The sequence below is a fragment of the Lagenorhynchus albirostris genome, chromosome 11 (genome assembly GCF_949774975.1).
Source record: "Lagenorhynchus albirostris chromosome 11, mLagAlb1.1, whole genome shotgun sequence".
In the NCBI taxonomy this organism is placed as follows: domain Eukaryota; kingdom Metazoa; phylum Chordata; class Mammalia; order Artiodactyla; family Delphinidae; genus Lagenorhynchus; species Lagenorhynchus albirostris.
Window position 1 is genome coordinate 73,656,474 of NC_083105.1, and position 142,923 is coordinate 73,799,396.

The 142,923-nt window shown below is 50.0% G+C and overlaps 1 long non-coding RNA gene and 4 pseudogenes across 1 annotated transcript; 4 read left to right on the forward strand and 1 right to left on the reverse strand.

Moving 5' to 3' along the window:
- Window positions 1–2,038: 2,038 nt before the first annotated feature.
- LOC132529698 (uncharacterized) lies at window positions 2,039–13,289 on the forward strand. Its single transcript, XR_009543544.1, has 5 exons — window positions 2,039–2,389; window positions 3,408–3,483; window positions 4,463–4,593; window positions 7,582–7,705; window positions 11,559–13,289. It is a non-coding gene; the product is annotated as an uncharacterized LOC132529698 (long non-coding RNA).
- Window positions 13,290–23,341: 10,052 nt separating this feature from the next.
- LOC132529993 (thimet oligopeptidase-like) lies at window positions 23,342–25,890 on the reverse strand (annotated as a pseudogene).
- Window positions 25,891–29,589: 3,699 nt separating this feature from the next.
- Window positions 29,590–30,418, forward strand: LOC132529994 (serine/arginine-rich splicing factor 3-like; annotated as a pseudogene).
- Window positions 30,419–52,660: 22,242 nt separating this feature from the next.
- LOC132529697 (centrosomal protein of 78 kDa-like) lies at window positions 52,661–86,151 on the forward strand (annotated as a pseudogene).
- Window positions 58,114–58,203, forward strand: LOC132530175 (U6 spliceosomal RNA; annotated as a pseudogene).
- Window positions 86,152–142,923: the final 56,772 nt, after the last annotated feature.

The following is a 142,923-nucleotide window of genomic DNA, read 5'->3' on the forward strand; positions in this document are numbered from 1 at the left end:
TATTAAACTTCAAAATTTTTGTCAAGAATACTGTGTAGGGCTTCCCTGGTGGTGCAGTGGTTGAGAATCTGCCTGCCAATGCAGGGGACACGGGTTCAAGCCCTGGTCTGGGAAGATCCCACATGCTGCGGAGCAACTAGGCCCGTGAGCCACAACTACTGAGCCTGCGTGTCTAGAGCCTGTGCTCCACAACAAGAGAGGCGGTGACAGTGAGAGGCGCACACACCGCGCTGAAGAGTGGCCCCTGCTTGCCGCAACTGGAGAAAGCCCTCGCACAGAAACGAAGACTCAACACAGCCAAAAATAAATAAATAAATAAATATTTTTTTTAAAAAAGAATACTGTGTACATAATTTTGGGTGATTCAATTGCATAACATGGAGAAGCATAGTATGTTTGTTTGTCTCAGGACTAGTTATTCTAATCAGGAATAAGTCTAGATTAGTTAAGGCCTGAAACTTTTACAATTTGAAGTCTCTTCTTTAACAAAAAGGCTACAGAATTACAAAAAAAGTGACAAATGTAAAAGTTTAGTTAGAATAGTAAAGAAATTACAGACACAAAAATTAAAATTCATAAAACCTAACTAATTTCTTCAAACATCATGCACTGTTCTGGCCCCTCCCAGAGCTTGGAAGTGACATATGCAAATAAGGGAACCTGAAGCTGAAGCTTAATTACCTTCATGGTAACCTGCTTCTGATACTAAGATTGATTACTGCATTCCAGTCATGACATAACTCCTTCTTTATAATTCTTCCCATTAGAATTCCACCTTAGTACAATGGTAACAGCCATCATGACTGTTGCCTAAATCCATTATTTCAATATAGATTGCAAAAAGTTATTTAAATTTGATCATTTCTTCTCCATTTTTGAGATAGAATTCATTTTTAAGAACAGTGACCCTCAGAGCTATTTGACTATCTAAAATACAGTTCCTACCATAAAGATAGTAAAATGTGTATTTCCTTACCATTATCTCTTTTGAGAGTAATGAGTTGATGTTTAAGCAAACTCTAATGATTTTATCATTTTGATATGTTACTTTTTTCTTCTTTTTATCACTATCTCTATGAAACAGCATGTTCACCTTTATAATATGTATACTGTATATATACACATACATACATGTATACAATATATACACACAAATATATAGGCTTGTATGTATACTGTATATAGTACTTACACATATACTACAAACGCATGCACATATAAACATATGTGTATACATATATATATAATATGTATACACACATATACAAATTAATAGGCTTGTATATATTCAATATTTTTACATATATAGTTTCGTTTTAAGGAGTTGACTCATGTGACCGTGAGGCAGGCAAGTCAGGGCAGGACTCTGGGCTGGAGACACAGGGAAGAGCTGATGTCCCAAGTCCATTGGAGGAACACTTCCCTCTTTCTAGGGAACCTCATTTTTCTCTCCAGTCCTTCAACTGATGGACGAGGCCCACCCACGCCGCGGCATTGACAATCTCCTTTACGCAAAGTGGACCCATTTCAGTGTTAATCTCTTCTGAAAAATACCTTCCTGGCCACATCTGGAATAATGTTTGTGGTTGCCGAGGCCCCACGCAGTGGGCACATGAGATTAACCATCCCCGTGGCGATGATGACACTTTATTTTCTCCCTTGACCATTGTCACTACTATTCCAATTAAAATGGCAGTGCTATGAGGGCAGGGCATTTCCTTTTTTGCCAGTACTGAGCGTCCGCAGTCCGGTGCCTAGCATAGGCTAAATACACGGCATTTTTGTGAACAGAAGCCGGGATTCCACCTGTTATATTAAATAGGAATTATAGTCTTATTATTGGGGGGGCGGGGGGGGGGGTGGTCAGGGTACGTCGAGGTCGGGAGTCGAACCCGCCACCGCTTGCCCTGAGAGGTTTTCCCGGGTCCCCACTTCGGGCCGGTGGGTGTGGCCAGGGGCAGCCGATGACGTCGTACGTGCGTGCGTACGTGCGTGCGTGGTAGCGTGCGTGCGTGAGACCGTGAAAGTCCCGGGGCGGGCCGCGCGCGCCAGGAGTGTATCAGCCCGGACCCCAGTTCATTGTGCTCGCCTCATGCCAGCCCGAGTTCGCAGCTAGCGCTGGAGGCCCCGGGCCGGTGACCACAAAGCGGGAGCCGGGGGCCAGACGGGAGCGCGGCGGCCCCTCCTCCGAGCGCCAGGCCCCTCCTCTCAGCCTCCCGCCTGCCCGTCTGCCCCGCCCCCGCCGGCGGCGCCGCGCCCCTCCCCCGAGCGCCAGAGTAGCGCGGTGCGGGGACCGCGCGCGAAGACAATGAGGGAGAAGCTGGAGCTGAGGCTGGAGTCGCTCTTGGGGACCGAGCCCGCCGTCTGCCCGTGGCCGCTGCCGGTCTACGTAAGTGCCACCCGTCCCCTCCTCCCGGACCCCCGCCCCTCTTCCCCCACGGCGCACGTTGAGCCCACCGACAGACGGAGCGACTCGAGTCGCCAGACCCTCTTTGGAGCCCCCCTTCCCGCCCCGCCGTGGTTCTCCGCGGCCGTTTCCAGCCCCCGCGCGCAGGGTGGGCAGAGGGGAGCCGGCGCCGGCCGGGGGGCACAGACGCGGCCGCGGGGACCCCGCACTTCCGAGGGGCGCCCGAGCTGGTCTGCGGTTGGCTCTGCAGGGCTGGGGACCCCGGTCCCCCCGGGCCTGGACTGCCGGCGGGCTTACCCTTCTGTACTTTAGAATCTGACATGTAGGGTTTCTTTTTCCTGGTGGTTTATTCTTAGCGCTGTCAACGTGCTTTTTTTTTTTTTTATTTTTCAGGGCACCCTTTCCTCCCTCTCTCCAGTTTTTTTGTGTTTCTGTTTTGTTTTGTTTTAGTTAGGCATTTTGTCCCTCTGATCTTGAGTGGGTGGGCTGGCAGGACACTTGGAGAGGAGGCGTTCTGTCCCCTGACCTTGAGTGGCCTTTGGAAAATGACAGGCCAGACGGAAATGTACACAGGCGTCCGGTGATTCCAGAAATGCAGGGTGTCCGGCTAGGTGGGCGCCCGGCCTCTCGTCCCCCGTGGCGGCGTGGTGCGCGTGTTCCTTGTCTCAGGGTTTACGCTTGGGCCCCGCAGCCCACCTTCCGGAGGGAAAGCGCAGCGGGCGCCTTGGGCCGGCGCCTTTGGGGCGCCCTTTCGTGCGCTCGGCTTGCGGGGGACCGGCCTCCAGGCGACCCGGCGGGGAAGCCCGCGCGACCCGGCCTTCGCGCGGGCTCCGTGTGTGTCAGTGTGTGGAAAGTGTGTCGCGGCCGGGGTCGGGGTCGGGACGCTGGGACCGCCTGGGAGCCGATGTACAGGGGTATGATTTCCATTTTCAAGGCGCATTCATTCCATGCAGGGAGACAGCCTAACATAAAATTTGCCTAACAAAAAATATATTAACAGGTGGAAAGACTATCTCCCAGTTGAACAGCGGATGCCTGGGACTCGTTTCATTGCTTTCAAAGTTCCTTTAAAAAAGGTGAGCAAAAGTTAATACCGTATTCTTCCAGAAATCTGAATTCACCATATAGAGCCCTGGCTCTCAACCCCGTCGTACTCCATTTTCCCTTTTTATAGCAAATACTTTTTAATACCTCTTTTACTATCCAGAAATGGGATTCATAGACAAATACAACCAACTTTTGTACTTAATTAAAAAAGAAAACAAACAATGCAATGCCCTAACTATAAATAAAGAATAAAGTAATTTATAAGAAAGTAATATGTATCTCAGTATGTAAATGTTTGGGGATGACTATACTAGAAATAAAGAAATAGTCAGTTACTTGTACCATGAATGCAATAAACTATGGACTTTGATAATGATGTGTCAGTGTTGGTTCATGGATTCTAACAAATGAAGCACACTGGTATGGCATGTTGATAATGGGGAAGGCTGTGTGGGATGAAGGAGAGAGGGTATAAGTGGGAACTGTGTACATTTTGCTCAGTTTTGCTGTGAATCTCAAACTGCTCTAAAACTAGTCTACTAATTTAATAAAAAGTGTGTGTTGCTGACACTTGAATAACCAAAGAGATCAATGGAACAGGGTACATGTATAAGCCAAATACATGAAAGAATATTTAGCAGTGAAAGCCATCCTCCTATATGTAGATATTCAAGAAGTATTTATTTCTGTGTCTATTTTCAGGCACTCTGCTTGGAGCTGGCAATACAGTGGTAGGCAAAATTGATGTGGTCCCTGCCTTCTGGGAGTTTAGAGTCAGGTTAGGAGACCAACATGAAATAAACAAACATAGAAATAACTATATAGAAGTGAGCTTATTTTCTTCCGTCTAATCTCTCTGGAAGAAAGGATTGTAATATCGCTTGTAAAGTCCAGAGGAGGAAACTTTACTTTGAATCTCATATGTTAGCATCACGGGGTTTGAATAAATGGATAATATAGTAAAGGATTTTAAACATATGTTCTTCCTTATTTTATTCTTTCTGACAGAGTTTTGAAAAGAATCTTGCTCCAGAAGAACGTTTCTCCCCTTTGGATCTCTTAACAAAATCCAAGAACAGAATGAAGAACTTGGGCTGATTATTGACTTAACAAATACTCGCCGCTATTACAAGCCAGAGGTAAATGGAAGCCGTAATTGAAAATGACCTTCTTTCTGATACTGTAATAATTCATAGTAGTTCAGTAGTTATCATCTTATGCTAAGGTGAATCCTGGCCTTCTCTCGTGGGTTCAAAAAGGAAAGCTAGTGGTTTCCTTAAATACACATTTGTAATTGCTGTTTCAAAATGAGATTAAAGATATGAATTGAACTATAGTATTTGGCAGTAGGCTCTAGATATGCTTAAGAAATTCTATAAGCTTCCGTGTTCTATATTTTGAAAATGAAGTAAACTTTTAGTAGTTACAGTAGTATCCTAAAAAGAAAGAAAGGTACGTCCATTATGTCTTTAGCACTTATTTTAAGCAGTTGCCTGAGCGTGTTTAAGCATCACTGTAAAAGACAATTGTTCTCTAAGTTTTATGCTTCCTTTTCCTAATGCCTTCTGATATAGTACAGAAACCCATATATTCTCTTGGCCCATGTAGGACATTCCAGTGCAAAAGAATTATCCTTCTTCTGACCTGTTCCATGGCCTTGGGAGACAGTAACACCTAATGTCTTTTAATATTTGTAAAGCAGTTTGCCATTTAGAAAGTTCTTTCATATCCATTGACTTAGTTAATCTTCACAGCAATCCTTTGCTCTTGAAGTGGAAGTAGTACTGATATCTCCTACTGAGTGCTTACCCTGCACTAAGCTCAGAGGATAGACAACTACAATTACTAATTTTACAGACGATGAAACTGACTCTCGGAAAAGGAGGAATTGAAATTTCAGCTCTGTTATTCCTTTTTTTTATTGTGGTAAAATATAGAGAAATCATATTTATTTTAACCATTTATAAATATGCAGTTCAGTGGCATTAAGTACAGTCACAGTGTTGTGTAACCATCACCGCTGTCTATAACCAAAACTTTTTCATCATCCTCAACAAAAACTCTGTAACCATCAAACAGTAACAACCCCATTTTCCCTCCCACCAGCCCTTGGTAACCTCTATTCTATTTTCTGTCTCTGTGAATTGGCCTATTCTAGGTACCTCGTGTAAGTGGAATCTGCAGTATTTGTCCTTCTGTGTCTGGTTTATTGCACTAAACATCGTGTTTTCAAGGTTCATCCATGTTATAGCACGTAACGAAATGCCATTTCTTTTTTGGCTTAGAAAATCCCATTGTGTGTATATACACCATAGTTTGTTATTCAACAGTTGATTGACACTTGGTTGTTTTCCACCTTGTAGGTATTGTGAATCATGCTGCTATGATCATTGGTGTACAGATATTTGTTCAAATCCCTGCTTTCAGTTCTGTTAGATGTGCAGCGTAGGTAGTAGCAGAGTTGTTGGATCATACGGTAGCTCTACGCTTAACCTTTGAGGAAGTGCCAAACTGTTTTCTACAGTGTCGTCTTGTTTTTAAACAATTATCACAAATTTTAAGCATATACAAAAGTATAAAAATACTGTGAGTGTTCCTTGTATACCCATGAACTCATCCAGCTTTCTTATTTACCAACTGATGGCTGTCATGTTTTATCTATACCCCCACCTGTTTCACCCCATTCCATATTATCTTGAAGCAGCTCCGAGACAGCATGTAATTACACCTGTACGTTTTTGGTACGTGCATTTAAAATATAGGACTTTTATTCCTTAATATCATTTTTTCATATTAAATACCCAGGGAGTGCTCAAATTTGCAGTTGTCTCCTAAACGTCATAAAAAATTGTTTATAAGAATTTTGAATTAGATCCAAATAAGGTCCACACTTTGCCGTGGATTGTTAGGTCTCTGAAGTCTTGTTTAATCTATAGGTTCTCCCTCCATGTCTCTCTCACTTTTTTTTTCCTCCTTGAATTTTGTTTTTAAAGAAACCAGGTAATTTTTCCCATCTAGATGTCGATGATTACATTCCATGTGTTGGTAACATATTCTTCAGTCCTTTTATTTCCTGTAAATTGGTAGTTGATCTGAATGAAGCTTGCATGTTTTGTTTTGGCAAGACAGTTTCATAGGTGATGATGTGTTCTTCCATGGAGACATATATAATTGTGTCTTTCTGTGGCATTAGCAGTCACTGATGATTCATACCTACATCCATTAATTCAGTTGAGGCTTCAAAGAATGGTGAATTCTGTTGTTCTTTTTTTCACTTATTAGCTGGGTATATTTGTACGAGGAGAAGATTCCCCTCATCAACTGTTTGGTTGCCCAGTTGTAGAGGCATGATTCTCTTCTTTTATTTAACAGTTTTCAAAATAATGAGTTGATTCACAAATATCCTCCAGTGGTGACCAGTTGTGTAAAATTTTATTTATTCCTATCACCATGGACTCCGTTACAGTTATTATTCTAACTGAGGCCTGTCTTTGGCCAGTTGGAGCTTCTCGGTGACTCCTGAGTCCTTTTGACATGACATCAGTTGTTTCTAGACTTTTTCAGTGGTCAGAGCTAGGAAATATGTATGCTTGTTTTTTATATTTTTAAAATATGTCATAGGTTCCTACTGCTACTTTCCATTTAAATTCAGAACTAGAGAATTTTCACTTATCCTTTTCTGTCTTCTATGGATAGTCTACTTTCTCCCACCTCAAGAATACCAGTTCTCAACAATGTCTGAAATTGCCTCTATTTCCTAATTCGAATCCAAGTTCTTCTGACTCTATTCTACTCCTCTCCTTAAATCACAGCCGCTTTATGGCCCTTGAAATGTAAGATAGAACATAAATGTAGGTAGAATTGTTTATATCATTTTGACTTACATGTGCATTCATTCACATAGATTTGCTTTTCCTTTTGCATGCCTGGTAACTGTCCGTTCTGCAGTTTTAATGAAAATCAAGTGATAATTACTGGTTAAAGCAGCTTTGGAAAAAATGGCTCTCATCAGAATGACTGACATACAAAGTTTAATGTACTCTCCTGGTTTATATTCTGCCTTCTCTAATTTTTTATTCTTTCCCTACAAAGGAAATAATACATATTTTCATGGTTTTGCCTTATAGGACTTACCAGAAACTATTCCTTATTTAAAAATTTGTACAATTGGGCATCAGGTATCAGATGACGACACTAGTTTTAAATTCCAGTGTGCTGTTAATGGGTTTCTGAAAGAACATAAAGATAACAGTGAATTTGTTTTTGTTTTTCCTTTACCTGAACTTTGGTATGCATTTTGAGTGGGGTTGGGGATTTTTAACATTTTTAATAGTTCTGACATTAGTGTCAAGTTGTGTTTGGTAACATTAAGGTGGAAATGTCAGATGGTGCTAATAGAGTATGGTGTTTTTCCTGTTTATGGTCACAAACAATTTAGTTTCGTTTGGAAAGTGATTTTTGTGAGAAATATGAACTGAGCTAGCTTACTTATCTCTTTTTTTTAAAATTTGAATGGAAAATACTTAAAAACATAAAAATGTTCTTTTGTCCTATTTATTGGTTGAGAGGTGGAAGAAAAGGTTAAGACTCTCGGGTTCTTAGCGTACATAAAAGAGAAAACAAAAAGCAAAGGTTCGGAGTGAGACATCCCTAGAAGCAAAACAACACAGAGTGGACCAGAAGAGCGGCTTCCTCATCATATATGTGTTTAAGATATTTTTGCCGCTTTTACACTTCGGGTGCAAGTGAGGAAGAACACTACCACCTCTTATTCTTATCTTCAGACAGGAAGAACTTAAAAGGCTGGTGTTTTCTTGTTTCCGCTTTAAGATCTACTCTGTTGATAGTAGGTCTTAATAGCGTGTGAATTTTAAGGATCCACTTGCCTTTTTCTAGCATCTAACTATCAGAAGGAACGTGGTGTTTGCCATGTTTTAAGACTGAGGAATCTTTTGTCTTTGGAACACCACTGACACCCATGTGAAAGTGTTCATTTTGTCCTCTTTCTAAATTTAGCACTTTATTAAATAAACGTAACAGACAGTAAATATTCCGTGTATATATAAAATGATGCACGTATATACATAAAACAGGGAGTAGGGGAGAAGGAATAGAGATGGAGGTGGGAAGATAGGGGATAGGAGGCGAGAGAGAGAGGGAGAGACGGGAATTTCAAGATAAATTTTCATTCTATAACCTGGTTGCTTAATGCAGGTACTAGCTCTTAAATATCTTAAGCCCTATTCACAGATCTTCCGTGTACTTTAGCTTTAAAACTTGAGAGGCTTGGCCTGTCCTGTCATAACCAGGGTGTCTAGAAAGGAGGCAAATTATCTCATTTGTTTAAACTGTAGTCACAGAAATGTTACCTCTTAAGATGTTAGGGCGCAGCTGCCGGCCTACTCACTTCCTCCAGGCTCCTTTGTGTGTGTTCTGTCTGTTCCGTGTGGGCTAGAAGATCCTTACAAGTGCATGAGAACACGTTTGTAAACCTTGATTGTTCACATGTTATACCAAGTGTAGTCCATTGCATATGCTGACTCCTCTGTGGGTCTTCTGCATGCAGTGGGCTAACTTCACCATGCTGTCTGCCATTGCAGTCTCAAGACCTTAGTTATGATCCATTGGTGACTTTCCTCTGCTGTAAGGCCCTCCCACAGGTGCCAGGCTCACTGATAATGAGGAGGAGACTGTACTATGCACTCCCTAGAATTGGTAGAGACTCAGAAAATAAATTGTTTCAGTAAACACTGAGAGCCTTATAGGTTTGTTGTTAGGGCACGGGGATACAGAGGTGAGTAGAAGTCTTTGTTCAGTAGCAACTTACAGTTATCTAGGAAGAGAAACATGTAGTGAGTATAAGTGGGTTAATTATGATAAAAGAATCAAGTGCAGCAGGAATATAGAGGAGAAACTGAGGAAGGCCTGACTGAGGAGACAGCGTTTGAGCTGGGCTTGGGGGAAGAGGATTTTGCCGGAATGAAGAAAGGACAGCCCAGGTATTGGGGACAGGTACAGAAGGCACAGGGCTTGAACTTGTGCTCTGGAGGTGCAGCCTTTGGTGTGACTAGAGGGTAGTGTGAAAGGGCAAAGAAGTCATACATTGATTTTCAGCAAATATTTGTATAACACCTTCTAAGTTGAAGGCACTGTTCTAGGAAGTAGGAAGAGAACAAAGTTCTTGCCCTTACGTACTTTCCATTCTAGTGGGGGAGAGAGACGAATAAATAAGTCAATATATGGAGTGTCAAGCAGTGGTAAGTGCTTTGGAGAATAACAAAAGAAGATGAAGAGGTGAGGGAATGTGGTAGGTGATCAGGGAAGTCCCCTCTATTAAGATGTGGATTGAGCAGAGCCTTGAAGTGAGAAACAAGCCATTGGCTATCTGGGAGAGTGGAGATGGGGTGGGAGGGTGTGTTCTGGGAGAGTGGAGATGGGGTGGGAGGGTGTGTTCTGGGAGAGTGGAGATGGGGTGGGAGGGTGTGTTCTGAAGCAGAAGGAATAGTAGGTGCAAAGTCCCTGAGGCACGACTGTGCTTGGCATGTTTGAGGACTAGTAAGGAAGCCAGTGTGGCTGGACAGGGGAAAGTGAGTGAGGGCAGGGCAGTAGAGAATGAGATCGGGGAGGCTGGCAGGGCAAAGGAGGGAGGTGGATGATGTAGGTCCTTGTAAGTCATAGTTTGAACTTATAATTCAGTTGGAGAGACAGACTGATACTTGTTTATAAAGAGTTCTTAATGCTATGCTAACAACCTGGGCTGTATTCTGTGCTAAGTGAAGATGTTCAAGCAACAGAGCAATCCAGCCAAGTTTATATTTTAGAAAGATAACAGCGTCACTATCCAAGACACGTTGTAGACTATGTATATAGCATGTGTATAGTGTGCTGCTCTTCTATAAACTACAGGATACCTGTTACGTACAAATACTTACATACAAGATACAAGTGTGAATGTAAGCACTTGGGAAATATCTGAAAGAACCACACAAGGAACTGGGAGAGTCGGACAACTTTCCATGTCCCGTATGATTGGAATTCTGCAGGGTACACACACGAACTAATGGACGTGTGCTACCAGCCTCCAGCTAAGGAGGGAAATTGCAGGCATCAGAATCCTCTTTACCAATCAAGCGCGTTAATCCGCCTGCGTGATGACAGTCATCTCGACACGCCACGCGGTGGCGCATGCGCGGTAGAAGGAGGTCCGCGAGCTGCGTGGGCTTGTGCCTAGGCGCCTGTGGTTCGTGGCCTTGTGCTGGCACCGGGGACGCCGGGTTGGCGACTTTGGCACTCCTGGCGTTGGGTGGGCGGTATCTTGGGGGTGACATGAGCCAGTTCCTCGGCCACGAGGACGGGCGGAAAGCACATCCCGGAAAGGTAATACGCCTTGGCCCCTGGGCGTTGCCGGTGGAGCTCAGAGCCCCTGGGCCTGGGCTTCGTCTCTTGTGCTGTCGCCTGTCACAGTGGCCCCCGCGCGCTGGCCCGTCCGCGCTGTGCTAGGGGGTACTGGTCGTCTCGCGGCTCGGTTCACAGTAGCTGAAAGGGACAGTGTGTGATGTTCTGATTTCTCCCCATCGTTTTAAAAGGGAGGCTCTGGCTATTGCTCCTCGGGTAAAATGCAGGGGCACTGCTTTTTAAGATGGGACTGTCAGTGTTGGGGACCCTCCTTAATTACCAGGATGGAATCCCCTTCAGTTCCTCAAGCTGTGTTGTTTAGGCACAGAAAATGTGAGTAATAGTCACTGGAACTAAGTTTGAGTGGAAAAACGCACCGGTACCGCCGAATTTTCCATCGAAACAGTTGATCTGTGTTGTCTCTTGGAATTATAAAGGGCGTACTGTTGCTTCCTAACCGGTGTCCTTTGAGAGCTCTACCTCTGTACGTTCAAAGGATTAATTTTGAGGCTTTGCTCATACGTGTAGTAAACCCTTTAATTCCCTAAGACCTTCCTTTCCTCCATCTCATACCCCATTAAGCCCGCTTCAGTTTATCTCCTGAATTTCTTCTGAATCTGTCAACTCTTCCTCAACATCCTAATACTGAACTTGCCTGTCTGTTGCAATGAGGTCCTAACTAGTGTCCATATATCTTGTTTCCTTCCAGTCCATTCTTCACACAAGAAACCTTAAAAGCAAGTTGGGACATTGCTCATAAACATGGCTCAAAAACATTGTTTTGAGAATAGAAAACAAACTGTTGGCCTTTAACACTCTGCGTGGTCTAGAATCCTGTCTGCTTCTCTGCTACGTGGACTCTAGCTTGGTGCCTCTCCAACTTTAATATGGGTATGCCTCTCTTATGGATCTTGTTAAATGCAGGCTGTAATTCAGTAGTTCTGGGTGGGGCCTGGATTCTGTGCTTCTAACGAGCTCCTAGGTGATGGTGACCCTGAGAGCAAGGGTCCAGCTCCTGCCTTTCTCCCTTCTTTTTGGAAGAGCAGGACGTCTGCCCCCCCAGGAGGAGAAAACATCCGCAATGTGACTACTAGTAACCAGCTTCCGTCACAGGCAAGGGACCTTTACCACTGCTCCCTACCATTTTGTCTGAGGCGCAGCAAGCCAAAACACTGACATGCTGAGGTTTGCAGCAAAGAGGAGGTTTATTCACAAGGCAGCCAAGCGAGGAAGTGACGTGACAATAGGTCTCAAATCCGCCTCCCCAAAGGCAAGGGGCTTGGGGTATCTAGGGGATAAAGAATAAAGAAGCAGGGCAGTATGAGGCATGGGGAGCATGAGGAAAGGTGATTGGAAAAAGGTGTGCTCATCATTGTTCTGAGCTGGCGTAACTAGGCTACGGGGCTCAGCACATTCTCAGGCTGTAGTTTTCGGCCCTCTGATGGCAGGAGGTCAAAAGGCACTGGCCCAGGTGGAAGATCGGTGGTCCTCTCCAGTCTTAACCAGCTCAGCCTAACTAGACACAGCTGATTCCAAGTTCCTGGACAATACCCGGGCCAAACATCTTATTGCTTATGCTACATGCTATTTGGAGGACGTGCAAGTGTTCAAGCTACCTTGAGGAGTGAAGACAGGATTTGACTAATCCTTACACATGGTTTCACCTCCAGATGAGCAGAAGAGGCCTGTAGGCTGAATCTGGCTCCTGGCACCTGGAATTGGAGGCAGATGGTTTAAAAACAGGCTCTCCCACCCTCTGTGTGATCTTAGGTAGATAGACTATTTAACCTTCCTGTGCCTGTTTCTCCACCAGCAGCATGGGGACACTCAGAGTCCCTCTCTTGGGGGCTGTTATGGGGGTTCAGTGAGATATAGATGCATGCACAGGCACACGGGAGACACCCAGTGTGTGTTAGCTTCATGCTTCCTTTTATTAGGAGACCAGTATTGTTAGAAGATTTCTGGTTTGGACCACAAATTAGATAGGTGGTCATTACTATAGTTTATGCAACAGCAATTCACATTACCATTTGCAAAAAAGCAGTTGGTTGTCCAGTGGGGATTATAAACATCCATTTACCATGAGCTACTGAACAGATACTTTACACAGTAACTACTTCAAGTACTATTTAAGATCAGTTCTCTATGTTGTCTTAAGCAGTTGTTAACCCCCAATTTCGTGAATAGTACCAAGTAAGTCACTTGAACATCAGCTAGAGCAATCTATTTCACTTAGCAAGCCTAAAGCTATAGTTCAAGAATTTTATTTACTGTTCTATGACAAAAATTACTCTCAACAGCTATGCCCTGGATAAGTAATCAGCTAAAGCTAGTTTGACTGACCAAATCTGATTTACTGAGTTAATAAGCCAGTTGATTTAGAAAGGTCTAATGTATATTTCTCATCCATTCAGCATTAAACTGTTTCCCATGCCTAAAATGTCTTTTTTCCCATTCGTACATATCCAGATTCCTACTTCTGTGCCGTAGGGCTTGGCTGAACTACAACTGCCTTTAGTGACACTTTTCTCACCTGCACAATTGGAGATAATTTTAGTCTCCTCAAGACTCCCACGGGGTTACCTCTGTTGTGACACTTGACGATTTGGTGGCATATTTTATTTTATTTTATTTTAAATAGCCTTCCATTACTCCATGCACATCAAACAGTAACTGCTTTCTCCTAGTAAAGGTGCATAACAATTTTCTGAACTCTTCTGCTCTGGGCAAGATTCGTAAATACACCAGGCAAACATAGTGAAAGAGGAGACAGTACTTGTGTTATATTCAGTTGGGTCTTGATACCTAAGTGTGACTCTTAACCAAGGATTATGCAGTAATTAAGGACACAGGTTAAAGTTGTTTAGAGTGTGTCCTAAAGTCTCACTGGCAGAATTTAAATCTCTACTCTGGAAATTGTAGACCTGAGACAAATTACTTCCCTAAACTTCATTTCCTACATCTGAGAAAGATAATAGTATCTACCTTGTAGTAGACTGAATAGTACCATTGCCCCCAAATGTCCACCTTCTAATCCCCAGAACCTGTGAATGTCACCTTAAATGGCAGAAGGGACTTTGCCAATGGGATGAAAGTAAGGGTTTTGAGATGGGGAGATTCTTCTGGACTACCTGGATGGACCCAGATGTAACCACTGGTGTTCTCGTAAGAGAGAGGCAGAGGGAGTTTTTACTCCAAAGAGAATGTGATGATGAAGTTGGGGTTGGATTGATGTGGCCAGAAGTCAAGGAATGCTGTCAAGGAAACAGATTCTCCCTTAGAGCCTCTAGAAGGTGGATGGACGGCCTTGTCAACTCCTGGTTCCAGCCCAGGGAAACTGGTTTTGGACCTCTGTCTTCCAGAACCATAAGAGAATGAGTGTGTTTTGTTTTACGCAAGCTCATTGGCAGTAATTTGTTACAGCAGCCATAGGGAACTAATGCGTACCTCATAGGAACTATTTCTCCAATTAAAATGTGTGACTGGAAACACACTTCGTGGCATGTCTGACACACGGTAGGTATGCTACTGTGGGTAGTTCTTGGAAACTAAAGCCTTGGTTTTTGAGGAATCATCAAAACCAGTACAATGGTTGCCATGTTTCTCCTTGTTCATCCTGGTGACAAACCTGTAGAGAGAGCTCCATCCTTTCCCACAGGACGCCCACCCCTAGTACTTACAGGGAAGAGGTTATGTCTCACTTCAGGCACCTTCCTCTTTTCCTTACTACTTTTTTTCCATTAATCTTCATCCAACTGGCCTTTCTAAGTTAAAAAAAAAAAAAGACAAAAGCATTTCTCAGTGGATTCAGATACTACCCCAAGTTAATATTCCAACCATGTTCTTGTTCTTCCAGGTCTCATCACCAGAAATTTCTGAGCTGAAATCCTCTCTAGTTTCTAGGATCAGTCACTTTCTAATTTCTCCCTTCTCAAGTTCAGAGTCTTGTCAGTTTAGTCCCTTCCCTAACCACAACATCTATTAAGGTGACACAGCAAAGTGATGAAAGTCTCGACGGTCTGGTTTTCATCCTGGGTTTCTGCCCGCTACTTACTGTGTGGCATTAGACAAGCTATTCAACCCCTCTGGGCCTCAGTTTCCCCCAAAAAAGGTGAATATTATGAACATTACCTACCTATAGGGTTGCCATTATGAGGATTAAGTGAGTTAATATTTGCTAAACACTTAGAATATTACTTGTTATAGTCTAAGCACTACAGTTGTGCTTGTTAATAATAATAAATGCAATTCCAAGTGTATAACTTACTCAACTTTCTGTCATAACTTTGAAGTGTTGGTCTGTCTGTTGGCCAGCGTTGCAGGTAAATGAGTCGAGACATGGGCTGAGGCATTGCTACCAGTGAGTGGTGTGTTCCCAGAACTAGGAACAGCCGTGTGAAATAGGTAGTGGTTCTACTTGGAGACGGGGCAGACTGGAAAATGACAGCCCTGGGAAGGAGGTGTGGTGTCCATAGGTTTGGTGTCAGAGCTGCTGCCTGCTGAAGCACCGATGCCGGCCTAAGCCGTAAATGGGGGGGGGGCTGGGGAAAACAGGGGCAGAATGGAAAGGGAAAACAGGGAAGAACGGAGAAAGATAGCCTAGGGAGGAGGTGTGGTGTCCATAGCTTCGGGGTCAGAGGTACTGCCTGGTGCAGCACCGATGACACCCAAAGCCGTAAATGGGGTGCTGGGGAAAAGGGGGGCAGAATGGAAAGGGAAAACAGGGACAGAATGGAAAACGATAGCCTGGGAAGGTGGTGTGGTGTCCATAGCTTCGGGGTCAGAGGTGCTGCCTGCTGCAGCACCGATGACACCCGAAGCCGTAAATGGAGTGCTGGGGAAAAGAGGGGCAGAATGGAAAGGGAAAACAGGGGCAGAACGGAAAACGAAAGCCTGGGAAGGTGGTGTGGTGTCCATAGCTTCGGGGTCAGAGGTGCTGCCTGCTGCAGCACCGATGACACCCAAAGCCGTAAATGGGGTGCTGGGGAAAAGAGGGGCAGAATGGAAAGGGAAAACAGGGGCGGAACGGAAAACGGTAGCCTGGGAAGGAGGTGTGGTGTCCATAGCTTTGGGGTGAGATGGGCTGCCTGCCTGATCTGAGAAAAGTGAGTGACAGTGGGAGAGCTTCTCCCTAGCTGCTAACTCTTCTCAAGGTCTAGCAGGCACTGAACACTAGCCGGCTCAGCCTGGGTGTTGACATTGCATTGTACATGTCACAGAGCAAGGGCGGGCGGGTCAGGGGGTGGGCTGGGGGCCCCACGCAAGCCCAGCCCCTGGAGAAACCCAGCCCGAGGGCAAAGAGCCCGACCCCTTCTGGACTTTCTAGCGGCTGGGACTTGTCGCTGTGGGTGGCAGGTGTTTGGCACCGGATGGGCCACCATACCCATGGGCCCTGGGTATGTATCGGCCAGCCCTTCCCCGCGACGGGGCCCAGAGGCCAGAGCCTGCCCAGAGCTGAGTGGAGGAGGCACCCAGAGCTTGCCAGGCTGTGGCCCGCCTCCTCCGTGGACCTCCCCAGCTTGTCCGTGAGCCCTGGAGACAGGAGCGCCTTCTCCAGGGCTGCTGAGCTGCCAGCATCACCATGAGCCAGGCGGTGAAGGTTTCTGAGCAGGGGATGCAGAGCCCTGACGCGACTGGATGCTGCACCCCACAATGTCCCTTCCTGGCAGGTAGGTTCTTTCTTCACTTGTTTTTCGAAATTTGGTAAAAGAACATTTAAACCTTCGACTGTTCTTCAGGGTATACAGATGGTAGTGGCTTAGCCGGGATTCGAAGCAAGGCTGTGTGATTCCAGAGCTCGTGCTCTGGACTCTGGTGCCTCCTTGTCATATATGCTTCATGTGTTACTTTTTCTTTTTTTTCTTGAAGTCCTTATGATACTTAGCCCTAAGTGCCATACCTGTAATGAACACATACACTGCCCTGTAGGAGGTGTTCTTTCGTTCAACGTGTGAATTGGTCATCCACCACACTGGGTTCTAATCTCAGAAGATAGGTCAGGGACCACCAGTTGTCAGCATAGCACCATCCCACATTTCTAATTGAGGCTTGCAGCCTAGATTTTTCCCTTTGGTCTAGTTTGAAGGATCCAGGTATGTAAAGCTTATATTCTAGATAAATCAGGGGCTGTCCTGAAAGGAATTCATCAGTGAATTATTCTGTATGGATTAGAAGCCAGTTTCTCTGGCCTTCCTGGAGTATATCCAGTAAGGCATCTCATTCATGTCTAGAAAGCAAATATATCATTTATTGCAACTTCAGCATGGAGCGATGTATTGGTTTAAAATAAAGTACGATCAACACAATTTGGTCATTGTGAGTATGCCGGCTGGGTCCACTCTTTACTACACATATGTAACTCTAGAGCTTCTTACGCCCCATAGAGGAGACATACTCTTGTGTGTCTAGGACAAGGGAAACGTGTTGTTATTCAGGAGCTGGAAGCTACAGCATGACAGGAAAGAATTGAAAAATCCTGGTCTTGGTCTACACATCACTTTACCTTGTTCGAATCTTGTTTCTTTGGCTTGCTTCATTGGAGTGTTTTCTCTCTCCTGGGACTGACATTGTGTGTTATATATCAGGCATGTAACATGTAGAAGTTTCAGAACCCAGAATCATATAGATCAGTAAAAATTGATATATTTTTGTTTAAAATCTATTTAAAATCACACTGGGCATAATTCATATATTCCAAAAGTAGTTTGACCCTCTGCTCATGAGATTCTTTTTATGGTATGTCAAAGCAAATTTGGACTTCCATCCCCAATAAACTTTGAGGTTGGAGGACACAAAAGCTTTTGCTCAGACCTAAATTCTGTCTGAAAAAAAAGGGTAACTATTATAAGCCCTTTCTAACCTCTCCAGGAGCAGAAATGATTTACAGCTATGGCATTGAACCCTAATTTCTTGATCTCATTTGAGAAGAGTTCAGTAAGAAACAGTGTCTTGATTTTTGTTTGTTGGTTCCCTGTTTTCTTGTCTTGCTTACCAACAATCCACTGTAATACATGAGTGAGTATGGCAGCAGGCTGAGTGTTCCCTGGAGCTCATTAAGTGAACGTTTTTTCCTAAAATGACTTTTGTCTCCTTGTTTTCAGCCCCTCTTCTTTCCTCTGTCCTTTACTATAACCAGGGCTCAGCAAAAGCTGACTGGCTTTGTGCAGACCCTACTTAGGGTAGTCTTTTCTTCATTATTTTATTCATGACCCCTCCATTTCATTGTTTGCCTTCTCGAAATGTGTTGAAATCTTTCTGTGGTTGATGACTTCCACAATGTCTTGGTTTTTATTGGTTGATTAATTTTGGTATTTCTACAGTTTTATTTAAACATGGTTTCAGGAGGACCAGAAAGTAAATATATTTCCTAGTCTGCCATCTTGAGCTGAAAATCCCTGTGGATTTTAGCATCCAATGTTCCCATGGGTAAAAAACCCAACCTTGGCATTAATAACCCTTGGCATTAATAGATGTACACTCAAGATTTCAGCTTTTCTTGAGCAATCACTAAGGATTTAATATGCGATCACTTCTAATGGGAAAATAATAACTATCTCATGGCGTTGATTTGAGGATTAACTTAGATAATGGACAAGAAAATGCTTTGTAAGGTTTTAAAATCTGTAAAAAACGTTTTTTGTTATTATTTGATTTGTTGCTATTTCAACTTCAGCTGACAGTTGTTTGTGACCTTGCTTATGTGAGAAAATGCCTTCTGGTTTATTGTTTTGAAAGCCAGATTATATTTTTCAATAGCTCAATGGAAATGGCATCATTTGTGAAGTTGAAGGGTGAAGGCATAAATGTTTCTTGACATTTGAATCAACTATTGGTCTTCTGGGGCTTGTCCTTATTCTCCTGCTGTCTCTAATCAACATGGCATCCAGAGAGATCCTGTTAAAACATAAGTCAGATCATGTCACTCAAGTCTCTTCAATGGCTTCTTCACAGGAAAAGCAAAGTCCTCAAAGTGCCTCTACAGCCCTAGAAATCTGGGCCTCTGTTTCCTCTCTGACTGTTTTCTTCTCCTCTCCACTTTGCTCCCTCTGTTTTCCACACACTGACATCCTTTCTGCTCCTTGGATACTCCAAGCCCACTCTTGCCTCATTGCCTTTCCATCTGACTGTTCCCTCTGCTTGTACTATTCACTTCCCAGATATGCACCTTGCTCCCTCTCACAACCTTAGGTTCCCTCGTAAATTTTATCTTCCCCAGAAAGCCCTCAGTGATCACTTAGTTTCAGATCGCAGCCTCCTCCTACCAGCTAACAATCTCCATCCCCCTTCCCTGCTTGCTGTTTTTCTCCAGCACTTACCTGATATACTAGTTATTCTACCCATTTATTCAATTTTTATTTACGTATTTACACTTATGATTTTATATTTGCTTCTTTACTTTTGTCTCTCCCCTCAGCTCGAGAGAGGCTGTATTCATCTGTGTTAATCACTGTTGTGTTTCCTGAACATGCCTAGAAAACATACTGAAGAAGGGTGCCTGAAATTTGGTAAGGGACCCATCAATTTTCTTGGCTGAATGAAGAAATGTGTTCATAAATTAATGAACAAATCTCTGGGGTTTCTGAATTAAGGACTAATGGGAAGAGGAAGGCAAATGGTTGGGACAGGGTACTGCAAGAAGTAGTAGTTGGAGTACTCTGATAGCTATCCTAATAGATAACATTTTGTTCATTTAAATAGTTTTAATGAGAGAGCTGGGAACTAGGGACACAGCATCGAGGTTTTATAATGCATTCTGTAGAGTTCTTTTCAAGTGTGTTCAAATATCATTGAAAATATATGCATGCATATAAACCTCTGTTACTTTATTTAGTGCTTTACAAGAGCCCCTCAAGGAAGGGGTAGTAGCAACTATCAGTATCCTTCCTTTATGATGAGCTTAATTTATTCAAAATTACATCATAATTTATTTGTAACTGTGAAACTAGACTTAGTTATTTAGTAGACCCCTCCTAGAAACCTATGACGTTAATAAAACCAACAAAAATGTGTTCAGTTTCCAGTGATACACACACTACAGACTCAATTATGTGTCATCTATTTTAATGAAGGGAAGAAGTGATTTAACAAACACAGAGCAAACAGAATATGAAGTTTTGTCCTCCATTAATATTAGTAATGGATAAAGTGGGCTTCAACGCCTTCAGCTTGAGACCATCATCTCTGTGTCATGGGCAGGGGCATGCTCGGCCAGGATGTCTTTCTCTGTCACTGAGAAAAATTTCCATAATATATAATGATACTTACTGAAACAGATATGGGGCATTTGGGTAATTAGGAATCTGTTAGCATATTTTTCCGGAAGCCTTGACTACAAAACGAAGATAGTAGATTTGGACACTTCCAGCTATGCAGAAGTTTTTGGGTATTCATCTTTATGCCGAATGAAGTAAGCTTATTTCATCTCTGCAGCTCCCCATATACTATTTTCCCACCTCTGTTTTGTGTCTGGAAAGACTTTTAGAAATTAAAACTCAAGTTAAAAAGTAAGTGACGGGCTTCCCTGGTGGCTCAGTGGTTGAGAGTCCGCCTGCCGATGCAGGGGACACGGGTTCGTGCCCCCGGTCCGGGAAGATCCCACATGCCGCGGAGTGGCTAGGCCCATGAGCCATGGCCGCTGAGCCTGCGCGTCCGGAGCCTGTGCTCCGCAACGGGAGAGGCCACAGCAGTGAGAGGCCCGTGTACCGCAAAAAAAAGAAAAGAAAAGAAAAGAAAGTGAGTGACAACTTAAATGATATATGGACTATTTTGCTGACTTACAAGAGCATGCAGAATTAAATATGACCCAGTTGAAATGTTAATTTTATTTTAATGTGTATATTGGGGTGGAGTCTTAAAGGTGCCAGAAAACAAGCATTCACCCATCCTGTTTGGAACTGCAGCACACAGGCACCTTCAGTTACCAGTTCTGTTCATTCCACAGAATCATCTTGGGAAAACATAACTGTTTTTTATGTACCTGGTATATATCTTAATTAGTTTGAAGAATTTCCCAAATACCTGTTAATATGTAGTTCTCCAATTCCAATCTTGCCACGTCCTGTACCAGTGACACAGCACATAGGAGTTTTATTTCTCTTTCTTTCTCTGGGTTGTTGAGAACCCAACGAAAGAACAATGGAATGGCATCAAAGAGATCAGGGTTCTTGACTCAGATTTGCCATCAAATAATAGTGTCCTCTTGGGAAAATTATAGTTATTCTAGGCCCCTTTCCTTTTCTTGACTTTGACAGAGCTGCACTAGATGACCCCAAGTAACACTGCACTCTTTGCAGTAGTAGCTTAGACGTTATTGGTTTTCTGAAACAAATGAAGACAGTGACACAGGAAGCTGTGCAACATCTCTGTAACTATGTTTTCTTAGAGTTGCCTCCATTTTACAGATGATAAGATGGCTGAGCACAGAAGTAGGTGTTTTGACCAGAGGTTCCAGAGTAGATGGAACTGAACCACAAGTTTCCTTCATTCCTGAAGCTCACTTAGCCAAAACATAGGCTTCTGAATATTGAGCTGTAAAGCATATTATCAGTATGCTTTAAAAGAAGCGGTTCTTCTAGGATTTCTAATTAATAGCAGGCGGTTTTGAAATTCTTAGAAGATCATCTAATTTTGTGAGATTTACAGCTCTATTTTCCTGTCAAGCAAGTTGTGTTAGTGCCAGACAATCATCTGAGCTTCTGGATGCTTCTCTGAACCTCTTGAATTTTTCTTCTTGCTATCTGAAATTCATGCCAGATAAGCCTTTTTGTAGAGAGCATGTACAGACTTGTCTATTTTCATATAAGAAAGCGATGCAGTGAGCCAGGTCGGGGGTTAAGCCCTCATTCTCAGAGTGGTGTTGAGCTCCTGGTGAGATATTATCATCATTTCCTCAGAATAGAAAAGCAGTTATCTGAAGTTTTTAATGCCATTAACTATTTATACATTTATGTATAATACATATATTTATTGTACCTACGAGGTGTGCTCTCTTTGGGAAGTACAAAGCTATTTGAGACGTAAGTTGTTCGTTTTTTTGTTTTCCCACAAATACTGTGACCCTTTGAGCAGGAAGGTCTATGGTTTACTAACATCTAGAACAAGCAGCTAACACGGTGTCTAAGATGTAGTCAATAAATATGAAATAGGTAAATGAACACATTTTTAAGGAAGGGCCAGGACATGAACAAATAGAAAATTTTCATTTTCAGTCACAAAGCCACAACAGACATAAAAATGGTACAGACAACAAGTGCTACGGTCATTCAAAGAAGGCATAGAATTGCTACAACAAGGATCTCCTCTATGGCACAGGGAACTGTACTCAATATTTTGTAATAACTTATAAGGGAAAAGAATCTGAAAACGGAATCACTGTGCTGTACACCTGAAACAGACACGACATTGTAAATCAACTATATTTCAATTAAAAAACAAACAATCAGACAACAGCAACAACAAAAAACCAAAGAGGTCATAGAAGTTCTTATGAGATTCCAGAAGAGAAGAGAAGAGAAGCCAAATGAGGACGGGAGAGGAGGCTTTTGAATTAGTTCAGACGAGAAGTCACAGAGGAACTAGTCTTTGATCTGAACTTGAGATTAAGATTAAGATGAATTAATCTGAATTAATTAAGCTTGCAACACAGGGATATTACAGATGAAGGTAATCACATAAACTTACTATACTGAAACTTGCAGAGGTTATGCGTGTTGTTCAAGATCCCAAAGCAAGTGCATTGTGGAATCAGAATTTTAAGTGAGGCCTAATGAACTAAAAACAAAGAAACACAGAAACAAGCCCTTCCTGTGACACCACGTTGCCTTTGAAGTCATTTTTTTTGGTGGGTTGGCAGAAACTGGTTCCAGTGTTTCTTGCAGGAATGACTGACCATAGGACTGGGCGTCATAGCTTCCTGCCAGGCGGCCGAAGGTCGCAGGCAGGTGGGTCACTGGGACACACGCGGAGGGGCTCCTGCCCGGCTGCCTGGCCGCTCAGTGCCCCTGCCCCAGAGCGGGGGTGGGGGCCTCAAAGCAGCCTTGTCTGAGTCCCCTGCCACTAGAGAGAGTATTGGCCCAACACTTGTAGAAAACGGGGACCTTGCTGGCAGTTCAGTGCAGGGACACAAATAAATCTTTGCCAACTTTCTGCTGAAGCTCACGAGGGTTCACTCCTAAGCCTCTTACAAGGTCAGCCGAGGCTGCGAGAGATGAGTCAGGGCTCGCCCTCCCACGGGGAGATCGCTGGTTAAAGCGCTCACGAGGGAGTGAACCGCGTGTCCGCACCGACACGCATGGGTAAACCTCGCCGATGCCTTCTGTCCGGGGTATGAAGCCCTCTCCTGCCTCTTCCAGGCTCTCTAGAAAGCATGTGCGGAGCCTCCCACCCCACCCTCGGACTCCGCGGGCCACAGCTGGAGGGACCAGCCAAGGAACCGTGGCAGGAAGAGGCCAGAGGTCAGCGGGCCTCGGCCGGAGCCCGTCAGTCGGTCCCCATTCACACACCGCCAGACGATCCTCTTGATCTGGGCAGTAGCTGCCAACCGACCGCTGAGGTGAGCCCGGTGCGCGCTTGGCTACCTGGCATGGCTGGGAACCCCAGGATCTCCTGGCAGAGGTGGGCATTCTCCTGGGCCGGGTCCACGGGCATCTGCGTGTGCAGGGCCTGAACCACCTTGGCCAGGACGATCTGGCACAGGTTGAAGAGGCCTGGGGGGCGGGAGGAAGGAGACGGGGGGCTGGCACCGTGTCCAGGCCGCGCTTTCCAGCCGGGCAGACCGGAAGCCCCCTTCCCTTCCCTCGGTCCGGCCGCATCTGGGTTGGCCTCCCGGGACTTGATGAGCTTGTCCAGCAGCTCCTGAGGGACGGTGCTGCCCGTGCCCCACCAAGACTGGCAGCAGCGCCAGGGCCTCCCAGGGCACGGCGCCCCCGGCCCCAGAGCCTTCCCTCTGGTTCTCGTCACCGACTGTCACCAGACTTGCATGCAGCGTTCTTTTCTTTTCTCTTGTCTTCTTTACGTCCCTCAGCCACGCAATGCGGTGAAGCCCTGACGCTCGCTGCCACGTCGATACACCCTGAGAACACGATGCTCAGCGAGAGAAGTCATACACAGAAGGACACACAGGGCGTGACCCCACTGAGGAGAAACATCCAGAGCAGGTAGATCCACAGAGTCAGCGAGTGGGTTCCTGGTTGTCAGGGGCTGGCGAGGGGACGGAGTGATAGCTAAGGGCGTGAGGGACATTTTCGGGGTGACGGAAATGGTCCAAAGCAGTAGTGACGTCTGTACAGCTCAGTAAACTGTCCCCACACGCCCCGGTGCAGCCTGTGAGAGCATCGCTCTCAGGATGAAGGGCTGACCACAGGAAGACTGAACAAGCAGTGGCTCCTGGGCCCAGACACTCAGCTGGCGCCCCCCACGTGTGGAAGTCACTGGGACTTGCTGAGCCTCCACGGAGACTGGCAGCAGCCCCCGAGCTCACAGGGCACTGCGCCCCCAGCCCCAGAGCCTTCCCTCTGGTTCTCGTCACCGGCTGTCAGCAGACTTGCAGGCAACGTTCCTTTCTTTTCTTTTGTCTTTTTTCAAGGCAACTTTTGAGTACACGTATTTAACATGCAGGGAACCAGCCCTGACTCCTTGATCTGGGTCTTCCAGCCTCTAGAGCCTGGAGGGCTTCCATTTCCGTTATTTACACGCCCAGTGCCTGGGGTTTGATGATGGAAGCTGACACCGAGGGCGTCACCACGTGCGGGGTGATGTCAGTGAAAGAATCCCATGGCGAGGGCCTGCCTGAGGACCACGCATGCCCAGGCCCTCCCCGCCTCCTGCCTGCAGCCCTGCGCCTGGGAGCGGAGCTGGTGCATCGCGTGCCCGACATCGTGGAAGTTGGTCTCCCGCTCATCATGCTGCAGCAGGGAGGGCAGGTTGGGTGTAGGCTTGGTGAAGTTGGCCACCATGGCCGCGATGGCGATCTGACAGCTCCCATCGTGCTGTAGGCAGCCCGGCTGCAGGCCGAAGCAGGCCGCATGCGCGGACTTCCCCACCCTGCGGAGGGACGTGGATGGGGCCCCGCTTCCACAGAGGAGCCCCGGCCCACGGCCGACAGGTTCCCCCACGCACGCACCGAGGATAGAGATCAGGTAGAACTTGCCGATGGATGACCTTACCCGAGGCCGCGTCCCAGACCGTTTAGAGCCTCACATCTTCGTGACACATGTTGGTGCCCTCCTCCAGGTCGAAGGTCAGCCCCAGCAGCTCCTGGGAGATGCCCAGCGGCCCGCGTGTGAGCGCCTGCATGAGGAAGGACTCATTGAGCAGGTACTGGTCCACGTGGTAGCGCATCTCCTCCCCCTGGTTCATGTAGTAGCGTAGGTCCCAGGCGTTGATGGGGCCGTCAAAGTGCAGGCCCCGCCTCTGGCACTCGGCCTTCTTTAGCTCCAGGATCACGGCCGCTCCTGCTCCCCGAGGGGCTTCAGCTTCTGGGCCAGCTCACCTGCGGGCGGAGGGGAGAGGCTCGGCTACGTCCCTGGGGCGGCCCCCGAGCCACCCCCGACCCCGCACCTCTCGAGGCAGAATGAAGGGTCTGGGAAGGTGACCCCCAAGTGCTGACACAGTGGGGTCTCAGGCAGCACCACGTCCGGTCAAGGTCCGCCTGACCCCGTCCCCACTGGGACTCAGGGGGAGGCGGTGTTACCTAGGACAGTGGCCACCACCTGGCTGGTCTTGTCCATGTTCATCTCCAGCACGGAGTCGGCATGCGTGCGGAACCCCAGCAGGCGGGACTTCAGGGCCTGCAGCCTCACCAGCTCCCTGAGGATCACGCAGTTCTCCTGGAACCCAGAGACGGAAGGTGCTGGGGACCGAGGGCCCCGCCCTCCCCGCGGGCCCTGGGCCAGGTCTCTGCAGGCGGGCAGGGCTCCCAGGCCACTGGCGGGCACAGCCAATCCCCCTCCCTCCTCCTCCTGGCCCGGATTTCTAGACACTTTGGTGCTGTCCTAACACGTGGTCTTTATTAACACAGGTCCTTTTGGAGCCGGAAACGGCATGAACGTGATGGGCTCTAAGGCCAAGGGCAGGAAGAAATGTGGCCAGGCTCTCCAGGAGCCACCAAGGGGCCTCCCCGGGCTCAAGAAGACAAACACGGCTGCCGTGCAGACAGTAGCTCAACCCCACGGCGCCCACACACCCAGCCCCTGGACGGTGAGACACCTGTTGCTGCAGGTGGCCCGTGGCTCACTGATGAGGCCCGGCCCCAGGCGTACGCCACCTTCTCTGGGGCCACCTCTCCGGTCTGCAGTGGGGTTCTCCTGGGAGCCCCCAGTCACCACAGGACCAGCGTGGCCTGTCTGTAGCCCAAGAAGGTGGGGACACAAGACTGTCCCCCGTGCCCCCCGCATCACCCGCGAGGCCGAGCGAGCACCAGTGGTGTCTGCGGGGAAGATGAAGGGCTCACGCACAGCCCCCATCCACAGAAGCACAGACTGCAGCCACATGCGCTATGGAACAAACACAAGTGTCCATGCAGGACCCGATGTCTGAACGTCAGGGCCATGCCCGGGCCACAGTGAGAAGGTGCATCCCCCATGCAAGCCACAGAGAGGGGATGGGGGGGGCCATCTGCGATTCTGAGCTCATCGGGCATCACCCCAGAGGGAGAGGGAGAGAGGTAGACAGAAGTACAGAGGGAGAGAAAGAGAGAGGGAGGGAGAGACGTCTCTCCCTTCCCTGAGGGTTCTCTAGTGCAGCCAAGGCTGAGAACCACTGCATTTTGGGAGATGGGTCCTCGTGGAAGAGTTAAATAGTAGCTCATGGCATTATCGACACATATTAAAAAGGCCCCAAATCTTGGGGAGTCAGGGAGGGGAGTGTCGGCTGCCTCGTAAACGAGGAGAGATTGGGCATCAGAGGAGGTGCCTGTGCAGCCTGTGCCCAGGGCCCCGCAGACTTCATCTCCCAGCGGCGGTCCTGGGCTGGAAGTCAGCGGGGAGGTCAGGCTGTCCAAGCATCAACGTTGACTTCAGGGCTGATCTAAAAGGCGCCTGGTGTTTGTTGAAGCAGAAAAAAGAGAAAGCAGTAGGGAGAGGATGGGAGTGGGAGGGGGAGGGAGCCTGCCTCCTCAGCACTTCTACAGCTCTCCCTCTCTCTCTCTCCCCGTTTCTCCTTCTCTCCCTCTACCTCGCTGCCTCTCACTCTCCCTCTCCCTCCATCTCTCCCTCTGCCTCTCTCCCTCCCTCTCTCCCTCTCCCTCTTTCCCTGTCCCTCTCTCTCTCTCTCTCTCTCTCCCTCTCTCCCTCTCTCCCTCCCCCTCTCCCTCTCCCTCTTTCTCTCTCCCTTTCCCCCCTCCCTCTCTCCCCTCCTCTCTCCCTGTCCCTGTTTCCCTGTTCCACACGCTCTAGCTCTACCTCCTTTCCTCTCCCTCTCCCTCCACCTCCTTCACTCTCTGGAGAGGGAAGGAGGTGGAGGGAGAGGGAGAGAGAGATGGAGAGGGAGGGGGGAGAGGGGGAGAGAGATGGAGAGGGAGGGGGAGAGGGAGAGAGAGGGTGGAGAGGGAGAGACTGATAGAGGGAGGGAGCGAAAGACGTTTCTCCCTCCTTCCCTCCCTCGCTCCCTCCCTCTCTCCCTCTCCCTCCCTCCTTCTCCTCCCTCTCCCTCTCGCTCCAACTCTCCCTCTCCCTCCGTCTCTCCATCTCCCTCACTCCCTTCCAGAGAGGCAGAGGTAAGGCAGAGGGAGAGAGGGGGAGGGAGAGGGAGAGGGAGAGAGAAAGGGAGAGAGGGAGAGGGAGGGAGAGTGAGAGTGAGAGAGAAAGGGAGAGAGGGAGAGAGGGAGAGGGAAAGAGGTCTCTTCCTCCCTCCCTCTCTCCTCCTTCTCTCCCTCTCTCCCTCTCCCTCTCTCTCTCCCTGTCCCTGTTTCCCTGTTCCAGTCTCCCTCTCCCTCTCTCTCTCTCCCTTGTCTCTGCCTCTCCCTCCATCTCTCCCTCTCTGAGAGGGAGTGAGGGCGAGGGAGAGATGGAGGGAGAGGGAGTGACAGAGGGAGGGAGAGGGAGAGAGGAAGGGAAAGGGTGAGGGAAGGAGAGGGAGAGACAGAGGAGAGAGGGAGGGGGAGGGAAGAAGAGACCATTTTCCCTCTCCCGCTCTCCCTCTCTCTCTCCCTCTCTTATCTCTCTCTCCCTCTGTCCCTCTCTCTCTTCCTCTCTCCTTCTCCCTCCATCTCTCCCTCTCCCTCTCTCCCTCTCCCTTATCTCTGCCTCTCCCTCCATCTCTCCCTATCTGGGAAGGAGTGAGGGAGATGGAGACATGGAGGGAGAGGGAGAGTTGGTGGGAGAGGGAGAGGGAGGAGAAGGAGAGAGGGAGGGAGAGAGGTGTAGAGGGAGAGAGGGAGAGACGTCTTCGCTCCCTCCCTCTATCCCTCTCTCCCTTTCCCCCCTCTCTCTCCCTCTCCCCCCCCCTCCTGCTCTCTCTCCCTCTCCCTCCACCTCCTTCCCTCTCTGGAGAGGGAAGGAGGTGGAGGGAGAGGGAGAGGGAAAGAGGGAGAGGGAAAGCGGAACAGGGAAACAGGGACAGGGAGAGACGGAGGGAGAGGGAGATAAGGAGGACAGAGGGAGGGGGGGAGGAAGAGACCTCTTTCCCTCTCCCTCTTCCCCCCCCTCCTCTCCATATCTCTCTCCCTCTCTTCCTCTCCCTTCCTCTCCCTCTCCCTCCATCTCTCCCTCTCCCTCTCTCCCTTGTCTCTGCCTTTCCATCTCTCCCTCTCTGGGAGGGAGTGAGGGAGATGGAGAGACGGAGGCAGCGGGAGAGTTGGAGGGAGAGGGAGAGGGAGGAGAAGGAGGGAGGGAGAGAGAGGGAGGGAGAGGGAGAGAGGGAGGAGAGGGGGATAGAGGGAGGGAGGGAGGGAGGGAGGGAGGGAGAGATGTCTTTCGCTCCCTCCCTCTATCCCTCTCTCCCTCTCCCCCCTCTCTCTCCCTCTCCCCCCTCCCTCTCCTGCTCTCTCTCCCTCTCCCTCCACCTCCTTCCCTCTCCAGAGAGGGAAGGAGGTGGAGGGAGAGGGAGAGGGAAAGAGGTAGAGGGAGAGCGTGCGGAACAGGGAAACAGGGACAGGGAGAGAGGAAGGGAGAGAGGGAGAGGGAAGAGGGATGGGGGAGGGGGGAGGCGGGAGAGAGACGGGGAGAGGGAGGAGGTAGAGGGAGGAGGAGGGGAGAGGGAGAGGGATGGGGGAGAGCGAGGGGGAGACGGAGGTGGAGAGGGAGTTGGGAGAGGGACGGGGAGAGGGAGGAGGGAGAGAGGGAAAGAGAGAGACGCAGAGGAAAGAGGGAGAGGGAAGAGGGAGAGGAAGGGAGAGAGGGAGAGGGAGAGGGAGGGTGAGAGGGTCGAGAGGAAGCAGGGAGAAAGGAGAGAAAGAACACACCATCTACATTTCTGTCAAATGACACCGGGGATCCTTACACAACCAGGAGAAAATAACACAGCGAGGCTCTTTCTCAGCTGGAACTGGAACTGCAGATGGGGCCAAACACCACCAGGGTGGCCACTCATGTCCAGCTGCCGCCCCAGCCCCCTGAGTCTGGTCACCAGGGCTCTGAGTGTTTGCTCCTGGGACCTGGGGTTCACCCTGTCACCCTGGAGGTCGGGCCTAGACAGCAGGGCCCCGGGCTGGACACGTAGCGGGAAAAGCATCCCCACAGGACAGCTTGTGCGAGCCGATTCAGCTGCGAGATTCTAGAGGCCCGGGATCACCCTGTGGCCCATGAAACCCAGGAGCCAGGAGGGTCTTGCATCGGGATTCCTGTCCGTTGGACTGTAACGTTTATGTAAGGAATCTTGGAAACAGTGGTAACAAGACTGAATTCGAACGAGCTTTAGGATATTATGGACCACTCCGAAGTGTGTGGGTTGCTAAAAACCCTCCCGGCTTCGCTCTTGTTGAAAATGAAGATCCCCGAGATGCAGCGGATGCTGTCTGAGAACTAGACGGGAGAACGCTGTGTGGCTGCCGAGTAAGAGTGGACCTGTCGAATGGGGAAAGGAGAAGTCGAAATCGTGGCCGCCTCCTTCTTGGGGTCGTCGCCCTCGAGATGATTATCGGAGGAGGAGTCCTCCCCCTCACCACAGATCTCCAAGACGGAGAAGCTTCTCCCGCAGCCGGAGCAGGTCCCTTTAGTAGATATAGGAGAAGAGAGAGATCACTGTCCCAGGAGAGAAATCACAAGCCGTCCCAATCTTTCTCTAGGTCTCCTAGCCGATCCAGGTCAAATGAAAGGAAATAGCAGACCACTTTGCAAGAGGAGTGGTGCACAGGAAATAACTTCATTTGACAGGAGTATGTACAGAAAATTCAAGTTTCGTTTGAGACTTCCGAAGCTTGTTGCACTTTTTAAATGTTTTAGCTGTTCACATTTGTTGTCTCTTGGGACAGTGACACATAAAGGTGTCATTCTCTATGGTTTGGAATGGGTCATATGAGGCATGTAATATGAAGAATTGTTTCTTTACAATGTTCTCGTAAGCAAAATTGAATTTGCTTTGAAATTTTGATCTTGCCTAGACTGATAATAAAACTCTAACTCCTGCCCACCTAAAGTGTGATGTTTATTATGATGGAAACAACACTGGCAAACATTGAAAAGACTTTCTGTAGCTGGGATATGGTATGCAGCTGTAGTTAAGCAAGCAGTCTTTAAAACGTGTTGTGAACACAAGCCAGCAGGTAGAAATGAAAGCCGCACCCTTACCCTAGGTTAGAGGTTTAAGAATTCCACTAGTCTTCACACTGGACAAGAGGTTGTCCAGTGAGTTTAGAATCTAAGAATTTTCAAGGAAGTTAGTTTACCTTTGAGTTAGGTCATAAGTCCCCTCTGTGATTGCTGTACATGAATACATAGCTCTTTGTAATGTTTTTAGGAAGTTGAGATTATCAAGGTACCAGTGTCCTGCCAGATTAAGAGTATATTGTAGAGCTGAACTTTGAGTTACTGTGCAATATTTTTTTTCATGCTGTCATTTGTAATATGTTTTGTGAGAATCCTTGGGATTAAAGTTTTGGTTCCAAAAGGAACAAAGGAAAAAAAAAAAGGATCCACCTGTCAATGCAGCAGACACTGGTTCGAGCCCTGGTCCGGGAAGATCCCATGTGCCGCAGATCAACTAAGCCGTGGGCCACAACTATTGAGCCTGCACTCTAGATCCTGGGAGCCACAACTACTGAGCCCCCATGCCACAACTACAGAAGCCCACACATCTAGAGCCCGTGCTCTGAAACAAAAGAAGCCACTGTAATGAGAAGCATGTGCCCGCAACAAAGAGGAGCCCCTGCTCGCCGCAACTAGAGAAAGCCCGTGTGCAGCAACGAAGACCCAACGCAGCAAAAAAAAAAAAAAAAAAAAGACGATACTGGCCAGGTGATCAAGGGTAAAATTGTTTGTCACAAGACCCGTTGATGGTGTGTATCCTTGATGTGTGTATCCTTGATGGTGTGTATCCTTGATGATTGACCTGAGGAGAATGACATTTTTATCTGTGTCTGGATCTTCCACCTGAAACCCCGTAACTCCAGCCCAACCATAAGGAAAACATCAGAAAACCAACAGACAAAACAAATTGAGGGACAAAATACCTGACCAGTCCTCCTCAAAACTTTCAAGGTATCAAAACCCAGGGACGTCTGAGAAATGTCACAGCCCAGAGGAGACTGGGACAGAAAAAGGATGTTAGGGGAAAGCTAGGGAAATTCTAATAAAGTGTGGACTTTAGTTAATAATAACGTATCCATCTCGGTTCCTTAGTTGGATAAGCATGTCGTACTAACGTACTAAAGTACTAACGTGTTGGAAATAGGGGTACTGGGTCGGGGGGTCCACAGCACTCTGTACACTCTGTACAGATCTTTGCAACTTCTTTGTAACACTAAGCTATTCTAAAATTAAGCAACTACTAAACAGAGATAAGAATGTTATTTCCCTGATTTGAACATGCCTGAGTTTGTTTTCATGGTCACATTTGTGCTATCTGGATGTGTCTTGGAATCAGTAGCAAAGGAGAGTTGCCAGCCCCTGGGAAGATGTGGCTGGTTTGCAGGTGGCTTGCTCTGGAGCTGAAGACCACGGTGGGAAGTCTGCAGCCTCGGGCTGCAGTTAGAACCATGGGAGGGGATGGGCCAGCTCAGTTAGGGATGGAACCTATAAATAAAACTCTTTTTCTTTTCCATTATGGCTTATCACAGGATATTGAATATAGTTCCCTGTGCTAGACAGTAGGGCCTTGTAGCTTATCCATCCTATATTTAATAGTTTGCGTCTGCTAACCCCAAACTCCCAATCCAACCGTCCCTCACTCTTTCTCCCCCTTGGCGACCACAAGTCTGTTCTCTATGTCTGTGAGTCTGTTTTTGTTTCGTAGACAAGTTCATTTGTGTCGTATTTTAGATTTCACATATAAGAGAGATCATATATTTGTCTTTCTCTTCTTACTTCACTTAGTATGATAATCTCTAGGTCCATCCACGACGTTGCTGCAAATAGCATTATTTCATTCTTTTTATGGCTGAAGATATTCCATTGTATATACGTACCACATCTTTATCCATTCATCCATCAGTGGACATTTAGGTAGCTTCCACATCTTGCCTATTATAAATAGTGATGCAATGAACATTGGGGTGCATGTATCTTTTCTTTCTTTCTTTTTCTTTCTTTCTTTTTCTTTCTTTCTTTCTTTCTTTCTTTCTTTCTCTCTTTCTTTCTTTATTTTTTTGTCACACAGCATGTGGGATCTTAGTTCCCTGGCCAGAGATGGAACCCATGCTCCCTGCACTGGAAGCAGAGTCTTAACCACTAGACCACCAGGGAAATCCCAGGGGTGTATGTATATTTTTGAATTAGAGTTTTCTCCAGATCTATGCCCAGGAGTGGAATTGCGGGACCCTATGGCAGCTGTATCTGTTCTCTGCATGTCTCACGTCAACCACCTGCACTCCAATCCTTGCTCTCAATGTCGTCTTCGGGGAACCCAACCTGCGACAGGGACCTTGACAAGAAGAAATGGCTCAGGGAAAAGCTACCTGCACAGGGAGGAGATAGAGGCCATCGACCCTGGGGTGCGGCGGGGAGAGTGGGCACAGAGATTTGTCATCTCATCCCTGATACTCAGCCCTCCTGGCTGCCCCACTCTAGGTCACCTCGGGATACAGAGGTGACCCGGTTAGAGTCCCTGACTGTGCAGGAATCTAGGGGCACCAGTGGGTCTGAATAATATTAGTGCAGGGTCTCCCCCATGGCACTGGGGTTATTTGGGGCGGGTCATTCTCTGCTGGGGGCCCCTCCTGGGCACTGTGTGGGGTTCAGCAGCATCCCTGTCCCCACCCATTTGATTCCAGGGGCCCCTCCCCCCCAGTTGTGACAACCACAGATTTTCCCCAGACATCACCGAAGAACTGGGTGAGGCGGAAGCAGGATGGCCCTGGGTGAGGACAGCTGTGTTGAAGCAACCAGCCTGGCTTAGGGCAAGGTCTGCCCCAATCCCGTCAGAGCCTGCGTTTAGAACTGCCCCTTCCCTCTCCCACCTCCCATGCCCTGCAGTGGTCTCCGAGACATCATCCCCATGTAATAAATCACACCACCTCAGTTTACTGTCCCCAGCACCTAGAAGAGTGTCTGCTATGTAGTAGATGCTTCATAAATACTTGCTGAATAAAGGAGTTGAATAAAGGGATGAGTGGATGAATGAATGAAGGTTACCATGGAAGGAGGGGGGAGATTCCCTTTCTGGCTCTCGGGGGTTGGGATATCAAGTGAAAGATCCATCCTAAATAGGCTGGCCAGCCTTCTGGGGTTCCCCGGAAATGAGGGTTTCCCCACAGTTCCAGTGCTCAAACCTGAGCGGTCCTGGGCAAACTGGGGGCGGGTGTTGGTCACCCTGTGTAAACACAGTAACAATTCCAACTGCAATAGCAATGGCCAAGGACCTCTATGGTCTTATTGACCAGGCACAGTTCTTTACCTGGCGAGGAAGGGTGGGCCGGGATTGGAATTCCGGTGATCCAGGGTGGGTGGGTGAGGGCACACCCCGGGCTTGTGTAGGGGAGTCCAGGAAGGTTCTGGAGGAAGTGACAGTGACACAGGAGGGAGGGAGGAGTCTAAGGAAGAACATCCCACACGACAAGGTGTGCCAATGGCCCTGGGCCCAAGGTCACACCTGACCAGGGCTTGCTTTTTTTCTTTTTTTCTAATTTACTTTTTCCCACATGGATATGCAATTGTCCTAATGCCATTTATTGAAAACTCCTTAATTTCCCCACTTTCTGTCATATCAAGTTCTCATCTATCTGTTTCTGGACCTTTATTCTCTACCATAGAGCTATACGTCCCATCCTTGCACCACTAGGGCTGTTTCATCACTATAACTTTATTTTTTATTCATTTATTTCTTTGGCCGTGCTGGGCAGCATGTGGGATCTTATTTCCCTGACCAGGGATCGAACCCGCACCCCTTGCAGTGGAAGCTCGGAGTCTTAATCGCTGGACCTCCGGGGAAGTCCCCAGGGCTTGCTTTGACATCCATCGAATGGTGGCAGGTGGGCACGGGGAGCAGCTGTCTGTGAGCCATCCTGTGTAGAAATGCAGGGTGGAGGGCAGGACAGCTGGAGCGGGAGGGTAAGAGGCGGAGGAGGGAGGGAGGGATGGCGGCCGGGCGAGAGACAGACAGACAGTTTCCGGAGACAATAGTTCTGGCCGTGTCCTAGGGCATGAAAGCTGAAAATAGCTCCTAGTGCCGGGAGCCTTGGAGCTGGAGCCTGGGAGCCAGGGTGACTGGCTCTCCTCCCTGGTGTGTGTGTGCGGGGGGCGGGCCTCTGGACTTCTCAGGCTGGGAATGGCGTGCACGGAGCAGGGACGAAGCAGGGACCCTTCTCTCTGGGACCTCGCGGGCCATCCGTAGCTCACAAAGCTGAGCCACTCCTGGCCCTACGAGTGGGGGGCTTATCCTCCCTGTCCCCTGGATCACACCCCCTCACACACAACTTCCCCGTGTGTGCTCCCAGCAACCAAGAGAATCTGTTTTTAAAAGATTTGGGGAAGGGGGGTAAACATACAAACAAGAGCAGAATGGATACTTTTTAGAATGGGAATGGCTCTGTGTAACCCCATCCCCAGGGTAACCAGAGTCCTGACCTCTAACACCCTTGACGAGTCAGCCTTGGTATGGGCTTGCAGACCCACGGAAGCTTCCTCATCCCCTCCTTCAGACCCCGTCTCTCCCTTGGCGTCTTTGTGAGAGGCACCGGGGGAAGTGGGACTGCTAGGCTGTACTGCTGCTAGAACTCCACCTGGGCTCCACCAGGCTCCAGCCCCCCGCCCTGTGCACCTCTCTGACCCTGAGGCACCTCAACTGGTAGGAGCGGCATCACCTTCCCTCCCGGGACCTGTGACACTTAAGGGAGACACAGAAAGGACAAGCGTTTGGCTCCCTGGCTGGCAAAGAGCAGGTGCTCAATTGTCATAAGTGTCCGTATCAGTGAGGGTTCTCCAGACAAACAGAATCCATAGGGGGTGTGTGTATATACACACACACGTACATATGTACACGCATACAAAAATATACAGCTGTGTATATATACAGTACGCATACAGACATATACACATATAGTATATACAATACGCAAATACATGTATACACACATATATATAATGCATAGTTTGTATATATACAGTATGTATACACACATATACACATAATATATACAACAGACATACATGTACACTATACATACACACATATGAAATGCACAGTTTGTATATATACAGTATGTACACATACGTATAACATATGCAACATACACACCTAGGTACGTCTATATCATACATATATACACACATACAAAGATATTTAGGTGTGTATATATACAGTATACATACATACACATATAATATATGCAATACATACACGTACATACATATAGACACACATATACACCTACATATAAAAGCATGTAGAATAAAAATATATATGTACTGCATATATAAATTCGTCGTATATATACATACACATAACATATGATACATATATACAATGTATACACACACATACACACCTATTTGTAAATACGTGCATGTACCTACACATATAAATACATACGCAAGTGTGTATATATATATATAGCATATACATACATACATATAATACCTATACAACATATACACATACAGGTATACAGCATATATACACACCGATATATAAATATACATACATACATACGGTGTACATACACTGTACATATACACACCCATATATCAATATATGGGTGTGTATATATACAGCATGTTCACCTTTATAATATGTATACTATATATATATATACACATACATACATGTATACAATACATACACACAAATATATAGGCTTGTATGTACACTGTATATAACACTTACACATATACTACAAACGCATGCACATATAAACATGTGTATACATATATATGTGTATACACACATATACAAATTAATAGGCTTGTATATATTCAATATTTTTACATATATAGTTTCGTTTTAAGGAGTTGACTCATGTGACCGTGAGGCAGGCAAGTCAGGGCAGGACTCTGGGCTGGAGACACAGGGAAGAGCTGATGTCCCAAGTCCATTGGAGGAACACTTCCCTCTTTCTAGGGAACCTCATTTTTCTCTCCAGTCCTTCAACTGATGGACGAGGCCCACCCACGCCGCGGCATTGACAATCTCCTTTACGCAAAGTGGACCCATTTCAGTGTTAATCTCTTCTGAAAAATACCTTCCTGGCCACATCTGGAATAATGTTTGTGGTTGCCGGGGCCCCACGCAGTGGGCACATGAGATTAACCATCCCCGTGGCGATGATGACACTTTATTTTCTCCCTTGACCATTGTCACTACTATTCCAATTAAAATGGCAGTGCTATGAGGGCAGGGCATTTCCTTTTTTGCCAGTACTGAGCGTCCGCAGTCTGGTGCCTAGCATAGGCTAAATACACGGCATTTTTGGGAACAGAAGCCGGGATTCCAGCTGTCATATTTAATAGGAATTATAGTCTTATTATTGGGGGCGGGGGGGGGAGTTGTGTCACACGTCGAGATCGGGAGTCGAACCCGCCACCGCTTGCCCTGAGAGGTTTTCCCGGGTCCCCACTTCGAGCCGGTGGGTGTGGCCAGGGGCAGCCGATGACGTACGGACGTGCGTGCGGACGTGCGTGCGGACGTGCGTGCGTGCGTGGTAGCGTGCGTGCGTGAGAGCGTGCGAGTCCATGAGGCGGGCCGCGCGCGCCGGGAGTGTTTCAGTCCGGACCCCGGCTCATTGTGCTCGCCTCACGCCGGCCCGAGTTCGCAGCAGCGCTGGGGGCCCCGGGCCTGTGAGCACAAAGAGGGAGCCGGGGACCGGACGGGAGCGCGGAGGCGGCAGCTGAGGCCCAGGCCAGGCCCCTCCTCTCAGCCTCCCGCCTGCCCGTCTGCCCCACCCCCGCCGGCGGCGTCGCGCCCCTCCCCCAACCGCCAGACTAGCGCGGTGCGGGGGCCGCGCGCGAAGACATGAGGGAGAAGCTGGAGCTGAGGCTGGAGTCGCTCTTGGGGACCGAGCCCGCTGTCTACCCGTGGCCACTGCCGGTCTACGTAAGTGCCGCCCGTCCCCTCCTCCCGGACCCCCGCCCCTCTTCCCCCACGGCGCACGTTGAGCCCACCGACAGACGGAGCGACTCGAGTCGCCAGACCCTCTTTGGAGCCCCCCTTCCCGCCCCGCTGTGTTTCTTCCGCGGTAGTTTCCAGCCCCCGCGCGCAGGGTGGGCAGAGGGGAGCCGGCGCCGGCCGGGGGGCACAGACGCGGCCGCGGGGACCCCGCACTTCCGAGGAGCGCCTGAGCCGGTCTGCGGTTGGCTCTGCAGGGCTGGGGACCCCGGTGCCCCCGGGCCTGGACTGCCGGCGGGCTTGCCCTTCTGTACTTTAGGATCTGACATGTAGGGTTTCTTTTTCCTGGTGGTTTATTCTTAGCGCTGTCAACGTGCTTAGTTTTTTTTTTTTTTTTTTTCAGGTCACTCTTTCCTCCCTCTCCAGTTTTTTTGTGTTTCTGTTTTGTTTTAGTTAGGCATTTTGTCCCTCTGATCTTGAGTGGGTGGGCTGGCAGGACACTTGGAGAGGAGGCGTTCTGTCCCCTGACCTTGAGTGGCCTTTGGAAAATGACAGGCCAGACGGAAATGTACACAGGCGTCCGGTGATTCCAGAAATGCAGGGTGTCCGGCTAGGTGGGCGCCCGGCCTCTCGTCCCCCGTGGCGGCGTGGTGCGCGTGTTCCTTGTCTCAGGGTTTACGCTTGGGCCCCGCAGCCCACCTTCCGGAGGGAAAGCGCAGCGGGCGCCTTGGGCCGGCGCCTTTGGGGCGCCCTTTCGTGCGCTCGGCTTGCGGGGGACCGGCCTCCAGGCGACCCGGCGGGGAAGCCCGCGCGACCCGGCCTTCGCGCGGGCTCCGTGTGTGTCAGTGTGTGGAAAGTGTGTCGCGGCCGGGGTCGGGGTCGGGACGCTGGGACCGCCTGGGAGCCGATGTTGACTCCCGGGCCCCGGTTCTCCGCAGTTATCTGAGGTCCGAGGGTTTCCAGCCCGCCACCGCGCACTGGCGCTTTCTATTTTTTGCCCTTCCTGTGCCCGGAGGCGCGGCTGAGCCTGGGCTCTGGCTTTTCCGGTTGGGTAACTCCGGGTGGCCCTGGTGGGCGGCCTGAGCAGTGGGCAGGGCGGGGAGACATCCCAGGGGAGAGAAACTGAAAGTGGGGAGAACCTTCAGAAGTCCAGCTGATGCACTTGCCTCGCCTCCCCGCCCCTCTTACTGCACTTGTCATGCACGGGTTGGCTGGCCGGCGCATTTTTCAAAAGGTAATCATTTGTTTATCCTTAGTAGCCGTGAAGCATAGTTCTGTGCACTTGTAGTGCACAGCTGTAGGAGTTTTGACAGATGATCGCCGTCAGGCGGCAGAGCAATCCTGTCATGCCATTTGCTGCCCTTTGGCGCCAGCGCGCCTCTAGCTTCTTGGCCTCTAATCTCCTCTCTGTCCCTAAGGTTTTGGCTTTTCCAGAAAGCCAGACAAAGGGAACAACAGCATGTACCTTTTTGATTCTGGCTGCTTTAGCTCAGCAAAACCTATGCGAGATTCATCCCGCGTTTGTTTTTTGTTGTTGTTGTTTTAAACATTGATTTAGTTAGTTATTTACTTGGCTGTGCCGGGTCTTAGTTGCAGCACATGGGATCTTCATTGGCGCGTGCAGTATGTTTTCGTTGCAGCGTGCGGGATCTAGTTCCCTGAGCAGGGATGGACCCCAGGCCCCCTGCATTGGGAGCACAAAGTCTTAGCCACTGGACCACCAGGGAAGTCCGTCATCCCTGTTGTTGCGGGTATGAGAAGCCACTCCTTTTTCTGGCTGTGTTGTATTCCATGTTCCGTTTGTCCATTCGCCTGCGGGTGGCAGGACTTGTGGGATGTTTCCAGTTTTGAGGGGGTCAGGAATAAAGCTGCTGTAAACATCCCAGGGCAGGTTTCCATGTGAACTTGGGTTTTTACCTCACTTGAGAAAATGCTCAGGAGTGGGACTGGGATCTGTGCTAAGTGTATGTTTAACAACCCTTCTGCATCTTAGAAATTGGTATTTTTGAGTATTGGAAGAGTTTAGAAATGCACTGTGACCCAGCACCCAGGCACTTGAAACGAAGTTGAAAGTTCATCTGGAGATGGTCACGTTGTCCCCGTCTCTGTCTTTTATTCGAGGCAGAGCAAGGCCACAGATTTGTAACCCTTGTAAGGAAGGCTTTGTGTGTACAGGCCCTGGCAGGACCTGGCTTTCTAGTGGTGGGCGGTGCTGAAGTGGAGAGAGCGTCTTTCCCTTGCTGGCCGGACCTCGCTTGGCAGGGTGCGGGGTGTGCTGCCTGCCTGGCCGGGCGCTCTTTCTGCCGGTCAGCAGCCGTTCCTGGTGTGTCTGTCCTACTACCAGGCAGGTGGTCAGGGGCCCTAGTGAAGTGCTCAGCGAGCCGCAGCCTTCCCAAAGCTTTGCGGGTAATGTCTGCTACCCTCCCATTTCCCTGCTGAGGAATTTTGCTTTCTCTTGGGAAGTGAGGGGGCATTACTTTATAAGAATTCATACTTTGTGATGACTCGATGCTGAATACGTTAAGAAAATGGGCTCCTTCCAGAAACTTAACTTCTTAGAAGGTCAGATTACTCGTGTGACCGCACGTTTGAAATGAGTGAGCTTGTTTGTTCATTGATTCATTCATTCTGCAAGCACCTCCTGGATATTTAGAGTGAGTGTTCCAGGGGGCGCGGAGGACAGTAGACAGTATTTTTTTTTTGATTTTTGAATTTAATTTATTTTTTTATACACCACATTCTTATTAGTCATCAGTTTTATACACATCAGTGTATACATGTCAATCCGACTCGCCCAGTTCAGCACACCACCATCCCCACCCCACCCCACCCCTGTGGCTTTCCCCACTTGGTGTCCATACGTTTGTTCTCTACATCTGTGTCTCAACTTCTGCCCTGCAAACCGGTTCATCTGTACCATTTTTCTAAGTTCCACATACATGCGTTAACGTATGATATTTGTTTTTCTCTTTCTGACTTACTTCACTCTGTATGACAGTCTCTAGATGCATCCACGTCTCAACAAATGACTCAATTTCGTTCCTTTTTATGGCTGAGTAATATTCCATTGTGTATATGTACCACCACTTCTTTTTCTATTCGTCTGTCGATGGGCATTTAGGTTGCTTCCATGACCTGGCTATTGTAAATAGTGCTGCAGTGAACATTGGGGTGCGTGTGTCTTTTTGAATTATGGTTTTCTCTGGGTATATGCCCAGTAGTGGGATTGCTGGATCATATGGTAATTCTATTTTTGGTTTTTTAAAGAACCTCCATACTGTTCTTCATAGTGGCTGTATCAGTTTACATTCCCACCAGCAGTGCAAGAGGGTTCCTTTTCTCCACACCCTCACCAGCATTTGTTGTTTGTAGATTTTCTGATGATGCCCCTTCTAACTGGTGTGAGGTGATAACTCATTGTAGTTTTGATTTGCATTTCTCTAATAATTGGTGACGTTGAGCAGATTTTCACGTGCTTCTTGGCCATCTGTATGTCTTCTTTAGAGAAATGGTTATTTAGGTCTTCTGCCCATTTTGGATTGGGTTGTTTGTTTCTTTTGTATTGAGTTGCGTGATGTGTTTATATATTTTGGAGATTAATCCTTTGTCCGTTGATTCGTTTGCAAATATTTTCTCCCATTCTGTGGGTGACAGTATTCTTATTCTCAAAACTTATGAACTAAGGACGGTAGGTGATCTATAAACACAGAAGTTCAGCTGAGGTGTAGTGCCCCGTATATGGGATCAGCTGAGGTCCCAGAGAGTGGGGCTGCCAGATTTGCCCTGGGGGAGGTATGCGTGGCTTCTCTGAGGAGGGGGCACCCGCAAGAGGAAGTGCAAACAGCCACAACCGCCTGTACGCGGAAATGTCCAGCCTCCAAGATGGGCTTTTGCACAATTGACAAAAAGGAGGGCAGGGTGCAGGATGAGTTTTGTTCCTTCTGTGACTGAGAGTTCCCAGATATCTACTTATAGCTCACGGTGGCATTTCTAAAGCAGGATGGTCCTTTTGGTGGGAAAACCGGGTCTCAGCTCAGGAGGAAGCAGGTGGTATCTTTGGCTGCCTGATGGCAGGGCAGGAGCCAGCGAGGGCGTGCAGTGGTCCTTCCCCTCCGTGACTCACTGAGGCTGTGGGCGTGGAGTGGCCCCAGCGTGAGTGTCCCCGCCTGCTTCTGGCTTCCTCCTGAGAGCCCACGAGTCTCTGATGAATACCCGCTGAGCAGTCACGCCCTTCACTCCACAGTGGGTAGTAGCTGAAGTGGGCGGCTGAGTGAGCCATCCCTCCCCCTGACTCAGAAAACATTTTCTGATGTGACCTCTGCTGGTGTGAGTCCTGCCTAATCTGAGCTCAGATGGAAGGCAGGTTAACCCTTTGAGGACTTTCCGTGGGTGAAGTAGCCTCTTTAAAGAGGAAGGGATCACCGGGAAAAGCCTGGTATTCCGTATGCATGTGGCTGTTAGCTTTCATACTTTGGTCCCTAACATCCAAATGCCGCCTGTATGCTCTGTTCCTGGTGGGAGGAGACAGAGGCAGCCAGCCGGCCCTTTGGATATTCACTAGGCAGGAGGCTGCTGGGAGCTGCAGGGGACCCGCCCCCAGCCTTCTTCTAGGAGCTGTGTCCTTTTTTCCTTAATTAAATTAAACTTTTTATTTTGAGATTATCGTAGATTCTTGCACAGCCGTCAGAAATAGGTCGGACACATCCCACATTCTCTGTACTCAGTTTCTCCTGATGGTGGCATCTTACAAAGCTACGCACTGATGTAATGATTTCATTGGCATTGATACAGTCAAGATACAGAGTGTTTGGTGTCCTTTTTGGATTTGGGGAGCTGTAGGGTGGGACTGGCTGTGTCTGCGCATCCCTGGGTCCCGGGCCCGGCGCACGTCTCCCAGGAAGCCCCTCTCCTCCCTCTTTCTTTCTGCCATGTCCTCCTCTCGTGGTCCTGGCACTCTTCCCCAGTACGTGCGCCTTCTCTCCCTGGCTGTGGGATGACAGTCCTGTTTCCTTCCTCCCACTCAGGGTGCTGCCTGGAGGCCTCTTTGGCATCTTCTCTGTCCCCTCAAGCTGTCCCTGCCGTTCCCACCAGCCGGGTCTCCTGCCGTGCCCGTGGCGTCGAGCAGTCCCAAGGGTGTTAACAGAGGACATGCCGGGTGCCTGTCCACGGTCATCCGCAGCTCATGCATGGCTCTGTACTACCTCCCTCACCGCTTGCCTTTCTTGTTCCTTCCCAGACTCTCTCTCCCCACCCACAGCCACTGTCGTGGTGCCTAGCCCGGGGCTCTGTTCCTCGGCACCCCTGTTTCAGACCGGGCCCTCTTCCTGTCCAGGGCGCCTGGCAGGGCTGCCGAGTCACAGGTTCCCGTGAGCTGCAGTTGGGAGTTCGGAGGCTGTGTGCTTCACTGAGTATTGACCTTGGATGACGATGCCTCCTCATCTCTGAGGGGCTTCCGTTTGAATCACCTTAGTTAGTCATGGGGTGCGCGGCCGATGTCGGGAAAGTGCATCAGACTCACAACAGGTGCACGGGCAGCCGGTGTGTGAGAGAACGCTGGTCCTTTAAAAACCTGACGCGTCTTTTCCTGGATGGGGAAGGGGTCTCTGCAGGCTGTGTGCCCGGGGGTCGGGGGGGGGAGGGGGGAAGGGACCACCACGGGGTGGTGCCCACTGGGATGGCGGGAGTCATGGGGATTGGGGCAGGGAGATCTAGGGAAGGATTTGCAAGTCCCGTGGTGGTGGTGGCTCACGTTTCCCCTGGTGTGCAGGTGGCTCCCTGGCGTCTGCTCTGTGCTCACCCTGCAGGCTGAGTGAGGCTCCCACTCAGCAGGTGCTGGGGCCGCAGGACACACTGGGCCCACACCTGGTCTGGGACAGACACCAGGTGAAGGGGCGGGAGAAGGGGAGGAGGAGCCGCGCTGGGTCTTGTGGGTTTTGTGTCTTTTTAAATAACAGCTTTGTCGAGATAGCATTCTCACACCACAGAACTCACACATATGAAGTGTACAATTTAATGGCTTTTACTATATTCACAGAGCTGTGCAGCCTTCACCTCTAATTCCAGAACATTCCATCAGCGCAAAGGGCCGGCAGTCCCCTGCTCTAGCCCCTGACACTCTGTGTTTGTGGATCTGCCTGTTCTGGACGTTTCCCATCAATGGAATCACACACTGTGTGTCCTTCTGTGTCTGGCTTCTCTCACTGAGCATCGTGTTGTCAGGGTCTGTCCACATTGTTGTGAGTGTCAGGGCTTCACCCCTTTGCATAGCTGAGTGATGGTCCTGTGTGCGTGGCCCAGGTCGTGGGGTCTCGAGGCCCCTGGAGAGGCGTTCGTTTGGCTTGGTCCTGGGGTGGGGTGACGCCAGTGGCACTGATACGGTGCTAACAGGATCCCTTGCTGGAGTGGGAGACAGTTGGAAGGCTGGGGGCGCGGCTCGCCTTGGCCTTTGAGACCGCTGGGTGGAGGCCGTGCTGCCGCTTGTCGCTCGGGTAGCGCGGGCGAGTCCCTCTCCAGCTGTGCCCCCTCGGAAGGGCTTCCTCCATCCCTGGGCTTTCCCTCCCTTGCAGTCACGGCCTCGGCCTCAGGCCGGACTGCTCTGTGGCAGTAAAGCATTTTCTTTGGTGAGGGCGAGAAAAGTTCTGGTGGTGAACTTTTGGTCGTCGCGTTCCCCCATCCCACCGGGGTCACTCCACGACGGCCCCTCCACGCACACGCCCGGCGTCAGGCACTCAGCACTTGCAGCGGCTCCTTGGGTGGCTGGGCGGCCTGTTACAGGTGGGCTAGTTTGGATTGAAGCAACTGAAATGGTCTTGTCACCCCTGGAGCCCCCGTGGTGCCCCGTCCTCCTGTGGACACATCCACGCCCGTCCTGCAGAAGGACGGCTGCCCGGACAGCAGGACGTCCCAGCCGGTCCTGGCTCTGTGCAGACTGGCTTCCGTGAGCTGCGGACCCAGGCGTGGAGCTCGGGCTCAGGGTCAGGTCTGGAAACGCTCCCGCAGGTGGGGCGGTAGGTGAGGGGGCACACGAGCCACACGCATACCCTCGTGGGAGCCAGGTGACGAGTCAGAAGGAGGAGGCGAGGTACGTTTTCATAGCATTATACGTAACCGAGTATAGCCCAGACACGAGGTTTTCAACGTGCCATTTAAAGAATTACTGAAGGGCAGTTTTACTTTGTGTGTGCGCGCGCACCCTGTCTTAGAAATCCGCGTGCATCTTGTGCTCACTGGAGTGGCACCAGCGCGCACCATTGCCCCTCGTCCAGGTGGCCAGGGGCCGCTGTGGGCACAGTGAGGCTCTAGACCCCTCTCCCTTGTGGCGGCTCCTTCCTTGGACCCTGGTCATCGGGGCCCCTGTGTGCACAGTGGGTCCCACACACCCTGGTCAGGGCCGCGGGTCCACCGTGTCCTGCACCGTGTCTGTGGCCCGGGAGCCACGGGCCCGCTCCCTCTTCTCTCTTCCTCCTCCAGCTGGACTTTGGCCTCATGGGGTCCCAGCAGCCCCTTCCTGTTTTCCCATGTTGACTGTTATTGCAGTGCCGGTCTCGCGGGCAGGGTTTTGCGACGCGGCTCAGTCCCGAGACCAGCCTGGTTTGTCAGCCTGGCCCTGTGGGGAGCGGGCCGGGTGCGCGGTGGGAGGAGAGCCTCCTTCCTGGTTCTCTCCTTTGCATCGCTTTACCAGGTGGTTCCCATCCTTGGCCTGCCTTGTCCTCAGGTACGGTCCTGGGACCAGGCAACACCCCCTTGCCGGGGGCCTGCGGACGTCCGGGGCTGACTGTGGACAAGACCCGTGTGATGCTCCACAGCCAGTCTATCTGCCACCCCCACCCCTGTGTGAAATGCACTCATTTTCAAGTGAAAACCTGTTCACTTCTTGAGTACTCAGGCCCACCACAGGCGCTGACCCTCCCCCTCCCCCTTCACCCCATGCTCCCTCTCCCTGGCGAGTGGCTGCTCCCCAGCGGGGCTGCAGGCTGAGAGATGCTCCCCAGCGGGGCCGCAGGCTGAGAGGTGAGGCTGAGCGCCTTTGCTGGGCCTCGGGGCCCTCTGCTCACCCACTTGGCTTGCCTTCCAGACGGAGAGACTTCTGTGGATTTTCCACTCCTCCAGCCAGATCTCTGCTCTCAAAGCCTGGCCACTGGGAGAGGCAGAGAGACAGCCGGCGGACCACCCACCGTGTTCCATCTCCCCTGCCTTTGACTCCTCCCGCTGTGCTTCTCCACTTTGGGAAGTAGTGCGTGCATCCCACCCTGGCCGCTCTGTCCCACTTGCCTTGGCCCCCACCCCAGGGCTCCGGAGGTGTGCAGAGCCTCGGGGAAGAAGGCAGCGACCCCCAGCCCACAGGCAGTGCCCCCTGCAGCCTGCTGGGGAGTGGGGACCACGGGCAGAGTCCCAGGGTGCTACCCCTCAGCACCTGCTGGACACTCGTGCCCTCAGCAGACGGTGATAGAGCAAGAGTCCCTGCTTGCTTCAGGCCGGTGGTTCTCTGAGCGGGGCCCTGGGCCAGCAGCCTCCCCACCAGCCGGAACTGGTTAGGAATGCGGGTTCCTGGGGTCCAGACCTGCTGATTCTGAAACTTTGCGGGTGGGCCCCAGAACTGCACTCTGACCAGGGATTCTGATGCTCGTCCTGGTGTGATGCCCCTGCCTCGGAGGCCCCCTGGGTCCCGGCGTCTTCCTGCTGCAAGTGGGAAGAGGAGGACGGAGTCCACGTCTTGTCTCCTCCCTAGTCTCTGCCCCCTGCCTCTCGCCGGGTCCTCCAGGGACGATGTCTCCAGATGTCGTGCCCCTGTCACTGTGAACCAGCCTGCGTGCTCAGGGGTGGGCTGTGCCCTGGCAGCGAGCACCCAGGAGGCCTCCTGTCCAGGCTCCTCACACCGGGCGCAGGGCCTGCGGGGACGAGCAGGGGCAGAGCCAGACCTGCGGGAGTCCGGGTGGAGTTCCTGTTCCCACACCTGTCCTCACGGTCAAGGACGAGGCAGGGGCCTGCCGAGTGGGACAGCCAGGCTCCCCAGCCCCGTGGGCGGCTCCCGCCCTCACCTGAGCTGGGCAGGGGCGGGGAGCAGACGGGACGGGCTTGGTGGCGGCTCAGGCCTGATGACAGCCCCCGGCTTGTGCACAGCGTGCTTTTTCAGGTGGGAATGGTTGTGCTTATTGCAGCTGTTTTCCCAGGACCCCGGAGTGAGGCCGCTGGCTCTGTGATGAGCAGCATTCCGCTAAGCCTCTGCGTGGCTTCCTGTGGAGGCTCTGAGGCTGTCAGTGAGAAGAGCCTGGGTTAGTCAGTGACTCAGCAAGCAGCCAGCAGCGGGCCGGGGCTGTGGCTGGGACTGGGAGGCCGGGCATCCTGTGCAGCGAGACCAGGGCTGGCCTCAAACTCCGGAGTTCCAGGGCTCCCCCAGAGGAGGAGGTGTGGGTGCTCCTAAGCGCGGGCTTCCTCAGGGCTGTTCTCAGTCGGACGTTTCTGGGTCGGCTTCTGGTGTCGCTCTGTTCTGAAGGCCTGTGAAGCAGAAGAAGAGGCCACAGCCGAGAAGCTGTGAGAGCTTCTGAATCATTGATGGTGATCAGGGCATCTTAAATCATACGACTCAGGATGGTCGCTGGAAGCTGGCCAGTTCCTAAAGCAGCATCCTGAGACTGTAGGAGGCACATCGTAAACTGTTTCCTTCCTTTTGGTCTGGTTTTAAAGCTTGGGAAAGCTTGAGTTCATCTCATCACGGATGAGACCACATTCCAGGCCCCTGTCTTCCCAGGTCTGTGTGATGCGGCCTGAGATGCGGTGGCTCGGCCAGGGCTGCGGCCCACGTGCCGTGAGGGTCCCTGCCGCCCCTGCAGGAGGAGCGTCTCTGGGGCACGTCCAGCCTCCTGAGGGGGCCGAGGGAGGGAGCGCAGTCCGAGCTGGCACAGGACTGCCACGCGGCGCACGCTCAGGCACATGCGCATGCTCACAGGGTCCTTTCAGAGCGCACACGCTGTTTTGTAACTCCACAGTGGTGACCGGAATGAGACTCTCCTGGGTACTGTCACATCCTCCCGTGGCTCTAAGACTTGTTCTTACGGGCCGTGCTCACAGGGTGTAAGGTATCGGCCTAAACGCAGACATGAATTTAGCAGCTTGAGACAACGCACACTGATGACCTCCCGTGGTTTCTGAGGGCCAGGATTCAGAGCAGGCGGGCCAGGGGATTCCGGCCGAGGGTCCCTCAGGAGGCTGCAGTAGGGGCTTCAGCCGTGGCTGCCCCATCCGAAGGCTGGACTGGGCAGGATGCCTGGCTTCCAGGAGGCCCCACCCGTGGCTCCTCTGCACGTGGGCCCCGCAGGGCTGCTGAGGCTCCTCAGTGCATGGGGGCCGGCTCCCCTCAGGAGGAGTGTGATGCGGGAGAGCATTGGTGGAAAGTTCTAGATCCTCCTCCTCATCCTGTGGCTACCTCAGTGCCTTGTACACTGTGCTGTGTGCTTTTGTCTCTGAGCAGACCCTGCGGGAAGTGTGGCGTCTTCTCTGCTTTCAGTGGGTACAGGAGCCCAGGGAATTCAGGGCTGCCAGGGCTGTCTCTCTGGAATCACTGAATGTTGTGGACCAGGAACAGAGTCCGTCGGCCACATGAGTGTCTTAGATGCTCGGTATTTTCCTACTGAGGTGGAGGTGCTTTTAACACTGCCTCACATTTCCTCCTATAGATTGTGTTGTGGTTTTTTGTTTGTTTTTGTTTGTTTTTGTTTCGCCACGCCGTGCAGCTCGTGGGATCTTAGTTCCCCAACCAGGGATTGAACCTGGACCCTCGGCAGTGAAAGCACAGAGTCCTAACCACTGGACCGCCAGGGAAGTCCCTGTTGCTGTTGTTGATAGCTGTTTTGAGGTGTAATTCCCACACTCTTGACCTCATCCACCTAAAGCGTGCCGTTCCCTGCTTTGTAGTGTATTCATTGAGTGTAGTCGTCACTACTACCAATTTTAGAATGTTCCATCACCCCGAGAGGAAACCCCATCCCCATTAGCATCCCTCCTGTCCCCCTCCCCAGCCTCTGACAACCAGGAACCCACTCTCTGTCTCTGTGCACTTGCCTGTTCTGGACGTTTCCCATCAGTGGAATCACACACACTGTGTGTCCTCCGTCTGGCTTCTCTCACTGAGCATTGTGTTCTCAGGGTCCATCCACGTTGTAGCGAGTGTCAGTGCTTCACTCTTTTTCGTGGATGGATAATATTTGTGTGTGTGGAGGGACACATTTGTTTATCCGTTCATCTGTTGATGGACATTTAGGTGGTTTCCACCTTTTGGCGGTTGTGAATCACGCCTCTGTGAACACTAATGTTCGGGTTTTGGGTGTGTTTTTTTTTTCTGGCTGCCTTGGGTCTTCGTTGCTATGCGCGGGCTTTCTCTAGTTGTGGTGAGTGGGCTCTAGTCTTTGTTGCAGTGTGCGGGCTTCTCGTTGCAGTGGCTTCTCTTGTTGCGGAGCACAGGCTCTAGGCACGCGGGCTTCAGTAGTTGCAGCACGCGGGCTCTGTAGTTGTGGCACATGGGCTTCATTGCTCCGTGGCATGTGGGATCTTCCTGGACCAGGGCTCGAACCTGTGTCCCCTGCATTGGTAGACGGATTCATAGCCACTGCCCCACCAGGGAAGCCCAACGTTCAGGGTTTTGTGTGGACGAATATTCTCATTTCTCTTGGGCAGACACCCAGGAGAGGAATTGCTGGGTCATTTGCTAACTGTTTAACCTTTGAGGAGCTGCCAGACTGTTTTCCAAACCCAGCTGTCCTCACTGTTTTCTGCCGTTTGCCAGGAGGCCTTGGGGCCGATTGTTCCCATCAGTGGTTCTTCCCCAGGGTTTTTGGGTCAGCAGTGGTGCTGAAGCTGCGGGTCGGTTCCCCCGTGTCGGGAACCACTGGTCTGTAGGGCTGTCCTGTGCTGGACCGAACGGACGGCACATGCTCCATCTCCCGCCCCGGCCTTGTCTAAGTAATAAGAGTTCAATGGATATTTACTGCTCCGTCCTTGGTAAGTTGGAGGATATTATTAAGAACGATAGAAGATTGTTTTTTTCCTTTTCCTTAAAAAATAAGATTCTGGGCAAAAGGTCACATACCGTAATTCTATTTACAAACGTCCAGAACGGGCAAATCCACAGAAACAGAGAATGGACTAGTGTTGTCAGGGGCTGGGGAGGGGATTGGGGCGCATCTGCTAATGGGGTGATGGGATGTTCTGAAACTAGATAGAGGGGATGGTTGCCCAGCTCTGAATGTATTAAAACCCACTGAAGTGTATACTTGAAGCGGGGACCCATTCTGTGTGAATTATAGCTCAGTAGGGCTGCTGTTGCAAAGATGAGGCTTAGGACACAAAGGGTGTTTCTGGAGTTGTTCGACCTGTTAGGACCGCTGCGCCGTGGGGGCCCCTGTCCTGGGACCTTCCGGGCATCCGTGCCCTGGCCCGTAGGGGCTCTGCCTGCGTTGCCGTCCTCCACTGTGAAGCGTGGAAATGGTGGCCTGGTCTGAGAGGGCAGTTGCTGTCCTGGGGCAGGGCTGGCAGCTCTGGGCCTGACCATCTCACCTCCAGCTTCAGCCCGTGCTCTTCGGGGGCCCTCCTCTCGCTGTGCATCCTCTTCGAGGCCCCTCCTCACCGCGATAGGAACCTTCACCGGCGGGGCGGAGGTGCAGTCTAGAGTTACAGACCGTCCACACGATGCGTTGTCCTCACTTGGTTTCTGCGGGGTCTTGGGTTAGCTGGCCGCCAAGACCCCGGCGAAAGGCCAGAGCAACCCCCGACATGCTCCTCGGGGAAAGCGGCGAGGCCAGCCCGCGGGTGCAGTGAGGCCCGGAGAGTGCCGCCGTGGGCGGGAGGGAGGAACGCTGCTCGCCCGCTCATGGTGGTTGCACGAGTGGTGTTTCCCCATTTTACAGATGGAGACCGAGGCCTGCGGCGGTTCAGGGACTCAGAGGCAGACCTGTGGCTTCCAGGCTGCAGGAGCGCCCGGGGGAGGTCCTGGGGCAGGAGGGTCGGAGGCTTCAAGTCCGTCCTGGTCCCTTCCCCGTAGGGCGCTGCAGGAACAGGCGCTCCCGGAGCCAGCGTGTCCCACGTGGCAGGACAGGGCCCCAGCGTTGTAGGTGGAGCTCTCTGGTAGGTCCCGCGTGTCGGGGAGTCCCGGGGGCTGCAGCACCCGCCTCCCCTGGTCGCCCCCGTCACCTGAGCGGGGAGGGACGGCTCTGAAACCTGTCCCGTTGTCTTTCAGGACGTTTAAACCCCACGATGCCGCTCACGAAATCAATGAGACCATCCAGTAAGTGTGGTGCCTGCTGGCGCAGGGCCTCGGGGTGGGCCAGTCCTGAGTTCCCAGCAGCCCCCCAGCCGTGCAGTCCCCCATTCCTCCATGCTGATCTGCGTCAGCATCATCAGCATCGAGGAGGCTTGGGAAGCGGGGCTGTGGGGTCAGGGGTCAAGTCCTCTGAGTGTGACCCAGGACAGGTCTTGGTGCTTCGTGAGCTGGCTTCCTGTGGAAGAGGCTGGAAATCCTGAGTGGCCAGCTTCCCGAGGGACCCCTCCCCTCTCCCCTCATCACCTTGGTTTACTCTTTTCCTGTGGGGTTTGGTGTGACCTTTGGGTTTGGGCTGCTCTTCCCTCTGTGAGCCTGCCCAGTGCTGTGCAGAGGAGGCCGGGTGCCCGGGAGGCTGACCCGGGCGAGATCTGGGAGGAGGGCCGCCTGCTGTGTTCTAGTGGGCTGTCTCCTCACGTGGGACCTGAGGGTCTGCGACGGCCTCCAGAGTGCCCTCGGGGGCCCATGCGCAGAATCCTGCAACCGCTCTTGGCTTTAGAATGTTCCACGTGTGTGACTGTGGCCCTGGCATCTCGCTGCATTGTGCCTTAAAATCCTTAGCTGTGTAGCCACTGCCTGGGCCACACACCATTATATCTGCTTGGACCTGGGGCGGCCGGGCTGGCAGCAGCACAAAAGGCTGTTTGGTACGTAAAGGTCGTGCTCCCCCCTCTCCATCCTGTTCTTCCTGCGAGAGGCGAACATGTATCAGTTTCTTCTGTATTGTTTCAGATTATATGTATGTATATATTACAGTAGTATATTAGTATAAAATCTATCGTAGGGTTCTCCAGAGAAACAGACCCAGTGATGTCTGTGTATATGAGATTAATTTAAGCAGCTGAGTCACACGACTTCAGGCTGGCCAGTCTGAAATATGCAGGACAGGCCAAGAGAGGCAGACCCAGGGAAGAGTTGATGTTGTAGCTCAAGTCTAAAGGCAGTCTGGAGGCAGAATTTTATATATACACATACAGATTAATTTCATATAATATAGTACAGAGGGGTCCTGTGTAGTTTACCCAACTTTCTCCAATGGTGACGTCGCACATAACCGTAATAGCAAAACCAGAAAATGGACATCAGCATAATCTACAGACTTTATTCACTGTGCATGTGTGGTCACGCGTATGCACGTATGCATTCTTATAACCTCCACCTCAGACAAGACATAGATCGGTTTCATCCCAACAATATTTTTATCCCTCTTAAATACATAAATACAGATATCCTGGAGATGGCAAGTGTTGTGAACTTAGGGAAGTAGTGTACTAAGGTATTCATCAGAGAAGAGCTGGTGTCCAGTCTAGGTTGTCATCATCACTTCCTGATGTGAATCCCAAATTACTCCTTTGGTTTTTTTCTAGTGTTAACAAATCCCTGACATGAGGTGGATCTTTGACTTTACGTAGCATCACTAGATGACCTGTAGTGCGCAGACGTGTGCCGGGCCAGCTCCTGGGCCTCTCTTTGTTTTGAGGGTGGTGGGACATCAACACCAGACTGAAGGTTGCCCAGATCTCCCCCAAACCGAGATTAACCCCCAACCCCTGTTTTTAACCACATCAAATGTATTTATTTAATACTTTGACTCACGCTTTTTTTTTTTTTTTTTTTTTGTGCTACACGGGCCTCTCACTATGGTGGCCTCTCCCGTTGCGGAGTACAGGCTCAGGACGTGCAGGTTCAGCAGCCATGGCTCACGGGTCTAGCCACTCTGCAGGATGTGGGATCTTCCCAGACCGGGGCACGAACCCGCGTCCTCTGCATCGGCATGTGGACTCTCAACCACTGCGCCACCAGGGAAGCCCTTTGCTTTTGGTTTTGATCTTCTTTTGAAATACTGTTTTTCTCTTTTTCCCTTCTCTCCACATAGGAAAAGAGACGTAGAGTTACATCCAGAGAACGGTAAGAATAATAAAGCTTTTTGTTCTGTGCAATATGTAATCTTGATGCCTGAAATTACTTTTCTGAAATCTTTTAAAAAGAAGAACTTTATAGTGAGTTGCCAGGGTGACCATAGATAGCTTAAGGATGCTGGGCTTGCAGTCAGGTTATTAACCTTGTGATTCAGGTAGAATTCTCTTGCAAAGAGTGAATTGGGGGCAACTGGCAGTTATCAGAACTAGATCTAAAGGTTGTATTAAATATTAAATCTCGAGGTAAGATGTGCCTTTTAGGGCTCCTGAGATGAAGATTGATTTTTTTTGGGGGGGGGGTGGGTGTAGGTAGGAAGGAAGACCTTTTGAAAACTGCCTCCACGGGAGGAGTCTGTGAAAGTCATCCTTAGGGTGTGTGATTTTACTTGACAGGGTTGCTGGACCGCTCCCTGCAGAAGAACCGGGAAGAGTAAGACCAGGAACACACGTGGAAGAAGAAGAAAGAGATGATAAAGTAAAGTCTGGTCACCCCCAGGTTTGTCACTTGCACTTTAATCTCAGAACCCATTTGGTTCTAGGAAGGGGGCTCAGGGTGTGGGCAGTGTGTAGGAAGAGAATGACTTTCGCTAATGATCAAAATGACCTTGGATTTAGCTAAAATGCTCTTCAAACTCATTTTTCTCCTGGTTCTCTATGTGGAAGGTGTGTTACGTGGCTCTGGTGATAGTAAATCAGCGGTAGGCCTGGAAGTCAGCTGGACCTCTGCTACTTGATCAGTCAGTCACAGAGCTTCAGTCTGTCCCCTCTCCTGCCTGTCTCCTGCCCATGAGGTCTTTGTGAAGATCTCATTTTCAAACACAGGAGGTGCTAAAGTGCTCTAGTATCGTCCAGGTATAAAGTTGCATTCTTAACTGAGATCAGACCAGTTCTTTCCCCAGACCTCCAGCTCCTTTGTAAAATCAGAGTTTCAGGTTCTATGAAATACAGATGTACCCACTGAACCCCCATGGGAGGGGGTAGGAGAAGGGATTGGGGATCTGATAGTGGAAGCTTTACCATTAGACAGCACTGCCCCATATGACAAAGGGCTAACATTGGTCGGGCACAGGTGGTAGAACAATATCACGTCCCTTTTGGTTTTATTAAGACGTTGCTTAGAAGTTTCAGCTCAGCAGAGGGGCAGCACCCTGGGCGGGGACTGGGCCTCCACCATCTATGGCTCCTCCCCTCCAGCACCCAGGCTAGGTACTCAGTTCCCAGCAGCCCAGAGGGCAGGAACAGAGCTCTGCCAGGCTGGCCTTCTCAGAGGGCAAGTGTAAGCAGCACAGCCAGGAATGTGAGCGACAGGCTTTGCTGGGTTGTCGGGAAGGAGGGCGATGTCTGGCTCGGCATGGCTGGAGTCAGCGCTAGCCTCCCCTCGGCCATGGGCACTGGGTCCCTGGTCTCAGGCTCACACAGGCCTCCAAAGCCCTTCCCTCGGGATGGCACCCAGACCCTCCACCCAGCTCACCCTCCCGCCCCAAACACCAGCAGGTCAAGCACCACTCAGAGAAGGGGGCCTTTAAAGGGCTTTAGAAAATCTTAGACTTCCGGATATGGAAGCTACTGTGTTTCACTTCTGGCTGAGAGCTCTGCTCCCAGAGCACAGGATGGCCCAGGGGGGCGAGATGGGAGGGTCTCGCTGTGACCCCCCCAGGCACTCACTGCTGGCCTTTTTAGCCACATGCTTGCGTTCCTTGGAAATACATTTCATTAACAGCCAAACGGAACATCCTGAGAAAAGAGAGGAATTATTGGTTCGTTTCAACCCTTAGCAACACCATGTGTGTATTTCGTCTGCTCTCTGCGATGCACTGGAACTTACCTTTGGGCAAAATGTGCCTCAGCTGTCCAGGGCACCCGACACACTTGGCGACTCTGCGGGAGCGCCCTGGGCCCCAGGGACAGGGTCCCTCCTTCCTGACCACCCCCTCGTGGGAGTGCTGAGGCTGGTCAGCCCCCAGCCCTGGGGGCTCAGCTTTCCCTCGGAAGTAACTGCGAGTCAAGCTCCGCACCGACCCCCGACCCCCTGGTCTCCCTCCCGCCAGGGCCGCTTCGTGTGCGGTTCCGGTCGGACCCTCCTCAGGGGGTAGGTGTCGGGGAAGCCCCGAGGCGGGTGCCCTCCCGCACCCTCACGACTCGGTGCTGCTCCGGGTGGAGCCCGCGGCCGGGGTGGGGGTGGGGCAAGAGGCGCGACGGGGGTGGGAAGGAGGCGGGGCCACGGGAAGCCCACCCCGGGCCGGCCGGGGCGCAGAGGCAGCAGGCGGCGAGGAGGGCCGGCCCAGCCGCGAAGCCCGTGCCTCCGCCCTGCCCGGGACCGAGCAGCCTTCAGACCTCCCTGTCGGCCCCTGGGCTCGGGGTGGGTGACGGGCACGCCAAAGAAGCCATCCCGCTCGAGCCGTCCAGAGAGGCCGGCCCAGGGCTTGTGCCTGTTCCCGGCGTGGGGCGAGCACTGGGGCATGAGGGTGTGGAGCTGTCTGGCCGCAGGTCACAGGCTTTGCCTGTTGGAAGGGAGGGCTGCGATGGGGCTGTGCCGACGGAAGGGGAGGATGGAGCCGCCCACAGTCCCCGTTTGCCAGGCAGAGCTTTATCGCGGACCCTGTTCTCAGCAGCCGTGCGCAGCAGGGACACCCAGGCCTGGGGAGTCTGCGCCCCACCCAGGGCCGCTGGGTTCCTGTGTGGCAGCCCCGCCCAGCATCTCCTGCTGAGAAACCCCCAGAGACCATGCTCCTTCCCCTGAGCCCACCGCCCCGCTGCAGAGCCCAAGGGGGCTGGGGGCTTCACCCCAAACTTGAGGAAGCCACACCTGGGGGCCAGGACACAAGCGGGGGTCCCACTTTCCCCGCAGGAGCAGACCCCGTGGAGGGTCTATCTTTTGGAAATAAATTTAGACTAACAGGTTTTACACACAGAATCTTAGAGCTGGGAAAAGTCCTTTGTGTCATTCATGTAGCTTCGTAAGATTTTTTTTTTTAAATGAGAGGATGGATTTCCTTGAGCAAGAGTGAATTTCCAGGAATGGGTCCCTGGTTACCAAAGACTGTTTTCGGGAAGAAAGATGAATCTATTCTGTGAACGCCTTATAGAACTTATTCTATATTGTAGTTCTCTCTGGAAACACATGTACCGTTGAGCTTTGTAACAGCCCTTAACATCCTCAAGAGAAACTCTCATTTCCCCATTAATACTTGTTATAGACTGAATATTTGGGTCCCCCCAGCATTCACATGTTGACACCCTACCTCCAATGTGATGGTATTAGAAGGTGGATCTTTTGGGATTTGATGAGCTCATCGGGATAGAGCCCTCATGATGAGATTCTTATCCTTGTGGGAGGCATGAGAGAGCTGGCTTTTTCTCTCTGCTCTCTGCCCTGTGAGGACACAATGAGAAGTGGACAGTCTGCAACCCGGAAGAGAGTCCTCACCAGAAGGCGATGATCCTGGCACCTAGATCTCAGACTTCCAGCCTCCAGGACTGAGAAATACATTTTTGTTGTTTACAAGCCCCCACCCTGCCCCGTTTACGGTACTTTGTGATAGCAGCCCAAACTGACTTAGCACTCTTTTCTTCAAGTACATCGAAGAATTTGTGGAGCCCATCCATTTTATGATACAATTTCCCAAATAACCAATATTCTCTCTATACACTGATTTGTCAACTTTTTTATTTATCAAAATTTTTATTAAAAAAGCTTCCATATTTTTTCCTAATAAATTGTTTCCAATCCAGGTTGTCACTGTAATGGTTCTATGATATTAATAATTTGAGCCCTAATACCTTGCTTAAAATATTCATTCGTGTTATGAATAAGTTCAGTGTTCAAATGCAAAAGTTTTAAAAGGATATACTGTGTAAAACATCTATGTCATCCCTCTGAAGGAAAGAAGGAGGGAAGAAAGGAAGGGAAGAAGGAAGGAAGGAAGGAAGGAAAAATCATTGAATTTGCCCTCAGTTTAGCTGCCACTTCCTAAGGGAAGCCCTTTCCAACTCCAGACCCCCAGGCATCACAAATACGCTCTCATGGGACCCTGTCCATAGTGTTGCCCGTCATGTTTCCTGAAAAGCTGCTTCTGAGACAAGGACAGACTTTCAGGAAGTTTTTTGGGGTGTGTTTTTGGGGATAAACATAGAATTACCATATGACTCAGCAATTCCACTCCTAAATCATTGAAAACAAACATTCAAATCTACGTACACATGTTTATAGCAGCACTATTCACAATAGAAAAATCATGGAAATAACCCAAATGCCCATCATTGGATGAATGAATAAACAAATTGTGGTATATACATACAGTGGAATAGTAATTCAGTCATAAAAAGGAATGGAGCCATTAAATATCAGTTACACGGCCAAAAACATTTTTTTAAGGAATGCAATACTAATACATATTACAGTGTGGGTGACTCTCACGAACATCATGTTAAGTTGAAGATGCCAGACACAAAGGTCATACACTGTATGATTCCATTTATCTGAAATATCCAGAATAAGTAAATCCATAAGAGAAAGAAAGCAGATTGGTGGTCTCCAGGGCCTGGTAGAGAGAGCGAAGTAGTATCTTCTCAATGGGTCCAGAGTTTCCTTTTGGGATGATAAAAATGTCTGGGGGAAAAAAAATTTTAATTGGAAAATGATTGATTAAAAACAAGTCTGTGGGGCATTTCTTGTTACTGCCTTTCCCAATTTTGACAATAAATGGTCAAGTACACAGTAAATGATCAAGTACAGCAGCCATGGTTTGAGAAAGAAATGATGACCAGAGCTCAGAACACTCACTCAGGGACGAGCGTGAGGGTCACCCCACGAAGTAAACCATCCATTTTAGCAGAGATATTATCCAAGGATGAGGGGGATTGAGAATGGATAGCACAGGAGGGAGACAATGACTATCAGTTGTGGCCTTGAGGCCACCTACAGTAACAGAAGCTATAGTTCGACCCATTGACCCTCCTTTCACTAGTAGTTCATCTCAACTCACCCTCTCTCCTAAAAACGATCCATGGAAACTATGAAAGAGTTGTTTCCAAAACTTATGCAAAGACGTTGATCCAAGTAAAGGCAACAAAAGCAAAAGTAAACAAGTGGGGCTACATCCAACTAAAAAGCACAACAAAGGAAACCAACAACAAAATGAAAACGCAGCCTACCAAATGGGAGAAAATTTTTACCAATCATATATCCTATAAGGGGTTAGTATTCAAATTATATGAAGAACTCATACAAAAAAATAGAAAAAATATCCAGCAAAAAAATGGGCAGAGGATCTGAATAGACATTTTTACAAAGAAGATACAGAGATAGTTAAAAAGGCACCTAAAATCACTAATCAGCAGAGAAGTCAAACCACAAAGAGATGTCACCTCATTCATGTTGGAATGGCTAATATCAAAAAGACGGGAACGTGCTCGCTTCGGCAGCACATATACTAAAATTGGAACGATACAGAGAAGATTAGCGTGGCCCCTGCGCAAGGATGACACGCAAATTCATGCAGCCGCATAGCACAGGGAGATCAGCTCGGTGCTTTGTGACCACCTAGAGGGGTGGGATAGGGAGGGTGGGAGGGTGGGAGACTCAAGAGGGAAGAGATATGGGAACATATGTATATGTATAACTGAGTCACTTTGTTATAAAGCAGAAACTAACACACCATTGTAAAGCAATTATATTCCAATAAAGATGTTAAAAAAAAAAACAGGAACTAACAAGTGTTGGCAAGGGTGTGGAGGAAAGGGAAGCCTTGGACTCTGTTGGTAGGAATGTAAATTGTTGCATCCAGTATGGAAAACAGTATGGAGGTCCTCAAAAATTTAAAAATAGAACTATCATACGATCCAGCAATTCCACTAGTTGGTATTTTTATGAAGGAAACAGAAACTATTCAAAATGAAATCTGTACCCCCATATTCATTGCAGCATTATTTACAGTAGCCAACACTTGGAAAACCCTGTGTTCATCGATGGATAAATGGATAAAGGACATTTGGCATATATATATGCCAAATTATTTATATATATATATAATTCAGCCATGAGAAAGAAGCAAATCCTGCCATTTGTGACAACATGAATGGACCGTCAGGGTGTTATGCTAGGTAAAATATGTCAGACAGAGAAAGAAAAATCCTGTATGATCTCACTTTATATGGAATTTTTTAAAAAGCTCATAGAGGCAGGGCGTGGAGGGTGGGTGAAATGGATAAAGGTGGTCAATATGTACAAACTGCCAGTGATAAATAAGTCCTGGGGATGTGACTATAGTTAATAATACCGTATTGCATATTTAAAATTTGCTAAGAGAGTAGATCTTAAAAGTCCTCATCATAAGAAAAACAGATTTCTACCATGTATGGTAATGGATGTTAACTAGACGTACTGTGGTGATCATTTTTAAAATTGAAGTATAGTTGATTTACAGTATTATATTGTAATAATATATTAGAACCCAGTGATTCAATTTTTTTATAGATTATACTCCATTTAAAGTTATTATAAAACATTGGCTATCCTTATAGCTTATTTATTTTATGCATAGTAGTTTGTGCCTCCTCATCCCCTCCCCTCCCCCTATCTTGCCCCTCCCCCCTTCCCTCTACCCACTGGTAACCACTGCTTTGATGTCTACATCTGTGCGTTCATTTCCTTTCTGTTACATTTATTGTTTATTTTTTACTTTCCACATGCGAGTGATAACATACAGTATTTGTCTTTCTCTGTTTGACTTATTTCACTAAGCATAATAGTGTTGCAGCAAAAATAGAAATGAAGTTTTTCCTCTCCTAAAAATAAGGAAAGTAAAGGGGACAGTGAACAGGCTAGAGAAGACACATAAACTGGCCTGAAAGAGTTAATCGATCCTAGTTTTATTTAAACTGTTACTAATCTGTAGTGTCTGTAACTAGATGTATGTTTCACAAAGCTAAATTACATCCTGTTCCTATCACTCCCTAGCTGTCAATGTAAATTACATCCTGCATCTGGTGCTTAAGCTCCCTGCACTGTCTTGTAGCAAGTCACCCTGTGTAGCTGTTTGCATTTCAGGGAGCAGATGGCAGGCAGATAAGGCAGAGGCAAATGAACCCAATTACCGGTCCGCGGGACCCAGTTACCGGACTGCCTGACGCCAGCGATGCCGGTTTTGAAATAATGCAAGAAGAAGAATGCAGGACCTTTACCACTTTGATCCTGATTACCACTCCCTGGACTGTGATGGCCGCCCGAGGGGCTGGGAGGCCAGCCGGGGCTTCCAGGCATGTGTGGGCATCGTGTGTGCAGCCAGCATCCCCGAGGCCTCGCTCGGCTCATCATCACTGAGTGAAGGTGCGCCGTGACAGCGCGGCCGACTTTCTTCTGGCGCTGTGAGGACCTGTGTGCATTGCAGGATTCGGTGCCTCTGCCCGCCATGGGCGCCTCCCTGCGGGAGGGCTTGCTGGACTTCAACGGCCACCGCCTGCGCGGGGTGGACGGGGCGCTGCCCCTGAGCACCCTCTGCCCCCGATCTGTATCCAGAGCTTCTTCGAGCCATGGCTTGGCGAGATGGGTTTGTACTTTCCGCTTCCAGGGGCTCTCGTGTCGGCGCCTCGAAGCGGAGTTTTAGATGGTACATGGTGGAGGGTGGGCACTAGAACCAGTGCCCAGTGCCCGGGTGTGCGTGCACTAGACGGGGCGTGCGGCCTATGATTCCTGCCGGCTCGGTGACCCCGGCCGAGTGCCTTAAGGCTTCTAGGTCTCAGTGTTCTCAACTGTAGCATGGGCTTAACAGGACTCACTCTCTGTGGCGGTTACAAGGTCACACTCTGTTAATGCTTGTAGACTCTACAATGTAGAACACTTAGCACAGTTTGGAGCATCGTTCATTGTTCCACAGATATTACCTGGTCTGTTGAATGACTTTGCCTGGTACACGCCAAAGCAATTAGGAAATTGATATATACCAGCTTCATTTCCTTTTCATTAAAACAGGGCTCAGGAAAAAAAAAATTTTTTTTCAATAGTCCTATCATATAGTGGAAAGAGCACTGGTGTGAAGGCAGCTTAGGGTTTGAATTCCAGAGTTTATGCTCTCTGTGGCCTGGGAAGGTTTCTTTTGCACTACAATCCCCACACTTATAAAATGACATTAAAAACCACCCTTTCTGTGGGTTCTTAGAATTAATTACGCAGGTTATGTGTGTAAAGTATCCTGGCACTTGAATGAGTGGTCAGAACCAAGGGCTGCTGGAGAGGATGCTTCTGCCCTAGGTAATCTCCCCTTCTACTGGGCGGCAAGTAAACATAAGCACAGTAGTCTGTGCTCTGGAAGAAGTGGGTTCTGGTGCTACAGAGCACAGGATCTTGTTTTTTTTAATTTAATTTTTATTTTATATTGGAGCATAGTTGATTTACAATATTGTGTTAGTTTCAGGTGTACAGCAAAGTGATTCCGTTATACATATATCCATTCTTTTTCAGATTCTTTTCCCATACAGGTTGTTACAGGATATGGAGTAGAGTTCCTTGTGCTATGCAGTAGGTCCTTGTTGATTATTTATTTTATATACAGTCGTGTGTATATGTTAATCCCAAACTCCTAATGTATCCCTCCCCACTACCTTTCCCCTTTGCAGAACACAGAATCTTGGAAGGGAAAGTTCAGGGTAGGCTTTTTGGAGGAGGTGCCATCCTTTCTAAGGATATGTAGAAGCTCCTGGGGTGGCAGGAGGGAGCAGTGTGTGTCAGAGTTGGAGAAATATAAGAAAATATGGCAAAACTAAGATACAGGACTGGAACTCAGGGTTTAGGAAAGAAATGAGAGTTGATACTGGAAACCTAGTGGGGCCCAACAGGAAGGGGCCTTGTTTGTCCTGTCAGAAGTTTAGATGTTTACCCTGAAGGCCGTGGGAAACCCTAAAGAACAGTGAGATGGACTTCTGGCTTAGAGACTCACTCAGACCTCCATGTGGAAGGCACTTGATTGGGTGCAGGATGAGTTGTAATCTAAGGGTCCCACTTAAGTTATAAAAGCTTGAACTGGATTTTGCAGATCCGAGAGAGAATGGGTGGGGCCTGGTGACCAGTTAGAAAAGGAAGGGCAGCAAGTGTGGGTGACAGTTTACAGCTGCATCTTTTTGTGAGATACAGAGCACAGTAGGAAGGGATTGGGGGTGGGGAGAGGATCTTACTTCATCTTCAGTGCTTTAGAGGGGCCTGGTACACGGGTCTGGGCCCAAGGTACAGATCTGGGCTTTTTGGGAGGACAGGTATTTGAAGGCATTGGAGATACTTAGGTTACCCACAAGAAGATCCAAAGAATCATAGGTCTGAGGGCTTTTTAAGTGGGTATATTGAGGATGTTTATAAGCTGAAAGAAAGTAGCCTGCAGAGAAAGGGTGTTAAGATCTAGGAGAGGAAATGATTGTTCATTTGTTTTCAAAAAGCTGAATACTTATCGTGAGCCTGGCCCTTTTCTAGGATCTGGGGTTCACACCATGTGTTATCTCTTCTGCAAGGACAGTTCAACTCATCCCCTGGTGAAGAGAAATCAGATTTTTCTTTGCATCCCATTCAGGTGTAGGAACTGTTCCGTACCTCTGAAGGGACTTTACTTAACCAGAGTAATAAGTTAGAAATCAAAAGAAATTAGAGCTGGAAGGGACCTTAAAGGCCACTGTACTTAATTTTGCCTAATATTTTACATTGATTGTAAGAAAAATTTATTGCAGAGCCCATTCTCTTCAGAGTTCCTTCACTGAACTTTCTTCATGTCTTGCATCCAGTGGGGCTAGCTTGTAGATTTTGGCCTGCTCCTAAATTTGCTTCTTCATCCACATTGCATTTTGCCCAGACTATGGCAGAAGCTCCTGGGTGGTTTCGCGGCCCCTGGACTCAGTTCCTCTAAGTTCATCTGCCTACTGTCGTTGAGTGATCTTCTAACATGAAAAGATACGCCTAAAATAATGCTGCTAATGGCTTGCCCACACAGAGTTAGTGCATACTAGCTGCCCAGCGTGTGCTCTGCCCAGAGGCGTGTAGTCTGAACTGTGCTCTACCAAGCCTCCTGGGGCTCTTTGGCCCTGAGGAAGGGGAGCTTTTTGTGATCACTCCCTTTATCTAACTGGTCCTTCAGCAGCAGGGTGCCTTTTGCTAATCAGCGGAGGCACCCTTACTCAGCCAGTGGTAGCCCCGGGCCTCATCACCTGTGGGATACAAGCCATGCTCTCTCCCAGGCTTGATTCGACCAACGTCTCTATTTTCTGTCCCTTCTCACACTTGGACCCCTGGCCTTTAGTCATCCCCACCTGCAGTATTTACAGTGCCCAGCAGGAGTCAGGCGTGAGTGTCTTTGCACAGGTGCTCCCTCTGCAGTTGATGCACCTCCTCCAACTCTGCATAGCCTCGTCTTTCTCGATTGTACTTCAGGGTTATCATGAAGCCGTCACTTAGACATAACTTTTTGCCTCCATAGGAACCTCTGTGCATAAAGGTTATGGTTCTTTATCTCATGTGATTGAAATTTTGAGTTTATACATGTCCCTCCTTAATGAGGCTTTAAGGGTAGGAGTCGTTTCTAATCCTTAGCACAGAGCAGATGCTTTTTTTTTCTTTTTAGATGCTTTTTAACGGTGATAAAATGTATGGTTTAAATCACTCATTTTACAATAATTTTGCTTTAGGTTCTGACAGAAATAAAGTTTCCAGAAGTTGTGTTCCTGCAATAAGAAATAAAGATGTGACCTTCCAGTTGTGTAAAGCTCTTAGACGCTGTGTAAGTGCGTCAGGTGCGCTAAGGAACCTGGAGCTAAGTGGGCTGGTTGTGAGAGAGAGAGATGTAACTATGTTAACAAAGGTAAGCCTTCATTGTGTCCTGCCAACATTTGATAGTTGCTTTTGGGGCAAACTAAAGGGGTAAAATTTTAGACTGTTCCTCCCCGTTAAAGGGATTGACTAAATCAGCCACTTTGGGGCACCTATGTCTTGTGAATTGTCCAATTGGAGATGGAGGTTTAGAAAGTGAGTTTCAGTCTTGTTTAAGTCTCTTCCCATCAGACTGGTCTCGTGATTTCCTACACACCATGTTACTTCCTGTCTACCTTTTCTTGGTGGTGTTCATGCCTGGATTGTCTCCTGTACCTGCTCAAACCTTGGTCCATTCTCATTTGTACCATGGATACTGGTATGGATACATGTACCATGGATACATGTCATGCTGGATATTGTCAGAATTAATATTAAGTTTGTGTTAAGCCACAAACCACGTTTTGTATATTTTCTGCTTTTTGTGTTTGTTTATATTTTTATGGTTTCTCTTCAAGAAATATTACGGGAAGGGAAATAGCAAGATATAAAGAGCAAAAAAGTCATCATGATCTTTAAATTGTTAGAACATGTATCTGCAATCATAATTATAATGCACTGTGGTATGTGTTAAAATAGGAAATATATGTAATGTCCTGTAGGAGCAGCAAATTCAGTGGTGTTGGTGAGGGTGTGTCATGGAAGTAATCACAAAGCAGGTGACTCTTGATTGGGGTCCTGTGTTCCCTGTGTCCAGTAGTGGTCTGGAGGGGTCAGGAAGCCTGCCTTTCAATTTGAGGGAAGAGAGGGTTTGAGGTCCTCTCTCTTCTATTGCTCTAGTATACTGCATAGCAGCTAATAAAATACTGGGTTTATAGTTGACATTTAAGTCGCTGATTGAGCATCAAGATTGGCATGTATCATTGGAAATGAAAATCAGAAGAGTCTTATGCTTTTTAGGTTTTTCTTTTTTTTCCCTTTGTCTCAAAAGTATGTAGTACTTTACTGAGTGGTTGGGAATAAAGTTTGCAGTATTCAGTGTATTCAATTTTAGTACCTAAATAGAATTAAACTGTTGCTGTAAACTGGAATAACACTTTGTTACTGACAAGTTTTAGAATGCATCAGTTCATCAATTACCTGTTTGGGAAGATTGCAGTTAATGATTTTAAGAATGTGGCTATAAACCTCCAATTGACTGAAGAAAAGCAAATAAATCAAGATTGACAAATGTATAGGCTCTTCATCTTATTGTGTGTGTGGGTTTTTATTTTCCTTTTAGTTATTTGTCAAGGTATAAAGAACTCTGTCACTCTTAAGACAGTAAACTTCACAGGGTATAATCTGACATGACAGGGAACAGATCACATGGCCTAGATCTTAAAGGTGATTTTATGTTTAAACTTTCATGAAAACATGTGATTGAAGCACATTAACATATTGATACAGATGGCAGTTAATTTCTGTCTTTTAATACATGTGAGTGCATCTTCTGTTTTGTTGAAAGAATCTGACCAAATGGTAATGTGAATTGCTGTTGCATAAAGAATAGTGTTGAATCCCCAGTCTTTGCACTTGAGTTTAACAACTCTGTGGTTTTCTATCTTCTTCCTGAGACACTTAATCTCAGGTCCATCCTCGTCACACAGAGTGGTAAATTAGAGAACGATTAATATCACCATTTACAGAAGTGAGGGTGAAATCTCAACCATCCTGAACATAGGAACTGAAGGGGCCTCTCAGCAGTTCAGAGAGTTATTACCAAGCTAGTCAGCTGAATTCTGTTCAGTTTTCTCCGTAGCAGAGCCTTCCAGGTCCTTCTTTTGAGCTTATTTTTTTTATACGCAATTCTGTATGGATACTGTACATAATAGCAATAGTTGTATTAACTGGGTTTAACTGGTGATGTATTTACATCAAGATCTTGTTTTACAGATGAGAAAATTGACAGTTCTAGTTGAACTCTCTTTTTACAAGAGGAAAATGTTCTCATTTTAAATAAAAATAAAGTTGAAAAAAGTTTTGATGTTGATATTCTCCTTTCCTAAAATAAAAAATATCAAGAAGCTACATTCTATTACCAAATAAACCTGACCTCTAATGTCATTCCATAATTTTGTTTGTATGGACAGAAAAGAAAAATTGATTTTCATAAGAAATTTTTGCACCTCAAAAATAATATATTTATTTTATTTCAACTTTAAAAAGAGCTGAACATTTCTAGTAAATAAAGGAACACCATTTGTGGGGGACCTTGTCTTTGTGCTACAAAGTCCATGTTTAATTTTTAAAAATCATTTAATATGATTTTCTTTTCATATGAAACATGACTGGTTTCAGAACTAATTATCCCATTATTGTAGGACTATGGGAATTAACTCTTTGATTTTCAAAAGAGAAAGTTAGATTTTTATTTTTTTAATTAAAATTAATGATAATATAGAGAAATTTTAAGAAAAAAACTTAGAAAATTATGAAATGTTAGAGTAGGAGAAATCTATAGTTCATGTAGAGTTACCCTCTTTCATTTTATAAATGAGGACCTACAATTTGTAGCACGCAAGTGGCTTATTAGTAAATGGCAGAGTACAACAAGACCCTAGAGCATCTAATCCGCATTCCTTGTCATTTTAGGTGTGTTGTATTCATTTCCTTCATGAGTAGACCAGGAGATTGTATTTCTAATAGTAATGATAGACACTGGGGAAGACCAAGAAGTTTACACACTGGGACCACAGAATAGCAGATTCAAAATGCACTGAGAACCCTTTCAGCTCTTCTCCGTTTTGACAAGACACTACAAGGATGGTATCAAAGTGTTTAAGTATATAAGCCCACAACAATCAAGAGATTTCAACACAGTTTTGAAAGACGGAAGACAGGTGGAAGAGTGTGAAACTGAGGCAGTAGAACAGAGGAAAAGCATCAACTAGAATATGCACAGGGACCACCTGCAACTGAGGAGGATTCTGACCCCACCTGCAGAAGTAGCCCATGCTCAGATGCGCATATAGGAGAGAGGGTGGAGTTAGTTAAAAGTGTGACTGAAATAGGGGAGCTTATTGAAGGGTTGTGTTTGGAGGAGTGGACTCCCAGCCCTGCCCTCACGCTCCTGAAATGAGATGCTTTCATTTTGAAAACAGTGAAACTGGCGAGAACTAGGGCAGCTAGTGTGAGTTTTCACACCCTAGAAAATTGTGTTTGCGGGAGATCCTATTACAGTTACTCCCCGCTTCTTCCTGCATAAGAAACCAATCAATCGTTGACTTCAGGGAGCTTTCTGCACTCATTCTTAAATAGAAAATAACTGTCATTTGCCTGATAGTTGAGTAAAGCTTACAACATGAGAGAGGGGGACAAAGTGTGAAAACATATCCTGGTAGGACCGGGGACAATTTAGGGAACAAAATAATTTAAGAAAAAACCCTAATTAGTATTCTGAGGGAGATTTAAAAAGGGCTAGCAACTATAAAATAAGACTAGGGTGTTAATTAAAAAGAGAATGGTCAGAAAGCAAGAGAGGTCTCTTGGAAGTGAAAATATGGTTGCTGAAATAACTTCAGTAGGAATTAAAAAAATTTCTCATTATATAAAAAAGAAAGACACAATGGAAAATGTGATAGCAATATGTTAGAGAGGCTGCATCTGGGAGATGCAACATGTAACTATTAGAAACTCCAGACCCAGAAAAAAAATGGAGGGAAGCTGTCAAAGGGCAACAAAATTCCCCACAGCTGAAAGTAGACATCAGGCCTCTGATTGAAAATAGTTACTCAAGTTTTGAGCAAGATGAACAAGAATAGACTCATACCTAGGCACCCTTCATTATGAAACTTTAAAATACTGAAAAAATAAATTAACATAGAATAAAATACTGACAGGATACATCCATTCCAGAGAGAAAAATACTGGTCACCTAAAAAAAAAAAAGTTAAAATCTGACTTTATCATACTTGTCATCAGCACCATGGATCCTGGAAGGCATTAGAAAGATACCTCCAAAGTTTTTCAGGCACATAATTTTCACCCTAGGGGTTTGTATCCAGCCAAACTATCAGTCATAAGTGGAGGCTGAAGAAGATATTTTGTACAGAAAGAAATTTGAAAAATTGACCTCCTGTGCTACACCTTAAGCTTTTTATAGAAATAATCCAGCAAAATGAGGCAATAAACCAAGAAGGAAGGTAATAGGGGATTCAGTGCAGAGAGCAGCTAGTCTAGATTGAAGAGGCTTCTATTGATTGTGTGATTGAGAGCTTAGAAACACCTTGAGGCATATCGTACTTACTAGGTATTAGGCACTGTTGGAAGGGAAGAGGGAGAGGAAGAGGAGAAGGAACTTGAACTCCAGAGGAAAAAAGGCTATACTGACATAAACCTGAAGGAAACTAAGCTATGGTTGATTTTTAACCTACTATTGGTGAGGAAGAGAAGAATCCACTTACACTTGACACTATAGATGTCCCCCTTTTCAGCAACACACGGGGGTAATGACCACCTATCTAATTTGTTGTTCAAACCAGAACTTGTCCAAACTCCTTACACTTCAATAGTGTAAGGAGGCGCTCTAATGCTGTAACATCAGGACAACAGGTATAAACTGGAACAGCCCAAGGCGGCTTGGGGTATGTGGTCAGCCTGCACAAGGGCAGTGACACTGACACAGTATGGAACGAGGTGTAGTCTATACACAGAGACAGTACATCTGCAGTGGGCAATATTAATTTCATTGTAATAATGGCAATACTGTCTTGGTTTGCAGCTTTTATTGTCAACTTGCATGTAATAACAAATAACTAACCTAAACTATACTTAGTATGTATTTGCATTAACTTGGTATGTACTGAAATGTACTAGTATGTACTTAGTATATATTAGGCTCTAAGCGTTTTTGCATATATTAACTCATTTAATCCTCTGAATAGCCTTATGAGGTTGGTGCTAATATCATTCCCACTTTTGTGAAAAGGAAGCTAAGACAGGGAAGGAACTTGCCCAGGCTGTACCTAATTTAGGGTTGGATCGAGGCTTTGAGTTTAGGCTCTCTGCCTGTTGTCTTAAACCTTACTCCTTACTGACTGTCAAATAACAGAAGACTTAACTGCACATAGAACAGAATATAAATTTCAACTTTGACAATGTAAAAGCTAGGTTTGGAAGGTAGACAGGAGGTAGAAAAAAGGGAAGATGGTATGAATGTCCTCATTTTACAAAGCGTGACGTTGAGAGAGTTTATAGTTGATCAACAGTGTAGGTTTTTAAGTATATCACTACCAATCAAAGAGATCATGAGCAGTGGAATAACTAATGATGACATAACTTTACTGAGCAGTGTGGACATAGGAAGAGTGTAAATGAACTAAACCCTTACTTAGTAAAATAGAAAGTGAACAGATAATGCCTCCAATTTAGTCAGAAAATGGTCATGTAAGAGTATTACTCGGAGAAGAATTCAAAATAACAATAGTTGGACCTCCCTGGTGTCGCAGTTGTTAATAATCTGCCTGCCAAGGCAGGGGACACGTGCTTGAGCCCTGATCCGGGAAGATCCCACATGCTGCGGAGCAACGAAGCCTGTGCACCACAACTACGGAGCCTGCGCTCTAGAGCCTGTGAGTCGCAACTACTGAGCCCACGTGCCGCAACTACTGAAGCCCACCCGCTTAGATCCTGTGCTCCACAAGAGAAGCCACTGCAATGAAGAGTAGCCCCCCGCTCACGGCAACTAGAGAAAGCCTGCACGCAGTAACGAAGACCCAACTCAGCCAAAAATAAATAATAATAATAAAAAATAACAATAGTTGACGTAAACCTCATAAAAAAGGAAATCCAAACAGCCAGTAAACACAGAAAAGTGTAGGACTTCATTAAGTAATAAGAGAAAAGTGAGTGAAAACCAATGATACTACATGCCAATCAGTTTGACAAATACATAAATAAAGTGTGGTAGTATCAGGTATTGTAGACCTAGAGTACTATGGGAATCTTCTACCCTACTTATACTGGAGTATAAATCGACACAACTACTTTGGAAAGCATTTAGCACTCTCCATCAACTGAAGGTATATAAATAGCCTGTGACCCAGCAGCCCTCACCCCCGCCCTGTGTAAATGCACCAGAATAACCGGTACAGCAGGATTCCTGTCCATGATTTGCATTAGCACAAACTGAAAACAAACTAAATGTCCATTAAGAGTCAAAAATTAAATAAATTATGTGTATTCGTACAGTGGGAAAACTATCAAGCAATAAAACTGAATGAACTAGAGCTACAGTCTGCAATGTGGATGAATTTTTTAAACCAATGTTGAGCGAAAGAAATACGATAGAAAAGACTTCATATACTATGATCCTCTACATAAAGTTAGGTGTTGACAAAACTAAACTCTTTTGTTAGGGATGCATGCAGGTTAAAGAAAAGGATTGTCAAGAAATGAGGACGGTGTTTAACTGGGAAGAGGGAAGGAGATTGTGATGGGAAAAGGATATGGGGGGGTTTTTGAGATGCTGACAAGTATCAATACTTTCAGATTCGAGTACTGGTTATGTAAGTATTCTCTTTTTATTTGTCACATTGACAGTTTTGTTCTGTGCACTTCTCAGTACGCATATCGTATTTTACAATTAAAAACCTGAGTAAAGAATTGGTCACTTCTTGAGTGCCGAATGTGGGAGTGGGATGAGACTATTTCATTTTAAGCCCTTCACTACTGTTTGCATTCACATGTTATTCATTCAGCATTAATTGAACATATGCTGTGTACCAAGCACTCTTCTAATTTTATATGTGTTTTAACTCATGTAATCCTCACGAGAGCTCTGTGATATGGGAGCTTATCTCCATTTTATAGATGAGGAAGTTGAGGCCTAGTGTTATAGAACTTGTCCAAGGTTATATAGCTAATGGGTAGTGCCAGGTCCATTTGCCTCAGAGAATCTGAATTTTTACAATATAATCTAAAAGAGAAATTAAATTGCTAATTACAAGAAAAAAAATTACACATTAAAGAAGATGACAAGTTTTCATCTATGCAGTTAGAGAAAAACACAGTCTGTCTTTCACACACGTACATCTTGTATTGGCAGGGATTTTCCTTATTAAGCAATTATTTATTGACCGCCCACGTTGTGCTAGGCACAGGTGCTGGGGATAAACACTTAATAAAATACACCCCCTATCTTCAAATAACTTGCACTCTACGTGAGGAAATAAGCCAACAGTTGTAGTAGAGGTTATATACCAAGTGATACATCGCTGATGGCAGTATAAAATCTCATAAATCTTTTGGAAAGAAGTTTGGAGATAGGTACCTCAGAGCCTTAAAAATGTTCATTTGCTTTGACCTCAAACTCATTTTTATGGATTTATTGCAAGAACGTTATTCTCAATATGGAAAAAAGCCTTCATGCATAAAAATGGTTATTTTGTCTTATAATATTGAAAAGTTGGAAAGAATTTAAATGTGTAAAGTGGTTAACCAGTAAACCCACTCAGTGGAATATTTTGTAGCCCACACAAAAAAAATCAAGGTTATGAATCCCCTGATTATATGAGAAATGATTGATTTCAATGTTAAATGGAGAAAAGGTGAACATAAAATTTGATATCCAATATGATGGGAGCTTTGTCCCAGAAAAATCACCCTAGCCAGTGTACAGAGGGAGGAAGGGAGAGCAGATGACAGGAAGGAAAATTATTCCAAAGCCTTATCATTAGTCTTACTTAAGTAACAGAATATCAAGCAATTTTACTTTCTAACTTTTTTGGTTCCATATTTCCATGTAAGGGACATGAATTATTAATACTTTGTGGGAGGAGGGTACACTTTTCCACAAAAATTTAACACCGTGTTTTAATTTCCTCCACTAGAGGAAGAAACTATTTCATGTAATTGCACTTTGATGTGCTATTTAGAACCAGTCAGGAAGTTTTACTCTACTTTCCTCTGACTGTGGTGAGAGTTTATTTATTTATTTGCTTATTTGTTTAGAAATTCTTTGAAATCGGTTTTAGAAGATTTATTAAACCATTATATTGAAAGTAGAGGAAGTTTGCAATTTTTCCCCCTTTTTCCCCATTGAAAACTTGGCCGGCTTTAGTAATGAAACATTAAAGAATTTGAAGTTCTTAGACTGTCAGTTTTTTAAACATGATCTGAATATAAATATATATGTTCATTGAGTAAATTTTTGAAAACAATGAACAACTCATTGAAGGAAATAAAAGCCACCTCTGCATGTACACACACCTGATCTGCTCTTTTGTCTGAAAAAAGTATGAAAAATATTTTGTCTTACCACTAAATACTCTTCTACATCAGAGAATTTGATTAAGCTTATGCACCATCTCCCAGGAAAAACGCACAGATATATTTTGAATGTAGAACTCCTGAAGCCCATTCATTAACTCTGGTTGAGACCTGTTGTCATTATTTTCTTAGTGGCTTCATAGCGCATTCCTTCATTCGGTGATCTGTTTTTGTTTAAACCAATCCCAATTTGGAGGCTCTTAGCCTTCTTTTAGGGTTTGGTTATAAACAATCTTAAGACATCATGTTGGTAGATAAATCTCTGCCCACATCTTTGATTTCCTTAGGGTAAACCCCTGATGTAGGATTGTTGTTAGGTACCAAGAGCTACTCTTCAGAAAGTGATACCAGCTCCTCTGCCAATGATGGCATATAATAGAGTTCCTCATTCTTTAAGTGATTGTTCAAAGCAGCTAAAATGTATAAATATACCTTACTGTTTTCATAAGTGTAGGTATTCTGATTGTTTATCGCTGCATAGGAAACCACCCTGAAACTGTGGCTTAAAACAATGAAAATCGTTTATTTTGTTCATGAGCCTGGAGGTTGAGTAGAATATTAATTCTTTTAGTACACTCTTACTGACTGAAAACAATACCTATTTGACTAGCTCACAGTTCTGTAGGTCAGAAGTCCAGGCACAGCGTGACTGGGTTTCCTGCTCAGATACACACGGGAACATGTGGGTTCCCTCCCGAGAGTGTTAAAGCACGTGAAATTTAAGTGTAAGACGTTGAGTCCCAAACGTTGGATGTTCACCATAGTTTGTGTGGGTCACAGAGCTGAAATCAAGATTTCAGTCTGGCTGTGTTAGCATCCCGAGGCTCTGGGAAAGAATGCCTCCAAGCTTCTTCGGCTTGTTGGCATAATTCAGATTCTGCAGTTGCAGGACAGAGGTCCCCATTTCCTTGCTGGCTGTCAGTCGGGGGACAGTCTCAGGTCCTAGAGGCCTCTCGCTTGCCTTCCCTGCCGCAGCATTGGACTTCTTCAGAGCCAGCAACGGAGAGTCTCCCTCTTGTCCCTTTTGTACTTCAATTCAGGAAGAGTTCAGGTCCTTTTCATGGGGTGCCTGAGTAGGTCACATCCACCTAGAATAATCTCCCTATCTTAAAAAATCAACTGATTTTGAACCTTAATTCCATCTGCAAAATCCCTTCACTACAGCACCTAGATTTAGAGTTTGATTGGTTAAGTGGAAGGTTTGTGTACTTCAGTAAGTAGGAATCTTGGGGCCTCTGTTAGAATTCTGCCTATTGCAAGCAGTGTCCCCACTTCAAGGACCGAAGTGTCTTAGTTCCTAAAACTCCTAAGAGAGTTTATCAGTGTTCATTTTATTTCAGTGACCGTGGTGAATGGGAAGACTACCATCTCCATGAACAGGAATGGCACCCAGCTTCCTGAGTCCACAGTGTGGCTCTGCTACTTAGTGGTGTGACCTTGGTTGTGCTGCTCTACTTATTCTACTTCTCTGCCTCTGTTTCCCTCATCTGTAAAACAGCACTTCCCTGGTGGCGCAGTGGTTGAGAGTCCGCCTGCCGATGCAGGGGACACGGGTTCGTGCCCCGGTCCGGGAGGATCCCACGTGCCGCAGAGCGTCTAGGCCCGAGAGCCATGGCCGCTGAGCCTGCTTGTCCAGAGCCTGTGCTCCGCAATGGGAGAGGCCACAACAGTGAGAGGCCTACGTAACGCAAAAAAACAAACAAACAAACAAAAAAAAACCATGGAGTTAGTGATCGTTCTTTCCTCGTAGGGTTTTTTTTTATACATTTATTTATTTATTTTTGGCTGCGTTGGGTCTTCGTTGCTGCTCGCGGGCTTTCTCCAGTTGCGTCGAGCGGGGGGCTACTCTTCGTTGCAGCGTGGTGGCTTCTCATTGCGGGGCACAGGCTCTAGGCGTGCAGGCTTCAGTAGTTGTGGCACGTGGGTTCTAGAGCGTAGGCTCAGTAGTCGTGGTGCATGGGCTTAGTTGGTCCACGGCATGTAGGTTCTTCCTGGACTAGGGCTCGAACCCGTGTCCCCTGCACTGGCAGGCAGATTCTTAACCACTGTGCCAGCAGGGAAGCCCCCTTTTAGGGTTTTGATGATTAGATTATTTCATACCCAGGGAACTCCAGGAACAGTGCTTGACTGTGAATTGCTTTAAAAGTGAGTACTTCTTAAAAACATGCTTTTGAATCTGCAATTAGGCAATTCAGGTATGTTAAGCATGTTCATTAATAGGACTTCCTACTATAAGGAGACCCACAAATAAAAATATAATTTTTCTTTCTGGGTCTTAACTTCTTATTTCTGACTTACTATGTTATTTATACGCATATGCCTTTTATGGTGGGCTACCACAAATTTATGTTGGAAAGAGTGGAATTTAAATAAATCTTACCTATGCTAACTTGATAGGTTTTGATAATTCATTTCACTAGCATGGTATGATATTACCAGTAGCAGACTAAAATCTGAGTTCACTTCTGGCTCTGCCTCTAAATCCTGATGAGACCAATAGCTGGAAAGGCTTTGGGATATTATACTATGAATTAGTTATAATATTGACTCTGTTTAGGAAAACCTGGAGGAGTGCCTAAAGCAGTTAAAGGAGGAAAGAGTAATAAGACTGAAGGCTGATAAACGAGTCAGTGAGGTAAACAAGTTTCTTCTTCTGCTTTAGAGAGTGTTTTAGTTTTATTTTGATTTGATTTTAAGCCATATACACATAATTTGTAAGATTTAAAACTGTAATATGTTGCAAATTTGTTGTATCAAGTGGACTTTTGCATTTACTGGTATTTAGTGATCATATGATCTATATTCCAGAAAGCATGTTTTTAAAAATGTGAAAATCTGGTTTTGTGTATGTGTATGTGTGTGTGTGTGTGTGTGTGTGTGTGTGTGTGTGTGCTTGCGCGCGTGCGCTTTTATATGACATTAGCTTATTTCCTGTTCATGATTCTTTGATTCAAGAAGGCACTTTTGTGCATATACTGTATATACAGTAATATAAAAGACACGATGAGACTCTCCTGGCAATGAATTAGGAAAGTGAATCATTTAAATAAATTTAAGATATTGGAAAACTTCTAAGAATGCAATGAAAGATAAAAATATATACTATGAGGGGCTTCCCTGGTGGCGCAGTGGTTGAGAGTCCGCCTGCCGATGCAGGGGACACGGGTTCGTGCCCCGGTCCGGGAGGATCCCACATGCCGCGGAGCGGCTGGGCCCGTGAGCCATGGCCGCTGAGCCTGCGCGTCCGGAGCCTGTGCTCTGCAACGGGAGAGGCCACGACAGTGAGAGGCCCGCATACCACAAAAAAAAAAAAAAATATATATATATATATATATATACTATGAGAATTACATTATGTAATGTGCATGAAAGCAGGGCATAATCTAAAAAGTTCTATCTAAATATAATTTATCACAGCATGAGTGTAGGGAGGAATTTTTGAAAGTGCATCCGTTGGATTGGCGGACACTCATTCAATAAATGTTGAGCCACCTGCTCATGTAAGGCAAAAGGGGCATCATGAACATTAATGGCCTTTCTGAGAAATACTAGAGTTGAGCTTACAGGGGGTTTTAAGTGCATAGATGATGAGCGGAAGGGGAAGAGTGCATGGGGGGAATATTTTCAAGAAGCCAAAGAAAATATTGGTGATTGTACATTTAATAGATTGGGTTGGGTATGATTTAGGACTTTTAAACGTAAGCATTAGATATTTTGCTCACTAAAGTTAATTCTTAACATTCAGCAGAGTTGTAATATGTTTTATTCAAATCAGATTCTATATTTCATTTTCTAATTTAAGAGAAACTTAAAGCAGGTAATTTTCTAATGTGGAATAAGGCTCCATTATGAATTGAACTAGTTAGAAATGTGATCTTTTGTGAAAGATTATTAATAAAACGGTAACTTTGGTTTTTTTATGTACCACCTAAGTGTTATATAGGAAACTTTGTTGGGTGCCTGTGGGTTTTGGTTACTATGTGATATGGTCTCTGTCTTTACTGGTGGAGAGTTAGGTTAATTACAAATTAATTACATTTTGAGTGTTTTAGTTTTGTTCCTTGAAAATAGGGAAGACTACTTTTGATGACAATGAGAAAAAATCATGTCAGACATTTTTAGTCTTCTTTTATAGCTGGAACATGAAAATGCCCACTTAAGAAATATGGATTTCTCTTCGTCTGAAGCCCTTCATGCCCACTCATTGACAAGCATGATCCTGGATGATGCAGGTGTTTTGGGCAGCATTGAGAATTCTTTTCAGAAGTTCCATGCTTTCTTGGATCTCCTTAAAGATGCTGGGTTAGTTCATTTCTCTTCATGGCATTCTTCTCTTTGCGACTGTGATGGTAGTTTGCTGAGGAACTGGAGCAATTTTCATCACTTCCGTGGCCATATTTAGTGTAATTATAGGTAATATAGTTGACTATTTAAAATGAGGAATTAAATTTTTTAAGAAATGCAAATAGGGAAGCCTGCTTTGGTAGAGTGGGGAGCTCATTATAAAAGAGTAACCTGTAGATAGAGTAATTAGTAGGTGTAGTTTTTTTTTTTTTTTTAACATCTTTATTGGAGTATAATTGCTTTACGATGGTATGTTAGCTTCAGCTTCACAACAAAATGAATCAGTTATATACATACATATATTCCCATATCTCTTCCCGCTTGCGTCTCCCTCCCTCCCACCCTCCCTATCCCACCCCTCCAGGCGGTCACAAAGCACCGAGTTGATCTCCCTGTGCTATGCGGCTGCTTCCCACTAGCTATTTACCTTACGTTTGGTAGTGTATATATGTCCATGCCTCTTTATCGCTTTGTCACCGTTTACCCTTCCCCCTCCCCATAACCTCAAGTCCATTCTCTAGTAAGTCTGTGTCTTTATTCCTGTTTCACCCCTAGGTTTTTCATGACATTTTTTTTTTTAATTCCATATATATGTGTTAGCATACGGTATTTGTCTCTCTCTTTCTGACTTACTTCACTCTGTATGACAGACTCTAGGTCTATCCACCTCATTACAAATAGCTCAATTTCGTCTCTTTTTATGGCTGAGTAATATTCCATTGTATATATGTGCCACATCTTCTTTATCCATTCATCCGATGATGGACACTTAGGTTGTTTCCATCTCCGGGCTATTGTAAATAGAGCTGCAATGAACATTTTGGTACATGACTCTTTTTGAATTATGGTTTTCTCAGGGTATATGCCCAGTAGTGGGATTGCTGGGTCATATGGTAGTTCTATTTGTAGCTTTTTAAGGAACCTCCATACTGTTCTCCACAGTGGCTGTATCAATTTACATTCCCACCAACAGTGTAAGAGGGTTCCCTTTTCTCCACACCCTCTCCAGCATTTATTGTTTCTAGATTTTTTGATGATGGCCATTCTGACTGGTGTGAGATGATATCTCATTGTAGTTTTGATTTGCATTTCTCTCATGATTAGTGATGTTGAGCATTCTTTCATGTGTTTGTTGGCACTCTGTATATCTTCTTTGGAGAAATGTCTATTTAGGTCTTCTGCCCATTTTTGGATTGGGTTGTTTGTTTTTTTGTTATTAAGCTGCATGAGCTGCTTATAAATTTTGGAGATCAATCCTTTGTCAGTTGCTTCATTTGCAAATATTTTCTCCCATTCTGAGGGTTGTCTATTGGTCTTCTTTATGGTTTCCTTTGCTGCGCAAAAGCTTTTAAGTTTCATTAGGTCCCATTTGTTTACTCTTGTTTTTATTTCCATTTCTCTAGGAGGTGGGTCAAAAAGGACCTTGCTGTGATTTATGTCATAGAGTGTTCTGCCTATGTTTTCCACTAAGAGTTTGATAGTTTCTGGCCTTACATTTAGGTCTTTAATCCATTTTGAGCTTATTTTTGTGTATGGTGTTAGGGAGTGATCTAATTTCATACCTTTACATGTAGCTGTCCAGTTTTCCCAGCACCACTTATTGAATAGGCTGTCCTTTCTCCACTGTACATTTCTGCCTCCTTTGTCAAAGATAAGGTGACCATATGTGCGTGGGTTTATCTCTGGGCTTTCTATCCTGTTCCATTGATCTATCTTTCTGTTTTTGTGCCAGTACCATACCGTCTTGATAACTGTAGCTTTGTAGTATAGTCTGAAGTCTGGGAGCCTGATTCCTCCAGTTCCTTCTTTCGTTCTCAAAATTGCTTTGGCCATTCGGGGTCTTTTGTGTTTCCATACAAATTGCAAAATTTTTTGTTCTAGTTCTGTGAAAAATGCCAGTGGTAGTTTGATAGGGATTGCATTGAATCTATAGATTGCTTTCGGTAGTAGAGTCATTTTCACAATGTTGATTCTTCCAATCCAAGAACATGGTATATCTCTCCATCTATTTGTATCGTCTTTAATTTCTTTCATCAGTGTCTTATAATTTTCTGCATACAGATCTTTTGTCTCCTTAGGTAGGTTTATTCCTAGATATTTTATTCTTTTTGTTGCAATGGTAAATGGGAGTGTTTTCTTGATTTCACTTTCAGATTTTTCATCATTAGTATATAGGAATGCCAGAGATTTCTGTGCATTAATTTTGTATCCTGCCACTTTACCAAATTCATTGATTAGCTCTAGTAGTTTTCTGGTAGCATCTTTAGGGTTCTCTATGTATAGGATCATGTCATCTGCAAACAGTGACAGCTTTACTTCTTCTTTTCCGATTTGGATTCCTTTTATTTCCTTTTCTTCTCTGATTGCTGTGGCTAAAACTTCCAAAACTATGTTGAATAAGAGTGGTGAGAGTGGGCAACCTTGTCTTGTTCCTGATCTTAGTGGAAATGCTTTCAGTTTTTCACCATTGAGGATGATGTTTGCTGTGGGCTTGTCATATATGGCCTTTATTATGTTGAGGAAAATTCCCTCTATGCCTACTTTCTGCAGGGTTTTTATCATAAATGGGTGTTGAATTTTGTCAAAAGCTTTCTCTGCATCTGTTGAGATGATCATATGGTTTTTCTCCTTCAGTTTGTTAATATGGTTTATCACATTGATAGATTTGCGTATATTGAAGAATCCTTGCATTCCTGGAATAAACCCCACTTGATTATGGTGTATGATCCTTTTAATGTGCTGTTGGATTCTGTTTGCTAGTATTTTGTTGAGGATTTTTGCATCTATGTTCATCAGTGATATTGGCCTGTAGTTTTCTTTCTTTGTGACATCCTTGTCTGGTTTTGGTATCAAGGTGATGGTGGCCTCGTAGAAGGAGTTTGGGAGTGTTCCTCCCTCTGCTATATTTTGGAAGAGTTTGAGAAGGATAGGTGTTAGCTCTTCTCTAAATGTTTGATAGAATTCGCCTGTGAAGCCATCTGGTCCTGGGCTTTTCTTTGTTGGAAGATTTTTAATCACAGTTTCAATTTCAGTGCTTGTGATTGGTCTGTTCATATTTTCTATTTCTTCCTGATTCAGTCTTGGCAGGTTGTGCATCTCCAAGAATTTGTCCATTTCTTCCAGATTGTCCATTTTATTGGCATAGAGTTGCTTGTAGTAATCTCTCATGATCTCTTTTATTTCTGCAGTGTCAGTTGTTACCTCTCCTTTTTCATTTCTAATTCTATTGATTTGAGTCTTCTCCCTTTTTTTCTTGATGAGTCTGGCTAGTGGTTTACCTATTTTGTTTATCTTCTCAAAGAACCAGCTTTTAGTTTTATTGATCTTTGCTATTGTTTCCTTCATTTCTTTTTCATTTATTTCTGATCTGATTTTTATGATTTCTTTCCTTCTGCTAGCTTTGGGGTTTTTTTGTTCTTCTTTCTCTAATTGCTTGAGGTGCAAGGTTAGGTTGTTTATTCGAGATGTTTCCTGCTTCTTAAGGTGGGCTTGTATTGCTATAAACTTCCCCCTTAGAACTGCTTTTGCTGCATCCCACAGGTTTTGGGTCGTTGTGTCTCCATTGTCGTTTGTTTCTAGGTATTTTTTGATTTCCTCTTTGATTTCTTCAGTGGTCACTTCATTATTAAGTAGTGTATTGTTTAGCCTCCATGTGTTTGTATTTTTTACAGATCTTTTCCTGTAATTGATATCTAGTCTCATGGCGTTGTGGTCAGAAAAGATACTTGATACAATTTCAATTTTCTTAAATTTACCAAGGCTTGATTTGTGACCCAAGATATGATCTATCCTGGAGAATGTTCCATGAGCACTTGAGAAAAATGTGTATTCTGTGGTTTTTGGATGGAATGTCCTATAAATATCAATTAACTCCATCTCGTTTAATGTATCATTTAAAGCTTGTGTTTCCTTATTTATTTTCATTTTGGATGATCTGTCCATTGGTGAAAGTGGGGTGTTAAAGTCCCCTACTATGAATGTGTTACTGTCGATATCCCCTTTTATGGTTGTCAGTATTTGCCTTATGTATTGAGGTGCACCTAAGTTGGGTGCATAAATATTTACAATTGTTATATCTTCCTCTTGGATCGATCCCTTGATCATTATGTAGTGTCCTTCTTTGTCTCTTCTAATAGTCTTTGTTTTAAAGTCTATTTTGTCTGATATGAGAATTGCTACTCCAGCTTTCTTTTGGTTTCCATTTGCATGAAATACCTTTTTCCATCCCCTTACTTTCAGTCTGTATGTGTCTCTAGGTCTGAAGTGGGTCTCTTGTAGACAGCAAATATATGGGTCTTGTTTTTGTATCCATTCAGCCAATCTGTGTCTTTTGGTGGGAGCATTTAGTCCATTTACATTTAAGGTAATTATCGATATGTGTGTTCCTATTCCCATTTTCTTAATTGTTTTGGGTTCATTATTGTAGGTCCTTTCCTTCTTTTGTGTTTCTTGCCTAGAGAAGTTCCTTTAGCAGTTGTTGTAGAGCTGGTTTGGTGGTGCTGAACTCTCTCAGCTTTTGGTTGTCTGTAAAGGTTTTAATTTCTCCATCAAATCTGAATGAGATCCTTGCTGGGTAAAGTAATCTTGGTTGCAGGTTTTTCTCCTTCAACACTTTCAATATGTCCTGCCACTCCCTTCTGGCTTGCAGAGTTTCCGCTGAAAGATCAGCTGTTAACCTTATGGGGATTCCCTTGTGTGTTATTTGTTGTTTTTCCCTTGCTGCTTTTAATATGTTTTCTTTGTATTTAATTTTTGACAGTTTGATTAATATGTGTCTTGGCGTATTTCTCCTTGGATTTATCCTGTATGGGACTCTCTGTGCTTCCTGGACTTGATTAACTATTTCTTTTCCCATATTAGGGAAGTTTTCAACTATAATCTCTTCAAATATTTTCTCAGTCCCTTTCTTTTTCTCTTCTTCTTCTGGAACCCCTATAATTCGAATGTTGGTGCGTTTAATGTTGTCCCAGAGGTCTCTGAGACTGTCCTCAGTTCTTTTCATTCTTTTTTCTTTTTTCTGCTCTGCAGTAGTTATTTCCACTATTTTATCTTCCAGGTCACTTATCCGTTCTTCTGCCTCAGTTATTCTGCTATTGATCCCATCTAGAGTAGTTTTAATTTCATTTATTGTGTTGTTCATCGTTGCTTGTTTCATCTTTAGTTCTTCTAGGTCCTTGTTAACTGATTCTTGCAATTTGTCCATTCTATTGTCCATTCTATCTCCAAGATTTCGGATCAACCTTACTATCATTATTCTGAATTCTTTTTCAGGTAGACTGCCTATTTCCTCTTCATTTGTTAGGTCTGGTGGGTTTTTATCTTGCTCCTTCATCTGCTGTGTGTTTTTCTGTCTTTTCATTTTGCTTATCTTACTGTGTTTGGGGTCTCCTTTTTTGCAGGCTGAAGGTTCGTAGTTCCTGTTGTTTTTTGTGTCTGTCCCCAGTGGCTAAGGTTGGTTCAGTGGGTTGTGTAGGCTTCCTGGTGGAGGGTACTAGTGCCTGTGTTCTGGTGTATGAGGCTGGATCTTGTCTTTCTGGTGGGCAGGTCCACGTCTGGTGGTGTGTTTTGGGGTGTCTGTAGACTTACTATGATTTTGGGCAGCCTCTCTGCTAATGGGTGGGGTTGTGTTCCTGTCTTGCTAGTTGTTTGGCATAGGATGTCCAGCACTGTAGCTTGCTGGTCGTTGAGTGAAGCTGGGTGCTGGTGTTGAGATGGAGAGCTCTCGGAGATTTTTGCTGTTTGATATTATGTGCAGCTGGGAGGCCTCTTGTGGACCAGTGTCCTGAAGTTGGCTCTCCCACCTCAGAGGCACAGCACTGACTCCTGGCTGCAGCACCAAGAGCCTTTCATCCACAGGGCTCCTTAATTTGGGATGATTCGTTGTCTATTCAGGTATTCCACAGATGCAGGGTATATCAAGTTGATTGTGGAGCTTTAATCCGCTGCTTCTGAGGCTGCTGGGAGAGATTTCCCTTTCTCTTCTTTGTTCTGACAGTTCCCAGGGGCTCAGCTTTGGATTTGGCCCCGCCTGTGCGTGTAGGTCGCCGGAAGGCGTCTGTTCTTTGCTCAGACAGGACGGGGTTAAAGGAGCCGCTGATTCGGAGGCTCTGGCTCACCCAGGCCTGGGGGTAGGGAGGGTCACGGAGTGCGGGGCGGGCCTGCAGCGGCAGAGGCCGGCGTGAAGCTGCAGCCTGAGGGCACCGTGCGCTCTCCCGGGGGAGCCGTCCCTGGATCCCGGGACCCTGGCAGTGGCGGGCTGCACAGGCTCCCCGGAAGGGCGTGTGGCTAGTGACCTGTGCTCGCACACAGGCCTCCTGGCGGCAGCAGCAGCGGCCTCAGCGTCCCATGTCCGTCTCTGGGCTCCGCAGTCTTAGCCGCGGCTCGCGCCCGTCCCTGGAGCCCTCTCAAGCAGCGCTCTTAATCCCCTCTCCTCGTGCACCAGGAAACAAAGAGGGACGTAAAAGTCTCTTGCCTCTTCGGCAGGTCCAGACCCCTCCCCGGACTCTCTCCCGGCCAGCCGCGGCGCACCAACGCCCTGCAGGCTGTGTTCACGCCGCCAACCTCAGTCCTCTCCCGGCGCTCCGACAAAAGCCGGAGCCTCAGCTCCCAGTCCCGCCCGCCCCGGCGGGCGAGCAGACAAGCCTCTCGGCTGGTGAGTGCCGGTCGGCCCGATCCTCTGCGCTGGAATCTGTCCGCTTTGCCCTCCGCACCCCTGTTGCTGTGTTCTCCTCCGCGGCTCCCAAGCTCCCCCGCTCCGCCTCCCGAAGTCTCCACCCGCGAAGGGGCTTCCTAGTGTGTGGACACTTTTCCTCCTTCACAGCTCTCTCCCACTGGTGCAGGACCCGTCCCTATCCTTTTGTCTCTGTTTAGTTTTTTCTTTTGCCCTAACCAGGTACGTGGGGGGTTCCTTGCCTTTTGGGAGGTCTGAGGTCTTCTGCCAGCGTTCAGTAGGTGCTCCGTAGGAGTTGTTCCACGCGTAGATGTACTTCTGGTGTATCTGTGGAGAGGAAGGTGATCTCCGCGTCTTACTCTTCCGCCATCTTCCCCCAGGGTGAGTCTTTTGAATGAATCAGGTGTAGTTTTTTGTAAAGACTAAATTGAAGGCAGTTTTCATTGAAAATATTCGGGAATGCATAAGAATTTTCCTATCTTTCACTTATTTTGCTTGTTTGATAAGTGAATTAAAGTTATTTTTGCCTTAGACATAAAAATTATTATTAATCTGCAGGGGAGATAGGTCAGTGGTTCTCAACTGGGAGTGGTGTTTTGTCAGTGAATGAATTGGTGTTGGTGTTGGGAAGGAAGGAACAAACACATTCTTGGAAACTGGAGGAAATGTGGTAAAGAAGTGTGGGAATAGAGGTGTGAGAGGTAGTGGACGAGGTGCGTGGTAGAAGTGAAGCTGCTAGTCAGACAGTGTTTAAAATGGAGCGGTAATAGGTAAGGAGATGGGATGTGTCCTAGAGGATGAATCTGGAAAGGGCTGAGAATTTGGGGGAGAGAGAGGCTTGTAGTCTGGCGTAGGATGTTGGCTTTTAAGATTTTAGAAGTATTTCATGATTGTAGGTCTGGGGAAATCTAAACTGCTCTTATGTGATTATAATAACCTTTGTCTTTTCTCCTTTCCTCCTCTGGTCCAGGCTTGGGCAGCTGGCCACAATGGCTGGTATAGATCAGTCAGATTTTCATTTACTAGGTCGTCCCCAGATGAATTCTACTGTTAGTAGCCACGTAAAGAAGAAAAGAAGGCACTTGAAGAAGAAAAATCAGAATCAAAACAGGGTGCCCCAGGACAAATGAAAAATATCCAAGTAAGTGGACAGAACAGCACTTAATGATTCTAAGAGTGATTAGCAAAAAGGAAATGACCAAGTCAGGGAGAAAACAATAATGATCAGTCTCTAATAGTTCACATGCTCAGAACCTATAAGATTCTGGAATCCTTTCCAAATCTGAGATTAGTAAATGTGTGCCCATTTCATGATACTGTATTATTGTAAATAAGGAGACTGGAAGTTCTTTAGAAAATTTATGAGTTAAAGCAAACTATCCTTAATGAAGAAAGAAAACATTAGAGAAAATATTCCAGATTTTAAATTGTATAAATGTCTATTCTATTCATATTTTATCTAGGTTTCTATTTGTATGCAGTCAGCTTACAGTGAAGGAACACTAATGAAGGTACACATACTGATATAATTTTTAAAATAAGTAATCCAGACATAGCTAATAGGTAACATATTACAGTGAATCACCTGGTTATGGGAATGGGAGGGGAAAACCTGTCAGCTTTTCCTCTAGCCTTACTTGGAGCCCCCATCAACCAATCTCAGACTGGTCTTGGGAACTGACAGCTTGAGAACAGAGTTTGGTCACAAACTATATACTTTTTGCATGTGCCTGGAGGATAGGAAAGAAATTAATTATCTTACAGAATAGGGTTTTATTTTTAGTGAGGGAAAGGAAATGGGTAATAACTACCCCAGTCACCAAAGTCTGAAAATGTAGCGGACATAGCCTTGGATATAGCTAGGTTAAGCTGAGAATCACTTGGCAAGATATAATTAGAAAAAAACTGGCTCTGAAATCTTCTGAATATTGACTGTGTTAATAATAAGGTCACAGAGTAACACTGAAGTTTTGAACTCTACTTTTTAATGGTTGGCTTTGTTCATCACTGAATTTTTGTCTTGTCTTTTGTTTTTCCGTCCAGTTTCAGAAAATTACAGGTGATGCTAGGATTCCTTTGCCTCTCGACTCCTTCCATGTCCCAGTGTCTACTCAGGAGGCCTTAGAAACTTCCAAAGACAACCTGGGGGTCCCAGTCACAGAGCAGCGGCAGGAGTCTTTTGAAGAGTTCATTGCTAGAACATGTTCTCCCTTCAGCAGACATCATTTCTGGAACTGAAAGTCAAAGCAAAGAAGAGGAATTATCTAGAAATAGCAGGTCGTCTTCAGAGAGAATGAGCAAAGCACGTGAATATACCAAAAAATTCTCTGCTAGGAGACAACCTGGGAAGGACCTGCATTCCTGCTCTGACTCACCTGTAAAGCATAAAAGCAAAGGAATTGGGCAAAATAATTCTTTGGTTAATAAACCAATTAAAAGTGAGTCTTCAAAAAAACACATTTCTGTTAAAGAGAGTAGAATAGTGACTGTTTCATCAAAGACAACTAAAAGTAAACTCAATCTACTAGAACATTCTGAAGGTGATACTCCTGGATCTGATTGTGAATTTCAAGAAAGCATCCATACTCTATCACGCCTAACATAGGTCTAAATCATTTAAAATTATGTTTTTGCCTTCAAATTTTAATAAGTTACTTACGTTTTTATTATAGTATATGGTGGTTTCAGTTACTTGACTGGAAGCCATTAGAGAAAGATTTATCTATACTTTTTTATTATAATGAAAGTTTTGGTGTACTTTTCCTTGTGACACTTTGCACCATTCATTCAGCTAGTGTTTACTGAGGGCTTCATATGTACAGTACTTTTCTGGGTGCTATTGCTTTCAGCAGTGAACAAAATAAAGCCTTTACTCTCCTGGAACTAGCACTCTATGTTGGGAGAAAACATAAACAGCAAAGCAGGGTGTAAGGGTTAAAAAGATATGGGAATAATAAATGGAATAGTTTTACCATTTGGTTAAACATCAAACTATTATAAATCACATGGCCAGAAGCCATTGAGGTATTTTAATTCACAATAACCAGAGAGCCTCAAACATTTACCAAGGCACTTACCGTTGTTTATGGACTACAGCAACGCTCTGAGGTAGGGAACTGTTACCATCCCCGTTTATAGATGAGGAGTCTGAGGAGACATTATGTGAGTTGCCCAGAATTACACAGCTGTAAGTAAGTGGGAAGCTGCGATGTGACCCGAACCCATGCTCTATTTTTTTTTTAATGTATGGAATTTATTTTAATGTATGGACTTTATTATGTTTCATTTGTTTCTGATTTATGTGAATTTCTTCTTTAAAGATTTTTTCTGATGTCGACCATTTTTAAAGTGTTTATTGCATTTGTTACAGTATTGCTTCTGTTTTATATTTTGGTTTTTTGGCCACAAGGCATGTGGGATCTTAGCTTCCCCACCAGGGATCGAACCCTCACCCCCTCCATTGGAAGGCGAAGTCTTAACCACTGGACCACCGCGGAAGTCCCCCTTATGTGACTATTTTTATGGCAATTTTTTTAAATTTTATTTTTTTATTGACGTATAGTTGAATTACAGTGTTGTGTTAATTACTGCTGTACAGGAAAGTTACTCAGTTACACATTTATATACATTCTTTTTCATATTCTTTTCTGTTACGGTTTATCACAGGATATATAGTTCGCTGTGCTCTACAGTAGGACCTTTTTGGTTTTTTAAAATACATCCACTTTTTTAAAAATAAATGTATTTATTTTTTAATTTTTGGCTGTGTTGGGCCTTCGTTGCCGCACGCAGGCTTTCTCTAGTTGCGGTGTGCGGGCTTCTCATTGTGGTGGCTTTTCTTGTTGCAGAGCACGGGCTCTAGGTGCATGGTCTTAAGTAGTGTGGCATCGGGCTTAGTTGCTCTCTGGCATGTGGGATCTTCCCGGACCAGGGCTCGAACCCGTGTCCCCTGCATTGGCAGGTGTATTCTTAAACACTGCGCCACCAGGGAAGTCCCATGTAGGACCTTTTTGTTTATCCATCCTGTATATACACCAATTTGCATCTGCTAATCCCAAACTCCCAATCCAACCCTCTCCCACCCCCTCCCCCTTGGTAACCACCAGTCTATTCTCTATGTCCTTGGTTATGTTTCTGTTTCACAGATAGGCAGAACCCAGGCTCTTAATTACTTTGTTATCCTGTTTCCTTGTTAAGAGAGGAAGGGTTTAAGGAATGCACTGAGAGAGAAGGCAGTGAGCACTAGAACTGCAAAACAGTGGGACTGTCAGAAAGCACACCTGTCTCCTTCCCCCATCGTGAGCAGAATTTTTGAACGGCAGAGTATGTAAGAGTATGTGATGACACATCTCTGGATTAAATTATGTTTCTCTGGTAAAACATGTACAGATAAGTCTTTAGTTCATTCAGACTGAAAGGTGAGAGCAGAGAACAGCTGGAGTGTCAGATTTCTTCTAGAAGTTCCTGCCTGATTGTTACAAAGAGGGCTACTACAGTAGTAGTTAGTTCATTAGTCATGGATTGGGTGTTAGAGCAGTGAAACAATGAGCAAGATGTAGCGTTGGTCCTTTAGCAGTGGGGTGAGAGGGGAAGACGCACAGCAGATGTCTCATCCTGCACATGACATGCTGTGATGGGCATATTCAGGGCGTTTGGTCAGTGTTTGTGGAAGAAGAGGGGGAGCTGTGAGGCAAAGAAAAGTCATCGAAAGAGGCAGTCCCTAAGCTAAGTCTTAAAGGACTCGTGAAAAACTGGTGAGCCAGCCGGTGAAGGGAAAGGACACTCAAGGCAGAGAGGACAGCGGAAGTCCAGAGCCGTGAGTGTGCGAGGGGTGTGTTACGGAGCCACAGGCACAGGCTCTGGAGGATCAGTGCAGTGTCACCAGGCAGTGGCAAGTGCCCCTAAAGGAGGCCGTGAGGAGGAGAAGAGCGGGTCTTAACCACCCATGTGCGTGGAGCTGGTTTCCTCAGAAAACAGCTAAGTATGGAAAGGACAAGTTCAGGTGGCATTTTAGACCACTGACGTCAGTATGGATGAGGAATTTGAAGAAGCCTGGAGACAATTATGTCCCACTCTTCTGAGGAGCAGTGTTTTTTATTTTCAAGTGGGACTTTCACGCTGCCACCTCCTCTCCAGTCCCTACTGAAAGGTTTATAGGCCGGCAGAAGGGAGAACCTGGCTTAAGTAAAGTTAATCAGGTTTCTTTACTGTACAGCTTCTCGGGGCTACTGTAGGCTAGTGTTCATTCTGGATCGTCAAAGCAGGTGTATGGTACACAGCCATCCTCAAAGCTATTTGACTCTAGAGTCCTTTTTTAACAGAAGTGTCTAACAACTGGTTCCACCAAAACAGCAATTTGGTAACTTCTAGACCAGGTAATAGCAAGAAGAAAGGGGTCTGAAATAAGGTATAGTTGAAGGGAGGAAATAAGTTCTAATTGTATTTAGGAAATTACAAGCAAGACTTGATCTTGGGAAGTAAGGAAGAAGTAGGAGGCGGAGGCTGAACCCCCATCTGTGTGACTAAGGTTGGGTGGTGGTATCATTGAGTTTGGAAATAGGGGATAAAGAACTGAATTGGGAAAAGACTTTAGTTCTGGACATGTTGAATTGTAAAGCACCTGTAGAATTCAGGAGACAGACTGGTAGATAACTGGACATGCACGTGAAGACATGGAAAGATAAAAATTTGAATGTCATCAGCACATATCAGCAGTCATTAAAATCATGAAAATGGATGAGATTTCAGAGAATTGTGAGTACTGACAACGTTTAAGTAATAAGCAGAGAAAGAATTCTGGGAAGGAGTGAGGTGATAAAGTTTCAAGAAGGAGGAAGTAGATGACAGTGTCATCCTTCAGAGAATGTGAGTGTCCGTTGGATTTGGGCAGTTAGGTCCCCAGTGACCTTAGAGCAGTTCAGTGAAGTGGTGGACAAAAAGCCAGATGGCAATAAATTGAGGGTGTAGGGCTGCCTGTGGGGGCCAGGCGGGGCTAGTGAAGACACTGGGAATAGGCTACTCTGAAGGAGTTTGGATGAAAAGAGAAAATAATTAGCAAAAAAGATTTTTTTAGAATGAGAAGGACTTATATGTTGAAATGAAGGAACGGATAAAGGAGATCCTGAAGATGTAGATAATAATTTAGAGAATTGGGGAAACATGGACATATGAATAAGAAAAAAACCTTGCACAGTATATAAAAGTCACTTGTATCCTTCGAGTTGGTTGGATACTGGTAAGTTTGGGAGGAAATAAAGGTAAGAAGAGATAGAAGTTAAATGAGTTTCTACTGATACCCTCAGTTTTCTTTGACACAGATTTTTCAAAGACACATATATACACATACATAATTACAGTTTTAAAATTCTTTCATAGTTACATGTTTTATTAATCACGTCTGAGAAAAGTCATTGATTTTCATTTTGTACCCCATTATCTTGTAAGGACAAGATACAGTGACAACTTCCAAGCTTTTTGCATATCAGAGCTGAAACGGAAAGTATCTCCATAATTGAATTTTCACTTCTTATTTGTAGTAAGTTTATCCTTAGGAGGATACTTTCATAGTGTTTGATCACAGATGAGTTTGGGCATTGCTGTCACTCAATAATGTTAAGCATCTGTCAGGTTCTCTCCTATACTCTCCTATATTAATTTTTTCTCCATTAAGCAAATATTTTTTGGCGGCCTGTGGGAATAAGATACACCTAGGTCCTCTTTCCTTGGTATATTCACAAAAGCCTCTGAAACTAAATTTCCAAGTCAGGCCATACTAAGGCCTGGCATAATAAGTTTTCATCGTTAACAGTTTTTTTGTGTTTGTGGGATTTTTTTGTTTTTATTTTTTTGAAGCAAGGATAAGACACTGTCTTAACTCAGTAGTTGTCCATTGATTAATAAGTCAAAGAAGACATTGATGAAGCATGGTATTTTGAATATCCTTTCCACAGAATAGGTAATGGGCCATCCTGAAACTCTGGTGAGATGCTTATCATTTTCAGATTTTGGAGTGGCATAGAAAACCCTATTACACCTTGAATTATCACTAGAAATGAATTCAGCCAAATAAAAACAATGCCTCTGCCTACTGAGGTTGTCAATTTCCATCTCAACAAAAGTGAACATTTCTCCTTTAGATTAAAATCAAGAAAATCCCCTCTGTCCAGGATGCAATAATGGGGTGCACAAAAGAGGAAAACTGAAGCTATTCCCTCTTTACACCTGAACAGTGAATTCATTCTGATATCAAATATTTTTTATGATTCTCTTATGACCAGGTGCTTTATTGTTTAGAGATCAAGTTACTGTTCATTCTTGGTAAGTAAGAAAAATCCATTTTTTAGGACTCTGAATAGTAACTTTATATATTTTATATATATATATATTAAAAATATATATATTATATGTAATATATATTCCACCTATTCAACAAAATTGTAATTTTCATCATCTCTTATGAATGATGAACTGTATTCTCTCTTTGGAAAGGGCTTATAGGGAATTAAATTCTCCATATATATTTTATATAACAGCATGGAAACCAAATTCTCAACTTGGAGCAAACTTAGGTTTTGCTATGAAGGTTTATGCTTGCCTGGCCTTAGCGTGATAGGCCATGAACTCAAGGTGGAGTATTTTTCCTCTAAGTTACTTTCATTGATGCCACCCTGAAAAAATTTGGAGGGAGTATTTTTTGAAATAGCTTTATCTCAGTAACCCTTTAAAAATGCTTCAGGGAATGGGGAGCATAACTGTCAAAATGTTCAAGCAACTCTTGTTGATTTAAGTGTAATTGATCAGGAGCAATACAGGAAGGAGCTGGGTACAAAAGACAAAAGACCCGAGGCTATTTCATGTATTGTTTTTGGCTTATTGTACAAAACAGAGAAAGTCTCATACACTCAGGCAGCCAAGGTCCCCTACTGTTCTCTCCTTTTAGTAAAAATAAAAGAGAGCTAGTTTCTCAATAGCAGCATTCTATCCTTAAGTGGGTACACAGTGATATTCTAATGGTTGTGGAGCAGAGAATAATTCCGTGGCAGCTCTGACCTCCAGTCACCGGGTTCTCTGTAACTTAGTCTTTAATGACCAAGGACTATAATCATTATTTCCATTTGTATTTAGCATCTCAAAATTGAAAGCATTCCATGGACAACAAAATAGGAAGTGATTTCATGAAGTGTTTTAGTATGGATAAAATAATAAACTATAAAAATAAAAATCATCACTAAAGCTTTTTCTTTCTGGAGAACTATATTCAGAAATTAATGTAAGCATCTAAGGTGCGCATGTGTGTTTTTTCACCCATGATGTTTGTGTGTGTGCATTCCACTGCTACAGGAGACATGCAAAATAATATCAGATTTGCTACAATATGAAGTTCTGCTTTCTCCCAGGAACTGTGTGCTCGCAGGGTTCGTTCAGGAAGGTGAGTGCCCTACCACCACATCGCAGTCATATCTCATCACCTTCGGCAGGAATAATTCACACTTTAACCTTACATGCTGGCGTATTAAATTAGTATTACTCATCAGAACTTGCTTATTAATAAAACAAGCTGAATTAGCCACTGGCAAATCATATTTGGAAATTCAATGACAATTTTACATTTTAAATAAAGGCTCAAATATTATTGCAGAGCAGGTGGTACAGAAAACTGTGGTCAAATTTGACATTCATTAATAATTGAAGTGTGGAACGTGACAGGTGAAAATTGATATTGATTTCTTTCCTCTAGTATTTGGAAGAGTTCTATTCTAAAAGGTAAATAAAATGAGATAACAAGACATACCAAGTCTCACTGATTTCTTTGATCAACTCCTCCCCACATATCACTCCTTCGCCTACCATGTTTTGAATAATTCAATGCCCATAGCCTTTCCAGTTCAGTGCATTATAAAACACACTCAAGCTGGGTTTCAATCATATTAGACTGAAAGTTGAATATTTTATGAAGGATTGTTTAAAACCAAATGCGTCTTGAGCCCAACAGCCTTTGAAAACAAACGACCCTGGGAGTTCAGTAAGGAAATGTCAACACTGTGGACAACTTTTAGATTCAGAAAATTCAGTAATCCTATTTGATGTATGTTAACCGTATGAATATTAACAAACTTCTGCTTGATTTCAGCACTGATTTGAGAGCTGAGTTACTACTGATCTTGTATTTTAACCAGTTGTGAAAGCACTGAGAGAGCTGTTCTTGGGTTGAACTTGACCTGCCTCTGGGAATGCTGTCTCTTCTATCCATCTTGAAAAGCTTTATGCAAGTGCATTTCTCTGCCTTCTTCTCATCTGCACCCCTTGGGTAAACGAAAGATGCTCAAATATAGATAGATGTGAACGCTGCAGATGCTCTGTTTGGCAATGGTGTCTTTCAGCTTCCCAATAAAATTTATATTGCTGACCACCCATTTGACTGAAAAGTGACTCATTTTACTGACAGATATCTGGCTTGAGATGCCAAAAGAAATAGGTCATTTCAAATTTCCTTTTTAATTTTAAGTCATGGCTTTTTGTTGCAACACTACTTGTTCAAAAGTTAGATCATGAAGGTACCTTCCTATGACCTCCAAATAATTAATCAAAATGTTCTTCAATGGGCTATATAAAAAGCAAGCAGAATACTCCTAATTATCAGTCTTTCTCTTGAGTCATATAGTTCTTGTAATTTCAAGGAAGAGAAACTCAAATGTAAAGTGTTACAATAGCCAAGCCTACCAGCACTGTTATCTAACCATTCAGCAATATTCTCTGCCAAGTCACGCTGAACCTTAGACTACTGAGAATGTGTTTTTAATTAATTTTTAAGGTTCTCCTCTTTTGAGTAAAAAAATAGTCACAATTTTATTAGTAAAATTAAAGAAAAAACAAAATAGAACATCTGAGATATTTGCATTAGGCATTATATATATATATATATACACATAATTTTAATATATATACATATATAAATGCACTGGGATAAATCTCCCTCTTCTGTGTCAGTCGGAATAGGTCCATTTTCTTAGGAATAGGGAACTCCTTTCACAATGGAAGTGAGGAAATTAGCTGGACCATCCTTGAATATAATTCCATGAAGCCACCGTTTAAGGTCGTCTGGATCTTGGTTCCTTCTAGCAATCTACTACTACAACAGTGTCTAGTTCATCAAATTCAGGTCTTTCTGAAGCCAGACTAGAAATACAAAGTGAGGTGGACGACTAAGGTAACTGACCAAAAAGGAGGAAAGGAAGATGAGCAAAACAATTTCCCAATTTCATTTTTTCCCATATTCTCTGTGCTTGACAAGGGAAAAAATATTCGGGTCTGAGTTCCTCTCATTCTTAGCCATTGTTGGTTCAAAGTTTGAGAAAAAAAAAAAGGTAAAAACGAAAATATGGAGTCCAGAATTCAGTTAGCTCTCTTGCATGTAATATCACAACTTAAAAGACCTTCCAAAATGGAGGGATAAACTTTTAAAAATATAGCCCAATCTTTTCAATCTAAACAAGTAAACACTAAAAATATATTTTAGAAATCCAGCAAACACACTAACCACAGTCAAAGCAAAGGAAGGCTTATGGCTTACCAAATGACAGTGGCTGTCTACAAGAGAGAGAAAGAATACTCCAAAATTCTATCTGACCTGGCACAGCTCAGCACAGCTACTATTCTTCTTTCCTAAAATCAAGGCATAAAGAAATTGAATAAAACTTGCCAAAATGTCACCCAGTGCCTCCAAAAGCAGATTAAAGAAGGGAGTGTCCAGAAATCAGGATGAAGAAAACTACTTAGAGAAGCCCCTTCTCCTATCAGTGGGCCACCAGGGTTTATCTGGGTAATAAAATGATAATAGTCCTTTCTGGCATCTTGTTTTTATAATTTATACATTTAAATTTCAGTTAATATTTTAAAAATATCCAATCAGAATGACAGGCATTTCCAGAAGTATCACTTTTTTTAATCCTCACCCTTTCACAAATGTGAAAACTGAGGCTCAGTATAGCTGTCAAGGGATTTTCCTAAATCATTGAAGCTGTAAATTTGGGACCTAAGGCTAAATCAGTTTCTCATTTTATCTTGGCTAACTTCTTAAAATTCTGTTTAGGGACATAGGGAGGGGGAAGGGTAAACTGGGATGAAGTGAGAGAGTGGCATGGACATATAGACACTACCAAATGTAAAATAGCTAGTGGGAAGCAGCCAAATAGCACGGGGAGATCAGCTCGGGGCTTTGTGACTACCTAGAGGGGTGGGATAGGGAGGGTGGGAGGGAGACGCAAAAAGGAGGGGATATGGGGATATATACATACGTATAGCTGATGCACTGTTATACAGCAGAGACTAACACAACATTGTAAATCAATTATACTGCAATAAAGATGTTAAAAATATAAGAAAGCTATACTATAAAATAGATACAGTGATAATATATCTGAGAGGTGGAATTATGGCTGCTTTTTAATCTATTTTTGGATTATTTGATTATATGATTTCTCTATAAAAATATGAATCTCTTGTGTAATAAAAGTTACTGAAAACCAAAAAAAACACAAAACAATTCTGTTTAGGAAGAGAGGATAGAATGAAGGTTTGAGCATAGAAATCATGTAGAAATCACTGAAGATAGTGGGTCTGTAGTGCAGTTTTATTTGTAGTGGGTTTGGCTGACATTCTTATATTTAGTTTTATTTCTATACAACTATCAAAGAAGGAGAATATTTGCATTTGCAACTAATCAAAGCGAATTGCTTTTAGCTTTAACAAAAAGATCCTTCTGTGATCTCAGATTAACATCTTTATTCTTAAATGGAGCATAAATAACATTTATTGGCTAAGATTATTTGCAATAAACAAGACTGTTTACTGTTTACCAGCTAGCAGATGACTATTTGTAAATCTCACTGAGTATGCTAAAACATTATACTGAGCTCTCATTTTACCAGAGTGAATTTAAATTAACATCAGCAGCCAGAATTAATGAAACCGGGTAAATGATGCAAAGATATTCCACAGGGTATTCTGTTTTAATTAGAGATAGAAAATGTGAGTCATTAGAGGTTTTAAGAAATGTTGCATTCTATTACTTTCTCATATTTTAAATCTAGGAATATAGATGAAAACTGAAAAATGGTAGCCACTTTAGTTCAGTTTTAATGTATATCAGCTCTGAATTTATATTGAGTGAATAGTAAAGAGTCTGAATGAAGAACATAGTCTGGGGGCATTCAGGTACAAGCCCTAAATTTTATTAGAAGTTGAGTATCTGTTAATTAGCAGGCAGCTATATAACTTAACTATAAAGCCACTACAATTCAAACATTGTGTGTAGCATTACTACATGAATGAACACATGTACAAATTAAACAGAAAAGAATATCCACAAATAGTTCTTAGTACGTCTGGGAAGTTTGATTGTGATAAAGTCAAGTTATAATCTTTAAAATTGATGCCTAGAAAACTACACACCCATTTAAAACTAAAGTCTGTACCTCACACTACATACCAAAATAAATTACACCAGTTACACATGTAAGAAGCTTGCAAGTTGCCACTTTACCCTAACAAGATGTGTCTTTTACAAATGTTTTCTCCCACTCTGTGGCTTGTCTTTTCATTATCTTGATAGTGATTTTCACAGAGCAGAAATTTTCTATTTTAATGAAGTCTAGCTTATCAATTCTTTCATGGAGTGTGCCTTTGGTATTATATTTTAAAAGTCATTGCCATACCCAAGGTCATCTAGGTTTTCTCCTATGTTATCTTCTGGGAGTTTTACAGTTTTGTGTTTTACATTTAGGTCTGTGGTTCATTTTGAGTTAATTTTTATGAAGGATATAAAGTGTGTGTCTCGATTTTTTTTTTTTTTTTTACTATGGACATCCAGTTGTTTCAGCACTATTTGATGAAAAGACTATCTTTCCTCCATTGTATTGTCTTTGTTCTTCTGCCAAAGATCAGGTGATTGTATTTATGTGGGTCTATTTTGGGGCTTTTTATTCTCTTTGTTCCATTGATCTGTTTGTTCTTTCACCAATATCACCCTTTGATTACTGCACCTTCATAATAAGTCTTCAAGCTGGGTAGTGTCATTCCTTCAACTTTGTCCTTCAATGAGGTGATAGCTATTCTGGGTCTCTTGCCTCTTCATATGGACTTTAGAATCAGTTTGCCAATAGCCATAAAATAACTTGCTGGGATTTTGATTGGGATCGCACGGAATTTCTATAGATTAAGTCGGAAAGAACTGACATTTTGATAATACCGAGTCTTCCTATTCATGAACATGCAATATCTCTCCATTTATTTAGTTATTCTTTGACTTCATTCATCACGGTTTTGTAGTTTTCCTCCTATAGAGATTGTACATATTTTATTAGATTTATACAGAAGTATTACATTTTTGACAATGCTAATGTAAATAGTGTCGTTTTTTTTTTAAACCTATTCCACTTGTTCATTGTTGGTATATAGGAAAGCAATTGCCTTTTGTATATTAACCTTGGATCCTGCAACATTGCTGTAATCGCTTATTAGTTACAGGAGTTTGGGGTCAACTCTTTAAGATTTTCTACATAGATGATCCTGTCACCTGTGAACAAAGACAGGTTTATGTCTTCGTTCTCAATCTGTACACCTTTTATTTCCTTTTCTTGCCTTTTTGCATTAGCAAGGACTTGCAGCACAATATTGAAAAGTTCTAATAAAGGAGGACATCCTTGCCTTGTGCTTAATCTTAGTGGGAAAGCATTGAGTTTCTCTCCAGTAAGTGTGATGTTAGCTATTGTTTTTTTTGTAGATCGTATTTATCAAGTTAAGAAAGTCCCTCTCTATTCCTGAGAGTTTTTCTCATGAGTGCACTCTGGATTTTGTCAAATGCTTCTTCCACATGTATTTATATGTTTTTTTTTCCTTTATTTGTCTTGGTTGGATTATATTAATTAATTTTCAAGTGTTGAACCAGCCTTACATACCTGACACAAATCCCGTTTGGTCCAACAAGAAAAACATCAATTACTGAGCCCCGGCCCTCAAAAAGAGTCTGCTTCCTTTTGATGGAGCATGTGCTTTCTTTCCTAAATCCAGCCTGTTTCATCCATTAGTTTTAATGACTTGACCCTTGTTGGCATTTGATTTTTCTACCTTTGCTATAAGTCTATTGTGGGAGCTTTGTATTATGTCAGTTTAGCTAAATTGGAACTACAATTCCCAGAATTCCTTTTTCTGCATGTTTCAGAGTCAGGGTTTGGCAATAGAGAAATCTGCCTGAGATTTACAAGGCTGAAATACCCAGCATCTATGTTTACATTTGAAAGGTGTTGGATCAAGCACTGTTCAGCTCACTAGCTGGTCTGTTGGCTCACTTTGTTGGACAGGACAGTAGCCAGAACTGCAGCTCTCCCAGATCCTACTACATCTCCTCCTGTAGCTTCTCCAAATCCTGTACGAGGTTCATGTATGGCTGTGGTGACTCATACTACCGCTTGAAATTGTTAGTGAGTGACCAATGTAGGTTCCAGCCTGTCCTTATAGGTTGCACCTCATCTTCTTAGGTTTCAGTTAGCTCTCCCAGACTCTCCCTGATCACCAACCCCAGTGACTTCTGTCTGCAGCCCCTGAAACTGAGCTAAGAGACATACTTATACATAAACTTTTTTTTTTTTTTTTTTTTGTGGTACGCGGGCCTCTCACCACTGGGGCCCCTCCCATTGTGGAGCACAGCCTCCGGATGCGCAGGCCCAGTGGCCATGGCTCATGGGCCCAGCTGCTCCGCCGGCACGTGGGATCCTCCCGGACCGGGACATGAACCCACGCCCACCCCACCCTCCCTGCCATCGGCAGGCGGACTCTCAACCACTGCGCCACAAGGGAAGCCCTATTTTTTATTTTAAGACAGTTTTTCTAAATGTTTTTTTTTCCTTCTCTCCATCCCATCTCATTTTACATTTTTCCCTGCACAATGGATTTTAGCTTTTCTTTTGTCTTTTGGCCTTGCAGTATGCAGGATCTTAGTTCCCTGACGAGGGATTGAACCCATGCCCCCTAGAGTGGAAGCTCAGAGTCTTAACCACTGGACCACCAGGGAAGACACTACATAACCTATTTAACAAGGTCCCATGATTGCATAAGGTCAGACCCCTATGATAAATCACAAGGGTTCTGCTTCTCTAATAGAGGCCTGGCTGATATGTCTCTCATGATTGTAAATCAGCATCATTGATCATGATAGTCAGAGGCCTTCTCTGACTACAAATTTATCAAAAAGGTTTCCCTCTTCCTAATTCAACCATAGAATAATCATGGTAATAGTGGGAACAATAAACATTTATATATCATATTATTATTTACAAAGCAGTTTCACATTTACTATCTCATTTAATGTTCAAAACAATCCCCCATGTAATTTTTAAAAAACTTTTATTGGAGTATAGTTGCTTTACAATGCTGTGTTAGTTTCTACTGTACAGCAAAGTGAATCAGCTATACCTATACATATATCCCCTCTTTTATGGATTTCCTTTCCATTTAGATCACCACAGAGCACTGAGTTCCCTGTGCTATACAGTAGGTTCTCATTAGGTATCTATTTTATACATAGTATCAATAGTGCATATATGTCAATCCCAATCTCCCAATCCCCATGTAATTTTGATCTATCTTTATTTGACAGATGAGGAAACTGAAAATTTGAAAGTCAGAATGACGTGCCAAAGTTACACAGCTAGACCAAGGCCAAACACTAAAGGCAGCTCACAAAGTTTCACAGTCTCACATTCAGATTGAGAACATTATATAGCCCCCTTTCCAGCCATGTAACCGTGGTCATACATATTTCATAAGATTGTTACAAAAAGTAACTGAAATAACATATGTAAAGGATTAAGAAAGGCATTTTTACTATAGCAAAGACACAACAAATATTAATTCTTATTATTATTGGTTGTAGTAATATTAATAATAAAATAAGAAATTGATGATGCAAATTAACCAGTAAGTACTGAATACATATAGTCAGCCCTTATCCCTGAGTTCTGCATCTGCACTCCCCTTGGGAGCAGCTTAGGGTCCTCAGCACCCGCACACGTTCCCGGACACCGTTCTGGCACGTCCCACATGGCGTCGAAGTCTTACGCATTACCCTAGGCTGAGCTGAACTCAGAGACACCCTCGGCTTCGCAGTCCACCTAGGACCTCCTGCCTGAAGTCACCGTGCCTCCCGGAGAGAGTCGGCTTGCGTTCTTACTGCCATGTACGTCCCCTTCCTCCTGTGGCACTGCAGGCTTTGAATAGCCACAGGCCCAGAGGAGCAGCTACGGCGTTCCTTGGCTGAGGCAGTTCGCTTGACGCAGAACACCCTACTTCGAGAAGTTGATTCAGGGAAGGAAACTCAGGGTGACCTGTGTCTCTTTGGGCTTGTGAGAAACCACGGGGATGTCTGCTGAGTGCGCCCACGGAAACGGGGGCCTGCTGCAAGTAGCCTTGCTTTCCCGTTTGGAAGGCTGCGTTCATGCTGCCTTGAAGCTACCTGACCTTCCCTGCTCTCGACAGGCCTGTTAGCCCTGTCAGAGTGCTTCGGGGAACGTTATGAGTCTGCTCTGTCTAAAGCAGGTGCTTCCATGGCCGCGGCTCTGGTCCGCCTGACAAGCTCTAGAGCTACAGGGAACCTCAACGTGACAAGCTGCCTCCAGCGTAGGCCCCTAGTAGCCGTGCAGAAAGGGAGGCAGGCAGCTGTCTCCATGAGTTCTCAGTCGCGTAGAGGCTTTATTTTAAAGGAAGTGGTACACTTTGGAGGACTCCTAGGCCTCTCGGGTATGCATCACTTTCCCTCCAAGTTCACCGAGTACCTCCAGACCCCTGTGGGGCGGCTGAGCAACTTCGAGGCCCATTGGTTGACCTCCCCCCACACCACCCCCGGAGGCCCTCTGTGCGTGCCGCGCGATGGGCTACACACTGGACGTCCCTCGAGGAGCGCTACATTTCCAGAGCCCTCGAACAGCCTCAGGACAGCATTTCGGGTGAGTCCGACTTTGTCATGGCCCTTGTGTGAGCTGCCATGGGCAAACACGGTGCTTTGAATACTTCGAGGACCTCGTACCTGAAGTCACTCTGCCCGAGGAGAAAGTCAGCATCTCACCATGCCGTGTCGCTAACGGCACGCCCAGCACGAACACAGGCCTGGAAGAAAGGCCCCGAGTGGCGGTGCAGAAGCGGAGGCGTGCAGCAGTTTCCATGAGGCGGTGGCCTCGGCTCTGGGCACCTTCAACGGCAGCAGGGTTTTCTGGACACCTAGGAGGCTGGCGCGGGCCCCCTGTTCCCGGCAGGAACACTGAGTACCGCCAGGCCCACCTGGGTCTGCTAAGCAACATCCAGGCCCGTAGCCCTTTAGAGCCCCTCTGTGTATGCCCAGCGTAGGGAAACGCGCTGCACTCCCCTTGGGAGCAGCTTAGGGTCCTCAGCACTCGCACACGTTCCCGGACACCGTTCTGGCACGTCCCACATGGCGTCGAAGTCCTACGCATTACCCTAGGCTGAGCTGAACTCAGAGAAACCCTCGGCTTCGCAGTCCACCTAGGACCTCCTGCCTGAAGTCACCGTGCCTCCCGGAGAGAGTCGGCTTGCGTTCTTACTGCCATGTACGTCCCCTTCCTCCTGTGGCACTGCAGGCTTTGAATAGCCACAGGCCCAGAGGAGCAGCTACGGCGTTCCTTGGCTGAGGCAGTTCGCTTGACGCAGAACACCCTACTTCGAGAAGTTGATTCAGGGAAGGAAACTCAGGGTGACCTGTGTCTCTTTGGGCTTGTGAGAAACCACGGGGATGTCTGCTGAGTGCGCCCACGGAAACGGGGGCCTGCTGCAAGTAGCCTTGCTTTCCCGTTTGGAAGGCTGCGTTCATGCTGCCTTGAAGCTACCTGACCTTCCCTGCTCTCGACAGGCCTGTTAGCCCTGTCAGAGTGCTTCGGGGAACGTTATGAGTCTGCTCTGTCTAAACCAGGTGCTTCCATGGCCGCGGCTCTGGTCCGCCTGACAAGCTCTAGAGCTAGAGGGAACCTCAACGTGACAAGCTGCCTCCAGCGTAGGGCCCTAGTAGCCGTGCAGAAAGGGAGGCAGGCAGCTGTCTCCATGAGTTCTCAGTCGCGTAGAGGCTTTATTTTAAAGGAAGTGGTGCACTTTGGAGGACTCCTAGGCCTCTCGGGTATGCATCACTTTCCCTCCAAGTTCACCGAGTACCTCCAGACCCCTGTGGGGCGGCTGAGCAACTTCGAGGCCCATTAGTTGACCCCCCCCCCACACCACCCCCGGAGGCCCTCTGTGCGTGCCGCGCGATGGGCTACACACTGGACGTCCCTCGAGGAGCGCTACATTTCCAGAGCCCTCGAACAGCCTCAGGACAGCATTTCGGGTGAGTGCGACTTTGTCATGGCCCTTGTGTGAGCTGCCATGGGAAAACACTGTGCTTTGAATACTTCGAGGACCTCGTACCTGAAGTCACTCTGCCCGAGGAGAAAGTCAGCATCTCACCATGCCGTGTCGCTAACGGCACGCGCAGCACGAACACAGGCCTGGAAGAAAGGCCCCGAGTGGCGGTGCAGAAGCGGAGGCGTGCAGCAGTTTCCATGAGGCGGTGGCCTCGGCTCTGGGCACCTTCAACGGCAGCAGGGTTTTCTGGACACCTAGGAGGCTGGCGCGGGCCCCCTGTTCCCGGCAGGAACACTGAGTACCGCCAGGCCCACCTGGGTCTGCGAAGCAACATCCAGGCCCGTAACCCTTTAGAGCCCCTCTGTGGATGCCCAGCGTAGGGAAACGCGCTGCACTCCCCTTGGGAGCAGCTTAGGGTCCTCAGCACTCGCACACGTTCCCGGACACCGTTCTGGCACGTCCCACATGGCGTCGAAGTCCTACGCATTACCCTAGGCTGAGCTGAACTCAGAGAAACCCTCGGCTTCGCAGTCCACCTAGGACCTCCTGCCTGAAGTCACCGTGCCTCCCGGAGAGAGTCGGCTTGCGTTCTTACTGCCATGTACGTCCCCTTCCTCCTGTGGCACTGCAGGCTTTGAATAGCCACAGGCCCAGAGGAGCAGCTACGGCGTTCCTTGGCTGAGGCAGTTCGCTTGACGCAGAACACCCTACTTCGAGAAGTTGATTCAGGGAAGGAAACTCAGGGTGACCTGTGTCTCTTTGGGCTTGTGAGAAACCACGGGGATGTCTGCTGAGTGCGCCCACGGAAACGGGGGCCTGCTGCAAGTAGCCTTGCTTTCCCGTTTGGAAGGCTGCGTTCATGCTGCCTTGAAGCTACCTGACCTTCCCTGCTCTCGACAGGCCTGTTAGCCCTGTCAGAGTGCTTCGGGGAACGTTATGAGTCTGCTCTGTCTAAAGCAGGTGCTTCCATGGCCGCGGCTCTGGTCCGCCTGACAAGCTCTAGAGCTACAGGGAACCTCAACGTGACAAGCTGCCTCCAGCGTAGGCCCCTAGTAGCCGTGCAGAAAGGGAGGCAGGCAGCTGTCTCCATGAGTTCTCAGTCGCGTAGAGGCTTTATTTTAAAGGAAGTGGTGCACTTTGGAGGACTCCTAGGCCTCTCGGGTATGCATCACTTTCCCTCCAAGTTCACCGAGTACCTCCAGACCCCTGTGGGGCGGCTGAGCAACTTCGAGGCCCATTGGTTGACCCCCCCCCCACACCACCCCCGGAGGCCCTCTGTGCGTGCCGCGCGATGGGCTACACACTGGACGTCCCTCGAGGAGCGCTACATTTCCAGAGCCCTCGAACAGCCTCAGGACAGCATTTCGGGTGAGTCCGACTTTGTCATGGCCCTTGTGTGAGCTGCCATGGGCAAACACGGTGCTTTGAATACTTCGAGGACCTCGTACCTGAAGTCACTCTGCCCGAGGAGAAAGTCAGCATCTCACCATGCCGTGTCGCTAACGGCACGCGCAGCACGAACACAGGCCTGGAAGAAAGGCCCCGAGTGGCGGTGCAGAAGCGGAGGCGTGCAGCAGTTTCCATGAGGCGGTGGCCTCGGCTCTGGGCACCTTCAACGGCAGCAGGGTTTTCTGGACACCTAGGAGGCTGGCGCGGTCCCCCTGTTCCCGGCAGGAACACTGAGTACCGCCAGGCCCACCTGGGTCTGCTAAGCAACATCCAGGCCCGTAGCCCTTTAGAGCCCCTCTGTGGATGCCCAGCGTAGGGAAACGCGCTGCACTCCCCTTGGGAGCAGCTTAGGGTCCTCAGCACTCGCACACGTTCCCGGACACCGTTCTGGCACGTCCCACATGGCGTCGAAGTCCTACGCATTACCCTAGGCTGAGCTGAAGTCAGGGAAACCCTCGGCTTCGCAGTCCACCTAGGACCTCCTGCCTGAAGTCACCGTGCCTCCCGGAGAGAGTCGGCTTGCGTTCTTACTGCCATGTACGTCCCCTCCCTCCTGTGGCACTGCAGGCTTTGAATAGCCACAGGCCCAGAGGAGCAGCTACGGCGTTCCTTGGCTGAGGCAGTTCGCTTGACGCAGAACACCCTACTTCGAGAAGTTGATTCAGGGAAGGAAACTCAGGGTGACCTGTGTCTCTTTGGGCTTGTGAGAAACCACGGGGATGTCTGCTGAGTGCGCCCACGGAAACGGGGGCCTGCTGCAAGTAGCCTTGCTTTCCCGTTTGGAAGGCTGCGTTCATGCTGCCTTGAAGCTACCTGACCTTCCCTGCTCTCGACAGGCCTGTTAGCCCTGTCAGAGTGCTTCGGGGAACGTTATGAGTCTGCTCTGTCTAAAGCAGGTGCTTCCATGGCCGCGGCTCTGGTCCGCCTGACAAGCTCTAGAGCTAGAGGGAACCTCAACGTGACAAGCTGCCTCCAGCGTAGGGCCCTAGTAGCCGTGCAGAAAGGGAGGCAGGCAGCTGTCTCCATGAGTTCTCAGTCGCGTAGAGGCTTTATTTTAAAGGAAGTGGTGCACTTTGGAGGACTCCTAGGCCTCTCGGGTATGCATCACTTTCCCTCCAAGTTCACCGAGTACCTCCAGACCCCTGTGGGGCGGCTGAGCAACTTCGAGGCCCATTGGTTGACCCCCCCCCCACACCACCCCCGGAGGCCCTCTGTGCGTGCCGCGCGATGGGCTACACACTGGACGTCCCTCGAGGAGCGCTACATTTCCAGAGCCCTCGAACAGCCTCAGGACAGCATTTCGGGTGAGTGCGACTTTGTCATGGCCCTTGTGTGAGCTGCCATGGGAAAACACTGTGCTTTGAATACTTCGAGGACCTCGTACCTGAAGTCACTCTGCCCGAGGAGAAAGTCAGCATCTCACCATGCCGTGTCGCTAACGGCACGCGCAGCACGAACACAGGCCTGGAAGAAAGGCCCCGAGTGGCGGTGCAGAAGCGGAGGCGTGCAGCAGTTTCCATGAGGCGGTGGCCTCGGCTCTGGGCACCTTCAACGGCAGCAGGGTTTTCTGGACACCTAGGAGGCTGGCGCGGGCCCCCTGTTCCCGGCAGGAACACTGAGTACCGCCAGGCCCACCTGGGTCTGCTAAGCAACATCCAGGCCCGTAGCCCTTTAGAGCCCCTCTGTGTATGCCCAGCGTAGGGAAACGCGCTGCACTCCCCTTGGGAGCAGCTTAGGGTCCTCAGCACTCGCACACGTTCCCGGACACCGTTCTGGCACGTCCCACATGGCGTCGAAGTCTTACGCATTACCCTAGGCTGAGCTGAACTCAGGGAAACCCTCGGCTTCGCAGTCCACCTAGGACCTCCTGCCTGAAGTCACCGTGCCTCCCGGAGAGAGTCGGCTTGCGTTCTTACTGCCATGTACGTCCCCTTCCTCCTGTGGCACTGCAGGGTTTGAATAGCCACAGGCCCAGAGGAGCAGCTACGGCGTTCCTTGGCTGAGGCAGTTCGCTTGACGCAGAACACCCTACTTCGAGAAGTTGATTCAGGGAAGGAAACTCAGGGTGACCTGTGTCTCTTTGGGCTTGTGAGAAACCACGGGGATGTCTGCTGAGTGCGCCCACGGAAACGGGGGCCTGCTGCAAGTAGCCTTGCTTTCCCGTTTGGAAGGCTGCGTTCATGCTGCCTTGAAGCTACCTGACCTTCCCTGCTCTCGACAGGCCTGTTAGCCCTGTCAGAGTGCTTCGGGGAACGTTATGAGTCTGCTCTGTCTAAAGCAGGTGCTTCCATGGCCGCGGCTCTGGTCCGCCTGACAAGCTCTAGAGCTAGAGGGAACCTCAACGTGACAAGCTGCCTCCAGCGTAGGGCCCTAGTAGCCGTGCAGAAAGGGAGGCAGGCAGCTGTCTCCATGAGTTCTCAGTCGCGTAGAGGCTTTATTTTAAAGGAAGTGGTACACTTTGGAGGACTCCTAGGCCTCTCGGGTATGCATCACTTTCCCTCCAAGTTCACCGAGTACCTCCAGACCCCTGTGGGGCGGCTGAGCAACTTCGAGGCCCATTGGTTGACCTCCCCCCACACCACCCCCGGAGGCCCTCTGTGCGTGCCGCGCGATGGGCTACACACTGGACGTCCCTCGAGGAGCGCTACATTTCCAGAGCCCTCGAACAGCCTCAGGACAGCATTTCGGGTGAGTCCGACTTTGTCATGGCCCTTGTGTGAGCTGCCATGGGCAAACACGGTGCTTTGAATACTTCGAGGACCTCGTACCTGAAGTCACTCTGCCCGAGGAGAAAGTCAGCATCTCACCATGCCGTGTCGCTAACGGCACGCGCAGCACGAACACAGGCCTGGAAGAAAGGCCCCGAGTGGCGGTGCAGAAGCGGAGGCGTGCAGCAGTTTCCATGAGGCGGTGGCCTCGGCTCTGGGCACCTTCAACGGCAGCAGGGTTTTCTGGACACCTAGGAGGCTGGCGCGGGCCCCCTGTTCCCGGCAGGAACACTGAGTACCGCCAGGCCCACCTGGGTCTGCTAAGCAACATCCAGGCCCGTAGCCCTTTAGAGCCCCTCTGTGGATGCCCAGCGTAGGGAAACGCGCTGCACTCCCCTTGGGAGCAGCTTAGGGTCCTCAGCACTCGCACACGTTCCCGGACACCGTTCTGGCACGTCCCACATGGCGTCGAAGTCTTACGCATTACCCTAGGCTGAGCTGAACTCAGAGAAACCCTCGGCTTCGCAGTCCACCTAGGACCTCCTGCCTGAAGTCACCGTGCCTCCCGGAGAGAGTCGGCTTGCGTTCTTACTGCCATGTACGTCCCCTTCCTCCTGTGGCACTGCAGGCTTTGAATAGCCACAGGCCCAGAGGAGCAGCTACGGCGTTCCTTGGCTGAGGCAGTTCGCTTGACGCAGAACACCCTACTTCGAGAAGTTGATTCAGGGAAGGAAACTCAGGGTGACCTGTGTCTCTTTGGGCTTGTGAGAAACCACGGGGATGTCTGCTGAGTGCGCCCACGGAAACGGGGGCCTGCTGCAAGTAGCCTTGCTTTCCCGTTTGGAAGGCTGCGTTCATGCTGCCTTGAAGCTACCTGACCTTCCCTGCTCTCGACAGGCCTGTTAGCCCTGTCAGAGTGCTTCGGGGAACGTTATGAGTCTGCTCTGTCTAAAGCAGGTGCTTCCATGGCCGCGGCTCTGGTCCGCCTGACAAGCTCTAGAGCTAGAGGGAACCTCAACGTGACAAGCTGCCTCCAGCGTAGGGCCCTAGTAGCCGTGCAGAAAGGGAGGCAGGCAGCTGTCTCCATGAGTTCTCAGTCGCGTAGAGGCTTTATTTTAAAGGAAGTGGTGCACTTTGGAGGACTCCTAGGCCTCTCGGGTATGCATCACTTTCCCTCCAAGTTCACCGAGTACCTCCAGACCCCTGTGGGGCGGCTGAGCAACTTCGAGGCCCATTGGTTGACCCCCCCCCCACACCACCCCCGGAGGCCCTCTGTGCGTGCCGCGCGATGGGCTACACACTGGACGTCCCTCGAGGAGCGCTACATTTCCAGAGCCCTCGAACAGCCTCAGGACAGCATTTCGGGTGAGTGCGACTTTGTCATGGCCCTTGTGTGAGCTGCCATGGGAAAACACTGTGCTTTGAATACTTCGAGGACCTCGTACCTGAAGTCACTCTGCCCGAGGAGAAAGTCAGCATCTCACCATGCCGTGTCGCTAACGGCACGCCCAGCACGAACACAGGCCTGGAAGAAAGGCCCCGAGTGGCGGTGCAGAAGCGGAGGCGTGCAGCAGTTTCCATGAGGCGGTGGCCTCGGCTCTGGGCACCTTCAACGGCAGCAGGGTTTTCTGGACACCTAGGAGGCTGGCGCGGGCCCCCTGTTCCCGGCAGGAACACTGAGTACCGCCAGGCCCACCTGGGTCTGCTAAGCAACATCCAGGCCCGTAGCCCTTTAGAGCCCCTCTGTGTATGCCCAGCGTAGGGAAACGCGCTGCACTCCCCTTGGGAGCAGCTTAGGGTCCTCAGCACTCGCACACGTTCCCGGACACCGTTCTGGCACGTCCCACATGGCGTCGAAGTCTTACGCATTACCCTAGGCTGAGCTGAACTCAGGGAAACCCTCGGCTTCGCAGTCCACCTAGGACCTCCTGCCTGAAGTCACCGTGCCTCCCGGAGAGAGTCGGCTTGCGTTCTTACTGCCATGTACGTCCCCTTCCTCCTGTGGCACTGCAGGCTTTGAATAGCCACAGGCCCAGAGGAGCAGCTACGGCGTTCCTTGGCTGAGGCAGTTCGCTTGACGCAGAACACCCTACTTCGAGAAGTTGATTCAGGGAAGGAAACTCAGGGTGACCTGTGTCTCTTTGGGCTTGTGAGAAACCACGGGGATGTCTGCTGAGTGCGCCCACGGAAACGGGGGCCTGCTGCAAGTAGCCTTGCTTTCCCGTTTGGAAGGCTGCGTTCATGCTGCCTTGAAGCTACCTGACCTTCCCTGCTCTCGACAGGCCTGTTAGCCCTGTCAGAGTGCTTCGGGGAACGTTATGAGTCTGCTCTGTCTAAAGCAGGTGCTTCCATGGCCGCGGCTCTGGTCCGCCTGACAAGCTCTAGAGCTACAGGGAACCTCAACGTGACAAGCTGCCTCCAGCGTAGGCCCCTAGTAGCCGTGCAGAAAGGGAGGCAGGCAGCTGTCTCCATGAGTTCTCAGTCGCGTAGAGGCTTTATTTTAAAGGAAGTGGTGCACTTTGGAGGACTCCTAGGCCTCTCGGGTATGCATCACTTTCCCTCCAAGTTCACCGAGTACCTCCAGACCCCTGTGGGGCGGCTGAGCAACTTCGAGGCCCATTAGTTGACCCCCCCCCCACACCACCCCCGGAGGCCCTCTGTGCGTGCCGCGCGATGGGCTACACACTGGACGTCCCTCGAGGAGCGCTACATTTCCAGAGCCCTCGAACAGCCTCAGGACAGCATTTCGGGTGAGTGCGACTTTGTCATGGCCCTTGTGTGAGCTGCCATGGGAAAACACTGTGCTTTGAATACTTCGAGGACCTCGTACCTGAAGTCACTCTGCCCGAGGAGAAAGTCAGCATCTCACCATGCCGTGTCGCTAACGGCACGCGCAGCACGAACACAGGCCTGGAAGAAAGGCCCCGAGTGGCGGTGCAGAAGCGGAGGCGTGCAGCAGTTTCCATGAGGCGGTGGCCTCGGCTCTGGGCACCTTCAACGGCAGCAGGGTTTTCTGGACACCTAGGAGGCTGGCGCGGGCCCCCTGTTCCCGGCAGGAACACTGAGTACCGCCAGGCCCACCTGGGTCTGCGAAGCAACATCCAGGCCCGTAACCCTTTAGAGCCCCTCTGTGGATGCCCAGCGTAGGGAAACGCGCTGCACTCCCCTTGGGAGCAGCTTAGGGTCCTCAGCACTCGCACACGTTCCCGGACACCGTTCTGGCACGTCCCACATGGCGTCGAAGTCTTACGCATTACCCTAGGCTGAGCTGAACTCAGGGAAACCCTCGGCTTCGCAGTCCACCTAGGACCTCCTGCCTGAAGTCACCGTGCCTCCCGGAGAGAGTCGGCTTGCGTTCTTACTGCCATGTACGTCCCCTTCCTCCTGTGGCACTGCAGGCTTTGAATAGCCACAGGCCCAGAGGAGCAGCTACGGCGTTCCTTGGCTGAGGCAGTTCGCTTGACGCAGAACACCCTACTTCGAGAAGTTGATTCAGGGAAGGAAACTCAGGGTGACCTGTGTCTCTTTGGGCTTGTGAGAAACCACGGGGATGTCTGCTGAGTGCGCCCACGGAAACGGGGGCCTGCTGCAAGTAGCCTTGCTTTCCCGTTTGGAAGGCTGCGTTCATGCTGCCTTGAAGCTACCTGACCTTCCCTGCTCTCGACAGGCCTGTTAGCCCTGTCAGAGTGCTTCGGGGAACGTTATGAGTCTGCTCTGTCTAAAGCAGGTGCTTCCATGGCCGCGGCTCTGGTCCGCCTGACAAGCTCTAGAGCTACAGGGAACCTCAACGTGACAAGCTGCCTCCAGCGTAGGCCCCTAGTAGCCGTGAAGAAAGGGAGGCAGGCAGCTGTCTCCATGAGTTCTCAGTCGCGTAGAGGCTTTATTTTAAAGGAAGTGGTGCACTTTGGAGGACTCCTAGGCCTCTCGGGTATGCATCACTTTCCCTCCAAGTTCACCGAGTACCTCCAGACTCCTGTGGGGCGGCTGAGCAACTTCGAGTCCCATTGGTTGACCCCACCCACACCACCCCCGGAGGCCCTCTGTGCGTGCCGCGCGATGGGCTACACACTGGACGTCCCTCGAGGAGCGCTACATTTCCAGAGCCCTCGAACAGCCTCAGGACAGCATTTCGGGTGAGTGCGACTTTGTCATGGCCCTTGTGTGAGCTGCCATGGGAAAACACGGTGCTTTGAATACTTCGAGGACCTCGTACCTGAAGTCACTCTGCCCGAGGAGAAAGTCAGCATCTCACCATGCCGTGTCGCTAACGGCACGCCCAGCACGAACACAGGCCTGGAAGAAAGGCCCCGAGTGGCGGTGCAGAAGCGGAGGCGTGCAGCAGTTTCCATGAGGCGGTGGCCTCGGCTCTGGGCACCTTCAACGGCAGCAGGGTTTTCTGGACACCTAGGAGGCTGGCGCGGGCCCCCTGTTCCCGGCAGGAACACTGAGTACCGCCAGGCCCACCTGGGTCTGCTAAGCAACATCCAGGCCCGTAGCCCTTTAGAGCCCCTCTGTGGATGCCCAGCGTAGGGAAACGCGCTGCACTCCCCTTGGGAGCAGCTTAGGGTCCTCAGCACTCGCACACGTTCCCGGACACCGTTCTGGCACGTCCCACATGGCGTCGAAGTCTTACGCATTACCCTAGGCTGAGCTGAACTCAGAGAAACCCTCGGCTTCGCAGTCCACCTAGGACCTCCTGCCTGAAGTCACCGTGCCTCCCGGAGAGAGTCGGCTTGCGTTCTTACTGCCATGTACGTCCCCTTCCTCCTGTGGCACTGCAGGCTTTGAATAGCCACAGGCCCAGAGGAGCAGCTACGGCGTTCCTTGGCTGAGGCAGTTTGCTTGACGCAGAACACCCTACTTCGAGAAGTTGATTCGGGGATGGAAACTCAGGGTGACCTGTGTCTCTTTGGGCTTGTGAGAAACCACGGGGATGTCTGCTGAGTGCGCCCACGGAAACGGGGGCCTGCTGCAAGTAGCCTTGCTTTCCCGTTTGGAAGGCTGCGTTCATGCTGCCTTGAAGCTACCTGACCTTCCCTGCTCTCGACAGGCCTGTTAGCCCTGTCAGAGTGCTTCGGGGAACGTTATGAGTCTGCTCTGTCTAAAGCAGGTGCTTCCATGGCCGCGGCTCTGGTCCGCCTGACAAGCTCTAGAGCTAGAGGGAACCTCAACGTGACAAGCTGCCTCCAGCGTAGGCCCCTAGTAGCCGTGCAGAAAGGGAGGCAGGCAGCTGTCTCCATGAGTTCTCAGTCGTGTAGAGGCTTTATTTTAAAGGAAGTAGTACACTTTGGAGGACTCCTAGGCCTCTCGGGTATGCATCACTTTCCCTCCAAGTTCACCGAGTACCTCCAGACCCCTGTGGGGCGGCTGAGCAACTTCGAGGCCCATTGGTTGACCCCCCCACACACACCACCCCCGGAGGCCCTCTGTGCGTGCCGCGCGATGGGCTACACACTGGACGTCCCTCGAGGAGCGCTACATTTCCAGAGCCCTCGAACAGCCTCAGGACAGCATTTCGGGTGAGTGCGACTTTGTCATGGCCCTTGTGTGAGCTGCCATGGGAAAACACTGTGCTTTGAATACTTCGAGGACCTCGTACCTGAAGTCACTCTGCCCGAGGAGAAAGTCAGCATCTCACCATGCCGTGTCGCTAACGGCACGCCCAGCACGAACATAGGCCTGGAAGTAAGGCCCCGAGTGGCGGTGCAGAAGCGGAGGCGTGCAGCAGTTTCCATGAGGCGGTGGCCTCGGCTCTGGGCACCTTCAACGGCAGCAGGGTTTTCTGGACACCTAGGAGGCTGGCGCGGGCCCCCTGTTCCCGGCAGGAACACTGAGTACCGCCGGGCCCACCTGGGTCTGCTAAGCAACATCCAGGCCCGTAGCCCTTTAGAGCCCCTCTGTGGATGCCCAGCGTAGGGAAACGCGCTGCACTCCCCTTGGGAGCAGCTTAGGGTCCTCAGCACTCGCACACGTTCCCGGACACCGTTCTGGCACGTCCCACATGGCGTCGAAGTCTTACGCATTACCCTAGGCTGAGCTGAACTCAGGGAAACCCTCGGCTTCGCAGTCCACCTAGGACCTCCTGCCTGAAGTCACCGTGCCTCCCGGAGAGAGTCGGCTTGCGTTCTTACTGCCATGTACGTCCCCTTCCTCCTGTGGCACTGCAGGCTTTGAATAGCCACAGGCCCAGAGGAGCAGCTACGGCGTTCCTTGGCTGAGGCAGTTCGCTTGACGCAGAACACCCTACTTCGAGAAGTTGATTCAGGGAAGGAAACTCAGGGTGACCTGTGTCTCTTTGGGCTTGTGAGAAACCACGGGGATGTCTGCTGAGTGCGCCCACGGAAACGGGGGCCTGCTGCAAGTAGCCTTGCTTTCCCGTTTGGAAGGCTGCGTTCATGCTGCCTTGAAGCTACCTGACCTTCCCTGCTCTCGACAGGCCTGTTAGCCCTGTCAGAGTGCTTCGGGGAACGTTATGAGTCTGCTCTGTCTAAAGCAGGTGCTTCCATGGCCGCGGCTCTGGTCCGCCTGACAAGCTCTAGAGCTACAGGGAACCTCAACGTGACAAGCTGCCTCCAGCGTAGGCCCCTAGTAGCCGTGCAGAAAGGGAGGCAGGCAGCTGTCTCCATGAGTTCTCAGTCGCGTAGAGGCTTTATTTTAAAGGAAGTGGTGCACTTTGGAGGACTCCTAGGCCTCTCGGGTATGCATCACTTTCCCTCCAAGTTCACCGAGTACCTCCAGACCCCTGTGGGGCGGCTGAGCAACTTCGAGGCCCATTAGTTGACCCCCCCCCCACACCACCCCCGGAGGCCCTCTGTGCGTGCCGCGCGATGGGCTACACACTGGACGTCCCTCGAGGAGCGCTACATTTCCAGAGCCCTCGAACAGCCTCAGGACAGCATTTCGGGTGAGTGCGACTTTGTCATGGCCCTTGTGTGAGCTGCCATGGGAAAACACTGTGCTTTGAATACTTCGAGGACCTCGTACCTGAAGTCACTCTGCCCGAGGAGAAAGTCAGCATCTCACCATGCCGTGTCGCTAACGGCACGCGCAGCACGAACACAGGCCTGGAAGAAAGGCCCCGAGTGGCGGTGCAGAAGCGGAGGCGTGCAGCAGTTTCCATGAGGCGGTGGCCTCGGCTCTGGGCACCTTCAACGGCAGCAGGGTTTTCTGGACACCTAGGAGGCTGGCGCGGGCCCCCTGTTCCCGGCAGGAACACTGAGTACCGCCAGGCCCACCTGGGTCTGCGAAGCAACATCCAGGCCCGTAACCCTTTAGAGCCCCTCTGTGGATGCCCAGCGTAGGGAAACGCGCTGCACTCCCCTTGGGAGCAGCTTAGGGTCCTCAGCACTCGCACACGTTCCCGGACACCGTTCTGGCACGTCCCACATGGCGTCGAAGTCTTACGCATTACCCTAGGCTGAGCTGAACTCAGGGAAACCCTCGGCTTCGCAGTCCACCTAGGACCTCCTGCCTGAAGTCACCGTGCCTCCCGGAGAGAGTCGGCTTGCGTTCTTACTGCCATGTACGTCCCCTTCCTCCTGTGGCACTGCAGGCTTTGAATAGCCACAGGCCCAGAGGAGCAGCTACGGCGTTCCTTGGCTGAGGCAGTTCGCTTGACGCAGAACACCCTACTTCGAGAAGTTGATTCAGGGAAGGAAACTCAGGGTGACCTGTGTCTCTTTGGGCTTGTGAGAAACCACGGGGATGTCTGCTGAGTGCGCCCACGGAAACGGGGGCCTGCTGCAAGTAGCCTTGCTTTCCCGTTTGGAAGGCTGCGTTCATGCTGCCTTGAAGCTACCTGACCTTCCCTGCTCTCGACAGGCCTGTTAGCCCTGTCAGAGTGCTTCGGGGAACGTTATGAGTCTGCTCTGTCTAAAGCAGGTGCTTCCATGGCCGCGGCTCTGGTCCGCCTGACAAGCTCTAGAGCTACAGGGAACCTCAACGTGACAAGCTGCCTCCAGCGTAGGCCCCTAGTAGCCGTGAAGAAAGGGAGGCAGGCAGCTGTCTCCATGAGTTCTCAGTCGCGTAGAGGCTTTATTTTAAAGGAAGTGGTGCACTTTGGAGGACTCCTAGGCCTCTCGGGTATGCATCACTTTCCCTCCAAGTTCACCGAGTACCTCCAGACTCCTGTGGGGCGGCTGAGCAACTTCGAGTCCCATTGGTTGACCCCACCCACACCACCCCCGGAGGCCCTCTGTGCGTGCCGCGCGATGGGCTACACACTGGACGTCCCTCGAGGAGCGCTACATTTCCAGAGCCCTCGAACAGCCTCAGGACAGCATTTCGGGTGAGTGCGACTTTGTCATGGCCCTTGTGTGAGCTGCCATGGGAAAACACGGTGCTTTGAATACTTCGAGGACCTCGTACCTGAAGTCACTCTGCCCGAGGAGAAAGTCAGCATCTCACCATGCCGTGTCGCTAACGGCACGCGCAGCACGAACACAGGCCTGGAAGAAAGGCCCCGAGTGGCGGTGCAGAAGCGGAGGCGTGCAGCAGTTTCCATGAGGCGGTGGCCTCGGCTCTGGGCACCTTCAACGGCAGCAGGGTTTTCTGGACACCTAGGAGGCTGGCGCGGGCCCCCTGTTCCCGGCAGGAACACTGAGTACCGCCAGGCCCACCTGGGTCTGCTAAGCAACATCCAGGCCCGTAGCCCTTTAGAGCCCCTCTGTGGATGCCCAGCGTAGGGAAACGCGCTGCACTCCCCTTGGGAGCAGCTTAGGGTCCTCAGCACTCGCACACGTTCCCGGACACCGTTCTGGCACGTCCCACATGGCGTCGAAGTCTTACGCATTACCCTAGGCTGAGCTGAACTCAGAGAAACCCTCGGCTTCGCAGTCCACCTAGGACCTCCTGCCTGAAGTCACCGTGCCTCCCGGAGAGAGTCGGCTTGCGTTCTTACTGCCATGTACGTCCCCTTCCTCCTGTGGCACTGCAGGCTTTGAATAGCCACAGGCCCAGAGGAGCAGCTACGGCGTTCCTTGGCTGAGGCAGTTCGCTTGACGCAGAACACCCTACTTCGAGAAGTTGATTCGGGGATGGAAACTCAGGGTGACCTGTGTCTCTTTGGGCTTGTGAGAAACCACGGGGATGTCTGCTGAGTGCGCCCACGGAAACGGGGGCCTGCTGCAAGTAGCCTTGCTTTCCCGTTTGGAAGGCTGCGTTCATGCTGCCTTGAAGCTACCTGACCTTCCCTGCTCTCGACAGGCCTGTTAGCCCTGTCAGAGTGCTTCGGGGAACGTTATGAGTCTGCTCTGTCTAAAGCAGGTGCTTCCATGGCCGCGGCTCTGGTCCGCCTGACAAGCTCTAGAGCTAGAGGGAACCTCAACGTGACAAGCTGCCTCCAGCGTAGGCCCCTAGTAGCCGTGCAGAAAGGGAGGCAGGCAGCTGTCTCCATGAGTTCTCAGTCGTGTAGAGGCTTTATTTTAAAGGAAGTAGTACACTTTGGAGGACTCCTAGGCCTCTCGGGTATGCATCACTTTCCCTCCAAGTTCACCGAGTACCTCCAGACCCCTGTGGGGCGGCTGAGCAACTTCGAGGCCCATTGGTTGACCCCCCCACACACACCACCCCCGGAGGCCCTCTGTGCGTGCCGCGCGATGGGCTACACACTGGACGTCCCTCGAGGAGCGCTACATTTCCAGAGCCCTCGAACAGCCTCAGGACAGCATTTCGGGTGAGTGCGACTTTGTCATGGCCCTTGTGTGAGCTGCCATGGGAAAACACTGTGCTTTGAATACTTCGAGGACCTCGTACCTGAAGTCACTCTGCCCGAGGAGAAAGTCAGCATCTCACCATGCCGTGTCGCTAACGGCACGCCCAGCACGAACATAGGCCTGGAAGTAAGGCCCCGAGTGGCGGTGCAGAAGCGGAGGCGTGCAGCAGTTTCCATGAGGCGGTGGCCTCGGCTCTGGGCACCTTCAACGGCAGCAGGGTTTTCTGGACACCTAGGAGGCTGGCGCGGGCCCCCTGTTCCCGGCAGGAACACTGAGTACCGCCGGGCCCACCTGGGTCTGCTAAGCAACATCCAGGCCCGTAGCCCTTTAGAGCCCCTCTGTGGATGCCCAGCGTAGGGAAACGCGCTGCACTCCCCTTGGGAGCAGCTTAGGGTCCTCAGCACTCGCACACGTTCCCGGACACCGTTCTGGCACGTCCCACATGGCGTCGAAGTCTTACGCATTACCCTAGGCTGAGCTGAACTCAGAGAAACCCTCGGCTTCGCAGTCCACCTAGGACCTCCTGCCTGAAGTCACCGTGCCTCCCAGAGAGAGTCGGCTTGCGTTCTTACTGCCATGTACGTCCCCTTCCTCCTGTGGCACTGCAGGCTTTGAATAGCCACAGGCCCAGAGGAGCAGCTACGGCGTTCCTTGGCTGAGGCAGTTCGCTTGACGCAGAACACCCTACTTCGAGAAGTTGATTCAGGGAAGGAAACTCAGGGTGACCTGTGTCTCTTTGGGCTTGTGAGAAACCACGGGGATGTCTGCTGAGTGCGCCCACGGAAACGGGGGCCTGCTGCAAGTAGCCTTGCTTTCCCGTTTGGAAGGCTGCGTTCATGCTGCCTTGAAGCTACCTGACCTTCCCTGCTCTCGACAGGCCTGTTAGCCCTGTCAGAGTGCTTCGGGGAACGTTATGAGTCTGCTCTGTCTAAACCAGGTGCTTCCATGGCCGCGGCTCTGGTCCGCCTGACAAGCTCTAGAGCTAGAGGGAACCTCAACGTGACAAGCTGCCTCCAGCGTAGGCCCCTAGTAGCCGTGCAGAAAGGGAGGCAGGCAGCTGTCTCCATGAGTTCTCAGTCGCGTAGAGGCTTTATTTTAAAGGAAGTGGTACACTTTGGAGGACTCCTAGGCCTCTCGGGTATGCATCACTTTCCCTCCAAGTTCACCGAGTACCTCCAGACCCCTGTGGGGCGGCTGAGCAACTTCGAGGCCCATTGGTTGACCCCCCCCCACACCACCCCCGGAGGCCCTCTGTGCGTGCCGCGCGATGGGCTACACACTGGACGTCCCTCGAGGAGCGCTACATTTCCAGAGCCCTCGAACAGCCTCAGGACAGCATTTCGGGTGAGTGCGACTTTGTCATGGCCCTTGTGTGAGCTGCCATGGGCAAACACGGTGCTTTGAATACTTCGAGGACCTCGTACCTGAAGTCACTCTGCCCGAGGAGAAAGTCAGCATCTCACCATGCCGTGTCGCTAACGGCACGCCCAGCACGAACACAGGCCTGGAAGAAAGGCCCCGAGTGGCGGTGCAGAAGCGGAGGCGTGCAGCAGTTTCCATGAGGCGGTGGCCTCGGCTCTGGGCACCTTCAACGGCAGCAGGGTTTTCTGGACACCTAGGAGGCTGGCGCGGGTCCCCTGTTCCCGGCAGGAACACTGAGTACCGCCAGGCCCACCTGGGTCTGCTAAGCAACATCCAGGCCCGTAGCCCTTTAGAGCCCCTCTGTGTATGCCCAGCGTAGGGAAACGCGCTGCACTCCCCTTGGGAGCAGCTTAGGGTCCTCAGCACTCGCACACGTTCCCGGACACCGTTCTGGCACGTCCCACATGGCGTCGAAGTCTTACGCATTACCCTAGGCTGAGCTGAACTCAGAGAAACCCTCGGCTTCGCAGTCCACCTAGGACCTCCTGCCTGAAGTCACCGTGCCTCCCGGAGAGAGTCGGCTTGCGTTCTTACTGCCATGTACGTCCCCTTCCTCCTGTGGCACTGCAGGCTTTGAATAGCCACAGGCCCAGAGGAGCAGCTACGGCGTTCCTTGGCTGAGGCAGTTCGCTTGACGCAGAACACCCTACTTCGAGAAGTTGATTCAGGGAAGGAAACTCAGGGTGACCTGTGTCTCTTTGGGCTTGTGAGAAACCACGGGGATGTCTGCTGAGTGCGCCCACGGAAACGGGGGCCTGCTGCAAGTAGCCTTGCTTTCCCGTTTGGAAGGCTGCGTTCATGCTGCCTTGAAGCTACCTGACCTTCCCTGCTCTCGACAGGCCTGTTAGCCCTGTCAGAGTGCTTCGGGGAACGTTATGAGTCTGCTCTGTCTAAACCAGGTGCTTCCATGGCCGCGGCTCTGGTCCGCCTGACAAGCTCTAGAGCTAGAGGGAACCTCAACGTGACAAGCTGCCTCCAGCGTAGGCCCCTAGTAGCCGTGCAGAAAGGGAGGCAGGCAGCTGTCTCCATGAGTTCTCAGTCGCGTAGAGGCTTTATTTTAAAGGAAGTGGTACACTTTGGAGGACTCCTAGGCCTCTCGGGTATGCATCACTTTCCCTCCAAGTTCACCGAGTACCTCCAGACCCCTGTGGGGCGGCTGAGCAACTTCGAGGCCCATTGGTTGACCCCCCCACACACCACCCCCGGAGGCCCTCTGTGCGTGCCGCGCGATGGGCTACACACTGGACGTCCCTCGAGGAGCGCTACATTTCCAGAGCCCTCGAACAGCCTCAGGACAGCATTTCGGGTGAGTGCGACTTTGTCATGGCCCTTGTGTGAGCTGCCATGGGAAAACACGGTGCTTTGAATACTTCGAGGACCTCGTACCTGAAGTCACTCTGCCCGAGGAGAAAGTCAGCATCTCACCATGCCGTGTCGCTAACGGCACGCCCAGCACGAACACAGGCCTGGAAGAAAGGCCCCGAGTGGCGGTGCAGAAGCGGAGGCGTGCAGCAGTTTCCATGAGGCGGTGGCCTCGGCTCTGGGCACCTTCAACGGCAGCAGGGTTTTCTGGACACCTAGGAGGCTGGCGCGGGCCCCCTGTTCCCGGCAGGAACACTGAGTACCGCCAGGCCCACCTGGGTCTGCTAAGCAACATCCAGGCCCGTAGCCCTTTAGAGCCCCTCTGTGGATGCCCAGCGTAGGGAAACGCGCTGCACTCCCCTTGGGAGCAGCTTAGGGTCCTCAGCACTCGCACACGTTCCCGGACACCGTTCTGGCACGTCCCACATGGCGTCGAAGTCTTACGCATTACCCTAGGCTGAGCTGAACTCAGAGAAACCCTCGGCTTCGCAGTCCACCTAGGACCTCCTGCCTGAAGTCACCGTGCCTCCCAGAGAGAGTCGGCTTGCGTTCTTACTGCCATGTACGTCCCCTTCCTCCTGTGGCACTGCAGGCTTTGAATAGCCACAGGCCCAGAGGAGCAGCTACGGCGTTCCTTGGCTGAGGCAGTTCGCTTGACGCAGAACACCCTACTTCGAGAAGTTGATTCGGGGAAGGAAACTCAGGGTGACCTGTGTCTCTTTGGGCTTGTGAGAAACCACGGGGATGTCTGCTGAGTGCGCCCACGGAAACGGGGGCCTGCTGCAAGTAGCCTTGCTTTCCCGTTTGGAAGGCTGCGTTCATGCTGCCCTGAAGCTACCTGACCTTCCCTGCTCTCGACAGGCCTGTTAGCCCTGTCAGAGTGCTTCGGGGAACGTTATGAGTCTGCTCTGTCTAAACCAGGTGCTTCCATGGCCGCGGCTCTGGTCCGCCTGACAAGCTCTAGAGCTAGAGGGAACCTCAACGTGACAAGCTGCCTCCAGCGTAGGCCCCTAGTAGCCGTGCAGAAAGGGAGGCAGGCAGCTGTCTCCATGAGTTCTCAGTCGCGTAGAGGCTTTATTTTAAAGGAAGTGGTACACTTTGGAGGACTCCTAGGCCTCTCGGGTATGCATCACTTTCCCTCCAAGTTCACCGAGTACCTCCAGACCCCTGTGGGGCGGCTGAACAACTTCGAGGCCCATTGGTTGACACCCCCCCCACACCACCCCCGGAGGCCCTCTGTGCGTGCCGCGCGATGGGCTACACACTGGACGTCCCTCGAGGAGCGCTACATTTCCAGAGCCCTCGAACAGCCTCAGGACAGCATTTCGGGTGAGTGCGACTTTGTCATGGCCCTTGTGTGAGCTGCCATGGGAAAACACGGTGCTTTGAATACTTCGAGGACCTCGTACCTGAAGTCACTCTGCCCGAGGAGAAAGTCAGCATCTCACCATGCCGTGTCGCTAACGGCACGCCCAGCACGAACACAGGCCTGGAAGAAAGGCCCCGAGTGGCGGTGCAGAAGCGGAGGCGTGCAGCAGTTTCCATGAGGCGGTGGCCTCGGCTCTGGGCACCTTCAACGGCAGCAGGGTTTTCTGGACACCTAGGAGGCTGGCGCGGGCCCCCTGTTCCCGGCAGGAACACTGAGTACCGCCAGGCCCACCTGGGTCTGCTAAGCAACATCCAGGCCCGTAGCCCTTTAGAGCCCCTCTGTGGATGCCCAGCGTAGGGAAACGCGCTGCACTCCCCTTGGGAGCAGCTTAGGGTCCTCAGCACTCGCACACGTTCCCGGACACCGTTCTGGCACGTCCCACATGGCGTCGAAGTCTTACGCATTACCCTAGGCTGAGCTGAACTCAGAGAAACCCTCGGCTTCGCAGTCCACCTAGGACCTCCTGCCTGAAGTCACCGTGCCTCCCAGAGAGAGTCGGCTTGCGTTCTTACTGCCATGTACGTCCCCTTCCTCCTGTGGCACTGCAGGCTTTGAATAGCCACAGGCCCAGAGGAGCAGCTACGGCGTTCCTTGGCTGAGGCAGTTCGCTTGACGCAGAACACCCTACTTCGAGAAGTTGATTCAGGGAAGGAAACTCAGGGTGACCTGTGTCTCTTTGGGCTTGTGAGAAACCACGGGGATGTCTGCTGAGTGCGCCCACGGAAACGGGGGCCTGCTGCAAGTAGCCTTGCTTTCCCGTTTGGAAGGCTGCGTTCATGCTGCCTTGAAGCTACCTGACCTTCCCTGCTCTCGACAGGCCTGTTAGCCCTGTCAGAGTGCTTCGGGGAACGTTATGAGTCTGCTCTGTCTAAAGCAGGTGCTTCCATGGCCGCGGCTCTGGTCCGCCTGACAAGCTGTAGAGCTAGAGGGAACCTCAACGTGACAAGCTGCCTCCAGCGTAGGCCCCTAGTAGCCGTGCAGAAAGGGAGGCAGGCAGCTGTCTCCATGAGTTCTCAGTCGCGTAGAGGCTTTATTTTAAAGGAAGTGGTACACTTTGGAGGACTCCTAGGCCTCTCGGGTATGCATCACTTTCCCTCCAAGTTCACCGAGTACCTCCAGACCCCTGTGGGGCGGCTGAGCAACTTCGAGGCCCATTGGTTGACCCCCCCCCCACACCACCCCCGGAGGCCCTCTGTGCGTGCCGCGCGATGGGCTACACACTGGACGTCCCTCGAGGAGCGCTACATTTCCAGAGCCCTCGAACAGCCTCAGGACAGCATTTCGGGTGAGTGCGACTTTGTCATGGCCCTTGTGTGAGCTGCCATGGGCAAACACGGTGCTTTGAATACTTCGAGGACCTCGTACCTGAAGTCACTCTGCCCGAGGAGAAAGTCAGCATCTCACCATGCCGTGTCGCTAACGGCACGCGCAGCACGAACACAGGCCTGGAAGAAAGGCCCCGAGTGGCGGTGCAGAAGCGGAGGCGTGCAGCAGTTTCCATGAGGCGGTGGCCTCGGCTCTGGGCACCTTCAACGGCAGCAGGGTTTTCTGGACACCTAGGAGGCTGGCGCGGGCCCCCTGTTCCCGGCAGGAACACTGAGTACCGCCAGGCCCACCTGGGTCTGCTAAGCAACATCCAGGCCCGTAGCCCTTTAGAGCCCCTCTGTGGATGCCCAGCGTAGGGAAACGCGCTGCACTCCCCTTGGGAGCAGCTTAGGGTCCTCAGCACTCGCACACGTTCCCGGACACCGTTCTGGCACGTCCCACATGGCGTCGAAGTCTTACGCATTACCCTAGGCTGAGCTGAACTCAGAGAAACCCTCGGCTTCGCAGTCCACCTAGGACCTCCTGCCTGAAGTCACCGTGCCTCCCGGAGAGAGTCGGCTTGCGTTCTTACTGCCATGTACGTCCCCTTCCTCCTGTGGCACTGCAGGCTTTGAATAGCCACAGGCCCAGAGGAGCAGCTACGGCGTTCCTTGGCTGAGGCAGTTCGCTTGACGCAGAACACCCTACTTCGAGAAGTTGATTCAGGGAAGGAAACTCAGGGTGACCTGTGTCTCTTTGGGCTTGTGAGAAACCACGGGGATGTCTGCTGAGTGCGCCCACGGAAACGGGGGCCTGCTGCAAGTAGCCTTGCTTTCCCGTTTGGAAGGCTGCGTTCATGCTGCCTTGAAGCTACCTGACCTTCCCTGCTCTCGACAGGCCTGTTAGCCCTGTCAGAGTGCTTCGGGGAACGTTATGAGTCTGCTCTGTCTAAAGCAGGTGCTTCCATGGCCGCGGCTCTGGTCCGCCTGACAAGCTCTAGAGCTAGAGGGAACCTCAACGTGACAAGCTGCCTCCAGCGTAGGCCCCTAGTAGCCGTGCAGAAAGGGAGGCAGGCAGCTGTCTCCATGAGTTCTCAGTCGCGTAGAGGCTTTATTTTAAAGGAAGTGGTACACTTTGGAGGACTCCTAGGCCTCTCGGGTATGCATCACTTTCCCTCCAAGTTCACCGAGTACCTCCAGACCCCTGTGGGGCGGCTGAGCAACTTCGAGGCCCATTGGTTGACCACCGCCACACCACCCCCGGAGGCCCTCTGTGCGTGCCGCGCGATGGGCTACACACTGGACGTCCCTCGAGGAGCGCTACATTTCCAGAGCCCTCGAACAGCCTCAGGACAGCATTTCGGGTGAGTCCGACTTTGTCATGGCCCTTGTGTGAGCTGCCATGGGCAAACACGGTGCTTTGAATACTTCGAGGACCTCGTACCTGAAGTCACTCTGCCCGAGGAGAAAGTCAGCATCTCACCATGCCGTGTCGCTAACGGCACGCCCAGCACGAACACAGGCCTGGAAGAAAGGCCCCGAGTGGCGGTGCAGAAGCGGAGGCGTGCAGCAGTTTCCATGAGGCGGTGGCCTCGGCTCTGGGCACCTTCAACGGCAGCAGGGTTTTCTGGACACCTAGGAGGCTGGCGCGGGCCCCCTGTTCCCGGCAGGAACACTGAGTACCGCCAGGCCCACCTGGGTCTGCTAAGCAACATCCAGGCCCGTAGCCCTTTAGAGCCCCTCTGTGTATGCCCAGCGTAGGGAAACGCGCTGCACTCCCCTTGGGAGCAGCTTAGGGTCCTCAGCACTCGCACACGTTCCCGGACACCGTTCTGGCACGTCCCACATGGCGTCGAAGTCTTACGCATTACCCTAGGCTGAGCTGAACTCAGAGAAACCCTCGGCTTCGCAGTCCACCTAGGACCTCCTGCCTGAAGTCACCGTGCCTCCCGGAGAGAGTCGGCTTGCGTTCTTACTGCCATGTACGTCCCCTTCCTCCTGTGGCACTGCAGGCTTTGAATAGCCACAGGCCCAGAGGAGCAGCTACGGCGTTCCTTGGCTGAGGCAGTTCGCTTGACGCAGAACACCCTACTTCGAGAAGTTGATTCAGGGAAGGAAACTCAGGGTGACCTGTGTCTCTTTGGGCTTGTGAGAAACCACGGGGATGTCTGCTGAGTGCGCCCACGGAAACGGGGGCCTGCTGCAAGTAGCCTTGCTTTCCCGTTTGGAAGGCTGCGTTCATGCTGCCTTGAAGCTACCTGACCTTCCCTGCTCTCGACAGGCCTGTTAGCCCTGTCAGAGTGCTTCGGGGAACGTTATGAGTCTGCTCTGTCTAAAGCAGGTGCTTCCATGGCCGCGGCTCTGGTCCGCCTGACAAGCTCTAGAGCTAGAGGGAACCTCAACGTGACAAGCTGCCTCCAGCGTAGGCCCCTAGTAGCCGTGCAGAAAGGGAGGCAGGCAGCTGTCTCCATGAGTTCTCAGTCGCGTAGAGGCTTTATTTTAAAGGAAGTGGTACACTTTGGAGGACTCCTAGGCCTCTGGGGTATGCATCACTTTCCCTCCAAGTTCACCGAGTACCTCCAGACCCCTGTGGGGCGGCTGAGCAACTTCGAGGCCCATTGGTTGACCCCCCCCCCACACCACCCCCGGAGGCCCTCTGTGCGTGCCGCGCGATGGGCTACACACTGGACGTCCCTCGAGGAGCGCTACATTTCCAGAGCCCTCGAACAGCCTCAGGACAGCATTTCGGGTGAGTCCGACTTTGTCATGGCCCTTGTGTGAGCTGCCATGGGCAAACACGGTGCTTTGAATACTTCGAGGACCTCGTACCTGAAGTCACTCTGCCCGAGGAGAAAGTCAGCATCTCACCATGCCGTGTCGCTAACGGCACGCCCAGCACGAACACAGGCCTGGAAGAAAGGCCCCGAGTGGCGGTGCAGAAGCGGAGGCGTGCAGCAGTTTCCATGAGGCGGTGGCCTCGGCTCTGGGCACCTTCAACGGCAGCAGGGTTTTCTGGACACCTAGGAGGCTGGCGCGGGCCCCCTGTTCCCGGCAGGAACACTGAGTACCGCCAGGCCCACCTGGGTCTGCTAAGCAACATCCAGGCCCGTAGCCCTTTAGAGCCCCTCTGTGTATGCCCAGCGTAGGGAAACGCGCTGCACTCCCCTTGGGAGCAGCTTAGGGTCCTCAGCACTCGCACACGTTCCCGGACACCGTTCTGGCACGTCCCACATGGCGTCGAAGTCTTACGCATTACCCTAGGCTGAGCTGAACTCAGGGAAACCCTCGGCTTCACAGTCCACCTAGGACCTCCTGCCTGAAGTCACCGTGCCTCCCGGAGAGAGTCGGCTTGCGTTCTTACTGCCATGTACGTCCCCTTCCTCCTGTGGCACTGCAGGCTTTGAATAGCCACAGGCCCAGAGGAGCAGCTACGGCGTTCCTTGGCTGAGGCAGTTCGCTTGACGCAGAACACCCTACTTCGAGAAGTTGATTCAGGGAAGGAAACTCAGGGTGACCTGTGTCTCTTTGGGCTTGTGAGAAACCACGGGGATGTCTGCTGAGTGCGCCCACGGAAACGGGGGCCTGCTGCAAGTAGCCTTGCTTTCCCGTTTGGAAGGCTGCGTTCATGCTGCCTTGAAGCTACCTGACCTTCCCTGCTCTCGACAGGCCTGTTAGCCCTGTCAGAGTGCTTCGGGGAACGTTATGAGTCTGCTCTGTCTAAACCAGGTGCTTCCATGGCCGCGGCTCTGGTCCGCCTGACAAGCTCTAGAGCTAGAGGGAACCTCAACGTGACAAGCTGCCTCCAGCGTAGGCCCCTAGTAGCCGTGCAGAAAGGGAGGCAGGCAGCTGTCTCCATGAGTTCTCAGTCGCGTAGAGGCTTTATTTTAAAGGAAGTACTACACTTTGGAGGACTCCTAGGCCTCTCGGGTATGCATCACTTTCCCTCCAAGTTCACCGAGTACCTCCAGACCCCTGTGGGGCGGCTGAGCAACTTCGAGGCCCATTGGTTGACCCCCCCACACACCACCCCCGGAGGCCCTCTGTGCGTGCCGCGCGATGGGCTACACACTGGACGTCCCTCGAGGAGCGCTACATTTCCAGAGCCCTCGAACAGCCTCAGGACAGCATTTCGGGTGAGTGCGACTTTGTCATGGCCCTTGTGTGAGCTGCCATGGGAAAACACGGTGCTTTGAATACTTCGAGGACCTCGTACCTGAAGTCACTCTGCCCGAGGAGAAAGTCAGCATCTCACCATGCCGTGTCGCTAACGGCACGCCCAGCACGAACACAGGCCTGGAAGAAAGGCCCCGAGTGGCGGTGCAGAAGCGGAGGCGTGCAGCAGTTTCCATGAGGCGGTGGCCTCGGCTCTGGGCACCTTCAACGGCAGCAGGGTTTTCTGGACACCTAGGAGGCTGGCGCGGGCCCCCTGTTCCCGGCAGGAACACTGAGTACCGCCAGGCCCACCTGGGTCTGCTAAGCAACATCCAGGCCCGTAGCCCTTTAGAGCCCCTCTGTGGATGCCCAGCGTAGGGAAACGCGCTGCACTCCCCTTGGGAGCAGCTTAGGGTCCTCAGCACTCGCACACGTTCCCGGACACCGTTCTGGCACGTCCCACATGGCGTCGAAGTCTTACGCATTACCCTAGGCTGAGCTGAACTCAGAGAAACCCTCGGCTTCGCAGTCCACCTAGGACCTCCTGCCTGAAGTCACCGTGCCTCCCGGAGAGAGTCGGCTTGCGTTCTTACTGCCATGTACGTCCCCTTCCTCCTGTGGCACTGCAGGCTTTGAATAGCCACAGGCCCAGAGGAGCAGCTACGGCGTTCCTTGGCTGAGGCAGTTCGCTTGACGCAGAACACCCTACTTCGAGAAGTTGATTCAGGGAAGGAAACTCAGGGTGACCTGTGTCTCTTTGGGCTTGTGAGAAACCACGGGGATGTCTGCTGAGTGCGCCCACGGAAACGGGGGCCTGCTGCAAGTAGCCTTGCTTTCCCGTTTGGAAGGCTGCGTTCATGCTGCCTTGAAGCTACCTGACCTTCCCTGCTCTCGACAGGCCTGTTAGCCCTGTCAGAGTGCTTCGGGGAACGTTATGAGTCTGCTCTGTCTAAACCAGGTGCTTCCATGGCCGCGGCTCTGGTCCGCCTGACAAGCTCTAGAGCTACAGGGAACCTCAACGTGACAAGCTGCCTCCAGCGTAGGCCCCTAGTAGCCGTGCAGAAAGGGAGGCAGGCAGCTGTCTCCATGAGTTCTCAGTCGCGTAGAGGCTTTATTTTAAAGGAAGTGGTACACTTTGGAGGACTCCTAGGCCTCTCGGGTATGCATCACTTTCCCTCCAAGTTCACCGAGTACCTCCAGACCCCTGTGGGGCGGCTGAGCAACTTCGAGGCCCATTGGTTGACCCCCCCCCACACCACCCCCGGAGGCCCTCTGTGCGTGCCGCGCGATGGGCTACACACTGGACGTCCCTCGAGGAGCGCTACATTTCCAGAGCCCTCGAACAGCCTCAGGACAGCATTTCGGGTGAGTCCGACTTTGTCATGGCCCTTGTGTGAGCTGCCATGGGCAAACACGGTGCTTTGAATACTTCGAGGACCTCGTACCTGAAGTCACTCTGCCCGAGGAGAAAGTCAGCATCTCACCATGCCGTGTCGCTAACGGCACGCCCAGCACGAACACAGGCCTGGAAGAAAGGCCCCGAGTGGCGGTGCAGAAGCGGAGGCGTGCAGCAGTTTCCATGAGGCGGTGGCCTCGGCTCTGGGCACCTTCAACGGCAGCAGGGTTTTCTGGACACCTAGGAGGCTGGCGCGGGCCCCCTGTTCCCGGCAGGAACACTGAGTACCGCCAGGCCCACCTGGGTCTGCTAAGCAACATCCAGGCCCGTAGCCCTTTAGAGCCCCTCTGTGGATGCCCAGCGTAGGGAAACGCGCTGCACTCCCCTTGGGAGCAGCTTAGGGTCCTCAGCACTCGCACACGTTCCCGGACACCGTTCTGGCACGTCCCACATGGCGTCGAAGTCTTACGCATTACCCTAGGCTGAGCTGAACTCAGAGAAACCCTCGGCTTCGCAGTCCACCTAGGACCTCCTGCCTGAAGTCACCGTGCCTCCCGGAGAGAGTCGGCTTGCGTTCTTACTGCCATGTACGTCCCCTTCCTCCTGTGGCACTGCAGGCTTTGAATAGCCACAGGCCCAGAGGAGCAGCTACGGCGTTCCTTGGCTGAGGCAGTTCGCTTGACGCAGAACACCCTACTTCGAGAAGTTGATTCAGGGAAGGAAACTCAGGGTGACCTGTGTCTGTTTGGGCTTGTGAGAAACCACGGGGATGTCTGCTGAGTGCGCCCACGGAAACGGGGGCCTGCTGCAAGTAGCCTTGCTTTCCCGTTTGGAAGGCTGCGTTCATGCTGCCTTGAAGCTACCTGACCTTCCCTGCTCTCGACAGGCCTGTTAGCCCTGTCAGAGTGCTTCGGGGAACGTTATGAGTCTGCTCTGTCTAAAGCAGGTGCTTCCATGGCCGCGGCTCTGGTCCGCCTGACAAGCTCTAGAGCTAGAGGGAACCTCAACGTGACAAGCTGCCTCCAGCGTAGGCCCCTAGTAGCCGTGCAGAAAGGGAGGCAGGCAGCTGTCTCCATGAGTTCTCAGTCGCGTAGAGGCTTTATTTTAAAGGAAGTGGTACACTTTGGAGGACTCCTAGGCCTCTCGGGTATGCATCACTTTCCCTCCAAGTTCACCGAGTACCTCCAGACCCCTGTGGGGCGGCTGAGCAACTTCGAGGCCCATTGGTTGACCCCCCCACACACCACCCCCGGAGGCCCTCTGTGCGTGCCGCGCGATGGGCTACACACTGGACGTCCCTCGAGGAGCGCTACATTTCCAGAGCCCTCGAACAGCCTCAGGACAGCATTTCGGGTGAGTGCGACTTTGTCATGGCCCTTGTGTGAGCTGCCATGGGAAAACACGGTGCTTTGAATACTTCGAGGACCTCGTACCTGAAGTCACTCTGCCCGAGGAGAAAGTCAGCATCTCACCATGCCGTGTCGCTAACGGCACGCCCAGCACGAACACAGGCCTGGAAGAAAGGCCCCGAGTGGCGGTGCAGAAGCGGAGGCGTGCAGCAGTTTCCATGAGGCGGTGGCCTCGGCTCTGGGCACCTTCAACGGCAGCAGGGTTTTCTGGACACCTAGGAGGCTGGCGCGGGCCCCCTGTTCCCGGCAGGAACACTGAGTACCGCCAGGCCCACCTGGGTCTGCTAAGCAACATCCAGGCCCGTAGCCCTTTAGAGCCCCTCTGTGGATGCCCAGCGTAGGGAAACGCGCTGCACTCCCCTTGGGAGCAGCTTAGGGTCCTCAGCACTCGCACACGTTCCCGGACACCGTTCTGGCACGTCCCACATGGCGTCGAAGTCTTACGCATTACCCTAGGCTGAGCTGAACTCAGAGAAACCCTCGGCTTCGCAGTCCACCTAGGACCTCCTGCCTGAAGTCACCGTGCCTCCCAGAGAGAGTCGGCTTGCGTTCTTACTGCCATGTACGTCCCTTCCTCCTGTGGCACTGCAGGCTTTGAATAGCCACAGGCCCAGAGGAGCAGCTACGGCGTTCCTTGGCTGAGGCAGTTCGCTTGACGCAGAACACCCTACTTCGAGAAGTTGATTCGGGGAAGGAAACTCAGGGTGACCTGTGTCTCTTTGGGCTTGTGAGAAACCACGGGGATGTCTGCTGAGTGCGCCCACGGAAACGGGGGCCTGCTGCAAGTAGCCTTGCTTTCCCGTTTGGAAGGCTGCGTTCATGCTGCCCTGAAGCTACCTGACCTTCCCTGCTCTCGACAGGCCTGTTAGCCCTGTCAGAGTGCTTCGGGGAACGTTATGAGTCTGCTCTGTCTAAACCAGGTGCTTCCATGGCCGCGGCTCTGGTCCGCCTGACAAGCTCTAGAGCTAGAGGGAACCTCAACGTGACAAGCTGCCTCCAGCGTAGGCCCCTAGTAGCCGTGCAGAAAGGGAGGCAGGCAGCTGTCTCCATGAGTTCTCAGTCGCGTAGAGGCTTTATTTTAAAGGAAGTGGTACACTTTGGAGGACTCCTAGGCCTCTCGGGTATGCATCACTTTCCCTCCAAGTTCACCGAGTACCTCCAGACCCCTGTGGGGCGGCTGAACAACTTCGAGGCCCATTGGTTGACACCCCCCCCACACCACCCCCGGAGGCCCTCTGTGCGTGCCGCGCGATGGGCTACACACTGGACGTCCCTCGAGGAGCGCTACATTTCCAGAGCCCTCGAACAGCCTCAGGACAGCATTTCGGGTGAGTGCGACTTTGTCATGGCCCTTGTGTGAGCTGCCATGGGAAAACACGGTGCTTTGAATACTTCGAGGACCTCGTACCTGAAGTCACTCTGCCCGAGGAGAAAGTCAGCATCTCACCATGCCGTGTCGCTAACGGCACGCGCAGCACGAACACAGGCCTGGAAGAAAGGCCCCGAGTGGCGGTGCAGAAGCGGAGGCGTGCAGCAGTTTCCATGAGGCGGTGGCCTCGGCTCTGGGCACCTTCAACGGCAGCAGGGTTTTCTGGACACCTAGGAGGCTGGCGCGGGCCCCCTGTTCCCGGCAGGAACACTGAGTACCGCCAGGCCCACCTGGGTCTGCTAAGCAACATCCAGGCCCGTAGCCCTTTAGAGCCCCTCTGTGGATGCCCAGCGTAGGGAAACGCGCTGCACTCCCCTTGGGAGCAGCTTAGGGTCCTCAGCACTCGCACACGTTCCCGGACACCGTTCTGGCACGTCCCACATGGCGTCGAAGTCTTACGCATTACCCTAGGCTGAGCTGAACTCAGAGAAACCCTCGGCTTCGCAGTCCACCTAGGACCTCCTGCCTGAAGTCACCGTGCCTCCCAGAGAGAGTCGGCTTGCGTTCTTACTGCCATGTACGTCCCCTTCCTCCTGTGGCACTGCAGGCTTTGAATAGCCACAGGCCCAGAGGAGCAGCTACGGCGTTCCTTGGCTGAGGCAGTTCGCTTGACGCAGAACACCCTACTTCGAGAAGTTGATTCGGGGAAGGAAACTCAGGGTGACCTGTGTCTCTTTGGGCTTGTGAGAAACCACGGGGATGTCTGCTGAGTGCGCCCACGGAAACGGGGGCCTGCTGCAAGTAGCCTTGCTTTCCCGTTTGGAAGGCTGCGTTCATGCTGCCCTGAAGCTACCTGACCTTCCCTGCTCTCGACAGGCCTGTTAGCCCTGTCAGAGTGCTTCGGGGAACGTTATGAGTCTGCTCTGTCTAAAGCAGGTGCTTCCATGGCCGCAGCTCTGGTCCGCCTGACAAGCTCTAGAGCTACAGGGAACCTCAACGTGACAAGCTGCCTCCAGCGTAGGCCCCTAGTAGCCGTGCAGAAAGGGAGGCAGGCAGCTGTCTCCATGAGTTCTCAGTCGCGTAGAGGCTTTATTTTAAAGGAAGTGGTACACTTTGGAGGACTCCTAGGCCTCTCGGGTATGCATCACTTTCCCTCCAAGTTCACCGAGTACCTCCAGACCCCTGTGGGGCGGCTGAGCAACTTCGAGGCCCATTGGTTGACCCCCCCCCCACACCACCCCCGGAGGCCCTCTGTGCGTGCCGCGCGATGGGCTACACACTGGACGTCCCTCGAGGAGCGCTACATTTCCAGAGCCCTCGAACAGCCTCAGGACAGCATTTCGGGTGAGTGCGACTTTGTCATGGCCCTTGTGTGAGCTGCCATGGGCAAACACGGTGCTTTGAATACTTCGAGGACCTCGTACCTGAAGTCACTCTGCCCGAGGAGAAAGTCAGCATCTCACCATGCCGTGTCGCTAACGGCACGCCCAGCACGAACACAGGCCTGGAAGAAAGGCCCCGAGTGGCGGTGCAGAAGCGGAGGCGTGCAGCAGTTTCCATGAGGCGGTGGCCTCGGCTCTGGGCACCTTCAACGGCAGCAGGGTTTTCTGGACACCTAGGAGGCTGGCGCGGGCCCCCTGTTCCCGGCAGGAACACTGAGTACCGCCAGGCCCACCTGGGTCTGCTAAGCAACATCCAGGCCCGTAGCCCTTTAGAGCCCCTCTGTGGATGCCCAGCGTAGGGAAACGCGCTGCACTCCCCTTGGGAGCAGCTTAGGGTCCTCAGCACTCGCACACGTTCCCGGACACCGTTCTGGCACGTCCCACATGGCGTCGAAGTCTTACGCATTACCCTAGGCTGAGCTGAACTCAGAGAAACCCTCGGCTTCGCAGTCCACCTAGGACCTCCTGCCTGAAGTCACCGTGCCTCCCGGAGAGAGTCGGCTTGCGTTCTTACTGCCATGTACGTCCCCTTCCTCCTGTGGCACTGCAGGCTTTGAATAGCCACAGGCCCAGAGGAGCAGCTACGGCGTTCCTTGGCTGAGGCAGTTCGCTTGACGCAGAACACCCTACTTCGAGAAGTTGATTCAGGGAAGGAAACTCAGGGTGACCTGTGTCTCTTTGGGCTTGTGAGAAACCACGGGGATGTCTGCTGAGTGCGCCCACGGAAACGGGGGCCTGCTGCAAGTAGCCTTGCTTTCCCGTTTGAAAGGCTGCGTTCATGCTGCCTTGAAGCTACCTGACCTTCCCTGCTCTCGACAGGCCTGTTAGCCCTGTCAGAGTGCTTCGGGGAACGTTATGAGTCTGCTCTGTCTAAACCAGGTGCTTCCATGGCCGCGGCTCTGGTCCGCCTGACAAGCTGTAGAGCTAGAGGGAACCTCAACGTGACAAGCTGCCTCCAGCGTAGGCCCCTAGTAGCCGTGCAGAAAGGGAGGCAGGCAGCTGTCTCCATGAGTTCTCAGTCGCGTAGAGGCTTTATTTTAAAGGAAGTGGTACACTTTGGAGGACTCCTAGGCCTCTCGGGTATGCATCACTTTCCCTCCAAGTTCACCGAGTACCTCCAGACCCCTGTGGGGCGGCTGAGCAACTTCGAGGCCCATTGGTTGACCCCCCCACACACCACCCCCGGAGGCCCTCTGTGCGTGCCGCGCGATGGGCTACACACTGGACGTCCCTCGAGGAGCGCTACATTTCCAGAGCCCTCGAACAGCCTCAGGACAGCATTTCGGGTGAGTGCGACTTTGTCATGGCCCTTGTGTGAGCTGCCATGGGCAAACACGGTGCTTTGAATACTTCGAGGACCTCGTACCTGAAGTCACTCTGCCCGAGGAGAAAGTCAGCATCTCACCATGCCGTGTCGCTAACGGCACGCACAGCACGAACACAGGCCTGGAAGAAAGGCCCCGAGTGGCGGTGCAGAAGCGGAGGCGTGCAGCAGTTTCCATGAGGCGGTGGCCTCGGCTCTGGGCACCTTCAACGGCAGCAGGGTTTTCTGGACACCTAGGAGGCTGGCGCGGGCCCCCTGTTCCCGGCAGGAACACTGAGTACCGCCAGGCCCACCTGGGTCTGCTAAGCAACATCCAGGCCCGTAGCCCTTTAGAGCCCCTCTGTGGATGCCCAGCGTAGGGAAACGCGCTGCACTCCCCTTGGGAGCAGCTTAGGGTCCTCAGCACTCGCACACGTTCCCGGACACCGTTCTGGCACGTCCCACATGGCGTCGAAGTCTTACGCATTACCCTAGGCTGAGCTGAACTCAGAGAAACCCTCGGCTTCGCAGTCCACCTAGGACCTCCTGCCTGAAGTCACCGTGCCTCCCGGAGAGAGTCGGCTTGCGTTCTTACTGCCATGTACGTCCCCTTCCTCCTGTGGCACTGCAGGCTTTGAATAGCCACAGGCCCAGAGGAGCAGCTACGGCGTTCCTTGGCTGAGGCAGTTCGCTTGACGCAGAACACCCTACTTCGAGAAGTTGATTCAGGGAAGGAAACTCAGGGTGACCTGTGTCTCTTTGGGCTTGTGAGAAACCACGGGGATGTCTGCTGAGTGCGCCCACGGAAACGGGGGCCTGCTGCAAGTAGCCTTGCTTTCCCGTTTGGAAGGCTGCGTTCATGCTGCCTTGAAGCTACCTGACCTTCCCTGCTCTCGACAGGCCTGTTAGCCCTGTCAGAGTGCTTCGGGGAACGTTATGAGTCTGCTCTGTCTAAAGCAGGTGCTTCCATGGCCGCGGCTCTGGTCCGCCTGACAAGCTCTAGAGCTAGAGGGAACCTCAACGTGACAAGCTGCCTCCAGCGTAGGCCCCTAGTAGCCGTGCAGAAAGGGAGGCAGGCAGCTGTCTCCATGAGTTCTCAGTCGCGTAGAGGCTTTATTTTAAAGGAAGTGGTACACTTTGGAGGACTCCTAGGCCTCTCGGGTATGCATCACTTTCCCTCCAAGTTCACCGAGTACCTCCAGACCCCTGTGGGGCGGCTGAGCAACTTCGAGGCCCATTGGTTGACCCCCCCCCACACCACCCCCGGAGGCCCTCTGTGCGTGCCGCGCGATGGGCTACACACTGGACGTCCCTCGAGGAGCGCTACATTTCCAGAGCCCTCGAACAGCCTCAGGACAGCATTTCGGGTGAGTGCGACTTTGTCATGGCCCTTGTGTGAGCTGCCATGGGCAAACACGGTGCTTTGAATACTTCGAGGACCTCGTACCTGAAGTCACTCTGCCCGAGGAGAAAGTCAGCATCTCACCATGCCGTGTCGCTAACGGCACGCCCAGCACGAACACAGGCCTGGAAGTAAGGCCCCGAGTGGCGGTGCAGAAGCGGAGGCGTGCAGCAGTTTCCATGAGGCGGTGGCCTCGGCTCTGGGCACCTTCAACGGCAGCAGGGTTTTCTGGACACCTAGGAGGCTGGCGCGGGCCCCCTGTTCCCGGCAGGAACACTGAGTACCGCCAGGCCCACCTGGGTCTGCTAAGCAACATCCAGGCCCGTAGCCCTTTAGAGCCCCTCTGTGGATGCCCAGCGTAGGGAAACGCGCTGCACTCCCCTTGGGAGCAGCTTAGGGTCCTCAGCACTCGCACACGTTCCCGGACACCGTTCTGGCACGTCCCACATGGCGTCGAAGTCTTACGCATTACCCTAGGCTGAGCTGAACTCAGAGAAACCCTCGGCTTCGCAGTCCACCTAGGACCTCCTGCCTGAAGTCACCGTGCCTCCCGGAGAGAGTCGGCTTGCGTTCTTACTGCCATGTACGTCCCCTTCCTCCTGTGGCACTGCAGGCTTTGAATAGCCACAGGCCCAGAGGAGCAGCTACGGCGTTCCTTGGCTGAGGCAGTTCGCTTGACGCAGAACACCCTACTTCGAGAAGTTGATTCAGGGAAGGAAACTCAGGATGACCTGTGTCTCTTTGGGCTTGTGAGAAACCACGGGGATGTCTGCTGAGTGCGCCCACGGAAACGGGGGCCTGCTGCAAGTAGCCTTGCTTTCCCGTTTGGAAGGCTGCGTTCATGCTGCCTTGAAGCTACCTGACCTTCCCTGCTCTCGACAGGCCTGTTAGCCCTGTCAGAGTGCTTCGGGGAACGTTATGAGTCTGCTCTGTCTAAAGCAGGTGCTTCCATGGCCGCGGCTCTGGTCCGCCTGACAAGCTCTAGAGCTAGAGGGAACCTCAACGTGACAAGCTGCCTCCTGCGTAGGCCCCTAGTAGCCGTGCAGAAAGGGAGGCAGGCAGCTGTCTCCATGAGTTCTCAGTCGCGTAGAGGCTTTATTTTAAAGGAAGTGGTACACTTTGGAGGACTCCTAGGCCTCTCGGGTATGCATCACTTTCCCTCCAAGTTCACCGAGTACCTCCAGACCCCTGTGGGGCGGCTGAGCAACTTCGAGGCCCATTGGTTGACCCCCCCCCCACACCACCCCCGGAGGCCCTCTGTGCGTGCCGCGCGATGGGCTACACACTGGACGTCCCTCGAGGAGCGCTACATTTCCAGAGCCCTCGAACAGCCTCAGGACAGCATTTCGGGTGAGTGCGACTTTGTCATGGCCCTTGTGTGAGCTGCCATGGGAAAACACGGTGCTTTGAATACTTCGAGGACCTCGTACCTGAAGTCACTCTGCCCGAGGAGAAAGTCAGCATCTCACCATGCCGTGTCGCTAACGGCACGCCCAGCACGAACACAGGCCTGGAAGAAAGGCCCCGAGTGGCGGTGCAGAAGCGGAGGCGTGCAGCAGTTTCCATGAGGCGGTGGCCTCGGCTCTGGGCACCTTCAACGGCAGCAGGGTTTTCTGGACACCTAGGAGGCTGGCGCGGGCCCCCTGTTCCCGGCAGGAACACTGAGTACCGCCAGGCCCACCTGGGTCTGCTAAGCAACATCCAGGCCCGTAGCCCTTTAGAGCCCCTCTGTGGATGCCCAGCGTAGGGAAACGCGCTGCACTCCCCTTGGGAGCAGCTTAGGGTCCTCAGCACTCGCACACGTTCCCGGACACCGTTCTGGCACGTCCCACATGGCGTCGAAGTCTTACGCATTACCCTAGGCTGAGCTGAACTCAGAGAAACCCTCGGCTTCGCAGTCCACCTAGGACCTCCTGCCTGAAGTCACCGTGCCTCCCGGAGAGAGTCGGCTTGCGTTCTTACTGCCATGTACGTCCCCTTCCTCCTGTGGCACTGCAGGCTTTGAATAGCCACAGGCCCAGAGGAGCAGCTACGGCGTTCCTTGGCTGAGGCAGTTCGCTTGACGCAGAACACCCTACTTCGAGAAGTTGATTCAGGGAAGGAAACTCAGGGTGACCTGTGTCTCTTTGGGCTTGTGAGAAACCACGGGGATGTCTGCTGAGTGCGCCCACGGAAACGGGGGCCTGCTGCAAGTAGCCTTGCTTTCCCGTTTGGAAGGCTGCGTTCATGCTGCCTTGAAGCTACCTGACCTTCCCTGCTCTCGACAGGCCTGTTAGCCCTGTCAGAGTGCTTCGGGGAACGTTATGAGTCTGCTCTGTCTAAAGCAGGTGCTTCCATGGCCGCGGCTCTGGTCCGCCTGACAAGCTGTAGAGCTAGAGGGAACCTCAACGTGACAAGCTGCCTCCAGCGTAGGCCCCTAGTAGCCGTGCAGAAAGGGAGGCAGGCAGCTGTCTCCATGAGTTCTCAGTCGCGTAGAGGCTTTATTTTAAAGGAAGTGGTACACTTTGGAGGACTCCTAGGCCTCTCGGGTATGCATCACTTTCCCTCCAAGTTCACCGAGTACCTCCAGACCCCTGTGGGGCGGCTGAGCAACTTCGAGGCCCATTGGTTGACCCCCCCCCACACCACCCCCGGAGGCCCTCTGTGCGTGCCGCGCGATGGGCTACACACTGGACGTCCCTCGAGGAGCGCTACATTTCCAGAGCCCTCGAACAGCCTCAGGACAGCATTTCGGGTGAGTCCGACTTTGTCATGGCCCTTGTGTGAGCTGCCATGGGCAAACACGGTGCTTTGAATACTTCGAGGACCTCGTACCTGAAGTCACTCTGCCCGAGGAGAAAGTCAGCATCTCACCATGCCGTGTCGCTAACGGCACGCCCAGCACGAACACAGGCCTGGAAGAAAGGCCCCGAGTGGCGGTGCAGAAGCGGAGGCGTGCAGCAGTTTCCATGAGGCGCTGGCCTCGGCTCTGGGCACCTTCAACGGCAGCAGGGTTTTCTGGACACCTAGGAGGCTGGCGCGGGCCCCCTGTTCCCGGCAGGAACACTGAGTACCGCCAGGCCCACCTGGGTCTGCTAAGCAACATCCAGGCCCGTAGCCCTTTAGAGCCCCTCTGTGGATGCCCAGCGTAGGGAAACGCGCTGCACTCCCCTTGGGAGCAGCTTAGGGTCCTCAGCACTCGCACACGTTCCCGGACACCGTTCTGGCACGTCCCACATGGCGTCGAAGTCTTACGCATTACCCTAGGCTGAGCTGAACTCAGAGAAACCCTCGGCTTCGCAGTCCACCTAGGACCTCCTGCCTGAAGTCACCGTGCCTCCCGGAGAGAGTCGGCTTGCGTTCTTACTGCCATGTACGTCCCCTTCCTCCTGTGGCACTGCAGGCTTTGAATAGCCACAGGCCCAGAGGAGCAGCTACGGCGTTCCTTGGCTGAGGCAGTTCGCTTGACGCAGAACACCCTACTTCGAGAAGTTGATTCAGGGAAGGAAATTCAGGGTGACCTGTGTCTCTTTGGGCTTGTGAGAAACCACGGGGATGTCTGCTGAGTGCGCCCACGGAAACGGGGGCCTGCTGCAAGTAGCCTTGCTTTCCCGTTTGGAAGGCTGCGTTCATGCTGCCTTGAAGCTACCTGACCTTCCCTGCTCTCGACAGGCCTGTTAGCCCTGTCAGAGTGCTTCGGGGAACGTTATGAGTCTGCTCTGTCTAAAGCAGGTGCTTCCATGGCCGCGGCTCTGGTCCGCCTGACAAGCTCTAGAGCTAGAGGGAACCTCAACGTGACAAGCTGCCTCCAGCGTAGGCCCCTAGTAGCCGTGCAGAAAGGGAGGCAGGCAGCTGTCTCCATGAGTTCTCAGTCGCGTAGAGGCTTTATTTTAAAGGAAGTGGTACACTTTGGAGGACTCCTAGGCCTCTCGGGTATGCATCACTTTCCCTCCAAGTTCACCGAGTACCTCCAGACCCCTGTGGGGCGGCTGAGCAACTTCGAGGCCCATTGGTTGACCCCCCCCCCACACCACCCCCGGAGGCCCTCTGTGCGTGCCGCGCGATGGGCTACACACTGGACGTCCCTCGAGGAGCGCTACATTTCCAGAGCCCTCGAACAGCCTCAGGACAGCATTTCGGGTGAGTGCGACTTTGTCATGGCCCTTGTGTGAGCTGCCATGGGCAAACACGGTGCTTTGAATACTTCGAGGACCTCGTACCTGAAGTCACTCTGCCCGAGGAGAAAGTCAGCATCTCACCATGCCGTGTCGCTAACGGCACGCCCAGCACGAACACAGGCCTGGAAGAAAGGCCCCGAGTGGCGGTGCAGAAGCGGAGGCGTGCAGCAGTTTCCATGAGGCGGTGGCCTCGGCTCTGGGCACCTTCAACGGCAGCAGGGTTTTCTGGACACCTAGGAGGCTGGCGCGGGCCCCCTGTTCCCGGCAGGAACACTGAGTACCGCCAGGCCCACCTGGGTCTGCTAAGCAACATCCAGGCCCGTAGCCCTTTAGAGCCCCTCTGTGGATGCCCAGCGTAGGGAAACGCGCTGCACTCCCCTTGGGAGCAGCTTAGGGTCCTCAGCACTCGCACACGTTCCCGGACACCGTTCTGGCACGTCCCACATGGCGTCGAAGTCTTACGCATTACCCTAGGCTGAGCTGAACTCAGAGAAACCCTCGGCTTCGCAGTCCACCTAGGACCTCCTGCCTGAAGTCACCGTGCCTCCCGGAGAGAGTCGGCTTGCGTTCTTACTGCCATGTACGTCCCCTTCCTCCTGTGGCACTGCAGGCTTTGAATAGCCACAGGCCCAGAGGAGCAGCTACGGCGTTCCTTGGCTGAGGCAGTTCGCTTGACGCAGAACACCCTACTTCGAGAAGTTGATTCAGGGAAGGAAACTCAGGGTGACCTGTGTCTCTTTGGGCTTGTGAGAAACCACGGGGATGTCTGCTGAGTGCGCCCACGGAAACGGGGGCCTGCTGCAAGTAGCCTTGCTTTCCCGTTTGGAAGGCTGCGTTCATGCTGCCTTGAAGCTACCTGACCTTCCCTGCTCTCGACAGGCCTGTTAGCCCTGTCAGAGTGCTTCGGGGAACGTTATGAGTCTGCTCTGACTAAAGCAGGTGCTTCCATGGCCGCGGCTCTGGTCCGCCTGACAAGCTCTAGAGCTAGAGGGAACCTCAACGTGACAAGCTGCCTCCAGCGTAGACCCCTAGTAGCCGTGCAGAAAGGGAGGCAGGCAGCTGTCTCCATGAGTTCTCAGTCGCGTAGAGGCTTTATTTTAAAGGAAGTGGTACACTTTGGAGGACTCCTAGGCCTCTCGGGTATGCATCACTTTCCCTCCAAGTTCACCGAGTACCTCCAGACCCCTGTGGGGCGGCTGAGCAACTTCGAGGCCCATTGGTTGACCCCCCACCCACACCACCCCCGGAGGCCCTCTGTGCGTGCCGCGCGATGGGCTACACACTGGACGTCCCTCGAGGAGTGCTACATTTCCAGAGCCCTCGAACAGCCTCAGGACAGCATTTCGGGTGAGTCCGACTTTGTCATGGCCCTTGTGTGAGCTGCCATGGGCAAACACGGTGCTTTGAATACTTCGAGGACCTCGTACCTGAAGTCACTCTGCCCGAGGAGAAAGTGAGCATCTCACCATGCCGTGTCGCTAACGGCACGCCCAGCACGAACACAGGCCTGGAAGAAAGGCCCCGAGTGGCGGTGCAGAAGCGGAGGCGTGCAGCAGTTTCCATGAGGCGGTGGCCTCGGCTCTGGGCACCTTCAACGGCAGCAGGGTTTTCTGGACACCTAGGAGGCTGGCGCGGGCCCCCTGTTCCCGGCAGGAACACTGAGTACCGCCAGGCCCACCTGGGTCTGCTAAGCAACATCCAGGCCCGTAGCCCTTTAGAGCCCCTCTGTGGATGCCCAGCGTAGGGAAACGCGCTGCACTCCCCTTGGGAGCAGCTTAGGGTCCTCAGCACTCGCACACGTTCCCGGACACCGTTCTGGCACGTCCCACATGGCGTCGAAGTCTTACGCATTACCCTAGGCTGAGCTGAACTCAGAGAAACCCTCGGCTTCGCAGTCCACCTAGGACCTCCTGCCTGAAGTCACCGTGCCTCCCAGAGAGAGTCGGCTTGCGTTCTTACTGCCATGTACGTCCCCTTCCTCCTGTGGCACTGCAGGCTTTGAATAGCCACAGGCCCAGAGGAGCAGCTACGGCGTTCCTTGGCTGAGGCAGTTCGCTTGACGCAGAACACCCTACTTCGAGAAGTTGATTCAGGGAAGGAAACTCAGGGTGACCTGTGTCTCTTTGGGCTTGTGAGAAACCACGGGGATGTCTGCTGAGTGCGCCCACGGAAACGGGGGCCTGCTGCAAGTAGCCTTGCTTTCCCGTTTGGAAGGCTGCGTTCATGCTGCCTTGAAGCTACCTGACCTTCCCTGCTCTCGACAGGCCTGTTAGCCCTGTCAGAGTGCTTCGGGGAACGTTATGAGTCTGCTCTGACTAAAGCAGGTGCTTCCATGGTCGCGGCTCTGGTCCGCCTGACAAGCTCTAGAGCTAGAGGGAACCTCAACGTGACAAGCTGCCTCCAGCGTAGGCCCCTAGTAGCCGTGCAGAAAGGGAGGCAGGCAGCTGTCTCCATGAGTTCTCAGTCGCGTAGAGGCTTTATTTTAAAGGAAGTGGTACACTTTGGAGGACTCCTAGGCCTCTCGGGTATGCATCACTTTCCCTCCAAGTTCACCGAGTACCTCCAGACCCCTGTGGGGCGGCTGAGCAACTTCGAGGCCCATTGGTTGACCCCCCCCCACACCACCCCCGGAGGCCCTCTGTGCGTGCCGCGCGATGGGCTACACACTGGACGTCCCTCGAGGAGCGCTACATTTCCAGAGCCCTCGAACAGCCTCAGGACAGCATTTCGGGTGAGTGCGACTTTGTCATGGCCCTTGTGTGAGCTGCCATGGGAAAACACTGTGCTTTGAATACTTCGAGGACCTCGTACCTGAAGTCACTCTGCCCGAGGAGAAAGTCAGCATCTCACCATGCCGTGTCGCTAACGGCACGCCCAGCACGAACACAGGCCTGGAAGTAAGGCCCCGAGTGGCGGTGCAGAAGCGGAGGCGTGCAGCAGTTTCCATGAGGCGGTGGCCTCGGCTCTGGGCACCTTCAACGGCAGCAGGGTTTTCTGGACACCTAGGAGGCTGGCGCGGGCCCCCTGTTCCCGGCAGGAACACTGAGTACCGCCGGGCCCACCTGGGTCTGCTAAGCAACATCCAGGCCCGTAGCCCTTTAGAGCCCCTCTGTGTATGCCCAGCGTAGGGAAACGCGCTGCACTCCCCTTGGGAGCAGCTTAGGGTCCTCAGCACTCGCACACGTTCCCGGACACCGTTCTGGCACGTCCCACATGGCGTCGAAGTCTTACGCATTACCCTAGGCTGAGCTGAACTCAGGGAAACCCTCGGCTTCGCAGTCCACCTAGGACCTCCTGCCTGAAGTCACCGTGCCTCCCGGAGAGAGTCGGCTTGCGTTCTTACTGCCATGTACGTCCCCTTCCTCCTGTGGCACTGCAGGCTTTGAATAGCCACAGGCCCAGAGGAGCAGCTACGGCGTTCCTTGGTTGAGGCAGTTCGCTTGACGCAGAACACCCTACTTCGAGAAGTTGATTCAGGGAAGGAAACTCAGGGTGACCTGTGTCTCTTTGGGCTTGTGAGAAACCACGGGGATGTCTGCTGAGTGCGCCCACGGAAACGGGGGCCTGCTGCAAGTAGCCTTGCTTTCCCGTTTGGAAGGCTGCGTTCATGCTGCCTTGAAGCTACCTGACCTTCCCTGCTCTCGACAGGCCTGTTAGCCCTGTCAGAGTGCTTCGGGGAACGTTATGAGTCTGCTCTGACTAAAGCAGGTGCTTCCATGGTCGCGGCTCTGGTCCGCCTGACAAGCTCTAGAGCTAGAGGGAACCTCAACGTGACAAGCTGCCTCCAGCGTAGGCCCCTAGTAGCCGTGCAGAAAGGGAGGCAGGCAGCTGTCTCCATGAGTTCTCAGTCGCGTAGAGGCTTTATTTTAAAGGAAGTGGTACACTTTGGAGGACTCCTAGGCCTCTCGGGTATGCATCACTTTCCCTCCAAGTTCACCGAGTACCTCCAGACCCCTGTGGGGCGGCTGAGCAACTTCGAGGCCCATTGGTTGACCCCCCCCCACACCACCCCCGGAGGCCCTCTGTGCGTGCCGCGCGATGGGCTACACACTGGACGTCCCTCGAGGAGCGCTACATTTCCAGAGCCCTCGAACAGCCTCAGGACAGCATTTCGGGTGAGTGCGACTTTGTCATGGCCCTTGTGTGAGCTGCCATGGGAAAACAGGGTGCTTTGAATACTTCGAGGACCTCGTACCTGAAGTCACTCTGCCCGAGGAGAAAGTCAGCATCTCACCATGCCGTGTCGCTAACGGCACGCCCAGCACGAACACAGGCCTGGAAGTAAGGCCCCGAGTGGCGGTGCAGAAGCGGAGGCGTGCAGCAGTTTCCATGAGGCGGTGGCCTCGGCTCTGGGCACCTTCAACGGCAGCAGGGTTTTCTGGACACCTAGGAGGCTGGCGCGGGCCCCCTGTTCCCGGCAGGAACACTGAGTACCGCCAGGCCCACCTGGGTCTGCTAAGCAACATCCAGGCCCGTAGCCCTTTAGAGCCCCTCTGTGGATGCCCAGCGTAGGGAAACGCGCTGCACTCCCCTTGGGAGCAGCTTAGGGTCCTCAGCACTCGCACACGTTCCCGGACACCGTTCTGGCACGTCCCACATGGCGTCGAAGTCTTACGCATTACCCTAGGCTGAGCTGAACTCAGGGAAACCCTCGGCTTCGCAGTCCACCTAGGACCTCCTGCCTGAAGTCACCGTGCCTCCCGGAGAGAGTCGGCTTGCGTTCTTACTGCCATGTACGTCCCCTTCCTCCTGTGGCACTGCAGGCTTTGAATAGCCACAGGCCCAGAGGAGCAGCTACGGCGTTCCTTGGCTGAGGCAGTTCGCTTGACGCAGAACACCCTACTTCGAGAAGTTGATTCAGGGAAGGAAACTCAGGGTGACCTGTGTCTCTTTGGGCTTGTGAGAAACCACGGGGATGTCTGCTGAGTGCGCCCACGGAAACGGGGGCTTGCTGCAAGTAGCCTTGCTTTCCCGTTTGGAAGGCTGCGTTCATGCTGCCTTGAAGCTACCTGACCTTCCCTGCTCTCGACAGGCCTGTTAGCCCTGTCAGAGTGCTTCGGGGAACGTTATGAGTCTGCTCTGTCTAAAGCAGGTGCTTCCATGGCCGCGGCTCTGGTCCGCCTGACAAGCTCTAGAGCTACAGGGAACCTCAACGTGACAAGCTGCCTCCAGCGTAGGGCCCTAGTAGCCGTGCAGAAAGGGAGGCAGGCAGCTGTCTCCATGAGTTCTCAGTCGCGTAGAGGCTTTATTTTAAAGGAAGTGGTACACTTTGGAGGACTCCTAGGCCTCTCGGGTATGCATCACTTTCCCTCCAAGTTCACCGAGTACCTCCAGACCCCTGTGGGGCGGCTGAGCAACTTCGAGGCCCATTGGTTGACCCCCCCCCCACACCACCCCCGGAGGCCCTCTGTGCGTGCCGCGCGATGGGCTACACACTGGACGTCCCTCGAGGAGCGCTACATTTCCAGAGCCCTCGAACAGCCTCAGGACAGCATTTCGGGTGAGTGCGACTTTGTCATGGCCCTTGTGTGAGCTGCCATGGGAAAACACGGTGCTTTGAATACTTCGAGGACCTCGACCTGAAGTCACTCTGCCCGAGGAGAAAGTCAGCATCTCACCATGCCGTGTCGCTAACGGCACGCCCAGCACGAACACAGGCCTGGAAGTAAGGCCCCGAGTGGCGGTGCAGAAGCGGAGG